General features: G+C 47.1%; 15 protein-coding genes across 15 annotated transcripts; 7 read left to right on the top strand and 8 right to left on the bottom strand.

Moving 5' to 3' along the window:
• Nucleotides 1-8,519: 8,519 nt before the first annotated feature.
• PtA15_2A645 (uncharacterized protein) lies at nt 8,520-11,018 on the bottom strand (the record flags this gene model as incomplete). Its single annotated transcript, XM_053166686.1, has 7 exons — nt 8,520-8,585; nt 8,648-8,714; nt 8,810-10,073; nt 10,186-10,239; nt 10,317-10,424; nt 10,509-10,622; nt 10,724-11,018. The coding sequence occupies 7 exons, from the start codon at nt 11,016-11,018 to the stop codon at nt 8,520-8,522; spliced, it is 1,968 nt and encodes a 655-aa protein (XP_053017883.1).
• An 8,456-nt stretch (nt 11,019-19,474) lies between these two features.
• On the top strand, nt 19,475-20,750 carry PtA15_2A644 (uncharacterized protein; the record flags this gene model as incomplete). The annotated part of the gene is made up of 4 exons (XM_053166685.1): nt 19,475-19,521; nt 19,622-20,075; nt 20,151-20,526; nt 20,731-20,750. The coding sequence occupies 4 exons, from the start codon at nt 19,475-19,477 to the stop codon at nt 20,748-20,750; spliced, it is 897 nt and encodes a 298-aa protein (XP_053017882.1).
• Nucleotides 20,751-22,001: 1,251 nt separating this feature from the next.
• PtA15_2A643 (uncharacterized protein) lies at nt 22,002-23,684 on the top strand (the record flags this gene model as incomplete). The annotated part of the gene is made up of 1 exon (XM_053166684.1): nt 22,002-23,684. One exon carries the CDS (start codon nt 22,002-22,004, stop codon nt 23,682-23,684), a length of 1,683 nt encoding a protein of 560 aa, XP_053017881.1.
• A 420-nt stretch (nt 23,685-24,104) lies between these two features.
• Nucleotides 24,105-26,482, bottom strand: PtA15_2A642 (uncharacterized protein; the record flags this gene model as incomplete). Its single annotated transcript, XM_053166683.1, has 2 exons — nt 24,105-26,119; nt 26,182-26,482. The coding sequence occupies 2 exons, from the start codon at nt 26,480-26,482 to the stop codon at nt 24,105-24,107; spliced, it is 2,316 nt and encodes a 771-aa protein (XP_053017880.1).
• Nucleotides 26,483-31,951: 5,469 nt separating this feature from the next.
• Nucleotides 31,952-34,011, bottom strand: PtA15_2A641 (uncharacterized protein; the record flags this gene model as incomplete). The annotated part of the gene is made up of 11 exons (XM_053166682.1): nt 31,952-32,089; nt 32,191-32,236; nt 32,332-32,492; nt 32,603-32,638; nt 32,742-33,036; nt 33,110-33,225; nt 33,292-33,343; nt 33,424-33,570; nt 33,646-33,689; nt 33,785-33,803; nt 33,893-34,011. 11 exons carry the CDS (start codon nt 34,009-34,011, stop codon nt 31,952-31,954), a joined length of 1,173 nt encoding a protein of 390 aa, XP_053017879.1.
• Nucleotides 34,012-40,566: 6,555 nt separating this feature from the next.
• Nucleotides 40,567-42,860, top strand: PtA15_2A640 (uncharacterized protein; the record flags this gene model as incomplete). Its single annotated transcript, XM_053166681.1, has 8 exons — nt 40,567-40,731; nt 41,373-41,580; nt 41,645-41,748; nt 41,843-42,060; nt 42,170-42,317; nt 42,404-42,455; nt 42,559-42,721; nt 42,794-42,860. The coding sequence occupies 8 exons, from the start codon at nt 40,567-40,569 to the stop codon at nt 42,858-42,860; spliced, it is 1,125 nt and encodes a 374-aa protein (XP_053017878.1).
• A 9,508-nt stretch (nt 42,861-52,368) lies between these two features.
• PtA15_2A639 (uncharacterized protein) lies at nt 52,369-61,209 on the top strand (the record flags this gene model as incomplete). The annotated part of the gene is made up of 28 exons (XM_053166679.1): nt 52,369-52,497; nt 52,564-52,597; nt 52,683-52,761; nt 54,677-54,882; nt 54,990-55,327; nt 55,385-55,451; nt 55,560-55,677; nt 55,999-56,273; nt 56,353-56,466; nt 56,563-56,597; nt 56,670-56,829; nt 56,898-56,969; nt 57,036-57,336; nt 57,399-57,634; nt 57,704-57,751; nt 57,818-57,858; nt 57,927-58,246; nt 58,313-58,389; nt 58,469-58,554; nt 58,613-58,710; nt 58,776-58,887; nt 58,972-59,149; nt 59,220-59,314; nt 59,383-60,100; nt 60,191-60,256; nt 60,331-60,390; nt 60,461-60,585; nt 61,159-61,209. 28 exons carry the CDS (start codon nt 52,369-52,371, stop codon nt 61,207-61,209), a joined length of 4,239 nt encoding a protein of 1,412 aa, XP_053017877.1.
• A 787-nt stretch (nt 61,210-61,996) lies between these two features.
• Nucleotides 61,997-63,708, bottom strand: PtA15_2A638 (uncharacterized protein; the record flags this gene model as incomplete). The annotated part of the gene is made up of 9 exons (XM_053166678.1): nt 61,997-62,028; nt 62,136-62,286; nt 62,405-62,543; nt 62,636-62,749; nt 62,820-63,023; nt 63,107-63,143; nt 63,243-63,416; nt 63,499-63,508; nt 63,598-63,708. 9 exons carry the CDS (start codon nt 63,706-63,708, stop codon nt 61,997-61,999), a joined length of 972 nt encoding a protein of 323 aa, XP_053017876.1.
• An 849-nt stretch (nt 63,709-64,557) lies between these two features.
• Nucleotides 64,558-65,248, bottom strand: PtA15_2A637 (uncharacterized protein; the record flags this gene model as incomplete). Its single annotated transcript, XM_053166677.1, has 4 exons — nt 64,558-64,810; nt 64,901-64,962; nt 65,032-65,097; nt 65,174-65,248. 4 exons carry the CDS (start codon nt 65,246-65,248, stop codon nt 64,558-64,560), a joined length of 456 nt encoding a protein of 151 aa, XP_053017875.1.
• Nucleotides 65,249-65,317: 69 nt separating this feature from the next.
• On the top strand, nt 65,318-84,638 carry PtA15_2A636 (uncharacterized protein; the record flags this gene model as incomplete). Its single annotated transcript, XM_053166676.1, has 8 exons — nt 65,318-65,320; nt 82,043-82,087; nt 82,170-82,567; nt 83,168-83,208; nt 83,323-83,486; nt 83,642-83,813; nt 83,885-84,057; nt 84,120-84,638. The coding sequence occupies 8 exons, from the start codon at nt 65,318-65,320 to the stop codon at nt 84,636-84,638; spliced, it is 1,515 nt and encodes a 504-aa protein (XP_053017874.1).
• A 2,337-nt stretch (nt 84,639-86,975) lies between these two features.
• PtA15_2A635 (uncharacterized protein) lies at nt 86,976-88,084 on the bottom strand (the record flags this gene model as incomplete). Its single annotated transcript, XM_053166675.1, has 3 exons — nt 86,976-87,012; nt 87,157-87,601; nt 87,946-88,084. 3 exons carry the CDS (start codon nt 88,082-88,084, stop codon nt 86,976-86,978), a joined length of 621 nt encoding a protein of 206 aa, XP_053017873.1.
• A 7,578-nt stretch (nt 88,085-95,662) lies between these two features.
• PtA15_2A634 (uncharacterized protein) lies at nt 95,663-98,744 on the bottom strand (the record flags this gene model as incomplete). Its single annotated transcript, XM_053166674.1, has 4 exons — nt 95,663-95,722; nt 95,799-95,874; nt 98,500-98,567; nt 98,658-98,744. The coding sequence occupies 4 exons, from the start codon at nt 98,742-98,744 to the stop codon at nt 95,663-95,665; spliced, it is 291 nt and encodes a 96-aa protein (XP_053017872.1).
• A 14,459-nt stretch (nt 98,745-113,203) lies between these two features.
• Nucleotides 113,204-115,103, bottom strand: PtA15_2A633 (uncharacterized protein; the record flags this gene model as incomplete). Its single annotated transcript, XM_053166673.1, has 4 exons — nt 113,204-113,329; nt 113,440-113,500; nt 114,176-114,757; nt 115,036-115,103. 4 exons carry the CDS (start codon nt 115,101-115,103, stop codon nt 113,204-113,206), a joined length of 837 nt encoding a protein of 278 aa, XP_053017871.1.
• A 9,123-nt stretch (nt 115,104-124,226) lies between these two features.
• PtA15_2A632 (uncharacterized protein) lies at nt 124,227-125,021 on the top strand (the record flags this gene model as incomplete). The annotated part of the gene is made up of 2 exons (XM_053166672.1): nt 124,227-124,648; nt 124,733-125,021. The coding sequence occupies 2 exons, from the start codon at nt 124,227-124,229 to the stop codon at nt 125,019-125,021; spliced, it is 711 nt and encodes a 236-aa protein (XP_053017870.1).
• Nucleotides 125,022-134,251: 9,230 nt separating this feature from the next.
• PtA15_2A631 (uncharacterized protein) lies at nt 134,252-134,582 on the top strand (the record flags this gene model as incomplete). The annotated part of the gene is made up of 2 exons (XM_053166671.1): nt 134,252-134,336; nt 134,425-134,582. The coding sequence occupies 2 exons, from the start codon at nt 134,252-134,254 to the stop codon at nt 134,580-134,582; spliced, it is 243 nt and encodes an 80-aa protein (XP_053017869.1).
• Between the last annotated feature and the right edge of the window lie 2,158 nt (nt 134,583-136,740).

The following is a 136,740-nucleotide window of genomic DNA, read 5'->3' as shown; positions in this document are numbered from 1 at the left end:
GAGCAGCACGCTTGATCCCGGTAGACGTGAAGACGGATCTGAAATTTTGGCTGTCCACCCTTGTGGCCTTCAAGGAAGAACACCTCCTCCCCGCACTGGTGTAAAGCTCAAAAGTGTTCCTGAGAACCTTTTTCTGAGTGCGGAAAGGGATGAATGAGGTTACCTCTGCCTTTCCTGGGTCACTAGACACTAAAACAAGCCCCCCAATTTACAATTGGAAGGTTTATGTAGTGATAGTGGAGGTGTATCAAAAGATAGCCTACTTTCAGCAGGTGGCTTAAGGGTTATGGTGATGTAGCTGATGAGTAAGTCTTGTAATGAGGTTGTAATTTGTATGTAAGGGTGTAAAACCACAATATAGAGTGGGGCTAATACTGTAGAGTGAGCAAGTGTTGTACTGTTATGGGGTAAGCTGAGTGCAAGTAGTTTGCTGAGAAAAATTACAACTGGGGGGAGGAATTACACTAGTCTGCATGCACCTGCATAAGACTGCATAAGCCTGCATCAAGTGTGCATAAAACTGCATGACACTGCATGACATGTGCAAAGCACAATGAAATGAGTGCAGCTGATGAGGTAAAGTATATGTAAAGGGTAGACAAGCTGTCAGGGTGGTCCATGTAACGGATTACATGTCCTGGGTAAGTGTGGTTCATGTAACGGATTACATGACCTGAGTATGGTGTTTGTGTGTGTGAAACTGACTGATGGTGTCTTGAAAGGGTTGTATCTTCTGATCCAGAGGGGTGTAAGGTGTGTTGTCCATGGTGTCCTGTGTAGTTTTGGCCGTAGAATCCAGTGGTGCCGCCGTATTGGTTGATTTGAGAGTGTACATATGAGAAAAAAGGAAATTTTGAAATGGGCTTAGATGGGCAACCATAAAGCATACCACACCGGAAGAATTGGAAATTGGCTGGGTTGGGGACGCCTTGACAAGTTTTGGTATTGGGGTCCTGATTGGTTCTTGGTGGTCACAGTTACGGCTAAAAGAAGATTGGGCCAAAACAGCACCTAGGCAAACTATTGCCTGGTTGGAAACGGTCACCATCAGGATTGGAATTTTAATGTTGGTAGAGATTCCAAATTTCAAGCAAGGGTCTAACTTCGTGGTATGGACAGACAACACGACTACAGAAAGCGTGTTGGTTTTGAGAAAATGCAGGGACGTACACGTTAACAAGGAGTGGAAACTAATCCAATCCTTGCTGGTGAGGGTCCAGTTCGATGTAACTCCGAAAAGGGTGATTTCTGCGGACAATGCCGCGGATAATCTTTTGAGAGGGATAAGGGGCCCTCACTTGCCAAGCAACAGGGTCTGGTTCACAATCCCTGAAGACTTGTCCCCTTTCATGTTTCACGCATGATCCTCACATGTAATTTGTCCCCCCCATCGCTATTTTTCTCGTTTCGCTTGTGCCAGTTATTAAGTCTTTTGGTGATATTGTGTGTTCTCCCCGTTACCAGTTTTTCATTTCCTAGGGTGCGAGAATTTTTCTTCTCTTTTGATACAGAGTCTCTCAAGTAAAAACTCCTAGTTCTTAGTATTCTTACCTCGCTGGCATACTCCATCTGCAAATGGAGCGGGCCAACACCGGTAATCACCTTAACGTCCTTGCTTTCAAAGAATTCCTTCAGAACGGACGAGACGAAAGGATGCCGTGCGTGGCCAACCTAGTCATTCTGGATAGCTGGAAAACAAGCACTTTGTCAAGTTACAAAGCGGCTGTTAAGAAATTCCTGGTTTTTTGTAATACAACGGGCGAAACGTTTTCGACTCTCCCGATCTCAGAGTCGTCTTTAGAACGTTTCTGCGTGTGGGCCGGAAGAAACCGTTTCACGCACAACACAGGAAAGATCACTTCGACATCTTTGCGGAAACAACTCAGCGGTCTCAGAGCGTGGCATCATTTTCACTTGTCTGTCTTCCCATTAGGGAATAAAATTCGAATTGACATGCTGCTCAAGGCCTCATCTAGGTCGGACACGTTGACTCCAGCACGACCGGTCAAGTCTCCAGTAATGCTCTGGCACCTAATCCCGGTATTGAATATGAGGCTCAGTGGCACAAATGAGGAACGGGCGGTCACCGATTTGTGCGTGGTGGCGTTCTGGGGGCTCGCACTTTTGGCAGAACTGACGTACAGCGCTGACAACGGGCCGCTCGCGTTTGGCCAATCTCTTCTAACAACAGACGTCTCTTTCACATCAGCCCCGGCATTAGGAAAAGTCGCCACATTGGCCCTCCGCGGGGCGAAGACGGCACTGCCTGGCCGTCCACAGTTGCTCATCCTGAACGAGCAACCCAATGCCCTATGCCCGGTGGCGGCCATTACTCGGCGGCTGCAAGAGACGGGAGGATTGCGTACTTCTCTGTTTGGATACACCAATGCAGGCGTGCGGAAAAATTTGACGCGCCGCGTGGTGTTAAGCAAGCTGAAGGCCATCTTTGTCGGGGACGATTTTTGCGGCATTTCAGGCCATAGCTTCAGGGTGGGGGGCGCATCCTTTCGACACGCGCTGGGGATGAGCAAGGAGGACGTTTGTTGTCTAGGAAGATGGGTCTCGGGCTGCTACAAGTTGTACATTCGAATTTACTCGGCCGCAGACCTCGAACGGACGAAGCTTTTGTTGGTGTCGCTGGGAAAGGATCAGAGATGTTGGGATTTGTAGTGCAGTGCTTTCTTTGCAGTTTTATGAATGGAGTATTGGGGGTTCACGCGAGGCTCAGGCTCCCTTCACAAACCTGAGTTTTGGGCTTTCACCTGAACCCATACTCCCTCTGTAAGAGCACACAGTCCACACATTTTCCTCTGGTTGAGGCGTCGCGGGGAAGAACGGACATTTCCTCCCCCGCAAGCCTCTCTTCCCACACTTGTCGCAAGTAACTGCGGCGCAGTGAATCGCGCCAAGTACCAGGAGAAAAACGCAAGCTGGAATGGACCTGCCAAAACTCAAGCGGTCGGGTATGCAGCCCCTCGAAAAGAAAGTTCGAGAGTTACATGCTCCCCAATGACCGGCCAGCACAGACTACCGGTCATTGAGGGTATCATGTACTCCTCTCAATGGCCACTCTGTTCTGGTCATTGACAGGAGTACAAACTTCCCTCAATGACGTTCCAGTCACGAGGGGAGTGTTCACTCCTCTCGACAACCGGAGCAACTGGGCCGTCAAGGGGAGTACGTACATACATACTCCTCTCTCGATGACCGGAACATTCCGGTCATCAAGAGGAATAAATCCTTCCCTCGATGACCGAGTCCGTTCCGGTCATCGAGGGGGGTGTTCACTCCTCTCGATGACCGGGTTCGTTCCGGTCATCGAGGGAAGTGTTCACTCCTCTCAATGACCGGAGCAATCGGGTCATCGAGGGGAGTATGTAATCCTCTCGATGACCGGGCCCGTTCCGGTCATCAAGGGGAATGTTCACTCCTCTCGACGACCGGAGCAATCGGGTCATTGAGGGGAGTGTGTACTCCTCTTGATGACCGGAATGTCCCGGGCATTCTCGGAGGAGTACGTACTCCTCTTGGTGACCTGGTTGCAGCTCCGGTTGTCGAGAGGAGTGAACACTCCCCTCGATGACCGGAACGGGCCCAGTCATCAAGGGGGTGTTCACTCCTCTCGATCGAGGTGAACCGGAACGGACCCGGTCACCGAGGGAAGTATGTACTCCTCTCAATGACCGGGTCTGTTCCGCTCATCAAGGGGGTGTTCACTCCTGTCGATGACCGGGTCCGTGCCGGTCATCGAGAGGAGTACATACTTCCCTCGATGACCGGGTCCGAGTGAACACCCCCTCAATGACCGGCAATTTGTGCCACATGCACACAGGTGCTGGGGAATGTGTAACTCCGCGCACAGTGCTGCCTTGGTGTAATCACTCTCTACATTTACACTTAGACTCTTGAGATGCCTGGCTATCCCCTGCCACATTTGTGTACATTTTTCTTCTTCCCAAACCCAAGATACAAGGCATATAGTAAAAAAACTTCATGCTGGCAAAAACAGTCGAGGTATAATTGTTTTTCAAATGAGCTCCCTCGGAATCTTGAGTGAACAGGCCCAAATGTATTTTCTCACGCAGTTGGTTGGCAAGGCTGGACATCAGTCCTGGATACCTGTCATTTTTGTTCTCGAGGAAAGCGTATGGATTTACACTTATAAAATGATGTTTTACGGACCTCAGGCTTGGCTTTTGCAACCCACTAACTTCAATGTGTTATTATGAGAAAGGAATGATGAAATTTGATGATCTTAGAGCATCAAAAATTAGCCAAAATGCAGGGCTTTCTTAATATCCAAAAACATTGGTGAAATCTTTGGAGGTAAGGGAGCTATTGCAACATTTGTTGAAAATGGTGTTTTTGGCCATTCCTCTCAGGCCTAAATCACCGATACCGCATAAGTCCCTCGGACTTAGCTGAGTTTGGGAGCTGCTGCCCCTCGAACTTTCTTTTTGAGGGGCTGGGTACCCGACCGCTGAAGTCTTAGCAGTGAAAAGTCCTCAGGGTGGGGTATTGGGGTAGCGGGTGCCTTTTTTCGGATTAATATTATGATTTTTTTTACATGACAAGGACACCTCCAAAAAATCCAATATTTTTTGGAGAGGGCAGTTAACACCCCCTCTTTTGATCCATCAAAAAAAAATTGGGAAAAATCCCCTCCTTCTTTTGGGGGAAGTCGCTGTGCGCAAAGTATTTCTCAGCTTGCGTGCACAGCGGGATCAACATTGGGGGACAGTCGATTCTGTGCGCGAAGAGTTTTTTGCTGCTGCGCAAAGTAGGTCCGTTTTTTTATTTTGGATTTTTATAAATATTTTTTGTCCCATCTACTAGAGGCATAAAAATTTAAATGTGCATAAAATGGCTCCCCTGAAGTTTTGGCAATAATGTTTCATCAGAACATGCCATGTAAGGGGTGCACAGCAAGCTTAGTAGTAAAATGACTGCAGACTGTATAATTTTTTTGCTACACCTAAAATGTCTAAAAATTTCAGGAATATTTTAAGATCATGCTAAATGCATGCCAAATTTTTTACTACATTGTGGTATACAGAAAGGCGATCAAAATTTCTTTCTAATACATATAATTACCCATACTAGGCCTCAAGATCCCACCAAATGGACACCAGGAATAGATTCTAGGGCCAATTTCACCCTGATTCACCACTGGAGGCATCACTGGAGCCCCGCGGGATTGGAAGTTACACCTCTTTGGACCCCACTAGACACCTATCACACGTTCAACACACCCAGTCACCAGCCTCAGTCAAGGATCACGGCATTATGCTTATACATGTCACAGGATACAAACATACATCTCCCTGTATTACATAGTGTCAAGTATGCCTTTATTTCCATACTATGTCATCATTTTACACTGCGTCTGCAGCCTCAGACTCTATTCATGCACTCACTGCACCTGCATGACACTTCATGCAGCCTACTGTCACTTCCTGTCACTTTCATGTGGCACCATTGCAGTCTTCTGACTTCATTTATGCACCCCTGACATATTATGACATCATTTGTACCTACTGCCACCAGCTAAAATGCCTCATAACCCCTGTCTAGAATATCTGAAACCCTAACCCAGGAGCCCTCCTCAGAGGGGGGGGGGCTATAATATCTCACACATGTCTATAAAAGGAGCTCCTCCTCCACCCAGTTCTCTTCTCCTCAGCTCATCACGCGCCAGTTACAGTTCCGCCAACTTGTAACCCTTACACTATTATAAACCCTTACATTGGAAATTAAAGCCTTATACTTGTCAATCAAACAAACTCATCTTGAGCAAACCACTCCTATCACTTCATTAAAACTTGCCAAGCTTACCTTGGTAGGCCTTGTTGTCTGATAGCCAGAAGGGCAGAGTTTGCACCTCCATCATACCCTTCACCATTCAGCAAAAGGGTTTCATTACCCTTTTTGAGTCTTCAATTTGCACACCAAAAAAGGTGTACACAGGTGTGTACACCATCATTTTTTTGGAATCCAGGGACATGTACACCAAGAAACCGGTTCCCCAGTCCTGTACACCTGCATACTTAGCATATGGGAATGGGGACACCAATTTCCCAAAGTCCAGATTACCAAGAGAAATGCATACTTCCGGCAAGCTGGACTTTGAAAAGCTTTCTGTGGCGGTTTATACAGGCAAGCATCACAGAATGTCCACCCAGCAATAGTGTGGGTGGGAATGCAAATGTGGCTGAGCTCAGTGTGCATTTGGAGACAAAAGCACTGAAGATGATGTCAGAAAGCACAAAAAAAAGTGTAAGCACCCAAGATGGGGGCTTCACTAAAGCTTGTGATGAAATGGTGTCTCTGAGTTGGAGGGAGGAGGGAACAACGGCCCAAGGAAAAAATATTGCGGCTGGGAGAGAAGAACAAAGAAGCCCAGAAAAGGGGCTAGGCTGCCAGCTTGTGGGGAGGAAAAAATCTCCGCACTACAAGAGACTTCTTGGTCTCAGGGAAAAGGTGCAGAGGAATTATGATTTTCATTCCTAATCTATCCAGGATATATAAGCTATTGGGAATGGAGACAAGCTGTGGGACAGAAGGTGAAAATGCATATGCATCTGTAAAGAAGGGAATGAGTGACAGGTATGTAAAAGGGGAGAAAAAAAGAGAGAGCCGTGAAATTCCAACAGCTTAGGAATCAACTCAGGGGAGCAAGGCAAGCGCTAGCTCCACGGAATGCATTGCTAGCATTGGCAAGAGAGGTCCAGGTTCTCTGTTAGTTTCTATTTACAATCTTTTTCATAGGAACGAAATGAGAAGAAGACTTGCCTAGAATTGGCAACAGAGGTTGGGTTTCTCTGCCAAGCTAGGTAATGGCAAGAGGAAGATATCTATTTGACAGTGGATGGGAGTGTGAAATCCTTGTGAAGGCCACAGTATCTGCAGGCTTTACAAAAAGCTTATGGAAAGCTGCACAGAGCAGGATGACTTGTGGATTGCAGACCATGGGAGGTCGGACCAGAGAAAACGGCAAGACCTAGACTGCAGCGGATCAAGTGTGTGGACTGGTAGAAGCGGCGCAGCAGGGAAGCTGAAGCGGGTTCCACAAGCGGGTGGAGCTGGCGAGAGACTGACTGGCAGCGGCTAGACAGAGAATGTCGGAGATCAAGTGTTGGAGAGGAACTGAGCCTGGGAGAGTAGCATTCAGAAGTTGGGTGCAGATGGCAGACTAGTGCAGAATTGCATAGGAATGGAAGCGGACAATTTTGGAGGGAGGGGCAGAAGGGCTCATGGTTCCTCTTCTCTTTCCTTTTTTTCATAACTTACTAAATACTCATCATTTTACTTGCACTTACAGAAGGTACTGGAGTATTAGAAGAGTTTTATGTGACCCTTATGTACTTACGTGCTATTGCAGACTTTGTGCTTTCAGAGTGTGGAGCTTCACTACTTGCGGATTATTACGCTAAAGATCAGGCTCATTGTGGATTGCTGAAGATTAGCAGAGCAGTTGTCATCAATAATCACTCAAGCATGGATATAAAATCTTGGAAGAAGGTGGAAGCAGACATTTATTTACTGTGAACAGCCTTTATCTCTTCATTGCCAAGAGGAATAAATACCTATTGGAGATCTGAATTTGTGCACCATTTTTCCAAGGGTATTCTTCCCAGAAAGCCCAGCTGAGAGGTATTCATTACTCTTGGCAAGCTGGATTTTTACCAGCTTGCCAAGAGGAATTCATGTCTCTTGGCGAGTTGGCATTTGGGGAATTAGCGTCCCCAGTACTGTACACCAATTATGCAGACATGTGGGACCAAGGACTGGGTTTCTCAGTGTACATGTTCCTGCAAACCAAACATTATTAGCGCACACACCTTTCTACACCTTTTTTGGTATGCACATAGTAAGAATTTGGTGTGCATTTAGTACAAACCATATTTTAATTTTGCATAATCTTCTTGCCTGAAATTCTTAGTGGTGGTATCAAAACATGAGATATAAGGGGTGCGCAGGGTGCTTAGTTTGAAAATGACTGCTAGCAGTATTTTTTTTACATGTCCCATCAGTGCAGAAAATCCATGAATTATGCCTACTCTTTGTTACCTGAATTTTTTGGAAACAGTGTTAAGTCAGACATGAGATATAAGGGGTATGGGGTAGTCATAGTACCTATTAGTGCACAACCCTTATATCTCATGTTCCCTTATATCTCACGTTCTGGAACCACTCCATTCCTCAAAAATTTATTTTACAGAGAATATGCATAATTGGGATGTGAACAAGTGCTTCAAACAAACAAATCTTCAATAAATAATAGATTTTCGAAATTAATAAAGCAATAAACTTTAAATCAGTCAACACCTTGGGAATCATTGGCCGGTCTTCAAAAATTATACCGGCACGCTTGGCCACTGGATCAAACACCCCAAGAAACTAGCCACAAAGTGACAATTGAAATATGGCTGAAACAGTAGGTCCTCGTTTGTTCGTTCTTCCGACCAATCCTTCAAGTATATTGAAGAAGGTCAAGTATATTGAAGAAGGTGATCCAGCTAGACTCGATTTTTCACCATTTTATTCTTTGTGGCGGGTTTAACGCGGCGGAAATGAGATGACATCTGCAAAACAATAGCTGCTCTGTGAGTGTATTCAGTTTCTTCCGGTAAAGAAATCTACGCACATTTTTTCTCGATTTTCTTGAAGCTTCGAGCAGCATTTCGCCCCTGGTGGCTCTTGCCTTACTGAATCTATCATGAGGATAGGAAAAAAACAATACAAATCAGTAATGATAAAACGAAAACCCTTGTGGAAAAAACTAGGCGCAAGTTAGCTATTGATTTACCGCATGAAGTTTTCCTGACCGCTTCTGATTCCGAGAAGGCTGGCACGCTCCTTGACATCCCTCTTGAGTGTCGGACTGCTTAGTCCATTTTTCGTTGAGAAATAATTCCTCAATCGCCCCAGTCGGTCGTGATCAGCCTTTGGGGAATAGTATCGTCCAGCGATGCAACTGATCTCGAGGTGATGGAGTGAATGGTCTGGCGTGATCTGTGAGAAATGGAACCCCTTTGGAGCCGGTGGCAGTTGATCCGAGGAAGTTAAGGTTGCGCCTTTGGGTACCAGGTCCGCACACTGCCTCAGCCAAGAATTCTTCGATTGTCGTGAGCCACTATTTTTAGCAAGTTCTTCCGAGGACTTGTGTGGAACCAGTTCAAAGATCCGGCCTCCCGCGATCACTGATTTGGAATGTGGACTCTTCCAAAAGAAGTGGATGTGGAGAAATAAGATTTGGTCGCTAGTAATGTCAAGGCTAACAATGTCCAGGGAAGTATGATGGGGGTTCTCTAGAAGCTTGAGCCGGACAAGGTCTTGGCTACATATTCTTTCGGCCCCTAGCCAAACGCTGTTGCATTGCATCCGATGACTCATTGAGAAGTTGTTTGACGGTAAACTTTGCTTGTCACTAGAAATTTCAAGAGTGGTGTCCAGGTCCTCGGAGTCCTCAGCTGGAGCCCATGTTCCTTCGATTTCTGCTCCGATTTGAATCGCAAGTTGAAAATGTAATCTGCCGATCACTGGATTCGAGAGACTGGCGAGGGTTGGCATCGGCTTATTGGAGTCTAGAAGATAGTTTGGAACTGGCAACTTTCCAGTGGATACGACACTCCAAACAGATTCTTCGAAAGGGCGATATAACCAAGGTAATAATTGTGATTCGGCTCGCATGACCAAGTCTGATATTCCCACTAATTGAACCGACCAGTAATGTTTCTTTTGGACTTCGTTCCTCACCTTCCAAGTGGTTGAGAGGTTATCCCGATGACTCTGCTCCATCATTTTCGGATCAGATTGGTTTTCTTGTGCGGAGAGCTCAACAACTTCACACGCCTCTAGTTTAACTTGTTTTTTTTGGCATATTCCTGGCCAATACTTGCAATCCAATCGGATTTTTAAATTTTTGGTATCCAACTCGCACCAGACCAACTCGAGCGGTCTGTAATTACCGACAGGTTCTTGTAGACTTAAATCGGGAGGATTGGGATTGATTTCTGGGACGTCGTCCTGACTTCCATGGTTCTGACGGGCTGTTTGGATTGTTTGGGAACCTAATATATTGGCAGTTGACGGATTTTGTTTTACAGCAAATAAAAAAGAAAGGAACGGGTGGATTAGAGTATGGCTTCATAAGTGACGAAATCCTGACGCCATGTTCCTTACCTGCAGAAAGAGTTTTGACCTCAAGCTCTGGTTGTGGGGCAACGAAACCGCGACCTGACACAACGAACCCAGAAGATGACATAAGACAAAAGATAAGAGAAATTAAAGCTCAGGAACGTTTATCCCCTCACTTTGACAGTGTTTGCATTTGCATCTGTCCTTTTCATCTTGTGATGCAAGCCATATTAGGTGGGGTAAAAAATCGGTCGCAGTTCTAAACTTGAGTATCAATTTCGACTCTGACTCAAACATCATCATTTACAATCTGTAATCAGAGCATGAACCTCGATTCGATTTAAAGTTAAAAACTGAACAATGCTTACTAGTAGGATAGCCAAAGAGGTAAGGCGTTTGGGATGAATTTTTATTTTTAACGTGATAAAAAAGCTGATAGCCTTTCGGAAAATCTGACAGGCTAAATTTATCTCTTCCTCGGGCTTTAATGGGAGGGAAAATGTTAAACGGAGGGCGATTCGCTAATGTCAGAATTGCCGCACGCTCATCGGGCACAATCAATCATCTTGGCAGGTCTCCGCACCAATAGAAAAATGGGAGGCGAGTCCTTGTCCCAGTGTTTTCAGCCACAGTTTCTTCACTCTAGAGTCGGCTCGAGCCCTTGTCCAGTGATTCGAGTAGATGCCCTGGCTCCGCTGATTATCAACGAAGGTTCCAAAAGGTTCAGCGAAAGCACCATCACTGACGAGGAAGCTGATCTCGCAGAGTCTGGGAATGAGATTGGAACGGGCGATCCGAATCTTTGTCGGCAGTCGGCTCCAAGTGCCATGGTTATCTACTACGAGGCCGGTTGGTTTTTGGATAGGTGGCTTTTCCATCCTGAATGGTGTGCAATTAGTACTCTAGATAATTACTTATTTGACCGGACTGCTGGGGATTAATTAAATAGTCCTGGTCCCGAAGCACAAGTGGCGAGATCATAGGCACTCGATGAAGGAGTGTCGGACCGAGGGTTGCACGTCAGGAGATGTTATTTGTATGCCATATGATACCCCGGCCTACACAAGTCTGAGGAAAGGAAAGTTGGAAACTCAGAAAGTGAAATCAGTCGCTGAGCGGGAGCCATCGACACCTGAGTCACGCCGAGTGCAATATCATATTTATGTACAAAGAGCATACAAATATCAAGACAAACTGATGTTGGTTAGCTCGCTAAAAATGCACATAAATCACTGTGACTGCGTGATGATACAACATAGGTTCAGCCATGTCGACTAAGCATCCATCTCTTGACGCTCGACAAGAAAATGGAACAATCGGCGAGAAATCTGAGATGTGTCTTCATTTATAAGGCGTAGATCGGCTCATATGAGGCTCAAAGAAGCTCAAGGACCGGACCCAACAAAGGATTTGCTCGAAGTGGAAACGGCAGATTCAGACCCCTTGATGAATACGTACATACACACTTACACAAAAATTACACATTTGTGGTCATCAGTGAGATATCGAACTTAACAAAGTCCCTCGAGACTTCGGGCCCCCGGGGGGTAGGCTGAACTCGCGAAGCGAGCCTCCGTCAGGAGGGACTTAGACCATACCACCCCAAGTTGGCGCACGGAGATTGGATTTTTCATGCCTCTTTTCACTTTGTTTGTTGTACACTTTTCATAGATCACTCTTTCTGAATTTTTGCTGGCTGCTTGTCAGGGCAAGATGTTATTCAAGAGCCTTGTATTTTTTTATATTTATGTACTGCGACACATATTCTTTGAGAAATTAAACAAACCAAAATACTCGCAAAAAAGTAACCGACTCTGTAAGGGAGATCTGTAAATATTTCATTTTGCTAGAGCACGGGCCCTCATTCAATTACCCCGGCTTACCTCAGGTGTAGCTAGTTTGAGGACCGTGCTCATCACTGTGCCAATAATTAGAGAACTGAGCTGGATGAAAGCAAGACCTGAACAAGCAGCAACAACTGCCCCAACATGTCCAATAACGGATCCACCTCAGATGTCTTTGAAGAGCCCCCGCCAGTCAGTGATGAACCAGACCCATGGCCTACTCCACCCTCCGGCAAAACAACAGCAATCACCCTGCCCAAGTCAATCACAAAGCTCAACAACAAAGATCTACGTGCTTTCATCCAGTCTTGTGCCAGAGAAAGATATGGCGATGAAGCAAAAGAAATCCAGATTACTGCTGTCATGGACTTAGTCAAACGTCGGAACTCGTTTGTCCTTGCGGGCACCGGGTACGGCAAAAGCCGCATTGCCAAGATGTTCTGGGATTTATTCCCGAAATGTAGGAAAGCAATAGGGGGGTTCACATAAGGCTGATTTCGCAAATCAGCAACCAAAACCAGCAGATGCAGCTTTTGAAAATCGTGAGAAAGCAAAAAGGTTTGGCTGGGCAGCTCCCCTTTGGAAGCAATCTGCAAGGCATAAACCTTACTCACAGGTGCATGAGCAGACGAAATCAGCATTGCTTTTTTTGCAACGTGAACCCCCCTAATGGGTTTGTTGAGAATAATCGGATTGAATCCTGGATGAGCGGTACAATGTGTATGCGTGGGATTGTGCATTGGATATTTTGTAACTCAAAAAAAAAGGAACGTACATAAGCTGGTCAGCACGGACGCTCTCTGTAAACGAACTGGGGCAAAGGTAAAATTTTGACTACTTTGATAATTTATTTGGAGTGGATGGAGAAGTCTACTGAAACTCAGATTGTATGAGATGACGCGCAAGAAGCAAGGCTTTGCGCCAAGCAAATTTTTAGGGTATTAGGGTTTGAGGGCAAGGAACTGTGATGGTTTGAAGAAACCACCCAGCCAAACTCAGAATCTTGGCAGGCCAAAAAGGGGCGATAGCGCGCAAGTCCCTCCTGCCAAGGGCTATTGGAGGCTTGCTTTGCAAGACCAGACGCCCGCAGCAGCGAGGGTCTTGGGTTAAGTTCGGTGAGATACAGCCAATCCGAAAAAGCTTGGCTTCTTTGGATGGAATTTCCAGCTGAAATTCCTTCTGGATTTGCCAAAGCTGCGGGAACTGTGCAGATAGTATCTGCACAGTTCCCACAGGTTACGTACATACGCTAGTCACGCAACAACCCCTGCACCCTCCATCGCCAGCAAGTGCCAGGCCCCACGACGTGGGTCTCTCCAATGGCGTCATTGCCCTCACCCCAGCCGGCCAAATCCAAACCGGATATTCCCCACGCCCAACGTCAATATCAAGGCTAGCGCCCCCCCCCCTCGGATTTTTTCCCTCCTCCCACCATCCGCCGATCAAATCAGACCAAGCAGGTAGCCTAGGCCTCCCAGTCAACCCATTCAGCCAGTTTAGTCACACTTTCTTTCCTTGCCTCTCCTCAAAGACCTTGGAGAGCTAAATCTCTCCTTTTGCCCACCAAAATCCAAACCGCAGCAAATTGAGGATTCGCGGTACCAATGGTTTTTGTCAAGTACGCACCGGAAGTGAAGGCGGTGGCGGTCAAGCTCATCCTCCGAGGAAAACAAAGGGAAGAGGTCAATGACCTATTGGACGCCCAAATCTTGCCTCAATCCTTCCGACGCTGGAAGGAGCTATTCCTCACCACAACCAATGTGGTACGAGACCCAGCTTTGTACCTCCAACGAGGGAGGCCTTTGCAAGTTGATCCCGATCAAAGAGAGTTTATGCTAGACATCCTTGCGACGGACCCAACTCTGTACTTAGACGAAATCCAGAAATGTGTTGAAGATGCAACTGGAATTCGCATCCCTCTGTCGACCATCTACAATGACCTTTGCGCCCGACTTGGACTCACCAAAAAGAAGGTTAGAACGGTCCATCCCGCCCAGTGCGAGATCAAACGGGCCGACTTCATTGGGAAGGTGGCCGATTTACCTCCAGAATTCTTGGTGTTCACAGGTGACCTTTAATCTTATTTCCGCTTTTTGTTGGCCAACTGTAAGCTGACTCTTACACAAATTGAAGATGAGTCTGCAATTTGCGTAGATGAACTACAACGTCGATGTGGCTGGGCCGTCAAAGGGACCCGAACCAAGCGAATCAAACGAACGCACGACTCCCCAAGGCTCAGTCTTTTGCCTGCGGTCTCCTTGGATGGAGTCCTGGGAGTCATAGCTCAACCGGGCTTGATCCAGCGGATCGATTTTGAGTACTTCCTTGAAGAAGTCCTTGTGAGCATCTCATTCCTTTGTGATGTACTGGCCGGAGCGACTAATTTAGATCAAACACCCCTCAGATGCCTACGATGAACCCTTTCCCAGGTACAAACAGCGTTTTGATCATGGATAATGCTCGCATCCATCACAACGGGCAAATTATGGACATTTGCGAAAATCATCAAGTCCTGCTTGTATACCTCCCGCCTTACTCGCCTGACTTCAACCCAATCAAAAAAGTGTTTTCGGTCCTCAAGAGCCACCTCCGCCGGGACCTGATTCTCACTGGGGACGAGATGGAAGATGTAGATCTAATCAAGCTTTACATTAATGAACTGGTCACCCCCGCCTTGATGGCTGCGGAGTTCCGGTCCTGTGGGTACATGTGACTTTTGTGTTTGGTTCATTTTGTTTGGTTCTTTTTTCTCAATGTCAAACTTGTCCCTCAACTGTGTTGGGTTATTCCTATGTTTTCCTCTTGTTTTGTTCTTTTTGACCTCATTTGTCGTCTTGAATGGTGATTTTTTTTAAGTACATACATACATGGTAATTTATGTTGATTAGGAGACTCAAAAAACTGCATGGAAGCGCGGACAACATGACGCGCGCAAAGCTGAAAGCTGGTTTTGGTGGGACTTGGCCAAAACTCTTGCCTGTGAAAAAACTTCAAAGTTTTTGGTGGGACTTAGCCAAAAATCCCGCCTGTGAAGCGCCTTCATTGCTGGACTTGGCCAAAAATCTCGCCTGTGATGCTGGACTTGGCCAAAAATCTCGCCTGTGAAGCGCCTTCAGTGTTTTTGGTGGGACTTGGCCAAAAATCCCGCCTGTGAAGCGCCTTCATAATTTGCCTGTCAAGCGGCTTCAGGTTATGGTGCGACTTAGAAGTAGATCTGTTTCTTCAATCCTTGCACACACTTGATTTATTCTCAACCACAACACATGAGATTTCTTAACAAGCGCAGATTGCACACACTTCAGTTATTCTCGACCACAAAACATCTGATTTCCTAACAAGCTGACAGTAAAAAGGACCTTTTTTTTGTTTGGATATTTGGAGTGAATTAAGATAAAACAATAGAAAGAATGGATCTGATTCTGAAGGATGGGAACCGGGTGGGAGACTGTTGCAACCTATTCCTCATACAAGTTGTCCTCATTTTTGTTGGGAGACATAGCTCTGATTCCATAGCGCCTAAACAAGCGCGGCACCCCCTCGCAAAGGTAGCGGGCCACTCCCGCGGTAAAACCCAACTGGATGAGCTGCAACTTGGTCGCCAATCTGAAATAAAGCCAGTCCACGATCCCATGGAGCTCCAAGCGGAGGCGGGTGGCGCGGTCGGTAACTGGAATGTTTGCCTTGCAGAGGAACTCTTCCAAGGTGATGCTCTCCAAGGCTGGACATTCAGGGACAAGAGGCGCTGGGGTGTTCAGGAAGGCCGAGAACCAAGTACTGATGGCCGAGGACATGTCTGTACCAAAGGAGCCACTGCGCCCCACTGTTGAAGGGAGAGGAGTCGCTAGATAGGCCGGATTGGTGGTTGGCTCATTCGAGGCCGGATGGGTAATTGGGTTGTGCATCACCAGATTGGTGTTGGGGCAGGTCGGAAGAACTTCGATCTCATCTGGCTCACTGATGGTATTGCCAGATGGTGTTTGACTGACACCAACCATGACCAAGGTGGAGGAGATTGAAGAACAGAACGAGGCAACACGCTTTGTGGATTTCCCAACAGCCAGTGTGGACTCCGAACCCCTTTTGCTTGGGGGGGATATCTTCATGCTTGCTTCGAGGGCACCTGAGGAGTGTTTTTGCGGAGATTTGATGTTCGATCGCCATACAAAGAGGACCGAAGTTGGGGGGTGGTCGTAGTCAACCCCCGCTTCATTATTGACGATGGCCTTCGCCCATGCCCACAACTGCTTGAAGGGCAGGAGCATTGTGCGCGTTGGGTCCTCCGGGCAGGTAAACACAAGCGCCTGGGACTCTTGACCTCCAGCCGTATGAGCTACACACTTTGATCGGATTTTTGCAACCACGGGGTTGATTGGATCTGTATTGGATTTTGGCTGGTAGGGTGATTATCAGCATGCGGAGTTTCTTTCCTCAAGAAATTGAGGAAAGAAAGACTCACATTGGCAGCCAGGCGGCGCTGTTTGCGCTCCAGAACTGCGCGTTCCTCCGGTGGCCCATATTTCAATCTCAACACAGTGTCAATTTGGGCTTCCTGCAGACAGCCCAAACAATCAGTAATGAGTGAGGTGGGCCAAATAATTAGTAAAAAAAACAAACCTTTGCGCTATCCTTCTGGTCTTTGCGGGGGTCAACCATTGTAAGTTTGAAACCCACCTTCTTATTGGGGGCAGCAGCTGCTGCCCTGGTGAACTCGGAGAAGTCGCTCGCATTTTTGACCTGAAAGAGGTGGGAGACCCCGTAGGTGGCGTGTCCGTAGATTGATCCGTACCAAGTGATGTCGCCGAGGGTGTTCGAATCGTTTAGAAACTTTGCCAGGTTCTCCTTGTTTCCACAGATGTGGATGATGACCTGGTTTTGGAAGAGGCGCGACAATAACGCCTGGATATTGATCTCCAAGGGGCCAAGAGAGGACTTGCGAACCATCTTCATCCACTGTTTGGCCGGTTGGGCGGTGGTTTGACCCTGACTGGATGGCAGTGGTTGATAGATGGTGTTCTCAACGTAAAGGACGTAGTCAATGTGGACCGGGGTAACTCGGCCAGGCGGCGGGGCCTCTTGAGCTCGGTCAGGTGGCGGGGCCTCTTGCGTCTTGGGAATCAACAATGATTCAGGGTTTGGGAGGTCTTCTGGGTGGTGATGATCCATTAATCAGCTACAGGTGCGGGGGAATGAGAAAAAGGCTGCAAAATGCCTTACCCATTTTGCTCTGATTGCTGAATCGACCGGCGGATGGTGGGAGGAGGGAAAAAATCTGAGGGGGGGGGGGGGGCGCTAGCCTTGATATTGACGTTGGGCGTGGGGAATATCCGGTTCGGATTTGGCCGGCTGGGGTGAGGGCAATGACGCCATTGGAGAGACCCACGTCGTGGGGCCTGGCACTTGCTGGCAATGGAGGGCGCAGGGGTTGTTGTGTGACTAGCGTACGTACGTAACCTGTGGGAACTGTGCAGATACTATCTGCACAGTTCCCGCAGCTTTGGCAAATCCAGAAGGAATTTCCGCTGGAAATTCCATCCGAAGAAGCCAAGCTTTTTTGGATTGGCTGTATATACAACCACTTAATATGTGGTTGCACCAGGAAAAAACAATGATCACTTGTCTGCAAGTGACATAGCAAAGTACAAAGGGGCCTTTGTAATTTTTCATGTCACTTGTAGGCAAGTGATCATTGTTTTTTCCTGGTGTTGGAAGAGCGGCTGGGATTGGCTTCATATCACCTGGCACCCCGACGCACTGCCCCTTTTTCCCTAACTTACAGCCATTCCGAAAAAGCTTGGCTTCTTTGGAAGGAATTTCTGCTGGAAATTCCTTCTGGATTTGCCAATGTATGTGCATCCAACATCAAGGTTGGACACATGATATCCAGACCTGCAAGCGCAGTCGCTTGCAGGATCCCACCAATCAAGCCGTTTGGTAGCAAAAAAAAACACGCCGGCTGCTGGGACCAGCACCTTCCAACCTCGCAACCTTGATCAGCATGCCATCCAGGGTAGAATCAGCCAAATCGCTTGATTCTGAACTCAGAATTAGGAAAAAATGAAAGGAACAAGATGATTGAGGGCATCTGGCTGCTATATATGCACCCTGCATATAAGAATGAGGTGGGCATGAATATACATATGTCCAACCTTGCCAGTGATTATTGGCAAATCCGATACAAAGTTTGGGTGGAAATTCCTTCCAACAAAGCCAAGCTTTTTTGGAATGGCTGTAACTAAGGCAGCTACAAGGCCTAAATTACATCAAAAGAAGTGCACACCCGAGTACTTCTTAAGACCAAAGGGGCAGCCTCAGCAGGCTGAAGGTTGATTTACAAAAAAGGAGAAAAGTGAAAAAAGCCTGATACAGGCTGATATTCCTGGGGCTCTCAGGCCTACAGGTTTTTGCAGGTAAGAGCATCTCCAACGGTCCGGGGTGCAGTTTGCCTGTGTTCCCCGGCCCGCAAACACATTTCACAGCAGTCGCGGCTCAGCTCCAATTATAACAAAATGACAGCTCACTCCTCCAGCACCACCTAGCACCACCCACCACCCTCTGCAATCCTTGTTCCGGTCATCGGGATGCACGTATATCGATGACTGGAACGTTCTGGTCATCGGGACGCATGTATCTCAATGACCAAAGCAGACCCCGTCATCAAGAGAAGGAAACACTAGTCATTGAGAGGAGTTTCTTATATTATACTCCTCTTGATGACCTGAGACTGGAGAGAACCATACATGTATCTGGATGACCAGAGCGAACCCGGTCATTGAGTGGAGGAAACACTGCTCTTGATGACCAGAACAGACCCAGTCATTGAGGGGAATGTTTACTCCTCTTGATGACCGGAACGGACCTGGTCATAGAGGGGAGTGTTTACTCCTCTCGATGACCGGAGAGAATCGGTCATTGAGGGGAGTGTTTACTCCTCTCGTTCGCTCCCCGAGGAGGGAATTAGCTAAGTTCTGCGGGGCTGCCTCACTGGGAGGCTTTGTTAAGCTCGAGCGCGTCTCGGTGCTCTCAGCCAGAGGCGCCAGCTTCTGGTAATTTTGAGGCACCGGGTAGCACGCATTTTTCAAAAATGGCGCCGACAAACATTGAAACACCCCAAAAGAACTTTGACGGTCTCGACTCTTCCCAATGTATGGGTTTTTAAAAGTGTTTATTCATGGATATAACTTGTCTCTTTCTCGCCGCAACACCAGTGTAGTTCCTCTCCCGAAACAAGTCCGGCGGAGGCTTCTGCGTTAATAAATTCGACCTTTCCGCCCGTTCATAGCCCTCTAAAGTATCTCGAGTTTGGCTGGGGGCCGCGAGACACACTTGAGGCACGAACGGCTGCGTTTGCACATGAGCGTAAATACCGAGGAGACGCCAACCTCCTCGGAGAGACTTGCGTTATGTTCGGTTTGCGCAGACAATCAAGACTGGGCGAGTGTGGTCAGACTTTACAGCCTCAGCTTAACTGTTCAATAGTCTGCCAGCCATGAATGGTAGGTAACGGCGGCGGAAACCAAGTAGACGAGAGGATATTCATGTATGCCCCCCCCCCCCCCCTCACACACACAAGGATTTTACTTCATTGTTGCACTGATTTTTAATCCAATCTCAATTATTCTGAAAATGTGTCCTCACAGGCATCGATTGATTCGGCAATCATCCAAATTGTGGATCCTGTTGGCTATTGCGAGTAGGATCAAAGCCACTATACACATAGCTACCGGCGCGGCCATCGCACACGAAGCCGGAACCGATGCCACTCGATTAGCTACCGCTGGAATACACCATCCAGAGTCGTGCGACTGGAATACCGTGGATCGCGTTGTGGCCTTCTTGGGTATAGATTCGAGTCCAAGCCCGACGGAGGAATGTACCAGTGAAATGGAAAGCTCGCGGAGAAATGATTTTTCAGAAGCTACAAACTTGAATTCAAACATAAGGACTAGCATGTTAATTCCGGAGGGAGGAAGCTTCTCACCGTCTGTGCATCATGTTGATGACCAGGACCAGCATACACCATGGGTGGATTGGTCCCAGCTCAAGGAGGGGGGAACTGAGCCAAACAGCGACTTGCACAGAACTGATGCAGTAGTAAGTGGCACTGGCACACGTTTTTTGTTAATTGTACGTTCGTGGCTGACATTCAAGAATGCACTGATACTCCAGGGCATTGGCAACGGAGATGCTTACCATGAACCCCCGAACCACTTTAATGACAACAAGTTGTTTGGTTCAGCTAAGCACTTGGATTTTGGAAAAATTTCGAGCCGTCGAGCTAAAGAAGGATTGACAATGCTGGACTATAATAATCAACATAGTGATTATAAACATCACACACATCCATCCTGGTATCTTCCTTCTGGAAACGTGGAGTATTCCTCTGGCTACTCGAGATACCCTAGGGAAAACTTGAATTATTATTCCAACTCTCCTTCTCTGGGATTGAGCAATCCTGTGTGGAACTCAAAATATTCTTCTGTCACTGGCGCATATCCAGAAAATTTCAGAAATGAATTCAGCAGAAAGATCAGAAGCCCAGAAGGTGAATTTAAACAAGGGAATGGAAGCAAAGAAAGTTTGAGAAATTCTTATAATAAGAATCAATTCAGAAATCAGAAACCCCCAAAACCAAAGAATTTGAAACCTCAAAAATCTGATCTGGTAGGTACTCAGAATAGCTTCCCAAACCAAATGGTAAATTGCTTTTAGCAGCAGTTCACTACCAACTTATCTTAATTTCCTTTAGCAGGGAGATTCTCTTGGTAAAGGAAAAGAAAATGATAGGCAATTTCAGAAACATCCACTTCATGATGATATTTTGAGAGTGGGCCTCCAGTTGTTTTTGGTTGATCTTGAATCCCATAAGGGAAAAATACTGACTAAAGGATATACAAAACAATCTTTTATTTTTCATTTCATTATTTTTCATAGATGAGTTCACCTGGGGACAACCAAGAGTTCCCTGGGGGAAATTTTCTTGATCGAGATGATCAATATCCAAGTCCAAGCAATTCAAAATCTCCTGACTCTTCTGTAGCATCACAGGTTCTAGAAAACTTTCAGGTCTCTCCAGGCAAATCAGACAGATCTTTGTTTGATGCTGCTCAAGATGACAAAACAGGTACAAGCAACCAAGGCCATGAAACAAGCAAGTTTAAGATGGAAGATATGAAAAGAAATATGAACATAAAACAGTCTAATCAGGAGAGTGAATTGCATACTGATCTACATCCTATAATCCAGAAATCAGAAAAGTTGAAGAAACCTCAACCTGATTACCAAAAAGAGAAATCTAAAACTGATAAGAATAAACCCATCAAAATTTTACTAGACAACCAAACAAAAAAAGTTAAAAAAATTGATGATCAGATCAAAAAAATAGAAACTTATCCAGATACAAAGAACAAACATAATCATAAATCAAAAGTGAGATTCATGATTGATCATGTAGCAGTCCAGCCTGATCAACTGATCAAGACAGAAAAGGAATTGAAAATTAAGAGATCAGATCCAAAGATGGGAACAGCCAACAAGGTATTCATTGATAATTCAGATAGTAGTGGAAACCAAAAAGAAAATTCTACCAAGAAAAGTCTTGTTCAGAGTAGGCTTCAAAAGTTGGATATGGAACCAAGAAAACAAAGTAATCAGATGCAGAACATGAGTGTAGGCAGTAGTTCAAGTAGTAAATTACCAGTTAATAAGGACAAAAAATCACCACCAATGTCAGGGAGTAATAAACCAGAATCAAACCCAAATTTTAAACATAAACCTCTCTTAAGCTCACCAGGAGAATATAGAAAGAACAAAAAACCAACAGGAATTTCTGGATCTCCAACGGTGAACCTTATTCGCAGTTCAGATGCCAGAAAGGATTCAGATGGTTATAAAGCAGAGGATTCAAGCTCCAGCCTAAAGACAGCATCTGGTCTGAGATCAAGTGGTACCACTATACCGGAAAGCGTGGTCTCTGACAATCCTGTTATAGATTTTTCAGCAGTCAAGGCAAATGATCAAATGGCTGACCAAACGCCAAAGATTGACAACAGCAACAACAAGAATTTGTCACCTCATCATACTACAAATCATAATTCTCCCTCTATCAGCCAGGATGAGCAAAACATAATCGATATTCTTGCCAAGGAACAGCACAACACCCCCAAAACATTCACGCAAATATCATCGGATGTGCCGATGAAGTTCGACATCGATTATGATTATCAAGCCGAGTCATTAGAGCTCGAATTACAAAGACTTAGAGAATCGCCAAAATCATCTGAGCTTTCATTCACACTGATGAATCCTTTCGAGATCAATCAAAATGGCTTGAAGGTGGAAACCGACCGTCAACTTTCAGATCTTTTTGGTCAAGGATCCCGACAGCAGAGATCGAGACTACAAAGTAAACGGTTAGCCATGTATTCAGAACCGACAATTCAGATGTTTTTTGACCGATGGGGAAAGGACGTTGTGGCACGTTGGGAACACAAGAGATTAGATATAAGTTTTATGGTCAGATTTGCATTGCAATTGAACCTCGACCATCAGGAAGCTCATTATGGGATCTCACCGGAATATAAAGATACGATAGTGTACGAGAGATTCAAGGAGATGACTGGGAAGGAGCGAAATCAAGCGATCGATGAGATCCACAAGATCTTAGGGAAGACCGAAGGCACCCGACGCTTATTTGCATTTTTGCGCACCTTACGATATCACAGTATTTCCAGGAATTGGACGAAATTAAAGCAGTCTTGGATTAGGGAGGGGATGATGACGGGGAGACAGGCGGCGAATTTAGAGAAGCGTTTCGGACTCTCCGAGGATCCTGGCTCGATCGTCGAGATTCCCACGTCGACTTTAGGTCCAAGAGCCAGCAAGACCAAAAAAGATTTCATTGGAAAACTGCATGTTGTTTACGTGCTCAACAGTATTTATGGGGGAGCTAAGGGCAAGGAACGACTGCTATTAACATATTATCTCCATGAACGTAGCTATCCTCGCCGCTGGTGGACATCATTTGACCTCGAGACAGCCAGTCGAGAATTCGGAGTCGACATTCTCTCGATGTTGTTGATAGGAGACGCACTTCAATTCGGCTCGAAAAATCTACAGGATAGTGTCTGGGACAGGTGGAGTCTTGAGCGTGCTTATTCTGACATGATGCTTGTTGTTGACGAGGGAGTTTATGTGCTACCATGGGTGGAATCCGCCGAACGAGCCTGGCTCTACAGGAATTGTGGCCAGTTATACCAGGACCGAGTGAGGGAGCTCAGTCTGCGGGTACATGGTCGCGGTGGGATGGGCAACTACAGAGGCACAGAGTTGATCTGGGCTGACTTGGGTCTTAATGTGAAGATATTGAACGAGTATTATACCGGGATCTCCGGGACAGGCCAATCAGAAGTCATCAAGCACTTGCATGGCGTTGTCGAGGATTGTTCTGAATACGAGAAGTTGGCCTATTCGACTTGGCACTCGGATTTCTGTCTCGTTCCTCCCAATCCTCATGTCTCCACGTATCGTGTTCATGAACGTTTCGCATTCGTCTTGGCAGGACAGTTGGAAGGTATTCGGTACTTCGTCAGGCATCCTTGGCAGTCACTGAAGAGTATCTTGAGCACCTTCACCAAAAATGGAAAGGGATATATTATGTCGGAGCCCGCCAAGGGTTACTTGATAAACATGTTACGTGCCTGAAATTGAAACGGTTTAGGCACCACTATCATCGGCCATTGGTTATTTTATTTTTTTATTTTTTTTTATTTGTTTGATTTGAATTTTATTCGTATTGGAAGGTTTTCTCATTGTTATTAGACTCCCCTGCGCAACACACACACATGAGCATAAATATATCTTGTTGCGATGTGGGCCACAATGGCTTTACAAGCTGGTGTGTAGATAGATTTGTTGCGAACTCATCAGGCAACCTTTTTAATGTAGGATCGCACCAAGTTTTGTTGGAGGAGTCGGAGGACCGCCCACTGGCGTCCGCAACATCCAGATAACCACCCGCACACTGCCCGACATGTTTTTTACAGTGGGCAAACAGCAAGTCCGGTAGGACCTTGGTGGGAGAGAGAAAAGCAGAGAATGCTATGCACGAAAACAAGATTGTTTTTACGAGAAAAGAGAAGCAGAGAATTCTTCCAAAAGATCAAAAGAGGGATGAGACTCGAAGGTGGAACGAGACTTGGCCAAGAAATTCTTAGCAAGGTTTTTAGCCTGCCATTTCCAATTAACAAATGCGGATTTTTCAGCAGGGGTATCACTGGTAGTAGTAGTAGTAGTATTGGGGGAGGAGAGGGTGGGGCCGATGCGGATGAGTTTCAGGAGGGTGCGTTTGAGGAGGTCGGTAGCTGTGAGCCATTGGTCGACGGAGCTGAGCCATTGGTCGGTGGTGGCCGAGACGCCGACGCGATAGGCTTCCATCTGGAAGCGTAGGGCGGCCTCCGGCTGGTCCCCGAGCTCTGCGAGCTCGGATCGGAGCTCCCAGACGAGGGGCATAGTGGGGGTCTTGGGGAGCACGACGCGGTCGAAGACGTCGACGAGACGCTCGAACAGTCTGCCCTGTCTGCTGTCCGCCGCCGCCGCCTTCTCGATCGTCCCCTCCGTGCCGGCCGGATCGCACGACCGTTGCAGCTTGATCACCTTCACCAGCTTCTCTAACACTTCCATATCCATCCCCGCCTCCCCCCGCATCTCGATCACCCGCCCAAACGCCCGCGTCGCCTCCATGTACTCTCCCACACTCATCGCGATCAGCATGTAGTTCGTGTACATCCGCCACGAGTCGTACGACAGCTTGACGGCCTGTTGGAGCGCGTAGAACGCCGCCATCGGCCGCGAAAACTTGCCTCCTGATAATGACTCGGACTGGTCTTCCGGTTCGGTACCGCCTACCAAGTCACCATCCTCATCAGATAACAGAGGCTTCAGTTTCAGCTCGCCTTCTTCACCCTCCTTCGGCTGCTCCGACTCGTCGATCAGACTGGCCTTCTTGAGATGGACCGTTGCCAGATTGTTCCATGCCTCGGCGTCCTCATCGTCCAGGCCGACACATCGCCGGAAGGCGCGCTCGGCCTCATCCCAATCGTCGGTCCTCATCGCTGCACATCCATAGATGAACCAGGTCTTGTTGAAGAGGGGGTTGATGTCGAGGGCACGGAGGAGACACTGCTTGGCTTTCGGATAGTCGCCCTGCATAAAGTGGTGTGCGCCCAGGGAGCGCATGGCACGACTCGAGGTGTGTTGGCTGACGGTCCAGGCGGTCTCCCAATGCTCGGGCTTGCCCTCGAGTTCGGCGAGCAGACACCAGAGTTTGCCGAGTCTTTTCGGCTCCCTCGTCGAGCGAGAGCGGGACATCTTGAGGCTCGACTCGATCTTCTTGCCCTCGATGAGTTCCCGGACCAGACTGATACCGATCGTCTTGGAGTCCAGGTTGAGGTGACACTGGACGACGTGTTCCCACATCTCGAGGCGCTCGAAGATCTCTAGCGCGCTCCGGGTGAGGCCCAGTCCGCTGAATTTCTGTCCGAGCTCCCTCTCGAGCTCCCATCGTGAGGGGAGCGCCAGACTCCATGTCCAGCGGACTCTCTCGAGTGCCGTGGACTTGTCGGCCGGGTCATTCTCGGCATCCTTGCTCAGTTGGTCGACCAGTGCTTGGAGCTGTAACAGGCCTCGCTCGACGGTCCGGGTGCGATGGGCCTCGAGCCGACTGCGGATGAGCAGGGCCATGCTGTGGATCGACCAGTTGTTGGGGTTCTCGAGCACGCGTTCGATGAATGGGGCCATCTGGGCGTTCGTCAGTCCGTGGGCCGGGCTGGTGTTTTTGATCGAGAGGGAGAGGGCTAGGAGGAGTGCTTGGTCGAGCGGATAGAGGCTGGGTTGGTTTGAGGGGTCGAGCTGCAAGGGCGAGTCTGCTGATTGGGTGAACTGAGTTTTCTCCATGAGTGTATCGTCATCTAGTGTGAGGGTGACAGGCATCGACTCTTGGGTGGATGGGCTGGGGACGGCTGTGGATGAAGTGGCAGTTGCGGTGGTGGGCCGAGTGCGACTTTGGGCCAGGACGACGAGTTGACTGATCTCCTTTTCCTGGAATTTGGTCCTTTTTCCTGGGATACCAGTCAGTTGATCTGAGAGGGAAATAATCGTCAATATCATCAAATGACTGGCGATTGCTGATGGGGAGGCTTACATTCGAATTTAGCCTGAGAGACCGCGTCTCTGAACAGCCGATTGGCCGCCTTCTCGTTGCCCGTCAGATGTTCAGCCAGCCCACGTTCGAGGGTCAGCATGGGCAACAGGTCAAGGTCGCAGGGATCGGCTGAGGGGAGAGCATGGGCGAGACGGTGGATCTGATCGAGCAGCTGGCTGGGGAGAGGGATTGGCTGGTCGAAGAGCTGTCTGCGGAGGATCTCTGCCCTGAGTTTCCACCAGATGACCGTTGGGAATTCGGCGGCCGACGAGCTGAGCTGGTCGATGAGCAGGATGGCCATGAGCAGGAATGTTGCCGACTTGGCGAGATGGTAGGCTGGCTCGCCGGCGAGTGAGAGTGCATCGAGGCTGGCTGCGTTGAGTTCTGCTTCTGCGTCTGGATCGCTAGTCTGGGCGAGGACCGCGATGGGGGGGCGGCCGGCGTGGGCTGGCCCGGTGTAGTTGGTCTGGACGTAGACCGAGAGCAGGCTGGCGATGGCTGCGAGGGTGGCGAGTGGCGGCTGCTCGGCGGTTTCTCTCGGCTTGAGGCTCAGCCGGTAGTCCGCGTCGAGCTCGAAGCAGCTGGGGGTAATGAGCTCGGCCCATCGCTGGCGGAGGAAGTCGGCGATGGCTGCTGGCGGGGTGGGTTTCCTCTGGGCCGAGTCGATCAGCGAGTATTCGGCGCTGGCCATCGTCGCCGTGCTCCCCTGCCACTCCGCCGGGGCAGCCTACATCCACCAGCTGGGCCGCAGCACACCCACAACTCAGCCAAAATTCATCACTCACGAGCTAGACGGCGGAGGTTTGGTCAGCTCAGAAGTTGTCATCCACTTCCTCCCTCCCAGAATTGACACCATTCCTCACACACCACAACCAAAGAAAAGGTGACGACAAATCTATCCAGTGTGTTTCTCAAGAAGCTTGGTCAGTTTTTGATTTTGTTTTGTTTCATTGTATGGGTTTATTTCAGTTTCAAGCCTAACTGTGGTATCCCACATCTCTCTCACCAGGGAAGGATTTGTTGCACTCTCTAGAGAGTGCCAGACCATAACATTTTACCAGTTGCTTGGTATGATGTGAGTTCAATGTCAACTGTAACTTGGTTCAACTTTCTTCCCAATACAAGGGTAACTGTAGGTGAAGTGGTTGTGAAATGATATGTCACTCAATGTCAACACATCCTTATCTCTCTGTTGAAGCTTTGTGTTTGGTTCATCATGATCACAATTTTGTATGCAAGCTGCTTCAATGCACAAAAGTGTTGCCAAGAATGTACCTATCCTTATGCTAAAATATTTCTTCAGCCAAGTGACCACTGACAGGCAATGTTTTGCATTGTGGAATTGTTTTTATTCCAAAAACAAACAGCACCGCCTTATGAAAAATACTTTGCTCTTGTCACATTTCACTGAAGTAGCATAGGCTGTTATAAAGACTTTGGTACTGCAGACCTGCTGTATCCAGAATACTCAATTATTGGCTGTGGAACAACAAGAGTGACACTAGGAATGAAAGTGGGTCGGGTCAACCTGGCGGGTACCCAACCCTTGTTGGGTCTGGGGCCGGGTTTAGGTTGGCTTTTGTCTGAAAAATTGATTTTCAACCCAACCCGCCACAGACCCGCTAGATTTTTGGGTTGGGTTTGGGCAGCCATTTTGACTGTTGGGTCAACCCGCCAACCCGATTACAGACCCGCAAAGCTGGCAGGTACCCATGTAACAACCCGTGCCCTGTGCTCCCAGGCTACACCAATTGCGCGGCGCTCCCGCTGGGCCACCAATCACTGGTTTGCGGGGGCGTCAGCACTGAAATTGACTCAGCAAAGACAAACTGGCAACTGGTACCATACAATTACACTCACAAATCACCATGCCCAAGACCTGCTCCCAACAAGCACACCCCCTCAAGCGAAAGAAGCATGTTCCCTCCTCAACTGAAGATGATACCGCGGCGACTAACAATGCTTCTTTCAATGAAGAAAACCTGCCACCTGAAACTGAATCTGAAGACAAAAATGACATCGCGGTCATTGATCAGCCCCGTGAAACTCAAGAAAAATCTATACCATTACCATTGAAAAATGATTCCACCCCATTAACTGCTTCAGCTGGGGAAAAAAAATGACTCAAGGCCAAAAATCACGTAAAACAACAAGGAAGATATGGAACCATTTTAAACCTAGTGGGGAAGGTTGGTCATGAATCTCTCCAATCTTACATCAATCAAAATGAGTCTAATTTTGATTTTGTTTGAATGTTGAGACAGGCAAAGACAAAAAAGGGCATTGTTGATACTGCCAAAAGCTCCTGTGGAACAAAACATCTTTGGAGACACCTCAAACAATGCAGCTCTTATCAAACACAAAGCAAGCAAACTACGCTGCAAGTTTCCAAGAATTTGACTCCAACCAACTGGGTGTTTTCTCAGCAGAAGCCCCAATCTCAGCCCACTTCCTCTCGTCCGACTGGACTCTCAAAAAGCGGCTCATCTCCTTCAAGGAACTTCCACCTCCTCACACGGGATTAGTAATTGCTGAGCAGCTCTTCTCAGTGATTGTTGAATGGAAAGCCATTGATAAAGTGTCTTTTGTTACCGTTGATAACGCCGCGGCAAACAATGTTGCCGTTGCTTGAGTCAATCAATTACTCCAAGACAAAAGCTGATTCCCCCCAATGAGGGAAGGGAAGTTCTTCCATGTGTGATGTGCTGCACACCTCATCAACTTGATTGTTAAAGATGGTTTGCACAAAACTTCCTCTGCCATCAGCAAGATCTGAGACAGTGTCCGATATATCAGAAGTACCCCCTCACGTAAGCAACACTTTCAAGAGGCCCTCAAATTGACCAATATTGGAAATCTAGCCCAGCCAATACTTGATGTGCCAACGCACTGGAACTCAAAATTTCATATGCTCAATTCATCTGTACCCTACTGAGAGGTGTTTGAGAATCTAGCCTTGCAAGATGCAAGCTTTAAAAGCTGTCCTGATCCCAAAGCCTGGGAGGATATCTTGGCAATGAAGGATTTTCTTTCTATGTGCAACACAGGTAGGTAGATAGCTTCATTTTATCATTCCTATGAATTTGATATGATGTACTCATGTAACATGTTTAATCTCTCACTACCTCAGCAACATTGAAGCTGTGCATGACTCGTTGTCCAACAGCCCACATGCTTTATGTGAACATAATTAGAATTCAAAAGAAGCTCAAAGACACTCTTTTTTCTGGACAGACCAAACTTTCTGACCTAGTCAAACCAATGCAAGAGAAGTATAACAAATACTGGAAAAACCCTGAAGATTTGGCTGCAATTTTCCTTGTCTTTGACCCGCAATATAAACTATCTCTTATTGAGTTTCTCCTGCTCAATAACGGTGATTTGGACACAGACAAATGTGAAGTTCCAAAAAAATTTGATGCCATAACAAAAAAACTATATGCCTTGTTTAAAGAGCTTGTTTCCAGCTTAAAACACAAATCACACACTACAAAGGCTCTCAATCAAACAAAAATACTAGTACAACTTTGAATTCTCAAAAAAAAAACATCTGAAGACTTAGAGAAAAATTGATTCAAGGAGTACTTTGCCAGTAAAGTGACAAAGAGTGTACCAACAGTAATGGCAACTGCTGAACTCAATCTCTATTTGCAAGAAGATACAATCCCAGTTGATACTCCGTTGTTCAATATCCTTGATTGGTGGAAGATTTACTCAATCTGATTCCCAACCCTTTCAAAACTGGCCAGGTACTTCCTCATAGCTCTAATGACTTCAATTGCATCCGAGTCAGCGTTCTCAACTGGCCGAAGAGTGCTCAGCCCCTCTAGAAATCAACTGAATCCCAAAACACTCAAAGCCCTTGTCTGTGGGCAGGACTGGATTAGATCCAACAAGGGCCTCTCTGACCAACAGCACAAAGATATTGAGCTTGAATCTGACTAATGTACTTGTGTCTTGTATTTTTTTCATACTGCTTTATCTTCAATAAATGAAATTCTTTTACATTGAATATAAAAAATAAAACTACATAAATGAATGCAATCAAATTCTGGCTTCTATATCATCCATAAATATGGGTTGACCCAAAACCTGACCCAACCCGGACCCAAATCCTTCACAAACAGGGTTGGGTTTGGGCAGTGTTAACCAGAATCTGACCCGACCCAGCCCAACCGGCACCAAATGTTGGGTTGGGTTTGGGCATTGTTTTCTGACCCAAACGCAACCCGGTTTCATCCCTAAGTGACGCACACATATGAGGAAAAGTGTTAAAAAAACTTTGTGTCTGGGGGTTTGAAGGTGGGCACATGGGAAACTTGGATTGGTTTTGTGTCCCCCTGTGTCCCCTGGGGAGTGTCATTTTCTTATGTAATGTCCACCCTCAGGTTTGGGCAAACCTGAGGGTGTACATTAGCAAGTTTCTGGCACATGTACTGGGACTTGATGAACAGTGTGTACTTTTCATCACACTAGGAAAGACCCAGATGACTCCCAGTACATGCTGGCCATTGAGCTGGGCCTATCCAAGCCTTGCAGGCAGTATAAACTGCCTACCAAGATCAGATAGGCCCAGATTAATGACCAGCATGTGCTGGTTGTTGGGCTAGGGCTTCTCTGGCTCAATGACAAACACAAACTGGTCATCAAGTTGGCAGAGGCCGCGCTTGGTGACCAAAATCCACTGGTCATCAGCACCCTGGCTCTTTGAGCTCAAACCCAAACTCAAAAGTATTCATCAAGCCAGGGAATCCCTTGCGCAATGACCAGCACTTGCTGGTCATCTACCTGGGATTTTACAAGCTCAGTAGGCAGTAAATGCTGTACACCAAGCTTGTAAAAGCCCAGCTGAATGGCCAGTACATGCTGGCCGTTGGGCTGGGAATTTCCTAGCACAATGTGTGGTTTATGCTGGCTCACCAGGCTGAGAAAGGCTTGGCTCCACCAACATTATTTGCTTGTCATTGAGCTGGAATTTTCACATGCCAGTGACAAAAATCTACACTTTTTGGGTCTATATCTGCAACTGCGAGGGTCTCAGAGGGGAAGGGAGGTACCCTCCCAGATTTGAATTTACACTTGTCACCAGCTAATTCTTAATTTTGGTGAAGTGAAAAGCAATATGTTTCTCTAAGCCTGGGATTCACAACTGTCATGCGCGCTGGGGGTCTTTGATGGATGTGTAAGTTAGGATCTACGAGGGCATCTAGAGGTTTTTAAATGCTGACGGAAAGTCCTCCACCAAGTCTGAGATGTTATTCTGAGCCTTTCTGGGCTCATTTTTGCAGAATACATGTTTCCCTGCTTCCAGAAAGCATACAAGATACAAAGGGAGTATAGCTATAAAACAGATGTGCTCTAATTGGACACAAAAGTGAGCATATTCTTGCGGCTGACTAGTCAGACCTTTGGGCAATTGGCAGTCTTGGTGACAAAGCACAAAACAATAAGAACAATAAGTAGAATGAAAACTGATGTTTGTAATGTGGTATACATATTAATATATATTGCATCTTGCATCCCGCAAGGAGCGAAAGGTGTCGGTCTGTGCTTGCTGTTTCTGAGTTCGTTTTTTTAGCTATCACAAATACATAATATACAATCGCTTGAAGCCCTGTGTTATGATGTTCTAATCGCAAAGTCTTTCTGTTAGAAGCAAGGCAGAAAGAAAAAGAACTATGAGTCAACAAGAGAAAGAGGTCCGCAAAAGAAGTTGGGAATGTATCTCAAGACAAGCACGAACTTTGACAGAGGAGTCGTGTGGTTGGACTTATCGGTGTTGCTCCACCAAGCTGAGGATAACAAACGAGCTCAGGACTAGACCGGCGCCCAGGAGAGAGGTGGGAGGTAAGACGATCCCTTTAAAGATATCACCGATCACAGCTACCGGCAATGTTAGTGAAATGCCCTATTTATTTTTGTCAAGGGAATGATTAGGCAATGGAAATATTGCGGGGATGTTTTATCAGCCAGGTCAATCAATGGCTGCTTCTTGAAAAAACACTCAACTAATGTAACAACCAGGGGTGAAGTTTTCAACATGGCCAGCATGTATCTAAGGCAGCGTGAGGGGAGAGGACAAGGGAAGTTGAAATGTGAAATTCTCCTCTCGTAATGTACTTGAGTAAACAATAAGGGGATGATACTGACATATAATCTGAGACGAAGGTACACATTGCATTGAGGACGACCGAAATCCATAGTTTTCTCGTATGTGGTAGTGAAAATGGTTCGATGCCGGTATAGTGTAGGACGACACCCATCGGCCAAAAGCATAACATATTGATGGCGCCGACGAACCCAAAGAATAACTAACGAGTTGATATGTTTTGAAATCATCGTTTTCAGATTGTTGAAATAGAGGGAAAATAGAATCTTTATCAATATGAATCACAATTCGAAAGCAAATGTTGAGACAAACCTGCATGTCAACCCGTGATTCCTCCTTGACTTTGACCTGACACAAAAAAAAGATGACAGTTCGAAATAAGCAGCAAGAGAGAGGAGACCGAGTTGACAAAAAAGAAGGGCTGGACATCAGGAGTGGGAGATGAGCAGACCTTCATCAAGATGACGTAGAGCGCATAGAGGGCAGCTGATGAGAGTGCGAGGATGTCTCCGAGGATCCAATGGGAGGAGGCCTGGTCGGAAGGGTCTTGATTGGAAGCCGAGCGGTCAGATTTCGAGACGAGGACAACGCCAGTGACGCTCATGGCGACGGCCAGCAGTCGACCGAGGCTGAACGTTTCCGCTCCGGTGGCTACTCCTATAGCCAGAGTGAAGAATCCACTCATCGAGGAGAGGATCGTCGTGCTCGAGACGGATGTGTAGCCTAGGGCAGCATTGACACTCCAGCTTAAAAAAACAGATACGACGATAAGCATCATTTATTGTTGATCGAGGATATTTGTATCAAAGGCTCACTGACTTAGCGGCAAACCAAAGAAGAACAAAGGTGGCGGCCAGATGGACGATTTCCTTGGTTGTTAGTGGGCTTTCCGGCACAGAAAACGCTCGAGTGACACAGGCGGCTCGACTCTGCGGCTGGCTCACAAGTATGATCGGAAACTGCTGTTGTTTTTAATTGATAAGATAATCGATCGAACGCACTTCTGATCGACTGAGTTCTTGGTCGTTGCCATCGAGCAAAGTATAAGCAGCTCTAAGAGATGCGAGAAACAGATATTATCGGATTAACGAAGGAAACGGAGACGAAAGCCGACTGGCAGTGGGTATTCTTACTGGACGGGGCTAGCAGGGCGGCGGGAGTGTTTTGGGGTGCTAATTTTGAGCTCTGAAGATAGTGGTTTGGTCGAGAGGCCATGGGAGCGCAGGTAGGACAGGCCTGGACGAATGAGGTATAAAGTGAAGGACGAAGTGCAGATGTATCTGTGATAATAAACACATCGAGACATCAGTGAGGACTCGGTGGGTGCTGAGAGATGCTGTCAACCGGATACGAACGTCACGAGCCAGGGTCTGTTCCATTCCTCGTCTCGGAACATGGACTGTCAGCAGAAGATTGGGAATGGAGGCCGGATCGAGTCAGTGGGCTATCTATCGGTCGATCGGAGTTCTTCAAGGGAAAAGGAAGCGGCCTCACACTCATCAAGAAAGAAGATCTGTTACCATTGCAGGGTCCAAGCATCCTGGTCAGCTGGGCGATGATGAGATGGTGAAAAAGAGTATATGTAGAGAGACGACTGCTCACCCAACCCAGAGGGCCACCACAACCAACAGCAGACCGATGCCAACCAGGTAATGGCTTTTGGATGGGCGAGGAGATGGGCCCGCGGTGGGCGGAGGTGAAGGCGGCTCGGGCTCGTTCATGATCATGGTGCTCGACGCTTCGGCCTGGGGTGATGTGTGAGAGGTTATTGTCTCCTGGAGGCTGCGCAGTGGGAGCCGAGAAGCCACCGCACCGGCGAGAGTTGCATATTTACAGCCGGGGCCGACATCTGCCGGCGGGCTCTGGACAACTGTTGCCTCAAACCGGCTCGGCTTCCACCCTCCGATAGGAAGCTCTCCGAGACTCCACGTCGACCGGAACCCCTCTCAGGTCAGCTTCGTCCAAGGGGGGCTTGCAACTGGAATGCGCACCCCTTATCTGATGTTCTGTGAGGTACCAATATTGCCAAAATTTTCAGAGCGCAGAGAATATACATCATTACATAACCCCTGCATTAGACTTCTGGGAAATTTATCCAAAAAAATATTCAATTAGCCAGATTTTTCCTATTAAGGCTGCCTGGCCCCCCTATATATCATGTTTGGACTTTACCCCATTGCTATAAATTCAATGGCGCACAGAATATACACCATAGAAACATTTCTGAAATTTTTAGACTCTTTAAATGTGTAACAAAAAAGTTATACAGGTAGCAGTCATTTTCCTACTAAGTACACCACGTACCTGCCATGTACCTATTTTTTTCTCTCAAAAATTTCAAAGGAAGCTTCAAATGCATGTTTAAGTGTTCCCTCAATTCTTTGGAACCCTGGTACATGTAACAAAAAAGATATTCCCTTAGTACACACTTGGGAAAAGGGGGTATGCCAAAAAATTAATTAAATCACTTAAAGTTGCTTTTTTGGCATTTCAAATGCATGATAATTCTTTTCAGGATTGTAGATGAATTTTAAGCCTATTTGCGTCGCGTAGAAATGAGTAGAAAAAAACCGGGTACGTACGCGGAAAAGGGGGTACACAAAAACCGGGTACAAATGCAGAAAAACCAGGTACATTTATTAACCCCCAATCTAAATGGTGTGTTCTTGAGCAAGTCGTCAATGACGACTTGCTCAACATCACCAAACTTGACCTACAGAAGCCCTTGATTGATCCTTTTTGGAGACTGCGTCGTCCTTCAATCTTCTTGAAACATTTATTTTCATAAGAAAGTCATCAGATCCATCATGCTCTTGCGCTCTGCATCCATCTTTTTGCTTGCCGCCAATGTCATCTCAGCAGATCGCTTTCCATGCATGAATACTGGATCACGTAATGGAATAGTTTGCTTTAAGAAATCTGATCTACATAGACACCAAAGCTGCCACAGGTGAGTAAATGTCATGTTGATCAAGATTGATCAGCCAATTCAATCTTGTTAATCGTATTCTATGTCTAGTATTGGCTCTACCGCTCAGCATTAACAAAGAAAAGTCAAGAATCGAATGCTCGAGCGAGCAGCTGTTGAGTTGCTGTGCTATTGAGACCCTTAAAACAACCCAAGTGCGTATACAACCCCTTGCCATTCAAATTTCCGACTTGACTGATCAACTTTTTGGGAGCTGATGGGTTGTGCATATGTTAAATTACCCATCAGGGCGTCGCAAAAGGTATGACTCAAGCTGCTTTCACAGTTACAAGGGATTCCTACCTGGCAGCCTGTACTTGAAGTGGGGCTTGCCACAGGAGCAAACTTAATACCAGTCCCGGCCTCTCTTGTCCGCAGATAACATAAGTAGCTTTGCCTCTTCCACATTCCAATGAGGCAGAGAGAATGCAGAGGAATCTTCCTCAAGAGACCTTAATGATTGTACACAGAATGTATATTTCTTCAATCTCAAGTATCAAGTGCGCCTGTAAAATCCATGAGGAATTTCAACAGCACCACTTTTTGTACCGCCAGTTATGTAGCTAATTTCCCTTTTCTCAATGAGCACACAAGACTAAATTGAATTAAATTTCAGTGGGTCTTTACTATAACTTGAAATGTTGCTCTTTGCAATTTGAGTTTAAATTGGAAGAGGAAAATTTGCTTCTTCAGCTAGATGAAAAATCATCTGCTTTGTTCTTCAAAATAAATTGAAATACAATCTAGAAGACTCCTAATTATGAGGCTATTTGGAGAGGAAAAAGGGCAAAAATCATTTGTGTTAAACTATATAGTATTTTGAAGTGAAGGTTGTTTTAGCTTGTTTCTATCCACACAGCTTCAGCACAAGTCTTCTAGGCTCAAATTCTTTTGTATTTGGAAGAACTAAGCATAAAATACTATGTCTGATTGAAGAATTAATTTTTTGATGTCCCCATTTAAAGTTAACATTGAAACAGAAAAGTAATAGAAAAATTCAAAACCCCTTGTTAGCCATATCTCAAACCAGTGTAATGAGCATATCTCAATACAAATTGTAATTGAGGAGTAAATTCCCATTTTTACACATTTTAAACACTGAAAATAAATGATCTGGGAGAAATTATGTTTCATTCTCACCACAGACGTTTGCTCAGCACCTGTTTACAAGCGAATTTGCAAAATTCATGCAAAGGTTTGGTCTGATCCTTTTTAGATACTGGTTCAAAGTTGGTTTGATGTTGGTCTGATCTTCATTCAAAGACCACGGTCATGTCAGTGCAATCTATACTGATCTTAATTGTTAGAATTTGAGACCCGTTGTTGCCTTCCAAGGGTGAGAGGAGAGAATTTTGAAAGAGGAGCTGGTGACTTGATTCTCTTGATGAATTCCTGAGGGTGGTCAACAGAAGAATGTGCTCTGACTCAATGATTTATGACTATGACGTCAGAGTATTACTTAAACTAGAATAACCTGTCACACTTGTGACAGCTACAATACAACTTTAGGAGAGAACTACACGTCTCAACACTTGAGAATCTACATGTCTCAAACAGTAAAGAAGTTTTTCTAGATCTACACGTCTAGACATTAAGAACCACAAGTCTTAATATATAATAAACTATTGGACCTACTTTGCGCAGCAGAGAAAAACTCTTTGCGCACAGAATGGACCGTCCCCTGATGTTGAGCCCGCTGTGGGCGCAAGCCAAAAATTACTTTGTGCACAGCGACTTCCCCCAAAAGAAGGAGGGAGTTTTTCTGGATTTTTTTTTGATGGATCAAAAGAGGGGGTCTTGCTTGCACCCTCCAAAGAATCTTGGATATTTTGGAGGTGTCCTCCATCATGTAAATTTTTTTATAATATTAATCCAAGAAATAAGCTCCCCCTGCCCCAATAACCCACCCCGGGGAATTTTGACCTGCCAAAACTTAAGCAGTTGGGTATGCAGCCCCTCAAAAAGAAAGTTTGAGGGCAGCAGCTCCCGGTCCGTATGCCCCAGCCCCCGTGCAGATGGCCGGCACAGGCCATTGAGCGGAGTTACACACTCCCCCAATGACCGGCCAGCACATGTGTGCATGTGGCAGAAATTGACGGTCATTGAGGGGGTGTTCACTCCTCTCAATGACCGGTTCAGTGCCGTTCATTGAGAGGAGTACATATCAGCGTCCCTCAAAGCTACCTTGTCCTTCAATCTTCTTGAATTGTTTATTTTTAGAAAAAGTCATCAGATCCGTAATGCTCTTGTCCTCTGCAGCCATATTTTTGCTTGCCACCATCTCAGCAGAGGCCATCAAACTTCCATGCATGAATACTGGATCACGTTATGGAATCATTTGCTTCAAGAAATCTGACGTAGAGACCAAGGCTGCCACAGGTGAATAAACTTCTCTTGTTGATAAAGATAAATGTGATTGATCACGCAATTAAATCTTTTGAATTGTATTCTGTGTCTGAAGTATTGGCTCTACCACCTAACATTGACAAAGAAATAGGTAGAATTGCCTGCTCGAGCGAGCATCTGTTAAGTTGTTGTGATGTTGGGAAGCTTAAAACAACCCAAGTGCGTATACAACCCCTTGCCATTCAATTTCCAACTTGACTGATCAATTTTTGGGGGCTGATGGGTTGTGCATATGTTGACTTTGCCGTCAGGGCACCGCAAAAAGTCTAACCAAATCTCCTTTTACAGTTACAAGGGAATCCTACTTGGCAGCCTGTATGCAATGGTGAAACAGATACTCTACAATACAGTATCTTCAGATACTTGTGTATTGTATCTGTTGAAAAATACAAAATTGTAAATAAAAATGTATTGTATCTGCCTGAAGATACAATACCATATTGTATCAATAAATTATTAAAACTTGATTTTCTTGTTTTTGGCCACTATGGACTGTATACAGAAAAACTATCAAAAAAGGTAAAAATACAGTATCTTGCACCAGGAAAAAAAAGTAGTCACTTGATGGCAAGTGACATGACACAGCTTTGTTTTCAGCTCCAACACTGCTCCAATGCTGCTCCTCTCCACCAGCACATCTAGGGCTCACATTACAGGTGTCAGGATCAAAGCACTCAATGTGACAAAAACAGATGGTGCTCAGCTTTGGCCCTGGCCCAGCTTATGTTCAGCTTTTACCCTGGCTCAGCTGATGTTCAGCTTTTACCCTGGCTCAGCTGATGCTCAGTTTTTCCCCTGGATCAGCTGATGCTCAGTTGTTTCCCTGGCCCAGCTGATGCTCAGCTTTAGCACCAGCCACCTGATGATCATCTTTGGCCCTGGCACAGCTGATGCTCAGCCTTGGCTGTGGCTCATCTGATGCTCAGCTTTGGCCCTAGCCTAGCTGATTTTCAGCTCTGGTTCTGTCCAAGCTGATTCCCATCTTTTTCTCTGGCCTGGCTCAGCTGATACTCAGCAAGCTGAGCATCAGCTGGCCAGCTGGCCCAGTACTGGGTCAAAGCTGAGCATCAGCTGGGACAGGACTAGGAAAAGGCTGAGCAAGGACTGCTACAAAGCTGAGCATCAGCTGCGCCAGGACTAGTACAAAGCTGAGCATCACCTGGGCAAGGACTATTCAAAAGGCTTTCTTCCAATTCTAAGAGTGAGCTGCGTGAAAAAGCTGAGTATGAGCTGGGCAAAAAAGCTGAGTATGAGCTGGGTACCAAAGGACAGAACTGAGGATCAGTTGGGCTCATCAAAAACTGAACAGGACCTCCTTGGTAAATTTTGTAAGTTGAGGAGATGGTTGGGAGATTGGGGTAGATAGTGGATAGATATTGGATAGATGGTGGGTAGGTGGCTGGAGCTGGTGTGATGTCACTTGTCATCAACTGACTATTTTATTTTCCTGGTGTTGTATTGGGCTGTATTTGAAACAAGATACCAAAGTTTGAATACATTTGTATAGTATTGGTCTTTGAAAACAATACAAATAAATAGTATTGGGTGCAAAACAGATACAAATACAGGCAGATACAGATACATGTATTGTATTTGTTTCACTGTTGCTGCACGTGATTCAGGGCTGCCAACAGGAGCAAACTTAACACCAGTCCCAGCATCCCTTTTCCACAGATAAAACACGTAGCTTGGCCCCTTCCAAATTCCACTGAGGCAGAGATAATGAAGATGAATCTTCTCAAGAGACCTTGATTGTACACAGAATGTATATTTCTTCAATCCCAAGTATCAAGTACCCCTGTCAAATTCATGAAGAATATCAGCAGTACCACTTTTTGTACCACCAGTTATGTAGCTAATTTCTTTTTTTCAATGGACATACAAGACTAAATTGAATTAAATTTCAGTGGGTCTTTACTATAGCTTGAAATGTTGCCCTTTGCAATTTGAGTTTAAATTGGAAGAGGAAAACTTGCTTCCTCAGCTAGATGAAATACTCTGTGCTTTGTCCTTCAAAATGATTATCCAAGTTTATTAAAGCCTCTGAATCACAAAATAAAACTTCAAGGGTTTCCCCTACAAATCTTCAAAAATCACAAAAAAAAATCAAGGGTTTCCCCTTTACAACCTCCAGGAAAAAAAGATGAAGGGTTTTCCCTCTACAAATGCCAAAATCAACAAAAGAACCACAATATTAAAACAACCAAAAACAGAGGAATAACCTGCACCCAGCCACCCAACATCAGCAAGCTGATGCACCATGGCCCACCATCCATCCCTGTCTAGCAGGGTTAAAAAATGGTGAGAGGATGACCCCCAGCGCGCCGCATTGAAGGCATTATGCAAAGGGGGGCCACCGAGTAGAGCCCCTCAAACTGAGCAAGTGCAACAGCGGAGGGGGTTGAGGGCGAACCGCACGCTGGAAGTACAGCGGCAGAGGACGCCCTGGGGGTGATGATGAACACCAAGCCCTGCCTTTTATACACGATGGCAGACAATTTCTCGCTTCTGCACCCGCGCGTGTTGACCAGCTTGCCATTCCCAACCAGACCCTGCTCTTGAGATTTGGACTGAGTTCTTCACATTGTTAGCACCACGGGGACCATGACCACCGCCACTAAACATGCTATGTATGTACTTTTTTTCTTCTCAATATGTATTCCCACTCAGTTGTACTGCCAAGCAAAGTTCTCCGCAAAAGTTAGGCCCCAATTATAAACAGCTTTTGAAATTTTATTCAAATATATTTCTGCTTGTTTTGAAGCCCGGTTGTAACTTGTTTATAGTTACATACAGGGTTTCAAAAGTGATTCAAAACCCGGTCAATTATAAACCAGGTGCGCACCTACAGGAATACTGGCCACCTGAACTGTTCTGCTCTACTAGGGCGCAACCAGTTGGCATGGGAACTCTCCCGGGGTTTTCAACCCGGTCGGCGGGCTTGCGTCGGACGGATGCCTATAATCTGTCGACCTCGCCCAGCGGCCTCAGCCCGGGCACCTTCAGCAACCTGTCCCCGTGCACCTTCTGTTCCAGCTTTAGCAAGACGGTCAAAGAGCTGGGACAAGTCTGACAAATAACATATTGTGACACCCAGACAAGCTTGTTGGCGCTACATCCACAGCAACTGCAGATGTTTTTGTCTGGGTGTTGCACTACAGTGCGCAAAAGTAAAGCCAACACCACCTGAGGTCTAGCTAAACCAAGCCTCTTGAAAGAGGGGCCGAGGGGCCCCGCCTGGAGGGCTGTCCCTACACCCGGGGACTCCTTTGACAAGGGTCCCAATATAGTGCCCCTGCGCGAGGTCGGGCCAGCGGCTGTTGGTCCAGGGACCAGACGTTCACGTGGGGAGGGGATGGAACAATGGGTCGTGGATACCAGGATCCCAATTTGGGCAGGCAGATGTGTACATAGTTGATTGAAAAGCATGGGACCATCAAGATTATATGGTACAGGAGCTCATACGGTGTATTGAGACCTGTAATCATATGTATTAGCAAATTTTAGCAAAATTTGATTTCAAAAGTCCTCGTTGAGGTCTTTTGAGCTCAAAAAGACTTTTGAAAACCTGTATTTAACTATGATCAAGTTATAACTGACCTTCAAAACAAACGGAAATATGTTTGAATAAAATTTCAAAAGTTGTTTATAATTGGGGCCTTACAGTTGGATTGTTGGCCAATATTTTCTTCCTCACTATCCCTGTAGACCTCAAGCCCTCACCCTGGAGCCAAACCCGAATTCGCTGCAGAAGCCTCAAGTTGGGTCTTATTCAATCAGCTCAATGGCCTGGCTCTTCTTGCCCTGTACATCACCTCGTTGGCCAGGAAGATTCCCGTCCCACCGCCAGCCGCACAACCCACTCACGATCCTCCCCTATCCTCTGTGATACAGGTGAGCTCCCCCGCCCCAAACCGTTACCATACCCTTGCCTGCTGTAACCGCAACAGGGCCAAGCCACTCCCCATACACTTCCTCAGTCGTCACGAACCTCCACCCCAACCGCCAGGCACACAGGAACATACCACAACAGCAGCATTGGGATTCCGCCCTGCTCACTGACCTACATCCACACCACGCCCATGTGAGCATAACTTGGTTTTTGTCCTGCGCACGTCCACCAGTAACTCAACCGCCTCGCTCACTACCCCCGGTTGCACACCACCCGCACTCCATAGGTCACGCACAAGCACATACGTCTTGCGACTAACTCGGCGAAGAGGGGCGGATTGTTTGCGGCAAAAATCTTCCTGGTAGGCCTGTTGAGTGGCCTGGTCCCCGTCGTAGATGAACAGGAGACTGGCGGCATAGAACCGGTACCGGGCCAGCTTACTGACGATCTGTGCCAGACGGTACAGCTGCTCGAGTATCCCGGGGATTTGGTAGACCAGCAGCCGTTCGCCGTCGCTATTCTTCATCACTAGCCCAGCCCGACCTCGCCCTGGCGCCCTTAACTTTGGCCAAGAATGAATCCACCCCTAGCTCAAAATCTACCTTCAATTCAGTCACTCCCACGCGCACAAAAAATACAGCTTTGAAGAACATCGGCTCCAAAATTACCAGGGCCCCAAAACCGTGTTGCCCTCCAAGACACTTGGAACAAGCCCCGGCACCCAACACTGGCGGACAGCAACAACAATGCGGCCTCCGGCGGTCTGTTTAGACAGAAACCCGCAAATCAAACCGTATCTAATTTTGGTAACAAGGCGAAGGTTTCCTGCCTCTCGTCCCTGATCCAGAAATGGTCCCAGAACCCCAGAGCTGAAAATATTCAACAAACTCAGATTCCAGGTCCGTCTCCCCCCTCTCTTTCTTTCACTACTGACCCCTGGATTCATTTAACCCCTTTTCTTCTGGAAGATCTATATCCAAGTGCTCAATTAAAGTGATAAAGAAGAGGCCGACTCCGTGGTCCTCCCCGACCTCTTCATCAAAAGCTTCTCGACCTATTCCGGGCTATCGACCTATTCCGGGCTAGAAGTGCCCACCGAGTTGGAGATCAAGTTTGAGAAGCTCGCCACAGTGAACAAAAGGAGATCGCCAGGCTCGGCGAGCTTGTGCCTGAGGTCCTGACAAGTTCTGTAATCCACGCCCGTGTTGGTCCAATTCTCGGCCGCCTGGTGGCGCAGCATTAGTTTGAGCGTCTCCCGGATCATCTTGGCAGCGCCTGACGCCGCCGACATTGCCCTCAAATAGCTCTCTGCTCCCCGGCTCGGCGAGTGCTGCTGTTGGCCACGGCCCCGGACACTGACCTCTCTCTTGACTTCTACTATTTCTAACTCTTGCGCATGTGTTATCTAGATATAGCTGCTGATGGAACATGTGAACGTTTTTGTCACCCTCTTTGATGTCGCCAACCGCCCGCCTCTTTTTCCTCCGGCCTGCCAGCTCACACCTACCTTATCGTGTTGTTCAGCGGGGAAATCATGACATTGTCATTCATCCTGTTCAACCTGGGATAGGCCTCCGCCATTATTTGCTGTATCAAACCCTGAATATCTGAGTTACAATGGTCCATCTGATAGGCCTGGCGTCACCATCAGAGTGAATAACATTTTTTGCAAGTCTCCAAGTACATTTGTAATTACCCTCAGGCTCTAATCAATGAGACAAAGGAGAATAGCATGATGTTCTTTGTTTTAATGTCTGGTCAACATGAAACTTTGCTTTCAAGTTGTGACATCCATTGACCGGTTGGGTTCAGTTTATTTCTAATTAATTAAATACTCATATGTATTCCCAATCTGAACTGATTAGTAGAATTGGAATTCAATGACAATGATTTAGGTATCAATAACATTTTTCATTTGGCACAGTTAGCACTACAACACAACAATAAATATGATGACTTTTAAACACAGTTCACATGACTTAACATAAATTTGAATTGTTACTCAAGAAACTAACTTCTGGGAAGGTTTATTTTGACATTTCCTGGAATGGGAGACATAAAATGCAATTGACTTGAAAATTTAAGTTTAAAATGCAGCGAGCAGAGAAGAAAAACTTTTGGGTTGATTTTGAACAGGTGATTTGACTATGGAGGGTGGGCACTTTCAGGAGTTAATGAGATGCAAGGTGATAGATTTGAGTATGAGTTTCTGACATCAAAAGATCTCAAGCCAGGTTAAAGGTGTTGCCCACTTGATGAGCTAGAATAAATAATTTTATACTTGATTGAATCTATTTACATACTTACTTCGCGCGCTGCGGAAAACTCTTTGCTCACTGTGAAGTGCACCCATTTCCAAACACTTTGCGCACTGCGGGTGAAGGAAGCAAAATTTGCAAGATTTTTTTTGACGAATCAATAGATTAGAAAGCTCTTTTATTGTCCTCTGGGAATTTTTTGGGAGTTTTTTGAAGCTTCCTTGTATGCTGTAAAATCCCATTGAGAAGCAAAACAATTACATTCATTTGGGGACCTGGAATTCATGTTCCTGCATGGCAAAAATTCCAAAATATTTTTTTAATCATGTGCAATATGTATTTAACTGTTTCAGAACTTTTTGGACACTTTGATCAAGAATGAGGCTTTGAACAATGAGGAGATTTCACATGAAAGCTGTTATAGTGCACCAGTGTGTTGCAATTTCCTAAATTTTGAAAGCCTCATTCTTACACAAAGTGGCCAAAAAGTTCTGAAACAGTTAAATATATGTTTACCATGATTCAATAAATTATTTGGAATTTTTGTCTTGCAGAAAGATGAACTCCAGGTCCCCAAATGACTGTACTTGTTTGGTTTCTCAATGGGGTTTTACAGCATACAAAGAAGCTGCAAAAAACTCCCAAAAAATTCACAGAGGAGAATAAAAGGGCTTTCTATTGATTCGTCAAAAAAATAAGTTTTGCTTCCCCACCCGCAGTGCGCCAAGTGCATGGAAATGGGTGCACTGCACAGTGCACAAAGAGTTTTCCACAGCACGCAAAGTAAGTCTGTCTGTTTATCAAAGTTGATTAAAGACATGGACTCACAGAGTTCAAGATCAAGGGTTCACCCTATGTAAAGCCCGCCTGCACCACGCACCTGTCACAAGCCCAACTCAAACCCATATAGCTGTTGTTTCTCTTATTCCTAGCTCAGCAGAGACCGACACCCTACTGACATGTCTCTCTGAGCGAGGTAAGCCATCTCACCTTCCCCTTCTCTCTTTTGTTCCTTTCCCCTTAATCTCTCCCAATCTGATCTATATAGCAGAGACCGACCCCCTACTGACATGTCTCTCTGAGCTAGGTGCAATAAAGATCCCCAAAATTGGCATCAGAATCCCTCAAGACTGTTGTCTCTCCTGAGTGCCAGTGCCTAGCCCAGGGGAGAGCTTCCAGCTCTTACACCCTACAAGTTCCACAGCATTAAACAAGAGGAATGCCAATTCTTCTACTGCGCTAGGAATAAAATCATTCTTGGTTTCAAAACTCTTCTCTCAAAGAATCAGTCTTTCCCATGGCCTTAATCTCAAATATTCAAATTTCTTCATCTTCAGTCTACATTTTGTGGCCCCTCACCCTGGCACTAGGCACACAATTGGTTGTTAATGGGCTGTGGTTTGGAGGGGGAACCAAGAGAGAGAGAGGAGTTGACAGATTGAATTTGAGAAGAGAGAGAGAGAGGGGTTGAAAATGCCCTAATATATCCCCTGCAGCGGCGAAGCCGCCTTGGCCTCTAGTATATGTATAAAACCCTAGAAAACTCCTAATGAGGCTATGTGGAGAGAAACAAGGTCAAAAATCATCTGTGTCATACTACATAGTATTGTAAAGTGAATGTTTTTTGAGCTTGCTTCTATCCACACAGCTTCAGCACAAGTCTTCAAGGCTGAAATTCTTTTGGATTTGGAAGAACAAAGCATCAAAGATTAGGTCTGTTTGAGGAATTGATTTTTTGATCTCCCCATTTGAAGTCAACATTGAAACATTAAAGTTATAGAAAAATTCAAAAACCATTGTTAGCCATATCACAACCAGTGCAATGAGCATATCTCAATACAAATTATAATTGATCAGGAGTAAATTCCCATTTTTACACAGTTTATACACTGAAAGTGAACCATCTGGGAGATTTTTTTTTTCATTCCACTACAAAAAAAAACTCAAGAAACCAATTTCAGTTGACATGCAGTTACCATGCTAGTACTTTGATTGGTACCTGGGTTCTTCCAGGGTGCTTCCAGCCTAGCTCATCATGGCCTGGTGCTAAGCCACAAGGCACAGCTCAGTGCTCAATTTTGAGCAGTACTAGTGTGCCTCCAGGTGTCCTCAGACACTCAGCCTGGACAACAGACTGTGCCACCCCTTGGAAGTGCCCCTCCCAGCCAAGAGGCCATCAATTTTGACTTGGTACCAGCGGGAGCAGTCCCTCCTGGCCAACAACAACATACACCTGTCAACCATGAGGAATCCCTCCTGACCAACAACAAGACAACAATGGCCATTTGAGAGGTTTATACATACACAAGCCTCTTGATGACCAGCACACACCAGTCTCAAGTGGGTCTCAGCCCACTCAATGTCCGGTCATTGAGTGAGTACACAACCCACTCAATGACTGGTTTGTTCCAGTCATTGAGAGGGTACAAAACCCACTTGATGACCAGAACTGTCAGGGGTAGTCTCTAAAGTAACTAACCTCTGAATGCTGAAACTGACGTAGACAGAGAATAAGGAATACAAGGATACTGGTGTAAGAGGCGAATAAGGGAGGAAAGGATACAACGCGGAGGAAGATGAGATGAAGCGATGAAGAGAGAGGAAAAGGGGGAAAGGGAGAAGGGAGAAAGAAGGGAATATAACTAGAGAAAAGCCCCAATCACGACGAGAGTCATAATAGCTTGGGCTTGGTAGAGTTTTAATTCCGAGAGTATCCTCTAAAAAATGAACTCTGGAATCTCCCAGCCAAGGAGGTTCCTCCTTTAAGTGATCTCTAACCGACGCGTCTTGCTCGGTTAGATATCTCAATGAAGAAGCTCTCTTCTCTAACGGGAATAGCTAATTCCCGTTTTAGCGCTATGGCTCTTGCATAGGTCTTTTGCGGCCTTATGGCGTGTTTTGAGGTACATCCTCAACACGCTCGAGGCTGACAGGAACACACCGGTCATGGAGTGGGTACACCACCCAGTCCGGTCATTGAGTGGGTACAAAATCCACTCGATGACCGGAACAAATTGGTCAGCAAGTAGGTACACAACCCACTTGATTACCGGCAAACACCAGTCATCAAGTTGGTCACAGCCCAGGTACAAGATCCACTCAATGACCGGTGTGGTATTTATTCCTGTTTTTCTATGCAGAGAAATATAAAAATTTCCTTTTCTTCTTGATAAATAAAATATATTTTAAAATTAACCCCATAAATGGACTTCTCACACAAAATAACCTATAGTCCCCCACTGGAATGACCCCTCTATCTCCACCGGTTAATTAGGAGTTACACAGATTTCAACCTGTCACGGAGAATGTTTCTCTTGCTTGTTGTTCTTCAAGCTCACTTTGTATTACATATGCATAATGAATATGCATAATATTTGCTTGTATTTATAATATCCTGCGGGGTTGTACCCTTTCTGTTGTAGGTAGCACCCTGTTTATTTAGGGTAGGTCCCTTTGAGGCTGTGCTCCTGTCAAACTATATGTTGTAGGGATGTACCCCATTACACCAGGGGAGATATGTTCCCACTCCCCAGAGAGTGCCAGAGCTGAATTTGATGTGAGTTTTGGTTGGATTTGAGCCTGATGTGCATCAGTAACTCATCCCTAAATGAATTGAAGTGGATGCAGAAGTGAGTCAAAAGTCAGTCAGAATTGATTTGGGAGTCAACACAATGGTGTGTAGAATTCTTTTGTTTTCTAGGTACAACTAGAGGAAAAAATATGATGAAATAATATTTCACCCAAGTCCAACTCATCAATTGCTCCTGTTTGATGATGTCAAAGGATAGGAAAGCAAAATTGCCATTCTTGAATGTAATTCCTGTAAAAAAATGAGTTTCTTGTCATTCACATTATATGCCCTCATGTACAAAATTAAAGTAAAAGTCAACTTGGTATTATTGAGTTTAGAATTTTGGAATGTGGTAATGTTGCAGTAAAATTAGTGAACCCCATTTTCTTGGAAATGCTGTAATTAATTTGAATTTGGCTAAAAAAATGGTGATAAACTATTGTATTGGGGTGAAAGTCTGAGGTAAGTCAAGGTTGGATTGCAGTGCCACCCCAGTTTGGCCACATATCCTGGCCTCTTCACAAAAATGATTGTGTGATTTTTTGTTTTTTTTTTTGCTTTTCAAAATCCACATGTGCACATGCAAGTGAACTTCTTTGCACTTTGCTAATAGTCACCCTAATGTACGCGCGTACATTGAGGTGGAAATATCACAGGGTGGGCCTTTCACAGCCACATGAAAAGTAAAAACTTTGTGTTGAGACAACAATTGTCCCCCTGATGTACGCAAGTACATGAGGGGGACAATATGACATACTGCGCCTTTCACATCCCCATGAAAAGGACACACTGGTCATGGAGCCAAGAAAGGCCTATATTTTGGATGAGTTCTGGATGAATTCCAGATAAGTTCTGGATGAATTCCAGATGAGTTCTGGATTATTCCTTGGCGAGTTATGGTTTATTTCAGGATTATTTCCAACTGATTTCAAGCTGACTTCCAGTCTTGTTCATACCTGTTCAATATATCTTTACCAAAGGCCTCCAGCACAGTTATGGAAAAAAGTTACGGTAAGGCACTCCCTGGGGAGTGGGAACATATCTCCCCTGGTGTTAGCTATTTAGCCCACCAAATCCTGTTCCCCTGGAGCTAAGATCCCTCACCCACAGGTATAAAAGGAGGCCTCTCTCCAGCCATTTGTTCCTCAGGCTGGCAACTCCCCCCACATCATACCATATCACTCCTCATCACACCAGATTATATACTACCTACAATTTCATATCATTACCCTTACAAGTGCAATTAAAAATCTAACACATTCTTGTTGGCATCAATATAAAAAGTGCCTAGTGCCATTACCCGTCCTTGGTTCCAATCCTGGTTGAAGCATAGTGCTCCCACTGTATACACATCACCAAGAGATTCTTGCTCTTGATGACCGGCCAGTACAGGCCATCAAGAGTTTAGTGTTTTTGTCTTGATGGCCGGTGTAATGACAGGCCATCAAGGGGTATGTGTATCACCTCTTGATGGCCGGTCAGTAGCGGCCATCAAGAGTATAAATAGTGCTTTACTCTTGCTGGCTGGTACTGACCAGCCATCAAGAGGGTGTAGGGTGTTCCTCTTGATGGCCGTTACAGACGGGCCATCAAGGGAGCTAGGTGTGTATGTCCCCTTGATGACCGGTTAGCACCGGCCATTGAGGGAGTGTGCTCTCTTGCACCTGCCACTGAGAATGGCATGTGACGAAATCCACAACAGGTGACGACACTCCCGGGGCGCGAGTTTGGATTTTGTCAGCGCAACAAAATCCGGTTTACGTCACCTGTTTGCTGGCAGTGTGAGCTAAGTACACATTGCTATGTTGCAGTTGAATACAGTAGATGTATGCTTATGATCATTTGTGGTATTGCCTCCAATGGTGATTGGATGTGTAAGCAACAATGTGTTAAGCAGTGCTAGATTGAACTGCAGGGGTAGTGGAGTTTCTGAGTAGCGGGGGCCTGGATCTTGTTGAAGTGTTGAAACCGTTACAGAGGGCACCATAACCACCCCTAGATATTCTAGGCCCCTCTGTATTTTTGTCTGTTATCATTTTCACCACTGATTATAGTGTTATCACCCTGCACCTTGCAGCATGTACCTCTAGAAGACGTCAGTCTTGGCAACACACCCGCTGACATTATCACACGTTGTGGAACTCCTACAGTGCTAGGCGGTAGGCAGTTGTTGGAGGGGAATGGGGGAACAGAAACTGTGTGCCCTCCGGGGTGATGGTTGGGATGAGCAATGAGGATTAGTTAAGCAATGAGGTTTGGGGGGGGGGGAAGATTTTAAGACGGCGTTGAGCGCGCGTCGGCGGCTTGTTGTTTGAGGGGGAAGAGACTCTGGGGGATCAATAAGATTCAGGATAGCGCTTTGGAGGGCGCCGGGTAATGAGCAATAAACTTCTGATGGATTCCTAATGGGATCAGCTAGGTTCCATGCCCCCCTTCCTCTGAGTTTGTGGGCGAACTCAGACTCCGGGAGGCGTCGCGCACTGCGGACCCATCATCACACCCCCGCACATGCGCACACACAGCAAACAAGGAAAACAAAACCCAACACCAACAACAAAAAGAGGAAGCACTGCAAAAAAAAAATTGGTCAACTGCTTGCAGTTGACATGCAGGATACTCAAGCCAAGCTACCATTGTAACTCCACCTGAATGCACAAGTGCCTTTGTTGGCACAGTCACTGTGCAAGGTGCACAGTGACTGTGCATTGAAGCTTTGGTTGAGTCAAACCTTGGGTAAGGCTGGTGTAACACCACAAGCTTCCTCAGAGTTACCACATGTCAACTGCTCACAGTTGACACAGTTTTTTTTGCAGTGAAGAAAACCAACCATCCAACACGCGCAAAGAAGAAACAAAAAAAAAAAAAAAGACAAAGAAAGAAAAGAAAGAAAGAAAAAAAAAGAAGGGGGAAAGAAAGAGATGAGAGGACAACACTACATAGGAAGAAAAGAGTTCCTGCGCACCGTAGCGCTCTTGAGAGTAGAAATCTTGATCTTGAGGCCCTGTACCAGTTTGACCACCACAACGTGTGTCGTGACCCCCGGGGGTTCAAACATTTTGGTGGAGACAGGGGGCAAACTGTGGGTTGAATGTGATAAATTGGCCCATTTATCATGCACAACGGGGCCTAAGCATCATAGCTGGACTTTGTTTTAGCATCTCAAAAAAAGCTTTGTGGGGATAAACAAGAGCAAAAAACAGTTAGGCCTTGTTTGTCAGTGATATCTGGCAAGTGTCATAAATTAATGCAAATTCTTGTGGCACCTGATCAATTTTTGGTTGACTTGATTGGGTGTCATGCAGGATGTCATGGAAAAGTTGCACTATTATGCTTGCAATATATCACTAACAAATGGGCCTTACTTTACTCTGCAGTTACACTACAGTAACCAAAAATTGGACATGTAATCAATGATTGGTAATGATTGACTGGATCAAAATGAAAAATATATACTGCCCCGTTTGGAGCCAATATAAATATAGGTGATATAATAATTTGTAAATTCAATAAAAAATACAAAACTCAACATAAAGAATCCAATTTTTTTTGTAGGAAACCTACAGTACTGGTCTCATCAACTATGAAGTCAGATTTAACTGATTCAGCCATCTTCAGCACCATAATACCATTATATTGCTTTGTTTTGGTCAACAGTGATATAATGGTACTACAGTACTGAATATGGCGGAATCAGTTGAATCTGACTTCATAATTGAAGAGACCAGTATTGTAGGTTGCTTAGAAAAAATATTTGGAGGCTTTATGTTGAATTTTGTAGTTTTCATTGAATTAACCAATGATTATATCACCTATATTTATATTGCCTCCAAACGGGGCCTTAGTCCAATCTCAAGAGAAAAAAAATGTGCTTTCTCTTTTGTCTAGCTGAAGAAAATCATTATTTGATGCCAAACTTATAGTTGCAGATGAAATGAAAAAGTGTCTGATAAAGTAACTACCCTTTGTTCTGGCCCTCCTTGCTATTGCCATAAATTTGGTGTTGTTAGGCCCCATTTCTCAGCAGTACAATGGCAAGTGTAATGATGTAGATTTGTGTGACACCTGATGAAGTTTGGATGGACTTGGTCAGGTGTCCCACAGGATGTCATGCAAAAAATAAACTATTTTGCTTGTGATATACATACCACCGACAAACAGGGCCTTAGAAATTCACAATTAAACAAATAGTGCTACTATCATTCAGGATGTTTTGAAGATGTTCCACAGAGACTGGCCCTGTTTGGCACCAACATAAATATAGGTGATATAATCACCAATTAATTCAATAAAAAATACAAAATTCAACATACAGCCTCCAAATTTTTTTTTGTAGGCAACCTACAGTGCTGTTCTCTTCAACTGATAACTTGGATTCAACTGATTCAGAAATCTTCAGCACCATCATACCATTATATCGCTTCATATTGGTCAAAAGTGATATAATGGCATTATGGTGCCAAAGATGACTGAATCAGTTGAATCCAAGTTATCACTTGAAGAGAGCAGCACTGTAGGTTGCCTACAAAAAAAATTTGGAGGCTTTATATTGAATTTTGTATTTTTTATTGAATTAATTGGTGATTATATCACCTATATTTATATTGGTGCCAAACGGGGCCTGAAGCTATTGTCATTGGCAGATTTGCAAATGTCAAGTGGTTAATTCCACTGGAGCTTTCCCTGATGGAAAAGCCCACACCAAAGGGCCCAGTTCATTGGCGTTTGTTCAATTCTTGTGCAATGTGTGCAAGTTGGTGCTGATGTATTTAAAGAAGGGTGTTTTTTCTGCCAGCTAACCTGTCTTGGTTAAGGACATCCTGGTGGCAGGTTTGCAGGCAGAGTTTGTACATATTATGTAGTGGGTTTCCAAGGCCGAATAGGATCAAGTGCATATTTACATAAACCACGACTTTTGGATAACCTTAAAGTCTGTTGGTATACTTCTTACATCTGCCAGCCGGCCCAGCGTTTTTGGCCACAAAAATGAGTCCAAGTTTGCTAATGAAGCTGAAGGTCAATGATGGCCAGGGCGTAGGACTCAAGAGGTCGTCTCAGACGTCTCACAACAATGCACGAAGATGGAAGCAGCACACAGATCCAGTGAGCGACTTCGTGCGTTGAGTTGAGACTTGCACCAGAGGTTGACCAAAAAACATGGCTGAGTCGGGTTTAATGAAGCAAGTGATCCTGTCGAGCACCAAAACGAGAGCAGGTTGAGCTTGGATCTCAATGGGCTGCCGAAGATGGCAGTCAAGAGTGTTCCCGGCCTCCGCATGATCGGTTTGCTTTTCCCACAGGATTGCTCTCCCCCCACCGGACGGTTGATCCCGACAACGGCCGTAGCAACTGCCTTTTTGCCCACCCGACTATCCCCCGGTTCGTATCCAGCTGGACCTTGATCAACGAGCGAAGGCGCAAAGAGGAAAAAGAGTTCAGATTCCTGAACACATGTAGAACAGTGTCCGGTCCTTGAGGGGCGCAACAAGCTGAAGCTGACTTGGTACGTGACACTCCTCTTGAGCAGGTCACATCTCTGCGTGTTTTCCCCATCCTTAGTTGATCAACTATACTAAATGCTACAATCGTCAAGAGTTTGTAGTGTGGGCTGCCAGGCTGGCGAGCTGCATAGGGATTTGTGTGGCTCAGGGTATGTATCCAGGAATTTGAAGCTCACCTCCCCTTCCCTCGTCGCCCGCTCTCGGCTCTCCTTCGTCCAACTTCCCTCGCTGGTGGTCCCCCGCCAAGGAGTTTGATGAATTCGATCTCCGAACACTTTCGACATCATTTTGAACCACCACTCCAGCCCAACACCCCACCAACCATCCGTCAGCATCGAAATAATACTATTGTCATCCGCCTCACCCAACCATCACATTCAGCTCGCTCTCCTCTTTCGCATCCCTTGGGGACTCGTTGTGCTTCCAGGGAACTCCTGATCAAGCAAATCTGATTGGCGAAGCTAGTGATAGGTGTGCCTCGCTCCCGTTTGCTTCCTCCTCAAATTCCATTCCATCCATCCAAGATGCTTTTTGCTTGTCCACTCGACTTGAGCCCTCCAGCTCGAACCTCCCGTGCCTCTTTATATCAGACCGGCACAAACACGTCTCAAGCCTCCCTTGCAAGGCTCCCCCCTTCCACCCCCCTTGATTCTCGTGCATTTGATCACACACATACATCATACTCCCCTGCCCCGTTCTTGTTAAAACGAGCGCACTCATCAGCTAGCCGCACATATTGGCAAATTCATTGATGACCGCCATGGTGGCTGGAGTCGGCAACTGGTAGCCCGGCCGAATATCATGGCTTGCCGAGAAAGGTCTTGCTCTCGTATTTGATGCTCCTAGTTACCTCAATAAAACCGTGTCCTCCAATTTGGGCCTCGCGGAACTGGCTGTCCTCAGGCGGAGTGACTCTATCAACGAAGTATACTCCGAACCCGAGCGCCAACGACAGACTGGCCAGCATTCGAGAAGAGCAAGTGTCTGGTCTCCAATCATCTGAGTCCTTGCTCTGAAACCAAAAGCTACCAAAAGTATACATAGAGTACTGTTGTTGCTGCTGCTGCTGCTGCTGCATACACATTTATACAGAGTACCAGTCCCGACTCCCAACTGCTCTCTTCGCGACACCACCTTCTTGCCTTGGTCTTTGAAGCACTACAACTCTTGGTGGTCGTGGGTCTTGGTGTTGGTGCAGTCGGCTGTTCATGGCTGTACGTATCCGGGCACGGGTGTAGGATTGATGAAGAGGATAGTCCAAGACCGGGAGTACATAGAGGCCGTGGAAGACCTTTTCCTCCATTCCTGCGCGGGGAGGGGGGTTCAATCATTTCCTCATCTTTCGCCTTCCCCGACTCTCTCGTCGACTCGCTCCCCTTGAACCTGTCCCCCCTCATCTCGCATCTTCGGAGACTGTGTTTCCCCTATATTCATTTATGTAGCCGATTTCTTTTCCATATAGTCATACCCAGTACACTCTCATCATCTACCATCTATTCAACCTTGCCCGTTGCTGTTGCTGTTGCTCAGCCGTTCCGTGCTGGCTAGATTCAGTCCACCTTCGGCCATCCCGTCTTCCGAGGCCTCAGCCGTCTTGCTTCTCCTAACCTCCATCTGGATGGTCCTCCGCGCTTGAATTATACCCTCGTCTCACTAATTTGATTTGCTAACGACGTTCAGGTCCATGCACCAACACACCTACGTATCTCAGTTCAACTGCACTCTCACAAGAAACCTTTCACCTGTTCTCGACATCCATCATCTCGGACTTGACCCTCGCCACTCTGTTACAGCTTCAAGTCAGCTATCAACTCGGTCCTGAGGCACAACAGTACCAACGACCAAGTTTACGCTTCGCCCTTTGTCGCTCCGTCTCTTCACACCGCTACATTCTTCCAAACTCACAATCGCACAGCAAACATCGCCTGCAAGATGACCAGAGGTACACAGGAGGGATCCGAGACACTCGAGTTGAACGGCGAAGTATATGCACTCAATGGTAAGTTCCCTCCTTCTCTTCAATCCTTCATCGCCATCTCATCGCCATCAAACGTTGCTGTAAAAAGTGGAACCCCGATTTGATTAATGGTCCTTGCTCATGAGCAGATCACGTTTACGTCTCCTCGCCATGGAACATGTCCGATGGCGCACCCTGGCTCATCGGAAGAATAATGGAATTCATCCGAGAACCTTTGCCGGTCGCATCTCACAAGAAAAAGAAAACTCGACCCATCGTACAAGTCAAACTCGCAAATTATCATCGGCAGCGAGATTTAAACAGCCGGCACATTCTCGATTGTCGATTGCTTGAAGCCTCGATGTCACATGAAGTCTTCTGTGTTAGCCGATTGAGAGGTAAATGCGAGGTGCAATTTAAGAATGATCGCAGCCCAGATGAGATTGAGGCGTGGAAGGCGGCACCAGACCATTTTTATTTCTCTCAGGTATGAGAATGTCATTTTGTTGGCAGATTCCGGTCTCATAACCATTGAAATTCACAGGTCTATGGACGCTTCACCCATCGACACTACGACGTAATCTTAACCCAGAGTATCAAAAATGCCCCACGTAAGTTGCTTTATTTGAAGTGTCATATTTCGTCTGCAGTTTCCAACCAGTCCAACTGTCCTCAACGTAGAAGTTAGCGATTCTGACAACGAAGCGTTTGCTTTCCAGCTGAAGTCGTTCAATATCTCAGGAATAATTATAGCTACATTTTTACGGAACCTGGCATGGGTGCCGAATTGAGCGAGGAGAGAAGAGGTTGTGTGACTTGCAGTCAGTGGACTACAGGGTAAGTTGAAATGCTTTGCAGTGGTCAAAGAACCTCTATCCATCAAAAGTGGAAAGAAGCTCGCAAATTCAAATCTCTCCGCCTTGCTGAAGCAATCGTCACCCTTGTACGAGCTATGTGCTTTACTGAGAAAGTTCTCTCCGCGATCTCGTGTGGAGAGCCGCTGATGAAATCATGAGATGTTTGGAGCTGCTCTGCATGTTCCCTTGTATTGTTACTTCCTATAACATCCGGTTGCACGCTAAATGGCCAGATTCCCTACCCAAATTTCCTTCTTCATGCGTCCCAATCTTCACTTACTGACAGGACCTTCATCTCTAGGGCCGATTCAGTAACGTGTGCACTGTGTGGTGGTGCTTACCATTTCACCTGCCTCAATCCACCTCTTATCCGCAAACCAGACCGAGGTCATCGATGGGCACGCGGTTACCAATGGGCATGTGCACCATGTTCTAAAAAACGACAAGAATCGATTGAGGAGCAAGCGTTGGCTCTCACGAAAGAACCGGCTGATGAATCGGCGGTTACAAGCAGTAGCGGTCCAGCGGCGGCCACAGGTGGGAGATCATTGAGAGATAAAGGGAAAAAGAAAGAACGTCAGTCTCCAACCTTTGTTCACTCTTACACGATTGGCTACTCGCGAGATAATCTTAAACAATAATTTCGTCGTTCCAGCACTGGTCACCGCACTTGTCCAACCAGGGAATGGACCCGATGGCGTTTTGAGAACAGTTGATGGGTGGCCATTTCGCTATTATGGGCGATATACTGAGCCCACATCCGTCTTGGGTAGGTTGTCGTATTTGATCTTCGGTTTTTTAAGACGATTACCTCCAACTTTCACCGCTGCGGGCTTAATTATACGGTTTCATTCAATTCAAACAGATCCGATGGATTCACCCCACATATATACTGCACCGGTTGGTTCTTGTTTGTAGTCTTTGCTTGTTAGGTGAAAATCAAGATTGATTATGTTATACCCCAATCACCAGCGCATTGGCTCCCGATTTCAGACTATAGTTCCTGCAGATCCGTCGACGGAGACTGGAAATGCACCTTCATCAGTTCAAAGTTTTGCACGCCCAGTCAAAGCGGATAAAAGAAGCCGGGACGGCACCCCGGTCCAGGTCCCTTGTTTGGCCTCGCCAGAAGGTTTGGCTCTATAGTCTTGTGCTTATATCGGGTATCGAAAGCTGAACGCAGACTCTGTTTGGTTACAGTGGAAATACCTCGCGGCGGTGACGAGACGATCGAAGTGATCTCCACCCCCGATCTTCTGGAGAAGTACGAGGGTAAGCGATCTCAGCAATAGCTACTTACGTAAATACCGCATACTGATATAACAGCCGCTCTACTAGATTCCGATTTAGATGCTTACATCCGTGAAGCCACTCAGCTCCCAGTTGCTCGCAATGTGGGGGTAACGATTGTTGATGGGGCACTAATGGCTTTATCCGAAGCTTCGAGCTTAGAAGAGTCTTCTCTAAAGCTTCGTGAAAAATCGATCAAGAGCCTTGGTTTTGCCCACTGGACCGAAGGGGAGTCGCATCGCATGGGTACTGCCGTGGTCCAACTGGGTGATGATCTCCGTGGTATGCGGAAACTGTTCCCAAAAAAGAGTGGAGGTGATATTACAAAGTTCTTCTATATGTTTAAAGGGTACGTCCGTTGAACTTCAGTTGGAGCAACGCGACTTTGCTGAAAGAGTTGTAATTTTGCAGTCACAAGTTTCCTGAGGTTTCAGCACATGATGCTCGAATCGATGCTTCCATTAGCCGGTCACCGGATGAAAGTCCATCTGTCCTGCCCACGCCCTCCTCCAAAAGGCCGTACACTTGTGTTGTATGTGAGGTGAGAACTGCACCTACTTGGCGAAGGTGCCCAGAGGCCTTGATGGCGGGTGCAACTCAAGCCAAAAAGTGTATTTGCGACGAATGTTACGTGCGCTGGAAAAAATGTATGTTTGTCTTGTGCAAGTGGCCAAGCCTGTCATAAATTAACCAAATTCTTTTTCACAATTACACAGATGGCCTACAACATGTACCTGCTGCAGTACAAGAAGATAACCATAGAGGTTAGTCACCAATTATCAACGAAAGATCCTACCTACTGACTCGCTGAGTTGTTTGCCTTTCCGAAGTCGCAGTCAAAGAACGAAAGCCTCGTGGCCCTTATGCCAAGGTGAGTCAAATTTGAGTGCTCCTCTTTTCCTGGTGACTGTCATTGACTTGGCCTGCTCTGATTTTCAGACCCTCAAAGCCCTTGCCTCTCGCAATTCACTGATAACTCCAACAATCCCGGCCGCCTCATCGCAGGCGCCCCCGCCGTCAATCCCCACTCGGCGTTCACCACCAGCACCTCAGCCATCATCATCCGGACCTCAACCTGTACCAACTCCAGCAGCTCAACAACCGCCTCCGGCACCACCTCGCGTATCACCACCTCGCCGGTCCTCAACAGGGCCTCAGCCTCCGCCGCCCCATCAAGACTTACCTCCGAAAGGGCCACATCCTCCCCTCCAAACCGTAACACACCCCTTTGCTAGCGGCTCAGATATCGCGGCTGGGGCGTAAGTGCAAGATTCGACTATGGGGATCGGGAAAAAATGTTTTACTCACAAAAGCTTCACTTGCAGATGCCCCCTTTGTAAACGAGTTGAGCCTCAATCTACAATGGCTTGTTGTAGTAAATGCAAATTGACCTGCCATACTGGTGCGTTTAACATGCCGCTTTAATGACTGAATTCTTTCTATCAGCTGCTAAACCTGGTTTGGGGTTTGCTTTTTTTCAGCTTGTCTCGGTCTTGATTCAGCGGTCAACACCGAGTCCTGGAAATGCTTGGTTTGTCAGAACGCCGAATCAATGGCGGTTTCTAAAGTAAGCCCGAGGACTTGGCTTTGTTTCGCAGCTATTTACCCACGCTTTTCCGCTGCAGATCTTGTGCTGCAGTTTGTGCCAATCAAAACCCCGCCCATTGACGCCCCAAAAGGCTTTGAGTGCTCTGGACGTCTGGAAGCTCTCGGAGTACAACTCGTAGGTCTTGCCCAAGTTGCTCTTGATGATATCAGGGCTGATCAGTTTTCACGGTCGCATGGCAGCTTCGTTCACATGATTTGCGCAGTATGGCATGCTGAGCTCGCACTCACAACGACCGACGACCTGACTAGGGTAGAGGGTTTTGCCAGCATTCCGCTCAGCAAACGCAAAAGGGTAAGCTCTTACCCCAGACATACTAACCAGTGTTATCAGTCGAATCATGCATCTTACCACGTGAATTTCGATATTGTCTCCTAGGAATGTGCCATTTGCCATCAGGCCGGAGTAGGAGTTTGCACGAGATGCGACCAATGTACAGACTTTATCCATGTCAGTTGCGCTTGGTCGCGCGGCTACAAGTTTGGGTTTGAGATTTTGCCTCAGAGGAAGCGTCGTCCACGTGAAAGCGATCTGGTCAAGTATGCAGAACATTATGGTTAGTGGTTCTATGAATGTTCCTCTGTTCTGATAGCTGAAACTCGCCTGCGCTTGTCCCGTCTCTAAAGGTCTGATGGAGCCAAGAATTTGGTGCCCCGAACATATCCCAACCTCAGATCGCGTCACTTACGATGCTTCTCACGTTGATCCACTGACCCAAATGGTGCGCCTTCTGATTCTTTTCTGGCTGATATGTGACCCCCGAGCTTGACATACCTTTCAACATAACAGACCGCGCTGCAGACATTTTTGCAGCACGAAAAGGACGTCAGCGCCGACCCGGGTTTGAGAATCTTGCGGAAAGCCAGAAGACTAGACAGTGTCATGGATTCTGTTACGAAGCCGAAGCATGCTTCACCTGCAAGCACAATATGGGGCAAAAATCTTGACCTGGAAGATGGCTATATGGTTTCGACACTCAGCAAGTTACCCGAATCGTACGAAGCTCTGGCGGAGGCTTCTCAACCCGCGGCGGCCCCCACTCGGCGGCGTAGATCAAGCAATCAAGGCTCAACCGTTGACACGGCAGCCACTGCTACGCCTCCCACGACCAGAGACAAGACCCGAGCTCGTAATCTGGGTCGCAATAGGACCCGGGGTGCTTCGGCATCGAAGGAGAAATCGGGAGATTGCATTCCAGTAACTGAGCGCCACGATACTCAACACACTCCCTCCCAACCTAGGGATCCTATGCCTGTCGATCCTCAGCTTCTCATTCCACGCGTTCCCCAAATCTCGGCGTCTGCTTTCAGACCTGATCCTCGTAGTGCCGCTCCTACTACAACGCTCAACAATTCGCGCCCACGAAAGATGAGACGTAAACATACCAAGCCGCTCAGTGACGCTGTCGTGAACGCGAATGTCACACCCGAGCAACCCACTGCGGTCAGGCGATTTGACAGTTTGGGAGCATCCCAAACAAACAGAAGTGTGTCACAAGGTGAACAAGGTTGGCCTGATAGCTCTTTCCTCAGTTAGCAGACTTGAGATGGCTAACAAACTTACTTATCCATGATTCCTCTAATTCGGGATAAATCAGCTACGTCTGCCAGTGCCCCCAAACCGAACATGCCCAAAGCGAACACTTCATGGCCAGGTCAACCGGGTCTGTCTCTACTGACAAACTAAACAATACCAGACAGGTTCTAATGCATGATATATGACTTTCTTTGCATTCAGGTGGCACCTCAATGACACCCGAACAATTGCATGCAGTTGCCGCGTCACCAACTGCGTCAGGTAATACTGCCAACCAAACTATCAAATGTCAGAAAAATGCTAATCAATTTTGTTATTGAATACTCCATAGCCTCCCAGCCCACCCCGCGAGAAACGGCCCCCCATGTGCCCAAACCTCCGAGCAAACTACGTTTGACAATCAAACCAGCCCATGTCTCACAGAAGCCTTCAAACCCTCCTCCTACTCTTGTTCCGGTACAACCCAAAGCTCACGAGGAAGACCGCAATCATATGCCAGCCCCCAACTTTTCATATCTTCCACCGTCGGCACTGAATCACCCACATGTGCCTCAAACTTCCCGACCGATGTCATCCTCATCCTCCTCCTCATCACCATCCTCATCCAAACCGATGATGACACGTCTGCCATCAATTAACCAATTGGATGTCTTCCACCCACCCATTTCGCATCTGCATCCCCTCCCGACCGTCCCATCTATGTCATCGCCAATGTACTTGCCGCCAATTTCTTCTGTACCTCAACCTAGGCGACAACCACCAATGGTAACATTGCCCCCACCCCCACCGCCGCCACCTCTCCTATCTGCCCGACATCCATCCCCAGCTCTCGCCCGACATCCATCCCCAGGTCTTCTGCCGCATCCTCCAAATCACATGCGCTTCACTGCTCCCCTCTCCACTCCACCTTCCTTCGACGCTTTTGCAAGAGGTGCAGCTCCGACAGCCGCCAAGAATCCGGTTCGACGGACAGGCCCCTCAACAGCTCACTCAAACCCAACTGATAGCCCGACACCATTACACCAACAGTCCGCTAACAGCTCACCCCCCGCAGCTCCTCGTAAAAACATACTTGCTTAAACTGGAGTGAAATCCTTAGCTTGTCATAAAGGCTCCATAGTCACAACAGCACAACCCAAACTTGTCCTGAGCTATGTTATCAACTAGTAGCGCTTGTTTCTAGTGATGATGTTTTTTTTTTTTTTCAAACATATATATTTTTGTTTGAAATTTCAGCTTTATAAAAGTAATTATATGTGTTTCTTTTTTTCTTTCTTGAACATCTCATATCATGATTCTTAGAAATAATTTTGCGAAATGCAATCATACATAATTGTCTTTTTGCTAAGTGCCCTGTGATTTTACGAGCTAGTCCTACTCCAGCCCACCGGGCAGGGGCGACTGGGTCTGAGGGAATTACAGCTCTCACGCTGTCCGGCTAAGGCAGTACTACCGCGGTGGGCTTGGGGTAAATAGTATGTAGTAATGTTTTCAGTCGGATTCAGTTCTGCGCTCTCCAAGTTTTCAGCGGTAGCTTGGTCACCAAAAAAGATGTTCGTTTTGCAACTCAAGAGCTGGTTGGATCACGCATTGGTAGACGCAGTCACCCCATGTGAAGTGTTCGTTCTGATTTCAAATACAGTTGCCTAGTACTAGATGCAGAGATAGACTCAAGCTATGTACAAAAATGGAAAGCTTGGCCACTAAACTCAGATGAACCCGGTGGTCTTGCGAATACGCGGGGAATCTTCATAGACATGATAAGATTTGATGGAACAATAGTTAGGCATTACAAGTATGTATGCAGAAGAAAAAGAGTTTTTCGAAGCCGAAAGGCTGGGTTGATCGCAGAGCCACATCCCAAGACTCAGGCAACACCAAATGCAATAGTCTGGCACCCTATGTATAATCAATCCAGCAGAAAAATAAATAGGAGAGAAAAGACAGCAAGTGAGTTGGGCGTACATAAAAGTCGCCGCAGAAGGCAAGATAAGGAAAAAACTAACCGTGAATATCACTTATGATCGTAGTCGACCCTTGGTCACTTCCAGCTCCAGCGGCAATGTAGATTGGGATAAAATGATCCTCTCGGGGATGCGCTTTTCGAAATCCTTTCAGCTTTTTCAGTGCGATCATTCTTTGGAACCTTTCAGGGGTCTTTTAAGATCAGGACGGGAAGAAACATGTACATTAAATCAAACCCAGAAAAGCCAGAGGTTCAAATCCAATGGTTTAAAGTTAATTAAGGAGAAAAAAAGTGTGTGAAAGAACTTACCGCTTCTTCCAAGGAAGCGTTAACGATTTCACGCTCGAATTGCTTCACTGCTTCCGAAGCAGAGTCAAACTGCCATTCGTGGAAATCTTCAAAAGTATGGATGGTCAAGCCACCCGAAAGGATCAAAATACCTTGATGGCTTTCGATCCGGTGGTAGAGTGAGGGAAATACGTGAAAGTCAGGAGTCGGGACCCACGGAAGACGCAAAAAGAACAGACATGTTCCGCGTACCGCAGAGCAGCGACCGCCTGGCCTAATTGGATATTTCTTGCCGGGTCCAGAGAGCCGTCCATGGAGACTTGGACGACAGGTATTGGGAAAATTCCCTCCTTTCCTTCGGGGAACCTGTTGGATACCCCAATAGAGGTGGTCGGCTAATCAAGGAGCAAAGAGAAAAGGCCAGATATTGATTTACATGAGCATGAAGGGGATGAATACACCGTGGTCCAAGCCTGGGGCCGGGCCCACCAGACCGTCTCGCCCCCGCGGCTCATCCCTCGTCGTCCGAGATGCTTGCATGCCGGCCTCCTTCAGACAAGCGAGGACCCGCTGGGTCAGTTCAGACGAGCCGTTTGAATGCCATCGAGCTTGGTAGAACTCCGGTGGGAAGCCGTAATAACTGGGGAAACACTAATTTCGTTAGCTCATACTCGAGGGGCAATCATAGCTCAGCAATATTGGGTAAAATTTTCGTCAACTGACTCATACAAAAGTGGCTGGTCGTTTCCGTAATCGGTAACTGAAGGAAGAACGAACCGAGGAAAGCTATTAATTAGTAAGAAGTACCACAGACCAGCTGATATCGATGAAGGTTTGCTGATATTGCCGGATCACGAACCTTTGATCTCCTTCGAAGGAGACTCCCAGTGTGCCGAAAAGACGACGATCCCTTTCGGTCGGTATTTGTCGATCAATGCCGGCCCAAAATCTTTAAGGAAGTTGTGCAGCGAACCTCCGACGCTTTGTAAACCTCGACTTGCGGTTGATTCGCTTTTGAAGACTACGCCTGGATCTGGATGTGCACATACACATACGAAAAAAGGGTTCCATCTTGGTTTCACTGAGTGTTGGCAAAAGCATGCATCAATACTTACGGCCATGTGCCTTGCATAATGCGTGAGTTGCAACCAAACATCTCCATAATAATCAGAACAAGCGACGTAAACGGCAGAACGCAGCAAGCAGGAACTCACAAAAAAGAAAGCTGGGATCACCCCTTCTTCGGTTTCCCTCGCTGGGAGTTCCTTCAGACGTGCGTTCCACTGGGATGGGTTAGATAGATGGAGTTGGTCAGCGGACGCCATTAATATTTCTCTAATGCGCTTTCTCGTGCAAGTATGCGACCGATTGTCTTCTGGTTGACCAGACTTTGTCTTTTAACGATAGGGGAATCAGAATGTACCCATGCTGTGCTACATATTTTACATGGGAATGTACCCATGCTGTGCTACATTTTCTAGGCAGGCTTATTTGTAATCAATTGCAGAACGGGGGGGTAGAATTTTACAACCCTTTTTTTACAAGGCATAAGCCTTGTAAACTGCATCCATTGTGAAATTACGACAAGCCGGGAGGCATTCATAATTTTCCACGCCTCCTCCCATATTTTCCACCATCGTGAAACAAGCACTGTAAAAGATACCTTGCAATTTTTTTGTCAAAGGGACTGAAATGTAATTTCACAAGTGATTCTCTTACAAGGATCTCCCTCGTAATGAATAAGCCTTGCAAAAAAGCTCGTGAGGCTAAAAAGCTTCAAATTCACAAGGCTTCACTTACAAGGGATACATCTTTGTCCTCACAACGGTTGCAAAATTCTCATCAGGCCAAAGGAAACCAGAATTTTACGAGCCATATAAAATTTTGCAAGTGACAAATTGCAAAGCAGGAAACAAAAAAAAACAATAAGAAACCATAGATAACTGCCCACCATCCCTCTCCTAAAACACCCAAATATGAGATGCGATGGGTGCCAGTTTCCGAGTGGGAGAGGCTAGTGTGATCACAAGAAAACTCAGCACTTCGGCTGCGCAGAAGCGGAATATGGCTGGCATCATGGATTGATCAGGTCGCCAATCGATGCACCGACCAATAACTTAAACTTGTCCATCCATCTTTATGCTTTTGGGGATACATAGCCGGCTATATTTGGGCTATGTGCCCCTCCACTTCTTCAAGAACTCCCTCCGATAGTTTTGCATATCTTTGCCCCACTTGATCTCTTCTGGGGTGTCCACGTTTTCAGGGCTATAGCCAAGGGACGAGTCGGGCTGGATATCTTCCAGTCGGGCAATCTGGAACGCCTCGATCTTTGACTCGTGTTGGAAATTGGTTATTGCCGAGGGGTCTTCCAGGAAATGATGCATTAGCCAAAGGAATGCGTATGCCCTTATTTTTGTCGGGATCCTGGAAGGTGTGTATGTCAAGTTGGGGGCTGTAAGATTGAGAGTATTTCATGTGCACGATGAAGGTAAACGGATGGGTAAAACGGCCTACGTGTTGGGTGAGAAGAGGTCGTGCAGCACAAAGCCCTCGGGAAAATACTTCATGCTAACATACTGCGACCAGCTCAATGTGTATGTCAGCATTGTCAGTTTCAGGCTTAACAGTCGATTGCAGAGACTCACAGGTTCGACGCCAAATAGTTCAAAAATCAGATTGACAACAGTTGTTGGAGGTCTATACCCAAGGGCCTGTGGTGATATCAAGCAACAACATAAGAAGTAAGCCTGACAGATCAGTAATTGGTTGAGACTCTCCAAGACTGACGCTTCTCTTTGCAATATCTGGTAATGATTTGGGTTTGTTGTTGAACTCGGAAGGTAGTTGGCAGGATTTCAGCATGTTCTTGATCCTTGGGGCATCTTGTAGATTTGTTCGGCAGTATTCATCCTTCTGGAGACACGGGACAGGATGGTAAGTCCTCATGTAGGCCCTGAGCTCGGGATAGACTGCGCCGATAGAAGTCAGTATTTCCATCAGCTTTTGAGCCAGCACGAGTGATCAAGCCAGGCGACTCACACGCCACGGTAGTATTGATTCAGCCAATATTGATGAGGAATGACGCGATGCAAAAGTTTGTCGCCCACTAGCTCGGATTGTCGGTAGATGAGTCAGTTAGATAGCAGGCAGGGGAAAAAGCAGATCTTTCTGAGATGAGCAAAAAGGCAGGCAGACAGACTCACTTGCGGGTTGTTGTCTAGCTGCCTGACCGTACTTTTGGCAGCCTTACTGAATCTGGATAGGGTTTCGACGTAGAGTTCCTTGAAGGATATGGCCCGTCAATCGAGGGGACTCGTGAACTGAAAAGTGCGGTCGTTACTTGATCGCCACAAGCAATTGAGCGTCGACGTCAGATCTTCTTCATCCTTCTTCAGATCCCGATTCTGGGGACGGCGTCTGGGGACTTACAAAATGTTGCTCATCAGATCGTATTGTATGTCTTTGCGGGTGAACATTTCCCCTACACGTTTGCATTGGATGAGAGATGCGTGAGCATAGGTCTAGTCAATTTCCGGCCGTGAAGCCTGCAAGAGGTTGACGTACCGTCCTGTTGTCAGGGTCTTTGGGAGAATTGGGCTGGGATAAATGTTTGTGATTGCTACCGCTGTCCGACATGGCTGGAATAATCACGGACTCAGAGAGGTGAAAATAGTAAGCCGCCTTGAATCTTGTCTTGTTAGAGCTGCCGGAAGGATGGATAAATCAGCCAATGCCGGAAACACAGAGGTGGAGGAACAAACGAGTGGGAGGGACAAACCTATAAGTGGCTGGGCATCCATCGTAATGAAACTGTTGAGGCGTGCAAAATTCAACCATGATTGTGAGGGGATACATTTTTCCGGCCAAATACAGGCTTGTAACCTGTACGCCGGAAAAATATATATCTGAGTTGGAATGTTGAAATTACAGATGTGGTGTCACAAGGTTTGTGAAACATGCAGTGTAATATTACATAAGTCCCCTGTACATAGTATGTTTACAGTGTATGTGTTACAACGTATACTTTACAAGGGCCAAGAAAAGTCCAAAATCCCTGTAAAATTATGTTTTACACCATACTTTGTGTAAAATTCCAACCCATATGGTTCACAAGTCATAAGCCTTGTGAAACAAGTTTTGTAAAATTCACGAACCCGTTGCAGAACCAGACCTGCAGCCTCTCAGACTACATTTTCCCGCAAAGAGACCCCGTTTGTTAGGGTCATCTTCAAGCGTCGCAAATATTGCAAAGATACACGGCGGGAGCGATCAAGGACGATCCAGCCCGTCCAGCCAACGGGCGGGCCGGATTGACGCCTAAATGACCCCAGGTGACAGCGAATTGCCTGATCAGGGCCCTGCAGACGAGGCGCTGCCCCATCTCTGGGCGGCAGGACGTGAGGTCGGACCCGACCCCGGCAAAACCACGTCCACTTTGCTATAGACCAGCAACATGACCAAATAATGGAGGACTTCCCGCCGATCTGGAAACCCAGATTTTCCCGGATTTCGCAGGGAAATCTAGGCAGATCTAGGATTTGGGATGATTGGGCCCAGATTTCCCCGCAAAATCTGGGCTCGATCTTCCCAAATGGAGGACTTCCCGTCGATCTGGGAACCCAGATTTTTCCAGATTTTGCGGGGAAATCTGGGCTCGATCTTCCCAAATCCTAGATCTTCCCAGATTTCCCTGCAAAATCTGGGAAAATCTGGGTTTCCAGATCGGCGGGAAGTCCTCCAATCCTTGATCTGCCCAGATTTCCCTGCGAAATCTGGGAAAATCTGGGAACTCAGATTTTTCTAGATTTTGCGGGGAAATCTGGGCTCAATCGTCCCAAATCCTATCCCGTCAATCTGGGAACTCAGATTTTTCTAGATTTTGCGGGGAAATCTGGGCTCAATCGTCCCAAATCCTATCCCGTCAATCTGGGAACTCAGATTTTTCTAGATTTTGCGGGGAAATCTGGGCTCGATCGTCCCAAATCCTAGATCTGCCTAGATTTCCCTGTGAAATCTGGGAAAATCTAGGCTTCCAGATTGGCGGGAAGTCCTCCATTATTGGTCGTGATGCCAGACCTGTTGCTAACTTAACAAAGTCCCCCCTATGCGGGGCTGAGTGGTGAACAAAGTGCCGCCGACCGCAGGGAGGGACTTAGGACTAAAGTGGGGGTCGTGGCGCGTAGGCCATTGCGGGAATGGGTGGTTCAACTTATACAGGCTGTAGCTCACTCGGTTTGCGAGCTACATATGAGGTCCCGGGCACCGATAGATACCCTGGCATCTTGGCTATCGTTCTGTCTGCTCAGAATTCTGATACATCTCGTCAAACAAAAAAGAAACAATGAAGAAGCCAGACAAAATCTAGATGTGCTCGGACCCCCGGACTCAAGCACCGCGCCAGATGAGGGTTGTTCTGGTTTACCTTGAATCATTTCAAAAATCCACCAAAAATAGTCCGGTGGGTTGATTGATGGGAGGAGAGCTCTAAAAATTGGCGCCATGGAGGAGCTTCTAAGTTCCGGAAGCTGGAATGGCCAGCGTTGAAACTACAGGCTGCAAAACTCGAAGACTGCATTTCTGCCACTTTTTGGTGGGTGGCCTACGCGCCACGACCCCCACATTAGGCCTAAGTCCCTCCCTGCGGGAGGGGTGGCTTCGCCACCAGCCAAACTTAAGCTCCACCCAAATGAGCTACCACCCGAACCACCACCCGAACTCCAAACTCCGGCCTCCCGCATAGGGAGGGACTTTGATAAGTTAGGACCTGTTGGGAGCTGCTCAACTTGGTCGGTTTCCCAGGCAGATGGTGGTCGGTCCTGTGCACAAGTCCTTGGGGCAACTTTGAACAGCAGGGCCGGTGACTTCACCTGCTTCTTCACTTTGAGAGTACATACAAAGGCATGCTCTTGTCCTCCCAAGTCTCAAGTCCCCCCCTCATCCTCTCCATCCTCCTCCCATCCTTGCTCCACGCTTCTCACTCCCCCCTCCATCCCTCCTTGCTCCTCCATCCTCCCTTCCTCGCTCCTCCTTCCATCGCTCCTCCCTCCTTCCTCCATCCTTCCTTCTTGCTCCTCCCCCCATTGCTCCATTGTTCCTTGCTCCATCATTCCTCACTCACTCGCTCCTCCATCACTTGCTCCTCCCTCGTCTCTTGCTCTTGTTTTGCTCTCTTTTTGTTTGCCTACGGCCCGTTATTGCGGATAATAAGCTCAAAATTCAAAATTTTTGTAATAGTAGTCTATATGTAATGTTTGTAGTTGTTAATCAGCTTGGTGTACATAAATATATTTTTGCTTGTTCAGTTTGCAAAGAAAATCAATCTGCTAAAGTAAAAATAATTGCCGTCCAATAAGACTGCCAATTGGGCTCGCGGTGTGGTGATTTATATAGGCGAGCGCGGTAGAAATGTCCACGCGGGGATAGCGCGGGCGGGGAATGCACAAAGCCGCTCAGGCAGAGTGCATTCTGGTGACATAAGCACTGAGGATGAGGTCAGGAAAGCACGCTAGGAAAGCTTACGGAAAGTCACCCGCGGATTGGAATGCACGGATTGGGTATTCGGATTGGAGCGGAAAAGACAGGGCTGGACTGCGGCGGGACTACACACGTGGACTGGTAGCAGCGGCGCGTCAGCGGGTGAGCCACGACAGCCGGAGCGGGTTCCACCAGCGGGTGGAACCGGGGTCAAGGCGGTGGCGAGAGAACAACTGACGGGGGCGAGACAGAGGACGGTGGGAGGACAAGCGTCAGAGAGGAGCGGAGTCTGGGAGAGTGACGAGCGGGTTAGCGGGCGGAGCTGGAGGACTAGTGCGGGAAAGTGTCAGATGTGCGGGATCGGGTGGGAACGGTGACATGCGTGGAGGGAAGGATGGGGGTGGTTCAGGGTTTTTCTCTTTTCTTTTTCCCTTATCCTATTAGGCTATCATCTTACGGATTTACTCATCATTGTACTTACAACTACGGACGTACTAGAGTTATTAGGAGATTATCTGTGTTCTTATCTATATTCAAGAGTTACTTGCGGTTTTGGGCTACGAAGTGTGGAGCTTTATTCACTTGCGGATTATTACGCTATAGATCAGGCTCAGTAGAGGAGCGCTGAAGGCTAGCGGAAAGTAGCAGTGCGGAGCCGAGTTACCAACAATCACACAGCCCGGACATCATTATTCTTGAAGGAGGCAGTTAGCGGACAATCTTCACCAACCAACCAGCTTTCATTCTCACAAGTGGGGGTCTGGCCGGGAACCCAACTTTGTGTCGTTATCGGATACTCGGGAACTAGATTTGCGCGGAAACGTTGAATGAACCCTTTGGAAGACAAATTCTTCACTCCAGGTGACGAATAATCTCAGATCGGATCAGGCGGCTCGGACAGCGGAGACACAGTAACTGCGGAAAACAGAGAAGGTTCTTCTTCAAGACCAGCCAAAAGACAATCGTGGTTGGGATTAGCGGGAGGACCAAGACTAGGACAGATATCTTTTTCGTCGGCGCGGAGTCAGTTTTCGCCTAATCAGTCAATCGCAGTGAGGAGGCAACAGTTGTACCAGCAAAGCACTCTGAACGATCGACCAGCGGTGCCAGCGGGAGGAACGACGAGCGGAACTTACGGAGTTCGACCAGAAGAGACAGAAGACCAGACCATGGAAGAAGCGCTAGGTGGCCAACAACCTGCGGCTCCTGCGCCAAGCGGAGCAAAGATACAGCCCAGGGATTATCCGCACCTTAAGTTTTCAGAGGCGGAGGTGGAGCGTTTTATCGACCGGTTCGAAAGAGCGGCTCTGCAAGAAGGTCTGACGGATGCGGATAAAGCGTACCAGGTGGTCAATTTCTTTCCGGAAGTAGAGGACTTGCGGGAAGTGGAGGACATGAAGGGGTTCGAGAGTAAGGATTGGACCAAGCTCAAGAAGGAGATACTTGAGAGGTGGGAAGATCGTGGACCCAGGTATTGGGAGAGTGACTTGGAGAAAGTGGCTTTGGAGCGTGCGGAAAAGGGTGGTGTGCGGACAAGAGCGGAGTATGTGTCCTACATTACCAGTTTCGACCAGGTTCTGCGGTATCTGGAGCGGAATGAGATCGTGACGGCCGATATGGGTACAACGAAGCGGATTTTCTTGAAGGGATTCAACCAGACCTTCACTGAGAAGGTGCTTTGGGGGCTTAACGAGCGGGGACTGATGGTCAAACCACGACTTCGTGGGCCAAAACTGTTGCCCAGCATGATCAAGGAACTGCGGTCCGCTGTCAAGGCGGAACTTGAAGTGTTGGAGCTCATGAACAACAGCCAAGGAGATGCGGTTGTGAGAGCGGAACCGGCTCCGCAGGCGCCGGTGACGGTCAAAGACGTGAGTGACCTGGCGGACACGCTGAAAGAACTGAAGTTGTTCATGCAGAAAGCGGCGCACAAGAAACCGAAGGAACAACAGGCGGCCGTGGCACCAGCAGCTGCTCCCGCGGCTCCTCAGGCTGGCGGGATGCCGCCGTGGAGGCGCGGTAAGGTTGCGACCCAAACGCCGATGATCTGGTGCTATCCGATCGGATACCGGGTCGAGTCGGGTCACAGATGCATTTTCAAAAATCCGGTATCCAATTGGATACCTGGGTATGCAGGTGGAGGCACGAGAAAGGAAAAAAATAGTATGAAATTTCACTCTTTGTTATGTATTTCGAGCAATAAAAGTGATTCTTGAATGACAAAAAAACATATTGAAGAAATTAAATCTTGATGTCGTCAATATCAATGACATCCCGAGCAAGCCAGCTTTTTAAGCAGATCAGTGCCTCCAGAGTGCTGGCATTGAGTCGATTACGTGTGTAGTCTTGTATGTAGCGACCTAGAGAGAAAGCTCGCTCGGTCGGAGCACTCGAAGCAGGTACTGCAAGGTACGTCCTCGCCATGTTTGCCAGAGTGGGGAACTGCTCGTGATTTGCCATCCAATATTTGAGGGGATCACACGATTCGTCCTCGCATTCCGAGTTGAGATAGACTTTGATCTCTTCATCAATCGAAGAGACTTGTATTTTTTTTTCTTGAAAATACTAGCTTTCAAGGTGTTTCTAGGGATAGGCTCTTTGTTGTGCTTGTCCTTGTCTTTCCCGTAGTTATTGAGACTAAATTTTTTGGCTTCTTGCTTAAACTTCCAAAGGATGAATTGCTTGTCCAGCTTCATCAACTCGAGGGCTTCAGGAGTGAGTGTGTTGGTTTTAATACGCGGATCGAGCAGCATCGAGCAGAGATAGACTGGTTTTTCCATAGCAGCATGGAAATAACCCGTGAGTTTATCGAGCATGTCTTCCGCTGCTGGAATGAGTTCCTCAGCGCCATACTGTGTAAGCGCCTGTTTGACGATGAGATCGAAACACCGAGTTAGTAAGAGAGAGTGCAATGAAGTTGAAACTTGACATGAATTGTCAAAAGGCTTACCTCATGGAGACTTTGTATTAAACAGATGTATACAGGAGCTCCGAAGACAAGCGAAGTGGTTTTATTGGGCGAGATTGTTTCAGTCGCTTCATTGAGAGGTTCCAAGAAATTACAGATCTGTTTGACTTTCTTCCATTCACCAGGAGAGAGTCCGTATTTGTCGTTCAAGTTGTTTGTTTTGCAAAAGACTTTGATGCAATCACAAAGTTTCAAAGCCCTTTCAAGCATGGAAAATGTGGAATTCCACCGAGTGGAAACATCTTGAATCATTGAGAGTCTCTTTCCGATGATCCCTTTAACAATTCCATCAAAGGCTGCCGAATTTTGCGGCGAGCACTTCAGAAAAGTTGCAAACCCACTGATCCGCGAGACAATACCAGAGACTTCAGCTGGAGATGCTTGATCGTTTAGAATACCCGACATACTCGCAGGTGGCGCTGGTGGTGGTTTAGAGAAAGCTTTTATTCCAGCTTGAGCGGCAAGATTGATCACATGGGCCATGCAACCAAGCATGTGTTCCTTTGAGCCAAAAGAGATTGCCGCGTCCAAATGGGTCGCCATAGTCCCATTGTTTGATGCGTTATCGGCCGTGATACAAAAGATCTTATCAGACATGCCGAAAGCCTTGAGTACGTCGACTAAGTGACTTCCAAGATTAATCCCAGTGTGGCTTCCTTCGATTGGTACTGCAGCTAAGACCATTGACTTGAGGGAAAAGTCTTTGGTGATCCAGTGCGCGGTAACTCCAAGTATAGATAAGTTGCTCGGAGATGTCCAAGCGTTGCATGTGAGACTTATTCTAGATTTGAGTGTACGGAATTGCTGTTGGATAACTTGTTGTCCTTGTAAAAAATATTTCCGTATAAACTCGGCGAGATTATCCTTTCCACATAGAAATCGGGTTGTTTCTGGGTTGGCTAGTCGAAGAAGTTCTTGAAAATCTTCGTTTTCAATGTTATGGAATGGGATGTGGCAATTAATGAAAAAGCGAGCAACCGCAGGGGTCAAGGAATCCCGATCAAGGTTTTTGGGTACTTTCCCCTTCTGTAAGAACTTGGTGATTGCACCCGCGTTTGACTTTCCTTCGTATATACAATGACAGCGGTCCAAGTGATTTGCCATACTCTTCGTCGATCCTTTCTTGTCAACCGCAAGTTTTACAAGGCACACATCACCGCCGCCAGGATTCTTGTTTACCTGACAAACATTGTGAGAAACACCTTTGCTTGTTGTCGTCTTGAAATACTGCCAGACCCAGCTTGTTTTGTTGGTATCTTCAGTCTTGGCAGGAGCCGTTATTTGTTTGATATCTGAGTCAGAGCTGGACTCCACTTCTTCGGCAGGGCGTTTCGGAGGCATTGGATGAGATCAATTGAGCTTCTGTTGAACCAGGGATGATCAGGGATCCCACGTACTCTTCAAAAACGCACAGTTGCTTGAAATTTCAAAAAAAGCACAGGATCCAACGGATACCCGGCATCGGAGCCGGATATGCCAGGTTCGGATCTCGGGAGAGCCGTACCCGAACCCGGAGGCCCGGGTCGCAACCTTAAGGCGCGGACCTCCAGTGTGTGATTACTGCAAGGAAACTGGCCATATGCGGAATCAGTGCGAGTACTTTGAAACGGATCGGGCTGCGGGAAAAGTTTCCTCGTGGGGGCGCGCTTTCTTTTGGCTGGATTGTACGCCAGTGGATGGACCAATTCCGAGGGATGTGGTGCGGGCCGGACAACCTTCGGCGAAAGGAAAAGAGGTGGAAGGGAAAGTGAATATTGGGATGGTCAAGGGCATGGTGTGGAAGCCGCCGGCAGTGGCCAGCAGTGTGAAGTGCGTGCAAACGGGGGAAGTCTTCTTGGGGGAGCGTTTGGAGAAGATGGATTTGGATCCCGTTCCCGCTCCTAAAGCCAGACTGGAGCCGGTCAAGCAGCTTCCGGCAGCTCCGGTGGCGGGGGGCAACAAGAAAAAGGCGGCAGAAGTTGCACGGCGAGCGATGGGCGCGGAAACCACGGTAGCCCTTACCTTGAGGGAGCTGGCGGCAATGTCCCCAGTGATGGCGGATGAGATGATCAGCGTGTTGAAAGAGGCGTCAGGTGAAAGGAAGCCAGCGGCGACGGCTGTCACCACTAACGCGGAAAATGCGGAGGACAAGTGTGCGGAGTTTGGACACTTGCTGGATTCAATTCTTGTTCTACCATCTACGGTCCACTGGGATACGTGAGTATGAGGGTAGGAAACGTCACGAAATGGGCTATGATCAACATTCTCCCGGCGGATTTGGCGTTGGAGGCTAACTTAGTGCTGTGGAAGAATCACATAAAAATCCGCACAATGGGCGGGTTTACTTGTGAAGTGGACGGGATAGCGGAGGCGGAGACCGTGGAGGTGGCAAAAGTGGCCAAGAAGTTATTGTTCTTGGTGACTAGGTCTCACGAAATCATTCTTGGTCAACCAGCCCTCTTTGCTTTTCGAGCGCAACTGCGTTTCTGTCCCGCAAGGCAAGAGGAAGTGATGCGGGTGGAAGGGACTCACGGGAAAAAGTATGAGACGATCATTTGCCAGCCTCAAAGCGGAGATTGGGTGACGGAGGTGGGCGACGGGGCACCGCATCACTGTGCGGAGCCTCCCGCGGAGGATTTTTAGTTGTAGGCCAAGCTATCCGGGCGGAGGGAGCTTCGACTCAGCCTGGACGGTCGACATTTAAGAAGCGGGAGGGTATTGGCGAAGGTACGGCGAGGCAGGTCAATACCAAAGTGAGCTTTCCATTGTGTGCATCTCTGAGTGTGGAAGGATCAAAGCACTACCACAGCGCCACTGTGGTGAGCCGTGATTCTGCGACAGGGATGAGTGACAAGCGGAAAGCGGGAATCGGGAACTGCGTGGCGGAGGCGAGCAGTGTACAAGTAAGTCCTCCCAAGTATGCACTTCCGAGTCGGCTTTCTACGAAACCCTACCATTGTGCCACGGTCGTGAGCGAAATGAGACGTCCGCGCAGGGGTTTGATTGTGGCTAGGACGATTGGCAACGACGGCGAAGCGATATTGGGCCGGGTCAACGGCGGGAGGTATAAGCCGGTGGCGAAGAAGGTGCGGCCGCGGAATGTGGCGATGCCGCAGGAGCTCAACCCGCCATTGAGGGAGATCAAGTGGAGTCGGGACCCGTTCAAGACACCTCTGCATTGGGTTCCGCCAAGGTTTGAGCCAACGGAGCGGATTACGGCGGAACGGATGGCCAGTCTCAACTTTGGGCCACCGGAATGGCTTCACAAGGAGGAGTTCCACTTATTGGCCGAAGCCATCACGTTGCAGGAGAAGGCGTTGTCATTCGGACCGGAGGATCGGGGCCTACTCAAGCGGAGTATTGGGGACCCTTATTGAATACCCACGGTTCCGCACGAGCCGTGGCAGATACGGCCCATCCCCACACCGGCGGCGATTTGTGGAGAGATGACGGAGCTGGTGCGGGAACGGTTGCGGACGGGGTTGTATGAGCAATCATGCTCCAGCTATTCTAGTCCAATCTTTGCGGTAATTAAGCAGGACAAGAAGAGTCTGCGGATCGTGCACGACTTGCAACGGCTTAATTCGGTCACTATACGGGACGCTGGGTTACCGCCACGCATAGAGGAGTTCATTGACACTATGGCGGGGCGGGTTTGTTATGGTCTGGTGGACGTAATGGGTGGATATGACCAGCGGAAATTGCATACGGAGTCAAGGCCGCTGACAGCATTTGAGACGCAACTGGGGCGCTTGCAGCTTACTAGGCTTCCGCAGGGGGCTACAAACTTGGTGGCGGTGTATCAGGCGCAGATGTCCTGGATCCTTCAGGATGAGTTGCCCCATACGGCGCAGATATTTATTGACGATGCGGCCGTGAAAGGACCAAGGAGTGACTACGGCGGAGCGACTCTGGCGGAAAATCCTAATATTTGTTGGTTTATCTGGGAATACGCGGTGGCTCTGCAGCGGGTTTTGTTTTGGATCAAGGAAGCAGGCCTTACGGTTTCAGGGAAGAAGTTTGCGGTTTGTGTACCGGCGCTGGAGGTCCTAGGGCACAAGGTGTCTAAAGACGGGCGGCAGGTCGCGGAACCAAAGCGGAACAAGATACTGGATTGGCCGAAGCCACGGACGGCGTCTCATATCCTGCAGTTCCTCGGGTTATGTAGTTTTGTGCGCATGTTTATCAAGAGGTTTGCGGAAATTGTGAGTCCGATGCGGAGATTGACATGCAAGAATGCGGAATGGAACTGGACTCAAGAATGTGACGAGGCGTTTGCAATGCTGAAGGACATAGTAGGCCGACAGATTTTGTTAAAGGAACTCGACTACAATAACGGCGGAATTTGTTTGGCAGTGGACTCAAGTGAGTTTGGTGCGGGCGGAGTACTCACCCAGGAAGAGGACGGGAAGGATCGGCCCATGCTGTATGAATTGGTGACGTTTACGGATGTGGAATCGCGGTATTCTCAGCTGAAGTTGGAGCTGTGCGGAGTGGCAAAAATCGTGCGGAGATTGCAACACATACTGTGGGGCGTCTATTTTGAATTACTGGTCAATGCGGAGGCGTTGGTGCGGATGATCAACTGTCCATTGTTGCCTAATGCCCCTATGACGCGGTGGGTGGCATTCTTACAGCTGTTTTCTTTCGAAGTGGTGCACATGCCGGGCAAGGCGTTCACGTTGCCGGACGCGCTTTCCCGCATTCCCCTGGGTTACGACGAGGATTGATTCGCGCTGGCGGAACAGCTGGACGTGGAGCGACGGATTCTTGATGTGCGAATGGCAAAGGACGCGGTCGTGAAGGAGGGCGGAGGCTTGCCAGTGACTCAGACGCCGAGGTACAAGTACTTGGTGGTGTTTCTGACGACTCTTCGCTATCCTGCGGGAATTGGGCCGGCAGTTCAGCGCTGGATCAAGCGTAAGGCGGCGAATTTCTTCGTGCATGAGGGTCAACTATGGCGTCGGAGCGCACCGGTACACTTGGTGGTAGTGACGCGGCGCATTGATCAGGAAGCTGTTCTGCGGAGTTTGCACAAGGAGCTGGGTCATCGAGGCAAAGCGGAAACTAGACGGCAAGTTCAGGCGCGGTTTTGGTGGCCGGGTGTTACGAGGAGCGTGCGGCAATGGGTGCGGAGTTGCAAGCAATGCCAGAGGCGTAGTCAGTGTCTACCTAAGGAAATCTGGAAACCTACGGAAACGGACACACTATTCAGTAGGATATCTATGGATGCGGTGCACATTAAGGCAGGGAAATTCAAGTACCTAATTGTAGCGCGAGATGATCTTTCCGGTTGGGTAGAGGCGCGGCCTCTGGTGAATCTTACGGCGGCAAAAGTCAAACAGTTTTTGGAAGAGGACTGGTTTGCGCGGTTTGGGAGTGTGCGACTTATCACGGTGGACGGCGGTGCAAAATTTCGTGGCGGCTTGCGGAAATTGGTGGAGTCGTGTGGTGCTAAGTTCGGCAAAGTGACGGAGTACTACCCAGAGGGTGCGGGAATGATTGAGTGTGGCCATCAGCCGATCAAGAGCGCTCTGGTGAAACTGTGTGGCGAGGACGGTAAGAAATGGCAGCAGTATCTGCCTGCCGTTTTGTTCGCAGATTGGATTTCCACTAAGCGGACGACGGGGTATTCGCCGTACGAGATGTTGTTTGGGTGCCAGCCGGTCTTGCCGGTAGATATAGAGATGTTCACGTATCTGGCGGTAGACTGGTGGAAAGTTAAATCGGCGGACGACTTGCTTTTGGCGCGAGCGGAGCAGCTGTTGCGGCGGGATTCAGTTATTGCGAAGGCGGCGGCGCGCCTTAAGGAGAGTCGCGCTAAGGCGGTCCGGTATTGGGACCGTTGGTGCTCTCATCGCTTGCAGGATTCTCTCCGCAAGGGGGAATTGGTTCTTCTTTACAACCGTAGCCTTGAGTCTCAGTGGGGCAAGCTGTTTGCTAACCGATGGAATGGTCCTTATTGCATTGTGTCGCAATTTCCTGGTGGAAGTTATCAGCTGGAGGAACTGGACGGGACGCTTCTGAAGCGGAGGGCGGCGGCGAAGCATGTCAAGCGGTTTTATGCACGGGGTTCTACGGATTTCGATCAGACCGCGGAATCAGACGACTCTGAAGAGGAGGTGCGGGTTCCTGAGGACGCCTTGTCTTCAGCGAGCTCAGATGGTGCGGAGGACACGGGCGCGGCGGCTAGCAAAGAGGATTCTGGTTCGGAAGCTGTGTCGGAGGAGGACGGTGCGGATCAGGCACCTCCGCCATTGCGACGGAGTCGGCGTTTGCGGACCGCTGGGGACAGCGGTAAAAAGGCTGGGGCGGGGAAGGCCGTGGCAGGCAAAAGCCACAAGTGATTATTGGTGAGGGGGTGCGCTATCTGGTCTACAGCCAGGTTACATAGCCACCCCAGAATGTTCGTTATCTTATAGAGTTTGGTTTCAGTTTGTTATACGTTTCACTGGCTTGTTGTCTATCTGTATTTCTAGGTGCGGGGTACGGGGATTTTTGTGCAGAAAATCCTTCTGGGGCGGACCAGGTACCTTGCGGAATTTTTAGCTTGTGGATTGCGGTTTTTCTCTGGTTTTATCTTGTGGATTGCGGTTTTCTCTCTGGACTTTCTCTCTTGTGGATTGCGGTTTCTTTCTGGATTGTGTTACGGTAAAAGGGTGAAAAAAAAAAGAAGGATAAAAATGGAAAAAGTAGTGCGGGGACTAAAGTGGTTCTCATTCTGGGGAGGTCCAGGCACTTATAAAATATTTTTTTTGGGATGGCGGACCCTTTTGCTCACTTTGCTTTGAATTCTCAGTGGTTTTCTCTCTCTAGGTGGAACTTATCCGGGTGCGGAGCTCAGAATGTGCGTGTATTTCGAGCATTGTTTCCGCAGGATAGGACTATATACAAGGGGGGAGACGATAACAGAGAAGGAGAAGAGAAAGCGGAAAAGGGAAGCTAGGGAAGTTGGGTGTCAGAGGAGCGGCGGGTATGCTCAGTCCGGAGGCGCTCCGCAGGGATAGGAATGTTGTAGTCTGCGGCGGTGGGTTGCGCGGGGTGTGGCTCGTTTCGTAATGTTTCCTCTAAGTGCTGTCGAGCTCAAAGAGCACGTTTGTCGGTGGGAACGACAACGGCTAGCTCAAGGCGTTTGACGAGCTGGTTGATGCCAATGAGGAAGACTGCGTACCTACGGCGGCGTTGAGCGGGTGTTACCGCGGAGAGGTGAAGCAGAGCGCGGTACATATCGCGGAAAGCGCCTACGCATTCGAGTACGGCGGCGGCGGGGAATACGGCTTGTTCCCAGAGGGGATTCTCGGGGAAGGTGTCGCGCAAGTCGCGGGCAATCTCCGCGATTACACGATTAAGCAACCCAGCTTCGGAGTCCGCGGCAGGCTCGTTAGGCGGCGGTAAATGGATAGGTACCGACGAGGCTCAAGGGCGTGGAGTCGGAGAGTCACGAGACGCGGCTGGTACAGTAGTGGCTGGCGGGGCAAGGAGTCGAGGCGCCTTTGGAGTGGTATCGGCCGGCGGAGAAGGCGGGTCCGTGGACTCCAACGTGTGGATCGAGGCGGCGCGAGCGGCTCTGGCTTGCGGGATTTTGGCGTGCGGAACGGGCTGCGGGGAACTGGGCGGTGAGCCGGAAGGAGTATGGGACGGGTCTTCAGGTGCCATCTTGGTGTCCTTTGCTGGGGTAGCTGGACCGGAAAAAGCGGTCAATGGTTAGCGGCGATGCAACAAGTAGAAGCGGAAAGATTACTTACCGGGAGCCTGGGGAAATGTGGGCTCTGGAGAAAGAACGATTGGTGTTGGATCACGCGGACGAGCAGAAAACCGGGCTGCGAGACCTAGGGTTTGCGGACCGGATGGGCATGGACGCTTAGAGGACTGATCCATAGAATCCGCCGAGGGGCGCTTTGGACCAGTAGCGGGAGAAGGCCTGGCAGCCGATGAAGGCCCAGCGGTGGGGGCCAATGCAGGTTCTTGAGGAAGTTTGAGACGCTCGTCGACTAAAGGCTTGTTGACGCCGTGTTTATTGGCCCACGCCTTGGCTTGTTGGACGTATTCTTTGACGCTTGAGCAGTCGGCACAATTGGGTGGCGGCATCATAAGGTCTTCACCGTGTGCGGAGGGCGACTTGGTGCGGGAACTGACCGAGATAACAGATGGGGAGCCTTCCGCACAAGAGCTTCGGGATCCAGACGGCGGCGGACGGTTGTGCAACTTGCGGTTTCTGCAAGAGTTGTCGGACTTGGGAGTGAAGGCGGAGCAGCGGTGTTTCGAATCTCAACAGTTATTACACGCACGACCAGCGCGGGAGTAGACGCAGGGTAGTCCGAGTCGAGTGCAGCAATCACAAGCTACCATGTTGAACGGGAAGAGATGGGTGGGAAAGGAGGATGATGTGTATGGGGTAGGTGTGAGGAGTGTGGGAGCGGACAAATGTGTGGGAAGATCCTGGGGGCAGGACTTCAAAACTGGGGCGGATGTGGTGATTTATATAGGCAAGCGCGGTAGAAATGTCCACGCGGGGATAGCGCGGGCGGGGAATGCACAAAGCCGCTCAGGCAGAGTGCATTCCGGTGACATAAGCACTGAGGATGAGGTCAGGAAAGCACGCTAGGAAAGCTTACGGAAAGTCGCCCGCGGATCGCGGATTGCGGATTGCGGATCGCGGATTTCGGATTGGGTATTCGGATCGGAGCGGAAAAGACAGGGCTGGACTGCGGCGGGACTACACACGTGGACTGGTAGCAGCGGCGCGTCAGCGGGTGAGCCACGACAGCCGGAGCGGGTGGAACCGGGGTGAAGGCGGTGGCGAGAGAACGACTGACGGGGGCTAGACAGAGGACGGTGGGAGGACAAGCGTCAGAGAGGAGCGGAGTCTGGGAGAGTGACAAGCGGGTTAGTGGGCGGAGCTGGAGGACTAGTGCGGGAAAGTGTCAGATGTGCGGGATCGGGTGGGAACGGTGACATGCGTGGAGGGAAGGATGGGGGTGGTTCAGGGTTTTTCTCTTTTCTTTTTCCCTTATCCTATTAGGCTATCATCTTACGGATTTACTCATCATTGTACTTACAACTACGGACGTACTAGAGTTATTAGGAGATTATCTGTGTTCTTATCTATATTTGAGAGTTACTTGCGGTTTTGGGCTACGAAGTGCAGAGCTTTATTCACTTGCGGATTATTACGCTATAGATCAGGCTCAGTAGAGGAGCGCTGAAGGCTAGCGGAAAGTAGCAGTGCGGAGCCGAGTTACCGACAATCACACAGCCCGGACATCATTATTCTTGAAGGAGGCGGTTAGCGGACAATCTTCACCAACCAACCAGCTTTCATTCTCACAGCGGCCTGCCTGGGTCTGAGCGCCAGTATTCTGCCGCCTATGACCGACCTTGGGGGTCTGTGTTTAAGGTTATGGCATGTGGGGGGCTCGTCCCAATGGCACCCATTCTGTTGTCCTCAAGACAGCGCTGGTTGTGTGGACAATCTGCTGGCTGTCATTGACACTGCTATTACACAGGCCATCCGACCAGTGTGCCTGCCGGCTCTTTGGCAGACATCGTGCGCCCCGCCATCATGTCTTCAACCACTGGTGGGTCAAACAGAGTCCTGAGTACAGGAAATATCTGTCCTCCTGACGGCGAAACGCGCCCGCCGTGTAGGCATCTCAGTGAAATCCCATTTTTTGCATGGAAAGTGTTCACATGCCACATGAAACACATTTTTTTACATATGACGCTTCATTATCACGCGATGGACCCTTCTTTTTTCTGTGTCAAAATCAACATCTGCAGGGGCTGCAGATTTAACTGAAAGTCCTTCATTCTTGTACCAAAAATTCGATTGATATGGTAGAGAAGCATGCTCCATTCTGATTTGATGGATATTTAAGTGAAGTTGTTTTGATTAATTGTGTGCTCTCGTTCTGTTTCCGCGTGGCCGCCGTCGTCTGTCGACAGGATCGACGCTGCGTTGTCGTGCAGCTTGCCGACGTCCGGCGAGCCCCGATCCTCAATCCCGGGCTGTGAAACTTGGTGTCATGGCTACAAACTGCGGATACAGAGCATGCACAGCCCGCCAGCCGCCACCCTCTTGCTCCTCCGGGGGGAGTCCACGCCGCCCCAGCCTCAACCGACTTCCCTCCACCGCATCTCCCGCCCCCAACTGCACACCACCACCACCTCACCACCACCACCACCTCACATCTCGTATCTTACATATATACATACACACTATCGAGCTCTTTTAGTCGCCTTCTGACCCTCTCATATCGAAGGGTCTACTCACTCAACTCGTTCGTATTATTCTCCGCTCTTAGATCGATCGACCGATCAATTCGAATCGTCCGTCTGCTGACTGCCCAATCTTTCCATTAGATCCATACAGCTATCCCGATGGCTGAACTTGACCTTTACGGAGACCTGTATGGGGACGTTGATGACGTCGGCTCGCCAGTTGCCTTGTCACCCTCTCAACAAGCAACGTCCACTACCGAACCTGCAAGCACAATGCAGACCGATCAGAGGGCCAACGCCCCAAGTCCCCCCGCCGCTATCCCTGACCATACGATGAACTCCCGCACCACGTCGCAACCTACGACCTTCTCGATATCTACCTACGAAGATCCGTCGTATGCGAACAAGAATCATCACCCAATCGGTCAATCGGATCCGCCTCATCCCCCTCGTCCTCCTGTTGATACGAATTCTACAGCTCACACTGGCCCGGGTAGCAAATTATGGGGAGTCAAACCCTCCGACATGCCTGATGAAGGGTTAGTACTTCGGTTATTTTTTTTCTCTCTCTTTCCACTCCCACCCATTCCTGCTCCACACGGTCTAGCAGCGGCATATGCTCTCCCTCGTATCTCCTGCAATCATTTCGATTGCTCTTGAGCAGACCTCGGAATAATGAACCTGCTGATCTTATTCAACTAACACGAGCTCCTTGAGGCAACTATCCTCAACTACTTATCGGTTTATGTACATCATGGTTGATCAAACTTGAGTGTTGTACCGAGTCCAATCGACTTTAGCTACCAGATTCAGTACTTGTTAACTTACACTATCTAGTGATTGGATTATGGTCATCATCATGGCTTCTCAGTACTACGGCCCGCAGGAGCATTGCAAGCATAAATATAAATTATGGCTACGTCTAGATTATCTCTTTCCTTTTTCCTTCTCTTAATCTTGTCATAGACTGTATCTATTGCTTGGTGCTCACATTGATAGACTACTAATTACCGAAATTCTTCTGATCTATTATGTATACATATATCCATACACACATGCTCGCTCTTATCCGATTGGCGAAAATAAAAACTACAAACTTCGTTTACATTCCAAACTTCACTCCATCGTAATCCACGTAGCAAAATGTTCGTTGGCGGATTAAATTGGGAAACCACTGAGGGTTCGTGCCAGCTAAATACTGTCTGTTTGGAAAAAGAAAAAAGAAAAGAGAGATTTCGATTTCTCCTCTGAGCCTCACATGAGATCCCATTACTTTTTCACGTTCGATCAATAGATGCTCTGAAGCAATATTTTACTCAGTTCGGCAATGTCGTCCACTGTACAATCATGAGAGACCCCACCAACGGACGTTCGAGGGGGTTTGCTTTCTTGACCTTTGCCGATCCAACGGTAGTTAACAAAGTGATGGTCAAAGAGCACTTCCTCGACGGGAAACTTGTGAGCGGTTTAGTATCTTTTTAGTCCTGCTAAGCATGCCGTCTACAGGTAGTAGTTGCTTGGCATGATCAAGATTCGCTTTGATGCGCTTCCATGAAATTTAAAAGCAGCGCAAGGTTGACGATATATATATATATTCTACCTTGTATAAACAGATCGATCCCAAAAGAGCGATACCCCGGGGAAGTGGCTCAGGTCCACCGGGAATCGCTGGTGCACCCATGGCCGACAGACGTGTGGCGCATCATCAATTTGGTGCTGAGACGCCAGCCTCTCTGAGCAACAAACTGTTTTGCCGGGGCATGCCAGAGGACGCGACTCCCCAAAGTAAATCATTTCGCTCTATTTTTGGACCACGAACTACGGCTTCTGACCTCTTCTGGCTTTCATACCTACAGGTTTCCGAGCTTTCTGGGCGCAGTATGATTCGCAAGCCAACATCGAAGAGGCTATTCTGATGATGGATCGAGATAGTAATCGGCATCGGGGATTTGGATTCATCAACTTGGTGACTGGTGATGATGCGGAGTCCCTTCTAAGGTGTGGACCGTTCGTTATGGATGGCCATCCTGTAAGCTCTAATATGTCAAGTTGCTCAGCTTTTTTGTCGACTGACCCGGACGATCAAATTAGTTGGAGGTCAAAAAGAAAGCTCCGAGCCGTGCTAGGTTTGACAGCAGAGATGATCTGGCCAAAATGGCCCCTGCCCCACTCGATCGCTATGGGGTGCCCTATGCTGGACCAGCTCACCATGAGCCTCCCCCATTCCATCCGGCTCCTATGGCCGGTTACTTCAAGCCAGGAATGACGGGCCCGAATTGGAAAGGATGGAATCCGTCGATGGTTCAGCCGATGGCAGGTGGGCCGAATCGGGGCCTATACATGGGCATGGGGATCCCACATGACGATCGGGGATTGGGTCCGGCTCGCGGGATGATGCACGATGTGCCGGGGAGCATGGTAGGTGCTTACGGCGGGGCGTATCATCGGTCTCCTAGTAGCGGCTATGGCCATGACTGGCGAGCTGGACCCCCGGGCATGAGAGCCGCTGCACCAGGCGCTTTCCCTCCGTACCATCAACACGCCAACCCCCCATCATCTGGTGGCCCATCTCGCAATCAACGTGGCCCCCGCAGCTACGCTCCGTACTAAAAGAGCACACCCACACCCCGCCATCTCTCATCGACTCCGATCGTCCAGCCGTCTCGTCACCAGGGTAGATAGATGGTTCTTGCTACTTGTTAGCAAGACCATAGGGAAATATCGAAGAATTAAAGCGCTTCTGGCTCAAGTGCTTTATTCTTTCCTTTGTTTCCGAAATCTATTGGTTTCATCTTTTCCCTTATCAGCTCATCATACTTATATCAATACTGTCTTAAGCAAATACATGGTGAAAGATACAATAAATATATTCTTTACTTCTTCATCTCTTTCCTGCTCTTCCTCTACATTTACATCTTATGTGGAGGAAATTAAGAAGACTGCTGTGACGTAGGGGAGTTTGATATGAGAAGAGACGGCACAAATGAATTCACAATAATCAAATTAATCCTGTGTCACATGTATATTGAATCAATAGGGATTTCTTATATTTTGATTGCTCCTCTAGGGCATTTCTTTTGTATCTGTTATAAAAAGTGCTTTCTCCCACCTCCACATTTTACTGCTATATCCTGGTTTAAGTTTTAAAGGTCAGAGTTAAATTCAAAGACTTGAAGTAGTGCATGCATGTTTAGTTACTATGGGTAGGGAGACCTTGAAAACTTAGTAGACACTGCTGGATATCTCAACCTCCAATAGAATGAGGTCACTACTACATCTATTGATAGTTCTAGGATCATAAATCATGCTGATATGAATCATTTCACGGTGTATCACTTTTGTTTAGCAAATGGCTGGGACATTTATAGTAATCATTTATTGGAAGCTTGGTAGTATAGTATATAGTCTATAATTACATTGTTGTTAGATTTGAACTTGGACAGATATCTATCACAAAGAACTTGATAAAGATGTTTTTGAGTTGACCAGAGCCTGAGGCCCAAGGTTGTGAATTCTTACATCACCTATTCTTGGGAATGAACTTCACCCAAATCAATCAATAGTGCATACTGATGTGTGTTGTTCAGGGGGTCTGACCCAGAAATTGAAGCAAAAAAAAAGTAAAGGGTAGCTATCAAGGAGGATGATGGTGTTTGAGAACCAATAGTAGCCATCAACAGCACCCACCAGCCACTGTTGTCTAATTTGAAAATGGACATCTATGGTTTGAAATTTGATCAAGTACCATCCAGTCACCACTCCCAGCCATACAAGTACCTGGTTTTTTACCAGAAGTTTGAACAAGTCCCATTTGAACCTTCCACTTGATCAAGCTGGCCGATCTGCAGCAATTTCAGATGAATCACAATTTGCAAGACATAAAAAATGGATTTGCATGAGAAACTCCATATGGACAGGAAGAAATCATTTGAATCCATCACAATGAAACATATCTTTTGGACTCATATAGATTTTTTATTTGAATGCAAAGAGTGGGTAAAATAATTGAATCAATAAATTTTGCTTTTTGAATGGAATGTGTGTTGTGGGAAATGATGATATGTTTTGATAAATTGGTGTTCAAATTCTCTGAGTATTTCAAAACACTTTGGCAGCACACCCGGATTCAAAGCTGAAACAAGAGGTGGGTTCTTGAATTTACTACAGTACAGATATTTTTGCAGTAAATATGATTTGATATGATTTTCAAAATGCTTGGTTGATGTTTCAATTTCTTCCAATCCAAACTCAAGGTAAAAAGGTATTGAAGATTCAATCAATCCTTGATTTTCTTTGATGACTTCATCATAAATTGTTTGAATTTCAGTGACTTTGTCTTTGTCTTGAGATCCAAAGTTTGAAACTTTTCTGTTTTGATGTGAATCAGTTATGATTCCTGGAAAATCAAACAAATCATTAATCTTTTCAAATTGTTCCTCTGATATAGCTTGGTTATTGATGTTCTTTTTGACCACTTTTGATCTCACATAAACTGCATTAATGCAGCTTGAAATCAACCCAACTGCTTCTTCAAATACTTTGATTTCATTGAAGAGGTTTGATTCCCTGAGACCTTCCATGTAAATTTTGGAAAGATCCTGGGGATGATATTGTAGGATGAATCCAAGCATTTCATACAGAAGTTTGAACTTCTTCAACCTCTGATCTGAAATACTTTTTGATTCCTTAAATTCAGATGATGTATAAACAAGCAAATCTTTGAAAAAAATCTCCAAAGTTTTGGTCTCTTTCTTGCTATCTGGTGATGCAATCTCACAGAATTTTTCCATCATAGCCAAAGCCTCTGGTTTTGATTCTCCTTTCAAATAAAGCTCAATTTGAAAAGCCAGGAAATTGAACTCAATTCTTTCCCAAGTTTTTTGATGTAAGACTGGAAAACACAAATCTATCAGGAATGTGCTACATGGCTAAAACTTCAGTTCAGGTTCACAAAATCATAAAATTTGACTTACAATGAAGTATGCTGTTCAGATTTTTGAACAAGGGGTCTTCAGTTAGGCTCAGTTTGATGTTGAAGTTCAAATACCGGCCAAAAAGAAGAGTTAATTCTGGGAAGTTGCAAACAACATAATTTGAGATTAATTTTGCCCAATTGCAAGAATTCAACAGGTGAGCAAGACTTTCATTGTTGATGAGTTCAAGCTCTTCCAAATCAATAAACAACTTGATTATAAGACTGTTCCAATGTCCTATGGTTCTTATTTGTTCTAGATTGTCTGCTCTTTGGTAATCACTCCAAGTTGTTCCCATTTCTAAGATAGATGAGAGAAATTCAATGTCTAGTTCCTTGAAATCGATTTTGGCGATGTGATCGGGCAAAGGATGAGTATAACTGCGCCCTTTGCCGCCTTCTGATTTCTCCGTTGCCACTTGAAGCTGCCAAATTTTCCTTTTGAACAGATTTTCTATCACGTTGATTGCAGCAGCGATGTCTTCCTTGAACCGATTATTTTCCTCATCAGTTGGGTTCGATAGCTGCAAAAAATCCAACTTCCACTGCTCAAAATCCTTCTTGGTTTCTACATAGCGCTCAGAAACCTTTTTCCATGGTCCTGCATGTAGATAGACAAGTTGAAGCGGTTCAATGTCTAAAATTTATCATTAATAGGTGTCCTTAGATACTCACTGCTTGTTTTCCTGGGTCGCCAGGGTAGACAAGCGCCAACTGAGTAAAAGAGAGACAAGTCCAGCGTGAACCTCATTAGAACTTGAGGGCGCACATGTGTAATTGAATTCTTCTCATACCTTTGTGCAGTACATTTTTATAACCTTGATTAATTGAGTCTGGGTGTGATTAAATGATTTTGGATAAGCAAATGTTTGTGATTTGATTCTGCGGTTCCGACTGCAGAACTTTGGGAAAAACTTAAAAAGAGAATGTTGAAAAGGTATTTACCTATACCATCCATCATAGACTTTGCAAAATTCAGTGCAGAAACCTCGCAGATGGCATCCAAAGTGGCTGGTGCAGTTCGAATTTCGACCAAGGACGATATCCATATTTCCAACATTGCAACAATCCAAGTAGCGCGCATGTCTGGTTAGCCCACAAGATATTATTGACTGATCTGTTAGTCAAGCCGATAATGGTATAAATGCACAGAGATCTGTGGGATAGAATAAGAACAGAAGGAAAGTGTATAATGAATGGAATGAGCTCAGGATAACTCACTTGATAATATGCATGTTTAGGTCATGAACCTCCGCAGAAGCGCTCTAAGCAGCTGTTTAGGCTACACCAGTTCGGCAGTTCTTCGTCGAAACATGCAATGAATGGGCACGCAGTAAGCCTCAAAAAAACTACATATTTAGCTTCATACCAAGACACACCGAACAAACGACATGCTCCCCAACTCTTGTTGGTGCATTGTACTCAGGTTTGAACCCCTCAATATGACATGTGTTGTCGAGCTCAATTCAAAGTATAAATTCTGCTTCTTTATGATCATTTTTTTTTTCTTCACTGCAGTCCTCATGAAGTGAGCTAGAAAGATACTGATATGTATTACAAGCCAATTATTCCAAGGGAGGGAAGCCAGAAAACTCTCAGTCAAAAACTTGCCATGAAAATATGCCTTCCATGTGAGGCTGTGAGGTCCTTCATTTTGAGTGTTTCAGAAAATATCTGGCCATAAATTGTATATTGATGGGCAGAGTCCGCCATGCTTCTTACACTCAAACAAAGCAATCACTGGTATACATGATCTCCTTTTTAGGGCCAAAGCATGGGTAGATGCTGAGAACTGCATAATGAAGAAACAAACTTGATTTCAACTTTTGGATTTCTTGAGGGAAAAGAAAAACTAAGAAACAGGTTGGTACATCAAGAGCATCTTTAATAGAGGAAAGTACCATGGTTGCAAAGAAAGCAATGTTGATATTGGAGGACCTCCCGTCAACCTACAGCCCCCTGCAGAACCAGATCTGCAGCCAGAAAACCTTAATTTTTGCGGGGAAATGCCGTCCCAGGGGCTGCAGGGCCTGTAGATCTCAACGGGAAGTCCTCCATTCATGTGAAATCCCTCTAGATCTCTAGTGGCCCCAGTCTCAACTGACATCATTTGGCTCTTGGTCCTCTCAACGTTCCCCTGCAAGAACTCCGCTCGGTTCCTCCTATCTTTGATTCCTCAATATATGAAGTTCCCTTCTTCATCAACCAATTCTTCTTCTCTCAGGGAACCTGCAGTATTCATCATCTCACTGCCTCATAGCTTAAACTAATCTTGTTGTTCCTCCACCTTGACATCATCACTGGTTGATCTTTTTCACATTATATTTTATTGTGAATATCATCATCATCATCTTTTCTTCTGTCTTTGCCTTTGTTGTGTTGTCTCCATTTTCTCCCTCCCTTCCAACAAACCGCTGACCCTTTCCTATTTTGGCAACTCCATTCAAATCAATTTGTAGGTTCTGGCTGATCATTCTCAAACTGCAACCTTCTCATCAAACATCAACATTGACATTATTTTCCTTTTGAGCTAGTTGTCTGGTGTCCTGTGTCTCTTGTTCTCCGCATGCTTGCTATCTGCGTTCTCCGCATGCTTGCTATCTTTGTTCTCCTTGCCTTGAGGTATTTTATCTTCTCTTATTTTATTCTATCACATGTATTTATTCAGATTGCTTATCAGAAATACATATTTAGTTTGTTGATTAACACCACTCATTGTTGGAGTGCAGCCATTTCGTTCGGCGGTCTTGATCTCCCGCTTGGTTCAGGTGAGGGTTTTGTTTGTCCTTGTCTTGGTTCTGGTTCTGGATGATCACGTTTGGGGTTCTGGGTTTTGGTGGTTCAGTCTGTTCAGTTTTCTGATTTCGTGTTTTGGTCCTTGGTCCTCGCCCCTGGTAGGTAGATCTAGCAATATGTTAGGAATTGTTCAAGGGGAAGGAAGGAACGTCTCCGTGTTCTTCCGCGCGGGTTTGCTAGACAGTTGATAGATTTCTAGATGGGGAGAGGTGAGGATCTCTCCTCAGCTCATCCTTATGGTGGAGAGCTGTGATATTTACTCGTAACAGGAGGTAACCTCCTCAGACAACTGCTTGACCAGTTTGATGAGGAGGGAACCTCCTCAGACAACTGCTTGACCAGTTTGATGAGGAGGGAACCTCCTCAGACAACTGCTTGACCAGTTTGATGAGGAGGGAACCTCCTCAGACAACTGCTTGACCAGTTTGATGAGGAGGGAACCTCCTCAGACAACTGCTTGACCAGTTTGATGAGGAGGGAACCTCCTCAGACAACTGCTTGACCAGTTTGATGAGGAGGGAACCTCCTCAGACAACTGCTTGACCAGTTTGATGAGGAGGGAACCTCCTCAGACAACTGCTTGACCAGTTTGATGAGGAGGGAACCTCCTCAGACAACTGCTTGACCAGTTTGATGAGGAGGGAACCTCCTCAGACAACTGCTTGACCAGTTTGATGAGGAGGGAACCTCCTCAGACAACTGCTTGACCAGTTTGATGAGGAGGGAACCTCCTCAGACAACTGCTTGACCAGTTTGATGAGGAGGGAACCTCCTCAGACAACTGCTTGACCAGTTTGATGAGGAGGGAACCTCCTCAGACAACTGCTTGACCAGTTTGATGAGGAGGGAACCTCCTCAGACAACTGCTTGACCAGTTTGATGAGGAGGGAACCTCCTCAGACAACTGCTTGACCAGTTTGATGAGGAGGGAACCTCCTCAGACAACTGCTTGACCAGTTTGATGAGGAGGGAACCTCCTCAGACAACTGCTTGACCAGTTTGATGAGGAGGGAACCTCCTCAGACAACTGCTTGACCAGTTTGATGAGGAGGGAACCTCCTCAGACAGCTGCTTGACCAGTTTGATGAGGAGGGAACCTCCTCAGACAACTGCTTGGCCAGTTTTATGAGGAGGGAACCTCCTCAGACAACTGCTTGGCCAGTTTGATGACATATTATCCCCACATAGGGCAGCAGAAAGTACCAAATGGCTGTAAGGTTTTTTAACTTTTTAATTGCTCCGCCCCCAGCACCTCCAAAGGTCTGAGCCACAGCTTTCTGAGAGCATTCACATTTGTTCGCTAAGTTTTTGGGTTAAATAAGCCCGGGTTTGTAGGCAGGTTAGCTGACGAGGTTGCCTTCAAGTGGGCAAACGCATTTGTTCGGTCAGTTTCAGGTCAGTTTCAGGCTAAAGTGAGCTGAAATGAGTCGCAGACCACCCTAGCCTGAGGCTAGATTTCAGGTTAAGGCTTGCTAAATTTAGCTGACCTTAGCCTGAAATCAAACCTGAGGCTTGTTGACCCGGGGTTAGCCTGGACCAATGCGATTGCCGCTTGGGTTAAGTTGCCCAAAATCGTCAACTTAACCCAACGAATGCAAATGCTCTGACCCTTTGACATCTCCTCTACAATTCTGTCTCCTCAGAATTTTTGTATCACCATCAATGTATTTTTAATAAATTTTTGAAAAGTGACTTCTCAAGAAATGGATCTGCACAAGGATTCACAAGGCTGTATTCCTTGTAGATCCTGTGGACCAAAAAATCTGCATCCTTTCTAGGTTGTATGTAAACTGACACATTGTATGTACATAAGCTAAGGGACCAATTATAAACGATTATTGAAATTTTATTGTAATACTAAAGGACAAGGCGGCTCCGCCGCTGCAGATTTCAAGGAAACTTTTGCAGCTCACCAACAGACCACCTGCTAGCTAATATCACCTACAATAACATCCCCCTCAATCAGGGGACATGTTGGATATTACATTTCTCTCCTTTCTCCTGATTTGTCATTGGTAACCCAGGTGCTACCCCAGTGACAGACTGGCCATTAAAAATTTTGTGAAGAATATGTTGGGATTGGACCCAACCAGCACACTGCCAGCATAATTGGCTGGGTTGAGGTTATCCCAGTTAAACTGGGATGAACTCAACCAATTTAAACTTGTTTGATCTCAACTGATGAAATATAAATCCAAGGTACCCCCCTTGGGTTTATATTTCATTGGATGAGATCAACCCATTTTAAATTGGTTTAGTGCATCCCGGATAAACTGGGATGACATCATCCCAGCCAAATATGCTGGCAGTGGCATGATTTTTTCCTTGATCAAATATTCACATACTCTGTTTATCTTGGCTTTCAATGTGGTCAACCCTGCAAGATAAAGGCAATCTGAAACAGATCTGGACACTGTTTGGTCTGGGGCAGATCATGCTAAGCCCCTCCCTGACCATCAGTTCTTGAAATTTGAGTGAGCTGCATGATTTTTACCCAGATCAAATATTCACATACTTGGTTCATCTTGGTTTTCAATGTGGTCAACCCTGCAAGAGAAAGGCAATGTTTGGTTTGGGGCATATCATGCTAAGCCCCTCCATGACCATCAGGTCTTGAAATTTGAGCAAGCTCAAGAGATTGAATTCATTACACTGTTTGGTCTGGGGCAGATCATGCTAAGCCCCTCCCTGACCATCAGTTATTGAAATTTGAGCGAGCTGCATGATTTTTACCCAGATCAAATATTCACATACCCGGTTCATCTTGGGTTTCAATGTGGTCAACCCTGCAAGAGAAAGGCAATGTTTGGGGCGGGATTGGCTATAAAAAGAGGGTGGTGGTGAGTGTTACAGCAAGGCCAGGAAAGCTTGTGGTTCGCTTCCCTGATATTCCACCAAACACCAACCAAAAACTCTCGCCAACCGGACCTCCAATGCACCTAACCTTCCCCCTCCTTCCCCCTTCTTCCTCCTTCCTCCCTCCCACTCACCCCCAACCCAGCCCCCCCCCTCCCCGCTGTGGTGTGCCAAATGTGTTTCAAGTATCAAATCACATAAAGTCACAGTTTACTATTGAGAAGGAGACATATTTCTAGATGTATTATTGCATAATTGGATTCTACAGGTCATTTAACCCCTAGTCACTCACTGGAACCACTAGGCTAGCTGCACTCAGTCAAGAGTTACTAGTATTATACTGTGTTCATAAGCATAATTACATACTGTAGAGATATTTTGATAGTACATAGTATAGAATTAGACTCAAGTAAATATTTATAGTGTATGTAGTGGCATGGTTTGGCTCTGCCCATGGCATGGTTCCACCTGTGGACAACTCCATGATTGTTGTTTGGCTCCACCCACGTACCACAGCATGGCTCCACCTGTGGACACCTCCATAATTGTGTAGGCGCCATGGACACCACCACGTGGACACCACCACCACAACTCCGTGGATACCATATGGACACCACCACCACAACCACGTGGATAACATCACCACATGGACACCTGTATGGTGGTCACACCAGCAAAAATCCCTCACAAGGATCCCCACCAGCAAAAATCCCTCACATTTTACTATAAAAGGAGGATGTTTCCCCTCCTCAGTTCCAGCATGCCACTCAGGCAATCCTAACCAGAACACACATCTCACTCAGAGTTACAAGCCTCATCCACATAAATCCAGCAGTGTGATCTCAATCAAGTTGCCCATCAACATCTTTCATGCCTCAGAGTAGTTCTAAGTAGTCAGGTAGCTAGTATCACCACTTGTGCTCTTAACAAGTCAGAGTGATCTTAACCCATTGTGCTCTTAACTGAAGGTTAAGGAAGAGGGCAAAGACACTTTGAATAGTTCACACATAACATCAGTTCTCTCAGAAGTCTTGTATCAGTTTATCTCCACTTTCATATCACAAACATATAAAACCATATAAAACATATCTTACATTTAGGCTCATTTCCATTATCTGACTCAAGGCTGCTGTAAACCACTCTAACTCCATTTCCCATACAAAATCCACTTTCTGCTGAATTCAAGTTTGATCTAGGTCTGATAAGAGACTGCTGCACATAGTTTTCTCTATCATTAGTTTGCCACAACAATAAATAAATTTGTTGTGAAAACTCTTGTGTAGTATCATAGAGGGGCAGGTCTTTCAAAACACCCGTAACAGTTGTAATAGCTTCTTACATCTTTGAAATATTATAACTGGTATTTCCCCCTCGCAGAACTGCCACCCGTCCCAAAGGAGTTCTCACACCGCCCGACCGGTCGCACCCACAATCCAGCCCCCCAGCCAGTAACCCAGCAGCCACCCGCCACATTTTTCTTCCGCAACCGCTACCGGTGAGATTACCCCCGTCCACCATTTTGTTTTTGCCAAACCTGCTGACCATTCTTTATTTGATTCCCATTCCCCCTCAGCCGCCATCCAACTGCCTGCCCATTCGACCAACCGTTTGCGCTGCCAAAAAGCGCACAGCCTATAAAAAAGATTCTGGTCAGTCGTCCCTCTCGTCTTTTTGATTTCCCCCGTCCACCATTTCTTTTTTGCTAAACCTGCTTAACATTCTTTCTCATTCCCAATCCCCCTCGGACACCATCCAGTCGCCCTTCGACCGACCGCTTGCGCCGCCAAAAAGCACCCAGCCTATAATTTTTATTCTGGTCAGTCGGCCCCCTCATCTTTTTTTTGGGTCAAACTGATATTTGTTTGCCGTTTGACAGCGCATCACTTTCTGCCTTCCTTGCTTCTTACCAGGGCAGCGCTCCCACCTTCATGATGCAGGTTCCGCGGACTCGTCGGCGATAACAGATCTAGTCGTGTGTGTATCTCTAAGTGTCCTGTCCCCAAAAATTAGCCAAACCCCATCTACATACCACCATGTATACACATTTTCAAGTCGCTTGCCCCCCCAACAAAACATGAAAATCCAAATACATCAATTCAATGAGGAATAGATATCTGTGTGATCCAAACATATTTCACACAGTTAATGAGCTCGGCAATACCAAATGCAGAATAATTTTTCAGAGACAGTGACTGCAAGTTGACCCAGCGCCTTGGTTTACCTGGGAAGCAACCCAGGACTTGGGTAGACAGCCCGGCTCTCCTCAGCCCTGGAGACCTACCCAGGATTTTGTGAGTCGTGAAGAGCCCCTGAGGAACAACTCAGCACTTGGCCGGTTCGGCTGGGTCCGACTTGCCTCGAGGCTCTGGGTACCAAGTTCCAACCTTGGACTTGGTGCTTGGCCATTTGGCCCCGGTGACAGTAAGTATGTAAAACAACTCTCACTTGGTGCTGAAGGGAAAAGGGACCATTGTTTCCTAACCAGTGGCGCAACTCACTCACTTTGAGCACAAGAGCGCGCGGCACCTAGTTGGAGAATGACGAGCCACAAGTGATCAAAAAGGGGATAAATTACTTATGCATCTGTTTTGGTGGAAACATCTAGGGCGCCCCTGAGGGGCGAGAAGTGAACATGAAGGAGATCAGATACTTGGAGTGAACAACAAGGAGATAAAATTCTTGGGTTTATTGGAGAGAACACATCTGGGACGCCCCTGAGGGGGAACAAGTGATAAATAATCTTAATAAAAAAGGAAACCAAATAAATTTGTGCATGCAACCTCACAAGTACTTCCTTGATGAAGTGCTCCATGTCAACTAGATGCCCAGTACCAAACTGCGCTATGTATTCCAGCAAACTCTCCAACGAGCCCTCCGGCATGACCAAGACCCGGTCCGCTCAGAGGGGCTCCCATAATTGAATGGCTGCCAAAGGGGAATGAGAGTCAAATAACAAGATTGTGGATGGGGGAATCAAAAAGACAAGGGACACAACTGACCAGAATCTTTTTTATAGGCTGTGCGCTTTCTGGCGGTGGAAACGGTCGATCAAAGGGGAGCTGGATGGCGACTGAGGGGGAATAGGAGTCAAATAACGATTGGTCAGAAGGTGCGGCAAAAAACAAGATTCTAGGGGGACGACTGACCAGAATCTTTTTTATAGGCTGTGCGCTTTTTGGCAGCGCAAACGGTTGGTCGAATGGGCAGGCAGTTGGATGGCGGCTGAGGGGGAATGGGAATCAAATAAAGAATGGTCAGCAGGTTTGGCAAAAAAAAAATGGTGGACGGGGGTAATCTCACCGGTAGCGGTTGCGGAAAAAAAATGTGGCGGGTGGCTGCTGGGTTACTGGCTGGGGGGCTGGATTGTGGGTGCGACCGGTCGGGCGGGGAGGGGGGGGCTGGGTCGGGGGGCATTTTCGTTGGGGGTGAGTGGGAGGGAGGAAGGAGGGGGAAGGTTAGGTGCATTGGAGGTCCGGTCGGCGAGAGTTTTTGGTTGGTGTTTGGTGGAATATCAGGGAAGCGAACCGCAAGCTTTCCTGGCCTTGCTGTATTTCCTCAGGTGACTCAAAGGCTGTAATTCCAGCTCGAGAGTCGCCTCACCCCTGTCCGCTGTTGCAATTGCGCAGTCTGGCTGGGGATATTCGGGGACCCCCCTGTGCCTTTGGGCTGGGGGTCCTCCCCCAACGCTTTTTAACCCTGCTAGACAGGGATGGGCGTTGGGCCACGGTGCGTCAGCTTGCTGCGCTGGGTGGCAGGGTGCGGGGTTTTTTGGGGCCTGTGTGCGCATTTTGTATGTAATTGTTTAATTGTTTGCGGGTTTTTTTTGTACTTTGTTTGTTCAGGTGGCCTGTGCGGCCTTGGTGTTCCATTTTTTGTAGGAGGGAAAACCTCTGACTTTTTTTTTGTATTTTGGCAGGTTGTAGGGGAAACCCTTGAATTTTTTTTCTACAAACCTGAGACTTTAATATACTTGGATTTTCCAAACTGTTTCGAAACCAAAATCTGTTAAATTTATGCTGCCAATACAGGCCCAATTAAGTTTCAAAAATTTCTGGATAAAATTGTACAATCATAAGACCTGGAGCCCACACAGACAGAAATTCAAATACCGAGACAACTCCGCTTAACGTTTCCCTTGACACACCAATCACCATACCAATGTCTGACTCCAACACGTGCTATTTTGATCAGATCAAGTGCTCTTTCGCGGATGTACCAGTTACTGACGAAGGCGTGGACACACTAGCGTTCTTGGAAGCATGTGAAGACTTGGTCAAGTTGTTTGGTGAGTGGTACATCCATTCCAATTGCAGCATTGCATGGTGGTTGCGAGATGACCAACAACTTCTAATGTTGTCTCTCTCTCCTACACAGATCTGTTTGAAAGTAAGGCTTTCGCTGTTGTACAGAACAACCTCACCGGCAACATAGCGGCAAGTCCTCTTTGCGGCCGTCAGATGGGGTTTCTGGTGAGCTGATTGGATTGGGGCTTGTTGTATGGGGGGATATGGGGGGATGGTTGCCGGTTGGTAATGGTTCTGGGGGCTGGACTGTCCCCAAAACATCTGCATGCGGCTGTGTATCTCTTCATGAAGCACAAACTGTGTTGTACCGTTGGACTAGTGCAGTACAGTGCCCAGAAGAAAGTTTTCATGAAATTTCTTTTGACAAGAACACATACAAACCATGCCTGCTAGTTTCTGATTTACTGGGAGGATAGACAAAAAGGTTCCAAAAGAATGAATATAAGTAATGTTTTTGGAAAAAACTAGAGGCCAAGGCGGCTTTGCCGCTGCAAACTTCACCTCCTTGGCCCTCACCCTCTCCCAAAATTCATGGCAAAGTCACACACACTTGCAAACTTCATGAAATCCTGATAGAGCATAACATTGGTTGCTGGTTATACCCATCTTCTGGGAGAATCTTGAGCCCCTATTAAAACTATTGACATAAAATTTGATGCAAACAAGAAAAATTATCCTGCACCTAAAACAATTCAGCAACAACCAACCCAGAAAATCTGACGCATCAGCCTAAATTTACTGTGAGAGATGTTTGCCCGCCAGTAATATACTACATGCTGAATTCATCCTTTATTCTACCAGAACTTTTATTTAGCCCTTCTATAAATACTATCAATAGCATTAACCCCCAGGACACCTCCCATTTTCATTCTGCAAATTTTCCTCTCATTTACTGTGGCTAGACCCAACGCCAGAAGGACATTCTACCAGACCACTCATAGGAACTCCAGTTTTGGTTCACCCTTTGTTGGTAACTTGACAATCAGATTGCCAACAAAAAAGAGCATATCAGTATTACTGCATATCATTGGCAAACTGTTACAAGGAGCTTGAGGGACCTCTCCCAGAAATACTTTGTTTTGATACATCTGATTAACCTGTGTCCAGCAACCAGTAAGGGCCTTGGTTCAAATGACAACTTCAATCAACTTTGCTTCTTGCATAGCTGTAGGAGCAGGTTGGACTTCTACTTGGTATCTCCACCAAAATAACTTCATATGTACATTGCCATAATTCTGTATTACTCATCTTGCAAGAGTTTGGAACCTAAAGCTGGTGAGGTGTGTGAAACAGACAAGGCAAGGGACGCCAGGGAGGTCAGCATTGATTTTCTGGAGAGGGCAAGTAGGGGGAGAGCAAGGGCAAGGGCAAAGAGAAGTGGCGAGTGCCCTCTCCTGAGGGGACCCCATTGACCCCGCTGAGGAAGAGAGGACCGTGTAGCTCACTCTCAGAGGTGTAGGTCCAACGAGACCTATCCAGACAGACAACAGGAGTGTCAGCTCAATAACCCCGGAGATGAGACTGAAGCGGAGGAGATTGCGACCGAGGGGGTGTGGGGCTATATAAGGAGCGCTCGCCGGGCGCGAGAGGCGGAGGCTTGGGCGAGACGATCTAATGAAAAGGACGCTGGAGTCAGCGGGGGGTTCAAAGACAAGCAGAAAATTGGGCGAGCAGTTGATGACAATTTTTATGGTTGTAGACGGTCACCGTGTGGCCAGCCCGGTGGAACTGGTCTGCACACGCTAGTCCCGCCGGGCCGTATCCAATGATTGCTGCCTTCTTGCCCATTCGCTCCACTGGAGGCCGCGGGACTCTCCATCAAAGAACAAACGATTCTGGTTGTTCTCGAGGTGCAGTATGCTTCTGGTAAGGTGCATCCAAAGTCGCACATGATGATGGATTATAGGAAGGTCGAGGTATGTTGCTGGCGGGGGCAACGGTGTGGTAGACGGAAAAGTGGAAAAATAAAAAGTTTTTTCTATGCCACATAATTACTAATACTAGGCCTCAAGATACCATCAAATGGACCCCAGAAATGGATTCTATGGCCAATTTTACCCCTAGTCACAACTGGAAGCGTCACTGGAGCCCCTCTGGATTGGAACCTACACGCCCTTGGACAATGGACACCCATCACACGTTCAGCATACCCAGTCACCAGCCTGTCACAAGCCTCAAGTCAAGGATCACAGTATTATGCTTATACACATCACAGGATACAAGCATACATCTCCCCATCAGACTATAGTCATCACATAGTATCAAGTACTCTTCTATTTCCATATTATGATGTCATCCCGCACTGATCCTGCAGTTCAGACGTCATTTATGCACCCCCTGCATCCACCTGTCAACTAATGCAGCCTACTGTCACTTTACGCAGCCTTCATGCAGCCCTACTGCATGCTTATGACATCATTTATGTACCCCTGACACATTATGACATCATTTGTATCTACTCTCACCAGCTAAAATCCCTCACACTGTTGTCCAGATCAGCTGAAACCCTAACCCACAAGCCCTCTGGGGCTCCACTTCTGTCTATATAAGGAGCTCTCTCCTCCCCAGTTGTCAGCTCCTCAGTTCATCACTCACCAATCACAGCCACCACAATATTCACCTTTACCAATCATAACCAACCCTTATATAAATCATCAGCTCTATACCTTGTCAATCAAACAACTCATCTTGAGCCAACCTACCCTATCACTTGAATAAAACTTGCCAAGCATAGCTTGGTGGGTCTTGTTGACTGATAGCATAGAAGGGCAGAGTTTGCACCTCCATCATCCCCTTCTCCATTCAGCAAAAGGTTCTCAGGAACACTTTTGAGTCTTACAAGGGAGTCCCCAACGTGATAGGATAATCTTGTTCAATCGACAAAGTATAGGTTTAACCGAATTCCACATATCCAGAAGAACTCGTCAAGGGATCTTAGCTTCTAACGACGAAAGGAATCAAATTCATCAACAAATCAAGAGCGCTCAACGGCATATTCAGTTATTCTGTTGAAAGACTAGTCAACTATTACGAACCATCTAAGGGACCAATTACAAACCTCTGAAGAGAACGTATAACCACCGGACCTGGAAGGAGTATTTTGAAGGAAGCAGCTGATTATATACTGGAAGACGGTGTGTCGTACCTAAGGATCCGGATAATTAGATACTGTTAGAAGAAAACTCTGGAGCCCACTCGAAGGAGGCGGCCAATTATATACTGAACGACGGTGTGTAGTACCTAAGGATTCAGATAATTGGATACTGTTTGAAGAACACTCCCAGCACGGTGAAGTTATTTATATCAAATATTGAAAGAATACCCCCAATTTGCCCTGGTAAAGAGACCAGAGACCAGATATTATTGTTTCTTTTTCAGAGCACAGTAACAGGAAGCCAAGGATCAACATAATAGAAAACTAAGAATCAACAAGATGAACATGAATTTACCATTCAGCACACCAGATTTGGAAGATGGATTCGCTCCCTCTACCCCGTTTAGGAACAGACCATTGGCAGGACCCTCTGGATCGTTTTGGACTTTGGAATCCCAGAACCCTCCGCCGCCTCCACGAAAAGAAAAAGGGAAAGAACCAGAAAACAAATTCAGAGATCAAGCTGAAGAAGGGCTGTCCGACTCCGATGAAACTCCACAACACCAGAATATCCCTCCCAGACAAACGACACCACGACAACAGCCGTCAGGGTATGGAATTCATAACACTGAAAATGTCAGAGAACCAATGTATCAGCCTCAATTTCAACAAAGACAATATCAGTCTCAATCTCGGCAAGAACCTATGAGGCCACAACCACGGGTCCCGACTCCACCATTCCAACCGGCGCACCCCTCCAAACCAATCATCATAAAAGATCCAGGGCTCTACTACGAAGGAAGCCAGTTTATGAAATTTCTGACCCGGTTCAAAAGAACAGCATACGCACACGGAGCTTCAGATCATGACAAAGTAGTCCAGATCTTACGATTCATACGGACGGAGGAATTAAAATGCCAACTCGAAGAAATGGACGGATACGATGATTACGACTGGGCAAAACTTCGAGCGGAAATGGTCACAGCTTGGGGAGATTTGGATAAAACCGTCATGTATACTGTGGATGATCTAATCAAGGTGGCAAAAATTCAAGCAAAAGAAGGAATTTCAAGTCACTGGGAATACAAAGCGTACCTGGCGAAGTTTACCCCAATCCTCAAATATCTAGTAAAAAATGAACACATCAGTAAAGAAAGCGATGCCGGAATCCTATTTTTAAGTGCATTCTCAGCGGAAAGTCAACGAAGTATCAAGCGCACCCTAGTCAACAAGAATCAACTACCAAGGGCTAAGGATGGAAGTAACAAGGCACCAAAATGGGAACACTTAACTAAGGCTGCAGAAACCAAAGTTAGGGTAGATGAAGGCTATAATAGCTTCTCGCATTTCTCCAAATCAAACCAACTAATGCAGAAAGATCTGGATACCAAGAAAGGCAACGGAAGACAACGAGAACAAATGCTGAAAGAAACCCCAAACGACAAAGCTGTGGAACAAAAACTTAACGATTTGCATCAAGAATTGGCAGCTCTCAAGCAACAGATGAAGAATGACCCACCATCAAGTTATAATAGACAAGGCCCGTCTGACAAACAGGAATTTGCCAGAGGAAACTCCTGACCCTCCACTCCACTGTACGAGACGATGGTTTGCTACTATTGCAAGCGGGAAGGCCACTCCACATCAAAATGTCCAGAATACTTGAAGGATGAAGAGCAAGGACTGGTTAGACAAGCAGAAAAGGACTGGTTACTACCCAATGGGCAGCACATACCCTGGGTACCTTCTAGACCAATACGAACAGTGGTAGCCACAGAATCTGCAAGACCAGAGATGCAAGAATCAATCAGGAATCTGGCAAAATCCTGTCAAACCGGGAACGGTACCACTCCAGTAATGAAGGCTTCAGTACAAACCGTGGATTGGAATCCCCCGTCCTTAGGATCGGAAAATTTTATGAAAACACATGCAGTCACTAGAGCAGAAGCTCAGAAAGGAAGACACGGAGTTAGGATTCAAGAACCGGAAAGAGAAACCATGGATATTGATGAAGAAGAGGAAGAAGATAACTTGCCTAAAGAAACGCCAAGGAAAGCACCTGGGAAGGTTTGGAGTCGAGAAAAAGTACCAACTATCCTGAAAAAAGATTCACCGGAAGAAACCCTCCTACAGGACTTGGATCACGTCAAAATTCCAACGACTTTTGCGCAGCTCACAGCAATCTCACCTTCATATACGGAGCGAGTCATTGCAAAGCTACAAGGACGACTGCCAGGGAAGAATACCACCACTTACAGGCAACAGAAGCCACAAAGGTAGCAGCAGCGATGGCCACTCCACCAGTAGAAGATCAATCGGATCCATGCTACTACAGTTGCGCTTTGGGATATGTAACAGCCAAAGTTGGGGGAGCTAAAGTCGATTTTATGGTTGATTCTGGGTCTATGGTAAATGTCATGCCCCAATCAGTAGCGGACAATCTGGATCTAGAGAGGATACAAGTCGAAATACCCATGAAAGGAGTTGGCGGAGCCAGGTGCGACATCACGGGAGTAGCAGAAAACTGCCCAGTAAGAATTGGTCAATTTGCTGGACCTGCTCATCTCTTCATATCACCAAAAGCACAAGACTGCATCCTGGGACGTCCCTTTCTTTTTGACTACGGCTGCACATTGGAGTACCATGATACCGGGGAGACACTCTCTTTCCAAGGAACCAAAGGAAGGCGGGTGTCAGTACCTCTAGCACGTATTGGTCAAGGGCAAGGTTGGGATAATCGAAAGGATCTCAGTACCAACGTCGTGAAGCCAGACATGGGCCAGAACCCCACTTCTACTATCAACGATGAGGAGCGAATGTTCAAAAAGAAGACAAATGATCATTTTTTATAAATACCGGCGTTCATCTAGGGAAAAACTCACTCCAGCTAGTCAAGCGGGTTATATCTCGAGCACCGGGTTTCTTTGACTGGCTTAAAAAAATAATCCTCAAATCAATCAAAACTCTATCAATTAAAATAAAAAAATATTTCTTTAAATTGATGCTAACAAACAAGAATATTCTGAAAAGCTTTCTCGCATTACTCAAAATGTTCAAGACAAAACTACGGGAAACTCGGGTGAATAAGCCTGCATCAGAAAAACTAAATCACCACACAATGGTTCTTGTCAAAACCACCACCATATCGTCAACAGTTTCTAAACCCAGTCCCACATACAAGGAAACGGAGGCACTACTCACAAAAGGGCTAGGCATAACGTTTCAGGATCAATTATGTCAGAGCTGGAGGGAGGGACAACTATGGTGTATGACTAAGTATAAACCTGTAGCAAAGAAGATCAGACCAATCAATCAACCAATTCCTCAAGCATTAAATCCTCCGCTTCAACGACCACCACTTTCACAAGATCCTTACAACACACCACTTACGCCAAACCCTCCGGACTTCAAGCCTACCGCGAGGATTACGGAAGAACACCTGAAGGTAGTTAATTTTGGACCGGAAGGATGGCTATGGGAAGAAGAGTTGAAGCTCTTCAAGAATCTAATCCTTATTCGGGAAAAAGCCTTGGCATTCAGCCCGGAAGAACAAGGACTCTTGAAGCATACCTATGGGTTACCGTATATTATTCCCGTGGTGGATCACGTGCCTTGGCAGAAGAAACCAATTCCTATACCGGCTGCTGTAAAAGACAAATACGTAGAATTGGTCAGAGAACGAATTTGTACAAAACTTTACGAACAGTCTACCTCCAGTTCCTCGAGCCCGGTCTTTTGCGTACTTAAGCACGACGGAAAATTAATAATAGTCCATGATCTACAAGAAATGAACAAAGTCACAATTAAAGACGCAGGGCTGCCACCGGCAACAGAAGAATTTGTAGAATCATTTGCAGGACGCGCATGCAACGGATTAGTCGATATCATGGGAGGCTATGATGAGAGAGAATTGGCTCCGGAATCAAGGCCTTTAACCACCTTTGACACACCTTTGGGTAGATTCCAGCTCACAAGATTTCCCCAAGGTGCAACTAATTCGGTAGCCGTGTATCAAGCACAAATGATGTGGATTCTTCAGGATGAGATACCAGAACACGTAGGCGTATTTATTGACGACGGCGGCATCAAGGGACCATGTTCAACATACGATGACGAAGTACTAGAGGAAAATCCAGGAATACGGCGTTTCATTTGGGAATATGTGCAAACACTTGAAAGGGTTTTGTTTTGAATCGAAGAGGCTGGACTAACCATTTCCGGGAAGAAATTTGCCTGCTGTGTGCCTGCCTTGGATATTGTTGGTCACGTGGTCTGTAAGGAAGGAAGAAGGGTCTCAGTTCAGAAGAAGAACAAAATTACGACATGGCCCACCCCAAACAATCTTACCGAACTACAAGGATTCATGGGAATAGTAACTTATGTTAGAATCTTTGTAAAAAAACTTATTGGAGATTGCAGCACCTCTCAGGAAGCTCACAAGAAAGGATACCGAGTGGTGCTGGGACGATGACTGTAACCACGCTATTGAGCGGCTCAAGCAAATAATTGGAGAAGACATTACACTGAAGAAGTTGGACTACTTGGAACACGGAGGACTTATCGTTTTGGCGGTGGACTCCAGCTTCATCGCAGCAGGAGCAGTGCTCTCTCAACAGGAGCTTGAGACAGGGTTAAACCGGCCAGTGTTATACGAATCAGTGGTATTTTCACCAGTGGAATCAAAATATTCTCAGCCAAAACTTGAACTCTGTGGCGTGGCAAGAATCCTCAAGAAACTACAAACACTTCTCTGGGGACAGCACTTCGAACTGCAAGTTGATGCTCAATCTTTGATCCAAATGATTAACGCCCCCTTGCTTCCAAATGCCCCTATGACCAGATGGGTATCATTCATCCATCTCTTCTCCTTCGACATGGTCCATAAACCCAGGAAAACATTCACAATGCCGGACGCGCTCTCAAGGAGACCAATAAGCAATGAGGAAGACGAGTTCTATAATGACGCAGAGGATTTTGATGAAGACAAACCAGTAATTAAAGCTTGCTCTCAGCTCCAATTTTTTTCGGCTGCATCCACCGAGCTCTTGGAATGGGAAGCGCCGGGATTTTGGACAGATCTTAAGGAATATTTAAGGACATTACGCAAACCCCACGCTATGGATGTGGACCAGTTTCAGAAACTCAAACGAAAATCAGCAAATTATTTCATTCAGGATGGGAGACTTATGCGAAGGCACTCACCCATGGCCCAACTAGTTATCTCCAAAATTGCCTACCAAAGTAAACTTTTGAGAATGACTCACGAGGATCTTGGGCATCGGGGACTTGAGGAAACATACCAGCGACTAGTTTGCAGATTTTGGTGGCCAAGCCTGAAGAAAAAAGTGAAGTTATGGGTTCAGAGCTGTGCACCATGCCAGAAGCGGGACCCCTTAGTACCTCGGGAGATACGACATCCAACAGGAGAAAGCAGCTTATTTGGACGAGTAGCCTTGGACATCTGCCACATCAAAGCCGGACGATACAAATACTTACTGGTGGCCAGAGACGACTTATCTGGATGGGTAGAAGCAGCCCCTTTGGTCAAATTAACAGCGGCCACTATCACTACAAACATTTATTATTTTTCCCAAAAAAGAAATAAAAGCCAACATGAAAAAAATAAAACCAAAATTTCAATCAGGGGAACAAACTGAGCATGCTGAGCCAAAAAAATGAAATGTCCCAAACTGAGAAAAAATCATTGGACAATGTTTTGGGATGGTTTTTTCAGGGGCCTGGCGGGCCTGGAGCGGGCTTGAGCGGGCCTGGGGCGGGCCTATGACTGGCCTGCCCCAAATGCACATTGGGTCAGTATTAAAGGAGTTTTGCCTTACCCTGTGCGCTTCTGGGGCTTTTGATGGGCCCAAAATCTCAACTTGGGCTTTTTGTGGTCTAGAAGTATCAACCTGGGTCACTGAATAGCCCATGGGCCTTTGAATTCCCAGAAAGCCCACATGGGCCAACAGAGACCCCCATGGGCTTTTTGTGGCCCATGAAGATCTCCATGGGCCAACAGATATCCTCATGGGCTTTTGGTGGTCCAAAACGTTCCCCATGGGTTTTTTGTGGCCCAGAAAGGAAGCAAACAGCCCATGGGATCACATGATGGATGTATCTGTTGGCCTGTGGGGATCTTTATGGGCTACCAAGAGCCCATTAGCTATGTGGGGGCCCATGGTGGGCTTTCTGGGAATTCAAAGGCCCATGGGCTATTCAGTGGCCCAGGTTAATACTTCTAGACCACCAAAAGCCCATGTTGAGATTTTGGGCCCATCAAAAGCCCCAGCAGCTCCCAGGGCAATACAAAACTCCTTTAATACAGACCCAAAGTGCTTTTGGGGCAGACCCGTCTCAGGCCCGCTCAAGCCCGCTCCAGGCCCACCAGGCCTGTGAAAAAAAACCATCCCAAAACATTTTCCAATGATTTTTGCTCAGTTTGGGACATTTTATTTTTTTGGCTCAGCATGCTCAGTTTGTTCCCCTGAGTGAAATTTTGGTTTCATTTTTTTCATGTTGACTTTTATTTCTTTTTTGGGCAAAATAATAAATGTTTGTAGTGTATTGGAAAATTTCTCTTGGAAGAATGGGTCTACCGTTATGGCGTAATCAAGACAGTCTCGGCAGATAATGGGCCTGAGTTTAAGAATGAGTTAAAAGCTGTGGAAAAGATTGGAGCGGCTTTCAAACCACCCACTCCGTATTATCCGGAAGCTAATGGAATGATTGAAAGAGGACACCGACCAATCAAGGACACCTTAATCAAGATGTGTGGTGAATCTGGAGGAAAATGGAAAGAGTATCTTCCATTAGTACTCTTTGCTGATAGAATTTCAACCAAGCGAACGACTGGGTACTCACCCTACAAATTAGTCTTTGGCCAAAAGGCGGTTCTTCCAGTCGATTTAGAAATGGACACCTATCTGGGAATTGATTGGACTGAAATCAGCACAACGGAGGAACTTCTGGAAGCCAGAACTATGCAGCTGGAACGCCGAGAAGAGATCCTGGGAATAGCTCACGAGAAGTTAATGAAAACTAGGAATTCTTCGGTCAGATACTGGGATCGAAGGATGGCGGCTAGGCTCCGTAAACCTTTAAACCCAGGCAAATTAGTGCTTATTTATAATAAGAGTTTGGAAGACCAATGGGGCAAGCTTTCTGCCAATCGCTGGAATGGGCCTTTTCGAATCAAGCAACAGTTACCAAAGGGTTCTTACATTCTGGAGGAATTGGACGGGGTAGAACTGAAGAGGGCTTACGCAGCTTCACATATTAAACGGTTTTACCCACGAGGATGAAGCTTGGCCAATATTCAGCATGACAAGGATCCCACTCAACCTGAATTGTCTGATGATGAAGAGGCAAACTCCAACACAAACTCTGATGATAATGCATCCATTATTTCGAACTAAGTCTTTCTCCTGGACAAGAGACTAAACTGTTCAATGATAAACACTGGTCATTTTTTTTAAGTTGGGGGAGGAACTCACATTCTTTTTCTCAAAAACTTTCCTTAAAAAAAAAAAAAAAAAAACCACATCAACTGATCAAACAGACAAACAGAACAACTTACTCATTCAGTTGACCTCACTCACTTCAAACAAACACTCTTTTCTTTCTCACCTCTTTTCTTTTTTGTTCTCTCTCTCTCAAAAGGGAAGGTTGGGGACAACCTGTGAAGTTGGGGGAGGGGGGACTGATGGATTAATTCTCTGTTAAAGGATAAACAAAAGATAACATCATAATAAAATAAAATAGAATAGAATAACTAATCATTTCAGGGGTTACATTTTTTTGGGGGGTTTTCTAAAGTATATGTCGATTTTTTTGGCTTTCTTGTGGAAATTTTGCCCCAGGAGTCACGAAAAAAAAAAAAAAAAAGAAAAAAAGAAAAAAGGACAGGCTGGAAAAAGAAGGAGAAAACACGTTAGGATCACGAACTAGACCAGAAGGAAAAAGAAAAGATCAACTTACAGAATCAGTCATCTTGAAGGTCCGGTCGAATTGCGGATTGATATTCATCTGCCATGGCTCTGAAAAGGAAGAGGCGTTGGATCCGCTTGTCGTTGCTGGAAGGTTGACAGCGGCGGCAGAATCTCACAAAGAGGGAGGCAAAGGTTTGGTAGAGTCGATGATAGGCCGCCGAATCAATCGGATCAGCGTCCGGGTCCTCCGGAGCATCTTGATCAAGGAGAAGAGCGATTTGCGACTCTTTTAAAAAGGGGTAGTCGGCAAGACAATACTCACCAGGGACGTCAGGTGATGGAACTCGATAAGAATTGGTCATGCTGACGTCCCCATCAGAGTCAGTGACCTCGTCCGCGTCGGAGGAAGTAGGCCGGTTGGCCTCAGGCATTGGAGTCCAGGTCGGGTTTTGGACAACGTTGGCAGGAACCTAAAAGAAGAGAAATGACCACCAATTAGAACCTGATCAAACACTCAAGGACGAATCAAAAAATAAATTACCCCGGAACCCCAGTCGTTGAAGCAACTAGTGGCTCCCGTTGAGGAGGTCGCAGATTCAGTAGGCGCTTCCCGCGAAGAGCCGTCCGAACCCGTAGATTCCGGGTCCCTGTAAGCGCCAACTACGGCATTGGGCCCCAACATTTCGCAGTCTGAAGCTGGCGACGTAAGGTTGCTGGGACACAGAGCAGGTGGGAGGACCCAGCTGTCATCCAGGACGACTCGGTTGGAGGACAAAAACTATCCAAAACCGGATCAGCCAGGGCATCACAAAAATTCGGCGAGAGAAGAGAGACTTACGTTGCTATCCGCGTTGGTCGCTGGTGGGAATGCAGGAGAACCCGGCAAAGGCCCCGAGTTGGGGGTCTGGTGTCAAAATACCGGTGAAGCCAGTGGATTCCCGACGGCTTCAGGAGTCGGAACAGCCTGAAGGCGAGGATGTAACCCCACAAATCCAGGGGGAACCCGAGACGGAGACGGGGTCCTAAAAGCTGACCCTGGACGAGCTGGCGAAACAAGCTTGAGGACAGAACGCTTAATCAGATTCCCGAGGTGAGAATAGGAGGGAGACAAATCAGAAACTCACGAAAGGATCCTCGGATCGGGGGTGCAAGCCCTCCAATCCTGGGGGGGTTCGGGGCGGAGAAGGAGCTCTCACCGCTGAATCCGGGCGAGCCGGCTCTGTGAACTATAATCGGAGAGGATCAGCGGCCTAAAAAAAAAAAAGATAAAAACCCGGTCGGATACTTACCGAAGCCACTCTAGCCGCTGCGGCCGGATCAACCACAAACGGGCGGGCTTCAGGACCTCGAGCGGCCCGGTTTCTAGCATTGTTGGGCCTGTTAAAAGCGTCCAGACGGGCCTGGGTCCACTGGATCCAGGTCGGTGTGATGGACTCGGCGTGATAAAGCGGCCCATCCACAATCAGGATGGGGTTATGGATGGACAACCCTGGCTAAATACAAGCAGAGCCCGTCAACGGGGAAAATAACGGCGCCCCTACATAAAATTATCTACTCACACACTCAGAAGCTCCAGCGGAGGCCCCGTGGTTTCTTAAAGGGTAAGGGGTAGGAGGAAAGTAGGTTCTATAGTAAGGTCGGTGGGACATAACGGTAAAAGAAGTCAACACACTGCTCTACAGTAAAATGGATGAGGAAGCGATGAGGTGGATGACAAACAGAGAAGGGGAAAGAGGGACTCGGTTTTTATACTCACCTCAAATCCTGTGGGGGGCCTCTGGCACTTGAGGGAACGGCAATGGAACTTTTGCCCCACAAGCGGCCTCTGAACGGAAACTGGGACCCGTACACGACTAGAGGAGGTATTGTTTGGCTTGACCGATTACCGATCCCACATAAAGTCGAGTAGAACGGAGTGCGGGGCCATCTCTCTCCCCGGGACTTTAGGTGTACGGACCCACGGCTGAGCATCATCGGCTGGCCGGCCACCTAAACAACCGGCAACAAGTGACATCTCAGTGCTCGCCGCCTTACGGCCAATTACTACACACATTTTGGATTGAATGTACATACCTGGTCGGCTACAGACCTCCAACCAAAAAAAAAAAAAGAAAAAATCGCGGAGACCTGTCAAAAAAGACGGTGGCGCGAGTGTTAGCTGCAATCAATCTGACAGCTGCATAACGACATTGGCCAACGTAATAGCTACTTAGCTATTAAGAAAGGAGGAAAGAAAACTCACCACAAACAATGGACTCTGCCCGCCAGCAGAGTTCAGTCTGTCTGGCTTGGGAATAACACGGTCGAGGCCTTGCGTTCGCCTGAGGTTGACAGCGGCACTGGTGACGTAGTCAAAGGAGCCGGAAGATCGGCGAAGTTGGATTGAGAAGCAGCTGCTGGCAGAGGTCGAGTCGATATATCAATACCCCCCCCAAGGGGTAGGGCCGATATACATATACATACCCCGTGGCGGGGTGGGAACACTCAAGACCCGAACCGCCCTGTACACTCGCAGCACCGCAGTCCTCTTGTCGGATTACGCGTAATCCGACAAGAGGACTACGGCGCATTGGACGACCCCGCGGGATTGGGATAGCTGCTGGGCGGGTACGACCAACACTAAGTACCCGGGCCCAAAGCCCGATCAGTCAACCATCAAAAGCGGGTGCGAGTCCCCAATCACTACTTGACACCCGAGGCCCGCGGCTTCGACAGCACGCACCCTAAAGCGCTAGAGCAACAGCTGCGGCCGCCACCACAGCACAGGCAGCACCACTGCGCAACTGCGCAACTGCGGACTGCAGACTGCGCGCAGCACTTTGACTCCCAGAACTGACAAGAAGTTCTCGTCAAGAAAAATCCCAAAATTGACAAAAATCAAATTTTTGGCCAATTTTCACCCTGCGGACCCTCTCATGCCACATTGCCCAAGAGAAGTCAAAATGACCCAGCCTCCAAGGATTCAGCTACTCCTCATGTAAAGTTCCCACGTCACAGGTTCAAAAGTTGGAGAAATAGAACTTTTCACGTCAAAATTGTCTGGGGACAGACAATAAGTTGGGGGAGGATGTGGTAGACGGAAAAGTGGAAAAATAAAAAGTTTTTTCTATGCCACATAATTACTCATACTAGGCCTCAAGATACCATCAAATGGACCCCAGAAATGGATTCTACGGCCAATTTTACCCCTAGTCACAACTGGAAGCGTCACTGGAGCCCCTCTGGATTGGAACCTACACGCCCTTGGACAATGGACACCCATCACACGTTCAGCATACCCAGTCACCAGCCTGTCACAAGCCTCAAGTCAAGGATCACAGTATTATGCTTATACACATCACAGGATACAAGCATACATCTCCCCATCAGACTATAGTCATCACATAGTATCAAGTACTCTTCTATTTCCATATTATGATGTCATCCCGCACTGATCCTGCAGTTCAGACGTCATTTATGCACCCCCTGCATCCACCTGTCAACTAATGCAGCCTACTGTCACTTTACGCAGCCTTCATGCAGCCCTACTGCATGCTTATGACATCATTTATGTACCCCTGACACATTATGACATCATTTGTATCTACTCTCACCAGCTAAAATCCCTCACACTGTTGTCCAGATCAGCTGAAACCCTAACCCACAAGCCCTCTGGGGCTCCACTTCTGTCTATATAAGGAGCTCTCTCCTCCCCAGTTGTCAGCTCCTCAGTTCATCACTCACCAATCACAGCCACCACAATATTCACCTTTACCAATCATAACCAACCCTTATATAAATCATCAGCTCTATACCTTGTCAATCAAACAACTCATCTTGAGCCAACCTACCCTATCACTTGAATAAAACTTGCCAAGCATAGCTTGGTGGGTCTTGTTGACTGATAGCATAGAAGGGCAGAGTTTGCACCTCCATCATCCCCTTCTCCATTCAGCAAAAGGTTCTCAGGAACACTTTTGAGTCTTACAACGGGGCCGGTCATCTACAGTGTTCAAAATTGCATATGTCACGGTTTACATAAAATCATAAAGCCAATTTTTAGCTGGGAGATGTCAGCGTGCATAAAACTTAAAGTGACATCTCCCAGCCAAAATTGCAGTTTATGATTTTATGTAAAAAAATCTTATGCAATTTTGAACACCATAATCAGTCCAACCAAGATCTGCTCATCTTCTTTGGGCTCTTCTTCTCTGGTCTTTGAATCATCAAATTCTAGACTCTCAAGTCGAACGTGCACTGTGTACTTGGTCTTTCTGTTGATGATGAGCATGTAAAATCGGCTCCTTTTCTAGACTGTTGTGTTTGTTTCTGAACTATCCAAGATAAAAGGCTGTGTTTGGCAAGGTTTGGCAGTGTCATTATTACGCAAATAAGTAATCGCGGCATGTCCCTTTACATCATGCAAAATAGTTTTTTTGGCCTGATGATTTGGAAGTAAACTGTCAAGCTTTATGACAGCTTACTTACAAAATTTTATCCTATTTAGGACTGATTTTAAGGTGTTTATGAACATTTTTTTAAAGATTTGATCATCCAGACTGATTGCTCAGTACCATTTGCTGCTGTGCATTTTACCAAAATTTTACAATTTAAATGCCTCAAATTGTGAACCCCCCCATGACAATGCCAAACACCACCTAAAGCTTTTCACCGCAAACAAAACCTTTCACTGCAATGTGTAATGATTTGACAAACGTAAAAAACCCGTTGAAAACAGGCAAGTCGTGGCCCTAATAGTGAGAGAACCTTGAACCTCGATGGCCAAGGGACCAAAGAAGTAATTGGGGGCACTACTACCGTTCAGTCGGGCATCGGGTCATGCTTACACAAAGAGTAATAGTACTGCATGTATGTCTAGCATCAAACCGCCCTCGGAAAAAAAAGAGTGTAAAACAACAAAAGAAAGCACACATCCGGGATACACAGAGGGGTCCCTCACCAAGGTCACGATCGCTTGGCACGGAAACAGGGCCAGCAATGACGGCCCAAAGAAGAAGAGCTCACACAAGAAAGAAAGAGAGAGAAAGAGATGGATGGGCTCTGTATCAATTGGAAAGATGCGGGACAGAGGAACATAAAGGAGGAAGATCATCGGGCATGTTTGATAAAGAAGTCAAGCATATACAAAGCGGCATTAAACGCAAATATCGAGTGTGCGACGACGACGATTTCAGAAACCCTCGACACATAAACAAACACAAATTGAGAAGAAGGGATGGGGAGGGTCATTTCAAGAGCGAGAGCGGGAGGATATTGCCGGCCTTACCGGGCCCGCGTTTCTTGCCCGCGCCGGCCCGGGGCGCAGGTTTCTTGATCGGGCTGAGTTCCGGGGGGAGCCCGAGCATGTTATTCTTTGCACCATCCCCCCCGCAAGAAAAAGACAAAGAAAAAAAACACAGAGTGAGAGAAGCAGGGTGAGTGGGTGGATCCGGCTCTGATCGGCCCGCAGAAGACGACGTACCTCTTCGCCCCGATGACTGGCCCAGGCCAACGCCGGCTTCTTGGAATGGAAGATCTTCCGCCTGCAAGACAATCAGCCCACGATCACCCACACAACAACGAAAGGGGGAACCTAGGCCTACTTTTTCTTGTTGAGAGTTTCTTGCAACGCGCGCTGCTCGTCGTCGTCGTCGTCCCCAGGACCGTCAGCCACACGCGCGCCGGGGCCCTCGTCGGCCTCTTCGTCGTGGTCGTCAGCAGCGGCGCCGCTCTTGCGTTTCGTGCCCTTCCCACCGACAACCCGACCCGCATCGACCTCGCGGCCCTTATCTTCTCCCTCCCGCGCGTCGTGATCGGGGGCGATATGGGGAGGCGGCGCACTCTTTGCGCCCTTGGCCTTGGCCTTGGTCTTCTTCTTCTCTGCGCCCTTCGTCTTCTTCTTGGCGGCCGGCTGAGGGCTGTCCGGGGCGGCCGGCTTGGCGGTCTTCTTTTTTCCCGGCGCGGGCGAGGGCGAGGGCGGGGTGAGGATGGAGCCGGATGGGGACGGCGAGCGGGGCGGCGGAGCGGGGGCTGCTGGGCGTCTGCCTTTCTTAGCCCCGGGCGCGGCCGACTCGACCTCCTCTTCTTCCTCGCCTGCTCGAGACGCATCCTCCTCCTCCTCATCGTCGTTCTCCTCCTGGTCCGCAATAGCCAGAATCGCAGAGTCGCCGTGATCCCCATCCTCCTCCTCCTCATTGGTAGTAACGATCAGATCCGACTCGTCGGCCGGATCTTTCTCACCTGGTGGTTCCGCCACCCGGGCCTTTGTGGTCGGTTTCCGACGTGCACGAGGAACGGCGACGACGGGCTTCTTTGCTCCACGGGGTTTGGCCACCACAGCCGCGTGCTCATTACTCTCCTCCTCCTCCACTTCTTGATGGGTATCCTCGTCATTGTTCTTGCGCACAGCGGCTTTGGCGGTCTTTTTGGCGGCCTTGCCTCTCGCCGGTCTAGACTTCTTCGCCGGCTGCTCGTCGACGTTCTTCTCGACACTCGGCTCCCGACGATCAGTGGCTACAGGAGAGCCGACATCCTCGTCCTCTGAACTCGGTTGTTTGGCTTTCTCCTTTCCAGCCCTTTTCTTCGGCGACGTGTGAGCAGGTTGTTCGGAAGCTTCTACTTCTGGCTGTCCGACGACCTCTTCCTCCGGTGGTTGGATGACTGGGGTCGCACTCTTGGAAGATGGTCCAACCCCAGTATCACGCGTAGTCGAGGCGGTCTTGGCGCCCTTTGCTTGGCGGCCCCGGCTGAGCTTTTTGGCGACCGCGCCGATGGAGACCCAGGAATCGGAAGTAATCAGCCTGGCAGGATTGTCCACATCCTCATCCCCATCCCGCTCTTCCCCCCACTCCTCCTGCTCCTCTGGCGGATTCTTCTCACCCGCTTTCTCCCGTCCACGTTTTGTCACGGGCCGCGATGGCTGGGAAACAGCGCTGAGATGGGCATTCAAGGTGATGATTTCCTGCTCTTTCTCGGCCAACGTCGACCGTGCTGCCAGGAGATCTTGTAATAGCATTCGTTGGTTGCTCTCTTCACCCCTTCGTCATCAACCCAACCCAACAAACACTTTCGTACCAACTCTGACATGTCTCGTTCGTCCTCCAGTATCTTGACGAGCTCTTCCAACTCTTCAATTCTGTGTTCCATGAACTGGAGGTTAGAAGTCGGACTGGTCGCGTTGGATTCTCGGCTGTGGGTCTCTTTGTCGATCTCGTCCTGGATGATTGACGCCGGCTCTTGTCGTTTCCATGGAGCGAGGTTGAGGTAGATGGTGGCGGGTTTTGCGGAGGCGGAGACAAATGTGGATGCAAGGAGGAGCGGGGCCTGTCGATGGTTGACAGGGAGCACGACAAGCGAGGGGATTCCTGGGGCGGAGGTTGGCAACCGTTACTTCGTAGGTCCTGGCGGTTGTCTTGGCAAGGGGGTGGTTGGCCGAGAAATAAGCGCTCGCCACACAGGTCAGAGGTACGGAAGGGGCGTGGCGGTGGTGTGGTTGTCCAGGATGTATGTGCCAGTCGAGTCTGGTGGATATTGAGGGCTGTGCCAGGTGGTGCTGAATTTTCTATAAAAGAGGGAGTTCGATTGCATCTTTGTGTCCCCCAGGGTGTCCTCTGCCGCTGTAATTCCAGCGTGCGGTTCATCCTCAACCCCCTCCGCTGTTGCACTTGCACAGTCTGAGGGGCTCTACTCGGTGGCCCCCCTTTGCATAATGCCTTCAATGCGGCGCGCTGGGGGCCATCCACCCACTATTTTAAACCCTGATAGACAGGGATGGATAGTGGGTCCAGTTTGTGGTGTTTGGATTTGTTTTAAGAAGGCTTGTTTTTGTGATTTGTTTTTTTTTTGAAAGGGGGAACCCTTGCATTTTTTTTTTTGTAATTTGGTTAATTTGTAGGGGGAACCTTTGATCTTTGTTTCTGTGTTTCTCTGTCTTTAATAAACTTGGATAAGTGCATACTAGCTGAAAATATTTTTTCATTAAATGATAATTTTGGAAAATCTTTAATACTATTCCAAAAAAATCATCAATAATCAGAATCAATAGACTGACATGTGACTTGAATGATAATAAATGAAAAAAATGAATCCCAAAATCCATCCTAAATTTTTGTGGGCAGGGAAAGTACCTCAAAAATTGCAAATTTGCCCTGCAGGTAACAAAAAAACAGTGTCTGGGGTGTTTTCACTGCCAACTAAAATTTAGGATGGATTTTGGGATTCATTTTTTTCATTTATTATCATTCAAGTCACATGTCAGTCTATTGATTCTGATTATTCATGATTTTTTTGGAATAGTATTATAAAAAGATTTTCCAAAATTATCATTTAATGAAAAAAAAATTCAGCTAGTATGCACTTATTTTTTTGAAAAACATTACTTATATTCATTCTTTTGGAACCTTTCTGTCCATCCTCCTAATAAATCAGAAATTAGCAGGCATGGTTTGTGTGTGTTCTTGTCAAAAGAAATTTCATGAAAACTTTCTTCTGGGCACTGTACAGTGTCCGCTACATGCGCTGTACACCTGTAATCTGTTTGGATAACAAAATTTTGAAAATTTTCGGCCCCAAATGACCTCAGGTCATTTGGGCTATTTTTGAAAATGTACATAAGAAAAAGTTAGTTAGAAAAAGTTCCGAATGAGTTTGAATTTTTTTTGAATAAAATCTCAATAATTGTTTATAATTGGTCCCTAAGATCAACACTGTGCTTCCCTCTGGCCAAATGCGGATCCACACATGGATCTTCCAAACTTAAGACATGGTTTGGAATTTTGTTTTGCTGCCTTGACCAGATTCCTGGACACTTTTGCCACTAGGGAGTGCAGTCTTTGGATTGAGAGGCTGGAACGGGTGTCAAAATTTGCGCATTTATCAAGGCTACAAGACTGTCTATTCAGTTTTCTTTTATTGTTTTTATTACAATTTATAGGTCTGTATTTTTTATTTTTTGCACTGAATATCCCTTCTGCTCCTGCCAAAATTGAGGGATAGCGAGTAAGCCTCTCCTAAGGAGAGCGCTCCGCGCGGGTCCCCCGGACCTCTGTTCGAGTGGCTTTGTTAAGCTAGGGTGTACATGGTTTGAAAATCAATTTTGAACACTAGCCCTGCTACACAAGCCAGCGACCGCCCACAAACTTAACTAAGTCCAAAGGTGGAGGCGCGAAGCGCCTCCACCGGAGGGACTTATGCGGTATCGGTGATTTAGGACTGAGAGCAATGCCCAAAACCACCATGCCCCACACATGTTGCTATAGCTCTGCAACCTGCCCTGAACCCATCAATATTTTTTGATAATCTGAAAGCTGTGGATCTTTCCTAATTTTTGATGCACTAAAATCAACATAGCTCCTCCTGCTTTGCTCAGAATACCTTGTTGAAGATGGTGGACTGCAAAAGCCAACCTGAGCTCCTTAAAACAGCATCTCTATGCAAATCCATAAGTTGCCTCGAGAAAAAAAAAATGTCAACTATCCAGGACTAACATCAAACAATGTCAAATGCTATTTCACATTCCCATTTATGTACATACCCAATTGTGGCCATCCACTGTTGGTGTTTGATGCAGAGATGATGGCGGTGGACGAGACGATCAAACAGGCCCTCTGAATCCGCGACCTGCTCAAATCCCTGCTCGGCGCCAGCCTCACCATCCGGCTCAACTGCGACAGCAACCCCGTCGGCACACACGTCCATGCCGGCGTGACTATCCTGTTGAGAATAGCCAACCATCCCACTATTCGCGCCGGACTCGCCGTCCTCGCCTGGATCCCTCCCGCAGACCAACTCGCCAACATCCTCATCAAGTTTTTGCTCGCTTTTGGCACTGGTTTGACAGATCTGAGACCTTTGGAAAGGTGCAGGATGCTTGTGGGAACATGCATTTGCCCCAGTTCAATCCAAATCCCGAGGGAGCCAAATCAAAAAACAATGATGCCTTGGCTGTTTTAGCAAGCATGAGGTTTTTTTTACTACATGCCTCGTATCTTGAGTTTGGGAGGGAGAAAAATAAAGATGAAGGTGGCAGGGGATAGCCAGGCTTCTAATGATTCTAAGTGTAAATGTAGAGGGTGATTAAACAAAGATGGCACCGCGCAGGGGCCTTAGCATAAAAAAGGAAGGATTATCAACATTTCTCTCAGGCAAATTTCACCGATAAGGCATAAGTCCCTCCCAGAGGGAGGTCTTCGGCCTCCCTCGGGAGGGACTTAGTTAAGTTAGGACCAACCACAAAATCGACGGAGAAAAACCGACGGCAGCGTCGTGAGCTCTTTCACTCACCCCTACATAGTTGCCCTTTTCCCTTCTTCCACACAAAAATGACGGCCCCGGCCCCCTTCAATCCCACTAGATCCCACTTCCCACAACTCAACAGCCGTATAACCCACCAGCTTTTTTGGGATAAAACAAAAACGAGCTGACTAATCAAAATCCAATCACCTTTGTTCACATCGCCCGGCCTCCTCGTTCCATTCCACAGCTGTGCGTCTCGCAAGCTAGTTGCCGCGAATCTACTGCAAGAGGACCATTTTCAGGTGTGTGGGTTCAACCGGGTGTCGTCTTACATCTACCATCAAGCTCTGTACTCATTCCTTCGTCAACCGGATATTTTTTCACCACTCGCGTTTGAAATTTACCACCAGCGTCATCCCAGTCGCCAACATGCCAGAGCTGATTGCACCAACATCAGACGTGGCATTCAATAGAATTATGAAAAATCCCACGATTCTTGTCAAGACTCAGGGCTTGTCCCGGGTCAAAGGAAGCGCAAGGATAGAAACCCTAACCCCGCAAGGGGGAGCGGTGAGTCCGCGCATTCTCTAGGTCCATGCATATGCATGCGACTCCCAGACAGGAGGAGTAAGCGAGAGCTGAAACCCTGTTCCTCTGTTATTAGCCACGTTGACATCAGACGAAGTGCCGAAGCGACCCAAGCCGACTCGAACACCTTCAAGCACGCTACCATCCGACGCCCACCAAGACCTACAAGGTTCCAGCCTCAGCAGAAGGATCACCGACCCATCGAGAGAAGACACCAGCAGCGCCCAAAGCCTTGCAGCTCGGATAGGCAAGTGTTAAGCGCTCCACCTACCGAGTCCAAACGTTATCGTCCTCGTCGCCTCTGAGCAACTCTAGCTGCTTAGCAGTCAAACCTGTCATTTCCTTATTATTCTTATTACTCTACCAGAGTTGGCCAGCAATCCGCTCTTAGTATTGTGAAATCTTTTAGATTTACAGTCTCGAGGAATCTCGGAACCTCCCGACCTTAGCACAACATAACTAAGAGCGGATCGCCATGGCCGGAACTCGACAGACTCCTGCCGCTTCTTCATCAAATGCAACTGCCACAGCCACCACCAGCGATGATCGGGACTTGTTTAAATGCCCGACGTTTGACGGTAAAAACTTCCCGATATGTCAAAGAAAGGTCAAGACTTACCTGGCTGTCAAAAGCCTTCTAAAGTGCATCGAGCAACCCCTGCCTCCCAACGCCTCGGAAGAAGCCAGATTGGAGTATGTACGAGCCGCGGCGGTCATCAGCGGACATATCAAAGACGATATCTACAATCACGTCATTACCAATGAAAACGTCAACAACGCCTTTACTCTCTGGAAAGAAATCAAAGGAGAGTATGCTTCAGCATCCGTTCTTGCTATCTACCACGCCTGGAGAAAATGGGAAGACATTCAGTACAACAACGACATAAACAAATACATTACCCAACTCGAATCAATGCTGGCTGAATTCGCTGCCATGGGGCTAGACGTTCCGGGCACCATACTTAGTTGCACGATCATTGCAAGAATCTCCAGAAAGCGGCCGTCTCTCATGGAGACGTTGATTAGCAACTCTGAAATGCTCTCTCATCCAAAGCAGATCATTGCAAAACTGCGCGATATCGCGCACCACAATGCCGTAACGGCTACGATGAATCGTGAAGAATCCTTATCTGGTTCGGATATCGCATCTACGGCTCTCAACGCGCAAGCTCAATCTTCCTCTAATCGAAACAATAATCAGAAGAAAAGGCGTTTCAATCCGCATCCATGCGCCAATAAAAAGCACAATCCCCTGGCCACGTCCCATACCGAGGAAAATTGCTGGACGCTCCACCCGGGATTATACAAGAAGTCGCGACAGAACCCTCCTACTGGTCTGGTAACTACTGCTGCTCCGGAACCGACTAATGCCGCAAACATAGTAAGACCGACTTTTGGCTATCTAACCGGACCCAATTCCAGCAACGAGAAACTCAGGATGGTCCTAGACTCAGGGGCGAGTCATCATATGCTTAACGCCCTGGAATTATTCAACACGACGTCACCAGTCCAAATCAGTATTGCCACGGGCAATAAATGGGACCAGAATGAATTATTTGCAGTAGCAAAAGGGAACGCTACGCTCCAGCTCGACAACGGCTCCACGGTTGTCCTGAAAGATGCGTTATACATACCGAACCTGACTAGAAGCCTAATATCGTTCGCGCAGCTGATGGTGAACAAAGCAGTGATTTCTCCGTCGCAGAATGGCTTTGAAGTCAGGATCGACAATGTAACATCCTTAAGCATCAACACGTCCAATTCAATCTTCGAAATCATAGGACTCAGGGAGCCGCAGGAGGCACCAGTGGCACATCTCTCCGAAGCAGCCCCTGCCGCTAAGCTCAACGACTTCGAACTTTGGCACCGTCGCTTGGGTCACGCGAGCAAGAAGCGAATTGAAGTCATGCTTGAAAAGCAGTTACCCAACGATGCGACTCGCGCATGTGAAGCTTGCATGAAAGGCAAGTTCACCCGATTGCCCTTTAACAGTCACTTTAAAGCCGTATCCAGTCCGCTCGAAGTGGTTCATGCGGATCTAGTTGGTCCTATAACTCCGTCGACAAATAGTGGCGCTCGCTACTTTCTGACTCTAGTAGATCAATACTCTGGATATATTCATACCGAGATACTCAAGTTGAAGAGCGACGCACCGGCGGCAATCCTGGAGTACATTGTACAAGACCTTTTTCGAGAATCAAACTGGAAAGAGCATCAAGAAACTCATATCAGATGGGGGAGGTGAATTCGTGAGCAAAGCACTTAGCGGGATACTCAAAGAAGCTGGTGTACAACACAACGTCTCGCCTCCCTACACGCCTCAACACAACTGTTTTGCGGAACGCGCTAATCGAACGGTAATCGAAATGACACGCACCCTCTTGATGCAGGCCAATATGGCACCTGAATGGTGGGGTGAGGCAGTGAAGTCTGCGACGGCAACCACAAATTGCTTACCATCTCTAAGCAAGTCACGAGCTTCTCCAATGGAATTAATGTTTTGTCTTAAGCCAAACATGCACTTCTTTAGGCCCTTTGGATGCCGCGCCTGGATCGTGAAACCAAAACAGAACAGAGGAACGAAGTTTGGCTCCATAGCATGGGATGGGATCATGCTCGGCTACGACAACGACTTTACCTCGTATTGCATTTTCCAACCTGAAGACAAATCTTTTGTAACCTCGAAACATGTTCACTTTGATGAGCATACGTTTCCCGAGTGTCCAGCGCTACACAGGAGTCACAACGCCTAAGGTATCAACAAGTTACCGTCCTTTACCGAAGAAGATCCATTACCCTTCAACGAGGAGGAAGTGCTAGACATGCAGAGACAGGAGGAAGAAGAGGGCGAGGAGGAAGAATCTGATATCAACAGAATCTTAGATGAGCTCGCTCCGGGTCCGCGCCTTGAAGATGAGGAAGGCGAAGAACAAGAAGAAGAGCAGCGAGACAACTTGGAAGACGAACACAATCACCCTCTTGAGCCGAACTCTAGACCTTGCATAAAAGTCATTGGTCCCCGGCACCCGACGCGCATCACCAGTGATATTGACCCAGCCAACATCCGAACGTATAGTCGACGGCAGATGTATCACACAACCGTTGAACTCGATCCGAAAACTCACAAGCAGGCTATGAACTCCAAGGAGTCGCTTCATTGGAAGGAAGCCAAGCTCAAGGAAGTCGCAAACATGATACAGCATGATGTGTGGTTACAGCGGCTACGGGTTCCGTCGGACTCGCCGATACCGGCAACTTGGGCTTTCCGCAAGAAGCTCGGCCCGGAAAATCAGGTGACGGAATTTAAAGCGCGCATATGTGCGCAAGGGTTTCGGCAGGTCTACGGCCTAAATTATGAAGCACGGTATGCACCAACAGGACGTCCCTGCTCATTGAGGCTCTTCATTTCTTTCGCGGTCAATAACGACATGGAGATTCATCAACTGGACGTTCGCAGTGCGTTCCTGACCTGTCCTCTCGAAGACAAGGTCACGCTTCTCCCACCGCCTGGTTTAGATATGCCGCCTAACACAGTGTTAGAACTTAAAAAGGCGATCTATGGCCTTCGCCAGTCACCTCTAGTATGGTACAATCGGCTGTCGATTTACCTCAAGAAACTTGGCTTTGCGATATCAATTGCAGATCCGTGCGTATTCTACCGAGTTAACGTCCCAGGAAGGGAGGACACCTTCGTCTATGCACATGTGGATGACTTGGTATTTATAAGCAAGAAGCCTGCTGTCTTCAAAAGCGAAATGGAAGCGGAATTCAAAATAAAGTATCTGGGCGAGGCTAAATTTCTTTTGGGAATGAATATCGAGCGATCCGAGAAGGGAGTTCACATCAACCAATCACAGTTCATAGAAAGAAAGCTGGAGGAGTTTGGTCTAGAGAAGTTACACCCGGCATCATGTCCTCTAAACCCGAAAGCATACTTGAAGAAAGCAACGCAACAAGAGATTGCAGAGTTCAGAAAAACCGGCGTCAACTTCCGCGCGCTAATCGGCTCTCTCAACTACCTGAGCGTCTTGACACGACCAGACATATCCTATGCAGTCAGTTCGTTATCCCAATATCTTGAAAACCCCGGCATGCTACACTACCATGCGGCAATTCAAGTGTACAGATACTTGGCCGGAACCAAGTCATTCGGCCTCACGTACTGCAAGAACCAGGACAACTCTATCAAAGCCTACGTTGACGCAGACTGGGGGAACTGTCCCGACACCAGACGATCCTCTACAGGTTTCGCTATCATGGCCGGGACTCACTTGCTCGCTTGGAAGTCATCGAAGCAAGCAACAGTGTCCTTGTCAACTACAGAAGCCAAATACAAGGCTCTATCAGACCTGGGTAGAGAGCTCGCCTGGCTCTCCAATCTCATCTCAGAAGTCAAAGTGCGACAGAATCTAATGAACGTCCAGGTCTTAGTCGACAACCGTGGGGCGATTGATCTAGCGAAATCCGAAACTTCGCAAAACAGTTTCCGTACCAAGCATATGTCAATACGCTTGCACTTCGTCAGGGAGCTAGTCCTTCAAAAACTGATCCAGCTCAATTACATTCGCTCTGAGGCAAACGCCGCCGACTTCCTAACCAAACCGGTCGGCAGGGCCATCATCCGGAGAGCGCTTGAAGTCATTGGTATCAAACCCTTGTCTTTGGTTGCTTCAATCCTACCGGCTCGAAGCATGGCGGGATGTCAAGACTCAGGGCTTGTCCCGGGTCAAAGGAAGCGCAAGGATAGAAACCCTAACCCCGCAAGGGGGAGCGGTGAGTCCGCGCATTCTCTAGGTCCATGCATATGCATGCGACTCCCAGACAGGAGGAGTAAGCGAGAGCTGAAACCCTGTTCCTCTGTTATTAGCCACGTTGACATCAGACGAAGTGCCGAAGCGACCCAAGCCGACTCGAACACCTTCAAGCACGCTACCATCCGACGCCCACCAAGACCTACAAGGTTCCAGCCTCAGCAGAAGGATCACCGACCCATCGAGAGAAGACACCAGCAGCGCCCAAAGCCTCGCAGCTCGGATAGGCAAGTGTTAAGCGCTCCACCTACCAAGTCCAAACGTTATCGTCCTCGTCGCCTCTGAGCGACTCTAGCTGCTTAGCAGTCAAACCTGTCATTTCCTTATTATTCTTATTACTCTACCAGAGTCGGCCAGCAATCCGCTCTTAGTATTGTGAAATCTTTTAATTCTCATATCGTTTCTGAATAGTATCTTGGAGCAGGAAAACGTCGTGATCGTCAAGATTCAAAGTAGTAACCCAGTCTTGAGTTCCGCTCTCAGTCCAGTCCAGCAAAGCTCTGAACAACCACGGCGAGCTTCGACAATCAGTGGCGTGAAGTATCCTGATAAGCACCCGGGCTCTTACGAGTCGGACACAATCACATGCTACGACGTTGTCGTGATAACCAAGGAAAACACCATTATCAACATAGAAATGCAGCGAGCTGCTCAGATCTTCCACCTCGATAGAATGGTATACAACAGATCTCGTCTAGTTTGGGACTACAGTGGCTGGAAGGGTACTAAGCCCCCGAGAGATAATATCAATAAGCTTAATCCAGACGCCCCCCCTGCAAAGCCAGCGCAAGCAAAAGAGTGGGATTACGAATGCGACCCACTCTACGTCATATCGATATGCGACTTTCCATGGAAAAGACTGCCGTCGATACCCGTCGAGTTGCACGAAGATTGGCTTCTGTGGCTGGCACCACATTGGAAAGTGGGATCAAACCGCCCCAAACGCGCAGACAACGTCCCGGCTATACCGCAAAAGGAACCGGTTGTTCAATTCGTATTCATATCCCTCCCAACGGCCCATAAGGTCCTGGGTGACAGCGTTGACAACACCTTGGACAAGTTAGTTTGGATTTTTGCCAACGTTTGACTTGACTCGGAATTACGAAAGCTTCCCAAATGGGTTTCGACCGACGAACATGCCAGCCTATTCATTAGTCAGCTCGTGTATGATGATCTTCCTGCTATTGAGAAATCTGCCTACGACGAGTGGGAAAAAACGGAACGTCAGCGGGCAGCAGATCAGCTTGAGGTGGCGAACAAATTGGCTGACGAAGAATTTGAGGCCAAAGTAAAGGCCGAACAAGCGGAAACTGAGGCCGCAATGGAGGACGCATGCAAGCGAGCTGAGGACGAACTAAAGGCTGACCAAGAGGAACAGGATGCTGAAATCGAGGAGCTTGAGGCAAAGCTGCTCCGCCATGGTGACCTATGAGTGGTGCTAGATTAGTAAATGGAAGTATCTGGTAGTAAGTCTTGGAGCCCTTAAAGGGAATGCTAGTGCCTCGCTGCCAATGCTGGCAGCCACCGCAAGATGTGCTTTTTTGCTGACATTTCTCATCCGTCACTCCTCAGTCTTGCCGCTGCCACTCCTCATTATAATGACACATCATAATATCCGTTACAACTAGAAACTTGTAACTAAGAGAATATTGGAAAAGAAAACAATGTTGATTTGTCTCTGTATTTATAATGAATGAAAGAATATCTATGTAGTCCATTCTCACGCAGCTCTAAATTTGAACAGATTCAGGGAGCACACCACTGTTTAGCCAAGGGCTAAACAGCGTTGCGTCCCCTAGCCTAGACCGCGCGCCCCACTTTTGGCGGGGGGTTTGGCCTAGGTGCTGTGTGGGCCGGGGGGGGGGGGCTACCACCCGGGGCCAGGCACTGCCAGCATAATTGGCTGGGTTGAGGTTATCCCAGTTAAACTGGGATGAAATCAATCAATTTAAACTTGGTTGATCTCAACTGATGAAATATAAATCCAAGGTACCCCCCTTGGATTTATATTTCATTGATCAGAATCAATCCATTTTAAATTGGTTGAGTGCATCCCAGTTAAACTGGGATGACTTCATCCCAGCCAAATATGCTGGCAGTGGGGGGTGTCTTTGGGTGTGGCACCATCCCAACAATGGTGAAAGTGCTGCGCTGCAGATAGCGCAGTGATTTTTGGCCCGGATGCGCTGCACTTTTTCCTGCGTTTTTGGGCTACGCTTGTTCTTTTTGGCGCAAGCTTGTAGCTTTTCTGTTTTTTAGCCGCTGTTTGTAGCCATAAAATAGCGCAAAAGCGCTATGCTGCCACTATAAATAGCGCGCTACGCTACTTTATAGCGCTTTTTTGCGCTTTTTTTGGGGGAGGGGAGGAAGTAGCTTTCAAACAGCACGCTACTCTAATTTATAGCGTTTTTTTGCGCCTTTTTTGGGGCGGAGGGAGCAAGTAGCTTTTATATTTTATTTTAATGGTTGATTTGGTAGTATGGAGAAAAAGGAAGAAGTTTGCAGAGGGGGGACATATAATGGGGGAGATATTAAAAAAGCTAGTCGTCCCAATAATCTATTTTGATGTTCCTCAATTTGCCATGTTTGCGGCCTCACAAAATTTGGGGTTCTTAAGCACCACATCAATAAGTTTCTGACAATCCTTAAACTTGCCTTCCATCCTAACATTGTTTCAAAGCCACATGTGGCTGCTAATGCAGTGCTTGATTGTTTGGAACAAAAGACTAGACCAACCTGATGAGCACACCTTTGCTGCGCCAGAGAATGTTTGTTCAACCGAAGCAGAGCTCGCAGGACAAGCAAGATAGTCGCAAGTAATTGGGGTTTGCATATGGGAAGATTCTCTGCGGTTTGATTGATGTTGATCACTGGCGAGGTCAGGATTTTTTGGAGGGGTTGATTGTCTGGGGTCTTTGTCTTCGGCAGCCATAACTAAAAAAATTGCAAAGAAAAAACTCTGAAAGAACAGATGATGGGGGTGACAGACTGAGGAAGGGGAGGGAAGTAGAACTTGAGGGACCAAACCACAGCGGGATGTATGAATTGGAGGAGCCAAGGTGTATTTGCAAAGCCAGCGGCCATCCTCTCCGGAGTCTCTCGCAGCGCACAGCAGAGGTCTTGGGATCCATCATATCCAAGACCTCGACTGTGGGCTACGCTGCCGCCTCAAAACAAATCAGAGCTGCTGCGCTATTACGCTTCCATAGCAGAAAAGCGCATGTAGCACAACTTTAGCGCCAAAAAGCTTTTTTCAGCTGCGCTGCGCTATTCTAGCTCAAAAGCGCAGCTTTTCCCGCTGCGCTTGCGCTTTTTCACCTGGGGAGATAGCGCAAGTGAGCTTCATTTAGCCGTAGCGCAGTGGCTTATGGCTGCGCTACAGCTTTTTGGGGCGCGCACGTAGCGGGAACCCGCTGCGCTGCGCTAAAACGGGTGCTTTTTGTAGCGCAGCGCAGCCTTTCACCATTGATCCCAAGATGGTTCCCAAAGACCCCATCAGACCAAGTGGGGATCAGAGAGAGCCCCAAGCAGAAACAGAGCAGAGAAATGCACAGGGAAGAATGGGGGTCCGTACAGACCCAGATGCTCAGACTAGGAAGCCTGAGCCCAGCGTACACCCATATCTCCCATTGGTGCATCCTCCGTTAGTTATTCCACACCATGCTTCTTCAATAAGGCTCTTTTTTTTTGTAAGCGGGTCTTGGCCGCGTTTGTCATTCCAAGCTATTTATGACGCTAGATTTTACTCGTTGAGTTGGTTTAAGATCTCCACCATCTCGAGTAGCTCTTGTTTTGAGTACTCTCGGATGTACAGTAGGTAGGTGTTCGACTTACATCTTCCTATGGCGCATATCTCCATGACAGAAATTCCAAGGGTGAAGCGTAGGGACGCTCCTCCCACTCGGAAGGAGTGTCCCGTGATTCCATGGAAGCCGCCAAGTTCCCAGACCCCGTGAGCAACTTGGGTAACCTTTCCTCTAGTCAGGTGTTGTCTCAACCCGTCCATGTGGTAGCCAAATAAGGAGGTGACCGCTCCGCCTGCCTCTTTTAGCCGTCTGAGCACCGCCTGAACCGGGAAAAGCTTATTCGGTTGTCTGTTCAGCCTGATAGATTGGGTTTCCCCCGGCGCGCCGGTGAGGGACTCCTGTCCGTGCTAAGCGGCGGCAGTCGTGTGAGGGGATGGTTGCTGTTTAGGCTGATCTCGTGGTTGAATGGTCTGTGAGGATGAGTGCTGGAAAGGGGGGGGGGGGGGGGGGGGATCTGGGATAGCTTGTGGGTTTTGGGGTGGTTTTGAGATGTTCGCCGGGGTGTTGGATCCTCGGCGGCGGTTGTTGGTGTTTGGAAAGAAGAGGAAGGTGATCTTAAGAAGGAACAGAGGAGATGGATGCGGATCTGGATGGAAGGGATCGGGGAGCAAAGCTCCAAAGTTTGAACTCAGACGATAAGATCAATAGACTCGATGATGGTCCGTATTCTGGGGATCAGAACACCATGCCTCTCCCATCATCCAAGTTCGGCGAACTTGGACTCCAGGAGAGCCACATGTCACATACATTTCATCACATCCTCCCGCGCGCTACACGCGCGCACACACACACACAAGCAATAGAAGCAGGAAAAAGAGAAACACAGCACAAAGAAATAAAGGAAGCAGAGTGAAATGAGACACAAAAGAAACAAAAGGCAGTGAGAAGAATGGAAGGAAGCAAGTAAAGAGAAGACAGAAAAAAAATCAAAAACAGCCATGCCACACGGGAAGGGAAGAAACCAGAAAACAGGGAGATAAACCCACAGCAGGTGCTGTGTTTGGACCAAGAAAGTGAAGAGGGATGGGGAACTGAGAAAGAAGGGAAATGGGAAAGGTGGTTGGAAAGAGTAGTGGAAAGAGGGAAGGGGGAAAGGAATATTAAGAAGAGGGGTGAAGTTACAGGACTGAGCAGGGATGGAAAAGAGACTCTGACTATGAATCTTGAGGATCTTGAGGGGGGGATTCTTGAGTCTTGAAGAGTGAGAGGGAAGTTGATTCTTGATGATCTTGCTGGCAGCGGTGATATTCCTGACTAGCTGGCCACAAGAGGGGCCACCACACCGGTCTTGGTGTCTCGTAACACCAACGACACCAAGTTTGTCAATGAAGCTTGGACATTGGTTGTGAGCAGTGAAGTTGACTGATCCAGCAGGCCACTTTGAGAGTTGTAAGTTAGGCCCCGTTTGGCACTGATATAAATATAGGTGATATAATCACTGGTTAATTCAATAAAAAATACAAAATTCAACATAAAGACTCCAAATTTTTCTTGTAGGCAACCTACAGTGCTGGTCTCTTCAACTGTGAACCCAGAATCAACTTATCTAGCCATCTTCAGCACCATAATACCATTATATCACTTCATATTGGTCAAAAGTGATATAATGGTATTATGGTGCTGAAGATGGCTGAATCAGTTGAATCTGATTTCAAAGTTGAAGAGACCAGCACTTTAGGTTGCCCACAAAAAAAATTTGGAGGCTTTATGTTGAATTTTGTATTTTTTATTGAATTAACCGGTGATTATATCACCTATATTTATATCGGTGCCAAACAGGGCCTTAGTTATGCCAAACGCGCCATGATCGCAACACTGCCAGCATATTTGGCTGGGTTCAAGTCAACCTAGTTTGACTGGGATGCACTCAACCAATTTAAAATGGGTTGATCTCAACCAATGAAATATAAGCAAGGGGGGTACCTTGGATTTAGTTTTCATCAGTTGAGATCAACCAAGTTTTACTTGGTTGATTGCATCCCAGTTTAACTGGGATAACCTCAACCCAGCCAATTTTGCTGGTAGTGCAAGGTCTGCAATTGCTTGTGACTTGGGGTCTTTCCCTCCAGATGATCCACTAGGAAGAGGAGGTGTTGGACGTGTACTGCACCCTTTGGTGGTTTATCTGGGATTGTTGCGTTCTCCTTACACTACAAACATGGATGAATTTGGGAAGGCATATATTGATCAATATGGCATATATTGATCAAATTATATTGATTTTTTTTTTTTTTTTTGTAAAATTTCTCTTTAATTTTTTTCCTTCCTGCAACATCATAACCCTTCTATAATCTCTCTTTCTCTTGATTTCACCCTGTCTTAGTTTTCAACCACAGTAAAAGCTTCATTTTGTTACCAGATCAAATCAGTCATTTTTACATACTCATATGAATTCTTCCCAGGCAAAAATAGTCTGTTTAGTCAGCCAGGGAGGGGGAGGGGAGAGGGGGAAAAGGGAGAGTCATGAATTATTTTCACTTTAACCTTGCAGAAGTGTTGCAATCTACTTTCCAAAAAAGAAAAAAAAGCAATCAGTGTCAATATATCATGCTACACCAATTTTGTTCAAATTTAATGGCTTGTATATATGACTCATCATATCCAATATCCTAAATGTCTACTAGGCCTGAGATTGATTTAACATTTGTACAAGATTTGAGTAAGGTGTCTTTTGTTTGTCTTCTGTTGTTATCAATCAAAGACTAATTGGAGGTGTTTCCCCCAGACCATAGCAGTTTGAATCGAATCGATTTGAGTATTCATATTCGTATTCAATTCGACTTGAATAATGGGGGGGCAGATTTTGTCTCGAATATTCAAATGACATCGAATAATTTCTCATATTACCATGCGGGGCCTTTTGGGCCCCGGAGGAGCTTTCTTAGGCCCTCAATGGGCCCCCTGGACCCCTTTGCAGCACCAAAATACATACTATATACATAAACTGGAACCGCCAAACCGGGGCAGCTGATATCACATATCCGGCATCAGACCACCCATCACCTACAACCTTTGACTGTTGCCCGAAATTGGTTACTGCCTGCCCACTAGGTGCTTTGAAAGGTAAGAGTTTTTTTTCTAATACCTGTGTACCAATGACTGATAATGAAATTGTTTTGTTTGGAAGCACACTAGCAGCTGCAGTCTCAGAATGACGGCAAAAGAAAACGATCCTACGCCAAATACACCAAAAGATAACCCAGCTCCCGCCGCCGCTCCACAATCGAACCAGTCATCTTCACAAGAATTACCACTCAAGAGACGCAAATCCTTTGGAGTAGTTAACCAATCAGAGGCAGCTGTTTCGTTCTTTAGTCCACCCGATTCAAAAGGAAGACGTACCTGCTTGATCGAAAATTGTGGTGATTCGCTAGTCGCAAAAAAAACAACTAAGGCGAATTTTGTCAACCACATAGCTTGCAAGCACCCCGGCGAATGGAAACTTGCCCTGGAAGCATCCAAAAATGCCGAAGACGGTATTGAAACTCCTTTAACTTCTGGTAGCCCCGCCACTTCTCAGCCATTGCCAGCTTCTAAAGTCGAAGGACCCCTCCAGCAGATCATGCTCAAGTCTTGACAGTCCAATTTCGACTCAAATCTTATCGACTGGGTCATCGAAGACCAGATACCTTATGCAAAAGTGAAAGCATCTAAATTCGTCAAGATGATCCAAGTAATTGACCCAGGGATCACCATCACCGGCGAACATACCGTTGCTCGGCGAATCAAGGCCCTTTTTGCGGATAGTAAACCTGTAGTGTTTCACTTCTTGAAGAAAGAATCCGAGCGCTTCTCTTTCACGACCGATATCTGGTCCTCAGCTGGCAGAACCCCTTATATCTTGCTTACTTTTCATTTTATCTCGAAAGATTGGAATGCTATCTTGGCCACTATTGCCTTCAAACCCTTCCGAGAAACGCACACCGGTACCAACATCCACGAAAAAATCCTCCAGATCCTTGAGGAGTTCTTTTGTCATCACGAACTTGGTGACATGACTTCAAAAAAAAGAAAAGCAATTGAAATTGATGATACCTCGGATGAAAAATCTAGCACTTCTGAATCCGATACCAATGCGCACCAAACTAGCGAATCTGAGAAGAACAAAGATCTATCTACTGACAAACTGAATCTCTCTTATCTCGGAAAGCGCATCTTATCAATCACTTTGGATAATGCTTCGAACAACGATAAATTCATCCAGACTGCCCTAGACTCCAAACTGCTGAGCTCTCCTGAAGCTCACATTAGATGTTTCGCCCACATACTCAGCCTTGCGGCGAATGATGTTCTCCGTGTTGTTGAGCCTTCTTTAAAAAAACTTCGAGCCGTTATTTTACTTATCCGACTGTCCAATCAAGTTTATAGCTCATTTCAGGCTCTCTGCAAGGATAACAATGTCAAAGATTCAAGGCCGATCATCAACAACGCCACATGCTGGAATTCCACCTTCAATATGCTTGATTTAGCTCTTATTCAAAGACCAGCTCTCGACGACCTTATCTCCTCTTACAAGAAATCTAACCGATCCAGTCAAAAGGGAAAAAAAAAGAAAACTAAACCAAAGAAGAAGGGTAAAAGTAACTCTGGCAAATCTCAGATTGTCGATGCGGTGCGCGATTCTAATGATAAGAAAGGTCGAGAACTGGTCAGTAATCCCTTCACATTTTAGATTTGTTTGGTTTCACCAGCTTGGTTTCTAATATAAGATTTCATCTATGTAACAGGAAGTCATCAATGATGATGATTGGAACCTTTTCGAGTGGATTCATTCTTTCTTGGAGAAGTTCCAACAGGCATCGATTGACACCCAAGGCGAATTATATGCGACTCTCACAATTGTGATCCCGTGGTACAAGGCACTGATGGACCACTGCAACGAAACGATCAAAAAGTTTACAAAGTCCCGCCGCCCCTCAAGATCGGTAATGATTGTAGCTGCTACGGCAGCTGTTGAAAAGCTCGAAGGCTACTATTCAGTCCACTTGAAACACTCTATACTCGCTGTTATCTTGGATCCACGTTTCAAGCTCACTCTATTCGATAAACAACTTGTTGATGCTGACAGCAACACTATCAATACAAATGAAGACACTCAGATCGAGTTCAAAGACGAAGCAATAAAGGTTTTACAAGAAACATTCAAAGATTGCCGTCAAGAAGAAAACAAAAACCGATGAATCCGTTTCCGAATTGGTTTCCACAAAGACCAAAGAAAAACTTCAGTTCCACCCTTTACAAAAATACAAGAAGACATCAAACGCGTCTCCAACCGATGAAATTTCTTCCTATCTGCAGATGCCCAAACCACCTTTCGAGAAAGACATCATCAATTGGTGGAAAGAGAATCAATACGTACTTCCAACGCTCTTGATGATAGCCAAGGACTTCCTTGCAATTCCGGCTAGTTCAGCAGCAAGCGAGCGGGTTTTCTCTCAGTCAGGTAATCTAGTTGCTGTAAAAAGGCTTTCTCTCTCAGGTGATTCAGTTGAATCTAACATGTGTATGCGATCTTGGTTACAAGGCAATTTAGTTGATAAGGCATATAATTCAATTAACATAGTCTCTTAGGGTTTTTTTCTGTGTTTATTTCAAGTTTTCCTCTCAAAATCAAAAATTATACATATAATACACGCCAAATACACGCCAAGATGAATGAAAATAGTTCTTAATTTAAACAAATGACTGTCTGAAATGAAATTGATAATTCTGGAATTACAGAACAAGTGTAAAGACCTCAAATGTCTTTTTCTCATGTTTTTGGCGGTTTTTGAGTTTTTTTCAGCCAAATATTTGTGAATACTTGACTATTTGACGAATAGGTATTCAAGGGGCCTAAAAAAGGCCTCGAATACCACCGTGCTATGGTCTGGTTTCCCCAATATATTCAATGGGTCAACTGATGTTATCTCAGAATATAAGGTTCAACTTTTTTGAATCTCAAGAGATTGATTGAGTCTGGTCAGTCTGAAACTATCCTCTAAAATTATCAGGCAGTGTTTTTTGTGCTTATGCCACTATGTCTTGACCAGGGCTAATATTTATTTCATGATATTGGTACCATGAGGATCAGCAAGTTCTGAACAATAATTTGAGAAAGCTTTGGTCTGTGAAAATCCCAAAATGTTGCAGTTACAGTCTGATCAGTGTGAAATCCAAGTATATTAAAGCCTGTGAATCATGGATCAAAACTTCAAGGGTTTCCCCAGCTACAAATCTACAAAAATCACAAAAAAACCAAGGGTTACCCCTTGTGAAAACCAACAAAACCCAATGGAAAGCATAAAATGAACCAGCACCCAGCCACCCAACATCAGCAAACTGATGCACCGTGGCCCACTGTCCATCCCTGTCTAGCAGGGTCAAAAAACAGTGAGAGGATGGCCCCCAGCGCGCCGCATTGAAGGCATTATGCAAAAGGGGGGCCAACAAGTATTTGCCCCTCAGACTGTGCAAGTGCAACAGCAGAGGGGCTCGAACCAAACCACCCGCTGGAATTGGCTGAGGGACAAAATACAAACCCACCCCCCTTTTATAGACAACACTTGACAACACTTGCCCTCAGCTGCTTTCTGCCACAACCACACCTTCAGCTTATCTGAACAGTTTCCAACACAACATTGTCAGCTCAACCGTTATCTAGGTATTCTCTGCGCCCCTACTGTGGCGAAATAAACTCAAGTTGTTCCCCATAGCATCCAAGCCTCCTTCAGAAGTACAACCCTTTCTGTTGTCTAACTTCCTGAAGCTCCTGGTTTATGGCCCAAAACGACTGGAAAGCCCTCGAGACCCCTCTGGAAAATGATGTTGATGAGTTTGCCCGTCGTGATCCCCGTGCCTTGGCTGTGGCTTCCAAATGCCCAAGATGATGGTTCTGGAAGCGGATCTGGACCCTCCCCGCAATGACACCAAGAAAACTATCAAAGATGATCAGGCCGTCAGTTTTAAAGTCAAGATGGTAACTGTTGTCCTCTGACTACACATCCAGACCCACTTGCAACTGCTAACCATCCTTTTTCCTTCTATCAGCTGGTGACAGTGCCAATGACGCTCCTGCCCTTTCCCGTGGTAACATTAGTATTTCTGTCAAGGGTGCTACTCACCCTGCTCATGGTGCCGCCAACATTTTCATCACCAAATGGCTCTCAACCATTGTCGACAGACAAGCTGCAACTGGGGAAGTGTAGCCAATTGCTAATCATCTGTCGCTCTCACCCAAGCTGCTCCACAACAACTTATTCACCGGGTCAAACGCTTGCCTGCCCATTTGGCTCTCAAATCACTACCCCATCACCCTCTCTTTGGAAGCCAGCCCCAAGCATTTTGTTGATTTCCCTGGATATGATCACCAAGCAAAATGTTTGAACTCTACAAGTCAATCAAGCTTGATTGTGTGCACTCAAACTAGAGGATGCAGTTATGAGAGCAGGAACACCAGTGAAGTGGACTGCACTGTATGCCAAGCTTAACTAAGCCTCTCCGAGGAGGCGCGAAGCATCTCCAAAGGAGAGGCTTAGGACTAATGTCGGATTCTTGGCCTGAGGCTGACAAGGTTTTTTGAAGAAAATGAGCAATTTTGTATTTACATTTATTTTATGATTAGCTCTAGGGTTTTACTCCAAAACTCCAAATCCCAGCTGACCATGTTGTAGCCCTTGATCTCAGCTATCTTGTACATATTTTTTCAAGTATTCTCAACAAAAGCCATTCTTGCCAGGGCTGTTTCTGAGAAATGTGATGGACCCATTGGGCCACTTGCTGGTCAAGATTGGACAGGTTCTCACAATTTTGACTCACCAGACTTCCCAAGGCAGTTTTTTTACATCACAATTACCTCCAAGGGATGAGGATACAACTTTGATGGGATACACGGTAACATGTACAACAAGGAGCTGATTCTAATGGTACTGGAGGCTGTGAAGAAATCCGAGGGGTGTGCGGTGATATGTGGATTAGAAGAATTTTTTGGCCATTTGGCTGGGCAGCCTCAGGCCAAATGTTGGACATTAGGCATAAGTCCCTCCCGCAAGTGGGCGGGTGCTCGCGCCCCGAGCACAGGGAGGGACTTGTGTTAAGTTTGACTGTATGCATCTTATCAGCTCAATATGAGAATTCCTGAGAGCAGCAACCCTTAGGACAAATCAGCACTCCTTTACTTAATGTGACCCGACCTCCATCCAATAAACACTTGTTCTTCTTGCTTTTTTGGCTTGTAACATTTTTCTTGTTGAACAAAAGCAAGAATTAACTCACTCATCCTGCTGATCACTTGCCTGACAGCCGCCTGGGAGGTGCCTTGACTCAGAGTCAGGAGACATTTCGAAGACGGCTTGAGGGCGCCTTCATTTTGGTGGGCAGTCGCCCGCGAGGCGGATTTCAATCTGCTTCGGAGACGACTTGGCTCAGGAGACGTTTCGAAGGCAGCTTGAGGGCGCCTTCATATCGCCGGGCAGTCGTCTCCTAGGCGCATTTGGATCAGCCTCGGAGTCCACGACACCGCCATGGGGCGCCTGAGTGACGCAATGAAGTTTGGCTTGGCCTCACATGCTGCTTCTACCACTGCGTCCAGCGGAGACACCGCGCTTGTTGGCGGGCGGTATTCTGCCTCACAACATGAGGCAATGTGGCAGATGTATTGGCGGCCTCAGAACATAAAGGGACCAGATCTCCTCCTTTGTGATTCGAAGCAAGCGCAGCGAGACGCTTGGTGAGAGAGACCTGGCATGGCTTGGTCAAAACCTGATTTTTCACCTCCAGCGACTCTTCAGAGCCAAATCCTGGGAGGAAGTAGAACGGTTGTGTTGGCCTTGGGTTCCGCGACGACAGATCCCGAGACAGCAACCAAGGGAGACACCGTCCCCGCCGGCAGTCGTTCTTTGGCAGATGCGACAGGTGGTGTGATGGTGAGTGTGTTGGTTACCTCAGTCCGGATAACAAGAAGTCCGGCATCTCGCCTTCTCTTCCGCGAGGAGAGGAAAATATGAACATGGCACAAAGCTTGCGCTTCGCTCAGCCAATGTGGACGGCAGCAGGGATCACTCTGTTGCGTCCGACTTCTTTTCCTTGCCCTCCTGCGATGGACCCGCCCCGCTAGCAATAAAATGGCCTGGATTGCTTCAAACCCAATCAACTCCTGTAACTTTACCAAAAAAAATATAGTGCATCGCGCAGAATTCAGTTCTTTTCATCAACGGACTAATTGACTTCAATCTCGCATGGCTGACTTCTTTGTGTTGACCTGTTGAATGAATTACTTGTAAACCAAAACCAGAACTGAGAACAAAAACAAGTAAGAAAAATGAGCAAGATAACAAGAAAGAAAGAGTACAATGGAACAAACCCTAG

The sequence above is a fragment of the Puccinia triticina genome, chromosome 2A (genome assembly GCF_026914185.1).
Source record: "Puccinia triticina chromosome 2A, complete sequence".
In the NCBI taxonomy this organism is placed as follows: Eukaryota; Fungi; Basidiomycota; class Pucciniomycetes; order Pucciniales; family Pucciniaceae; genus Puccinia; species Puccinia triticina.
Note: the sequence above shows the minus strand (reverse complement) of the source record. Positions and strands in the feature narration are given on the sequence as shown.